The 144179-nt window shown below is 41.6% G+C and overlaps 2 protein-coding genes across 3 annotated transcripts in view; one reads left to right on the top strand and one right to left on the bottom strand.

The window, feature by feature from the left end:
• Window positions 1–21689, top strand: part of AHNAK2 (AHNAK nucleoprotein 2) — a 111059-nt gene extending 89370 nt beyond the window's left edge. Inside the window, exon 7 of the mRNA XM_073570506.1 lies at window positions 1–21689. This exon is cut by the window's left edge and continues 20608 nt beyond it. Within this exon, the coding sequence (XP_073426607.1) occupies window positions 1–17549 (17549 nt within the window). The 3' untranslated portion in view covers window positions 17550–21689.
• A 15386-nt stretch (window positions 21690–37075) lies between these two features.
• On the bottom strand, window positions 37076–125095 carry CEP170B (centrosomal protein 170B). 2 transcript variants are annotated; one of them, XM_073570494.1, is made up of 20 exons: window positions 124876–125095; window positions 102560–102700; window positions 78756–78845; window positions 77335–77413; window positions 76535–76593; window positions 75147–75288; window positions 71085–71198; window positions 66995–67468; window positions 65314–66086; window positions 64456–64635; window positions 64230–64365; window positions 58323–60035; window positions 53369–53609; window positions 51484–51643; window positions 46363–46401; window positions 45189–45329; window positions 42526–42614; window positions 42332–42425; window positions 39904–39955; window positions 37076–37854 (listed from the first exon to the last, which is right to left on the bottom strand). In XM_073570494.1, the coding sequence occupies exons 2-20, from the start codon at window positions 102689–102691 to the stop codon at window positions 37619–37621; spliced, it is 4944 nt and encodes a 1647-aa protein (XP_073426595.1). In that variant the 5' UTR covers window positions 102692–102700; window positions 124876–125095; the 3' UTR covers window positions 37076–37618. The 2 variants fall into 2 exon arrangements, with proteins under 2 accessions (XP_073426595.1, XP_073426601.1); XM_073570500.1 differs by lacking the exon at window positions 46363–46401.
• Window positions 125096–144179: the final 19084 nt, after the last annotated feature.

The raw sequence follows: 144179 nt of genomic DNA, 5'->3' as shown, positions 1-144179 counted from the left end.
AAGAAATAGTTGTCACCACAGCAGATATAGATGGTGGTCAAGTAGACACTTCTTTGAAAACAGAAGAGACCATAGAAACATCACAACCTTTTGAAGATAGCTTGAAGACTGAGGAGAAAGTGAAAATTTCCACCATCAAAGATGATCAAATAAAATTATCAGTCCAACAGGAGGAACTAGTTGCCACCACACAATCTACAGATATTAGCCGGGAGGACATTTCTGTCAAAACAGAAGAGACAGAAGAAACATCACCATCTGTAGCCGAAGAGGAAGTGAAAATTGCCACCACCGAAGATGTTCAAATAAAAGCATCTCTCCAACTGGAGGAAATAGCTGTCACCACCACAGATGTTGGCCAAGTAGACATTTCTGTCAAAACGGAAAAGTCAGTAGAAACATTATTGTCTGAAAAAGACAGCTCTAAGACAGAAGAGGAAGAAAATATTGCCAAAGAACATGATGAAAAGTCCTTACCCACTATCCAAATTCCATTGCTGAGTGGAACAGAAGTTAAAACCGAGATTTCTACACAAGATCACAGTGAAATCACTACACAAACCAATGTTGTTCTTACACATGAGGAAATCACCAAAACTGCACCATTATTCCATGAAATAAGAGACTCTCCAAATCCTGAAGCAGTTCTCGAAGATAGAGATGGAAGAACTCAGGCCAAAGTTGATATATCACTATCAGAGGTTAAAGAACAAAAAGTAGAAGATGAAAATTTACAAGGAACAGATTTAAGTTTCAAGATGCAAGCACAAAGTTTCCAAGTGCCTATCCTCAGATCAGTTGAAGAAAATGTAGATGTAGTTTCTCAAACAATTTCAGCCTCAAAGGAGATTGAAAGGGGTGAGTTGCAATTGGAGTCTCTATCTGAAAAACCATCAGAAAAATTAGAGTCCATGCAAAGAGATGTGTCCCTCATTTTACCAGCAGAAAAAATCAAACTTGAGACCTCAGAAGAACTGGTTGAAGAAGTAAAAAGTCCAGAAGAGAAACTCCTGTTGCCTGAAGAGCAGCCATCAGTTGAAGCAGATGATCATGATGATGATGATGATGATGATGATGATGATGATGATGATGATGATGAAAAAGAACTAAGAGTTGAAATGACAAGTGTCATAACAGAGGTTCCTAAGGTTGATAAACAATTACCTATAACAGAAGGTGTTCAAGTAAAGCGCAAAAGTAGAAGGCAAAGGAAAAAAATCACAAAAGTCGATAAAACAAAAAGGACTCTATCAAGTTCAGAAACCGATACAGTAATTTCATCAATAGAATCTGATTCATTAGTCTTTCAGACCAAGAGTGTACCTGCAGAGAGTCAAATCAAAGAAATATCTCCAGATTCTGAAATAAAGGTATATGTTCAAAAGGATGAAATAATTGTCACCACAGCAGATATAGATGGTGGTCAAGTGGACACTTCTTTGAAAACGGAAGAGACCATAGAAACATCACAACCTTTTGAAGATAGCTCGAAGACTAAGGAGAAGGTGAAAATTTCCACCATCGAAGATGATCAAATAAAATTATCTGTCCAACAGGAGGAAATAATTGTCACCACAGCAGATATAGATGGTGGTCAAGTGGACACTTCTTTGAAAACGGAAGAGACCATAGAAACATCACAACCTTTTGAAGATAGCTCGAAGACTAAGGAGAAGGTGAAAATTTCCACCATCGAAGATGATCAAATAAAATTATCTGTCCAACAGGAGGAAATAGTTGCCACTACACAATCTACAGATATTAGCCGGGAGGACATTTCTATGAAGCCAGAAGAGACAGAAGAAATATCGCCATCTGTAGCCGAAGAGGAAGTGAAAGTTGCCACCACCGAAGATGTTCAAATAAAAGCATCTCTCCAACAGGAGGAAATAGCTGTCACCACCACAGATGTTGGCCAAGTAGACATTTCTGTCAAAACGGAAAAGTCAGTAGAAACATTATTGTCTGAAAAAGACAGCTCTAAGATAGGAGAGGAAAACATTGCAGAACATGATGAACATGATGAAAAGTCCTTACCCACTTTCCAAATTCCATTGTTGAGTGGAACAGATGTTAAAACCGTGATTTCTGCACAAGATCACAGTGAAATCACTACACAAACCAATGTTGTTCTTACACATGTGGAAATCACCAATACTGCACCATTATACCATGAAATAAGAGACTCTCCAACTCCTGAAGCAGTTCTCGAAGATAGAGATGGAAGAACACAGGCCAAAGTTGATATATCACTATCAGAGGTTAAAGAACAAAAAGTAGAAGATGGAAATTTACAAGAAGGAACAGATTTAAGTTTCAAGATGCAAGCACAAAGTTTCCAAGTGCCTATCCTCAGATCAGTTGAAGAAAATGTAGATGTAGTTTCTCAAACAATTTCAGCCTCAAAGGAGATTGAAAGCACTGAGTTGCAATTGGAGTCTCTATCGGAAAAACCATCAGAAAAGTTAGAGTCCATGGAAAGAGAAGTGTCCCTCATTTTACCAGCAGAAAAAATCAAACTTGAGACCTCAGAAAAGCTGCTTGAAGAAGTAAAAAGTCCAGAAGAAAAACTCCTGCTGCCTGAAGAGCAGCCATCAGTTGAAGTAGATGATGATGATGATGATGATGATGATGATGATGATGATGAAAAAGAACTAAGGCTTGAAATGAAAAGTGTCATAAGAGAGGTTACTAAGGTTGATAAACAATTACCTATAAGAGAAGGTGTTCAAGTAAAGTGCAAAAGTAGAAGGCAAAGGAAAAAGATCACAAAAGTGGAGAAAACAAGAAGGACTCTATCAAGTTCAGAAACCGATACAGTCATTTCATCAATAGAATCTGATTCATTAGTCTTTCAGACCAAGAGTGTACCTACAGAGAGTCAAATCAAAGAAATATCTCCAGATGCTGAAATAAAGGTATCTGTTCAAAAGGAAGAAATAGTTGTTACCACAGCAGATATAGATGTTGGTCAAGTGGACACTTCTTTGAAAACAGAAGAGACCATAGAAACATCACAACCTTTTGAAGATAGCTCGAAGACTGAGGAGAAAGTGAAAATTTCCACCATCAAAGATGATCAAATAAAATTATCAGTCCAACAGGAGGAATTAGTTGCCACCACACAATCTACAGATATTAGCCAGGAGGACATTTCTGTCAAAACAGAAGAGACAGAAGAAACATCACCATCTGTAGCCGAAGAGGAAGTGAAAATTGCCACCACCGAAGATGTTCAAATAAAAGCATCTCTCCAACTGGAGGAAATAGCTGTCACCACCACAGATGTTGGCCAAGTAGACATTTCTGTCAAAACGGAAAAGTCAGTAGAAACATTATTGTCTGAAAAAGACAGCTCTAAGACAGGAGAGGAAGAAAACATTGCCAAAGAACATGATGAAAAGTCCTTACCCACTTTCCAAATTCCATTGTTGAGTGGAACAGATGTTAAAACCGTGATTTCTGAACAAGATCACAGTGAAATCACTACACAAACCAATGTTGTTCTTACACATGTGGAAATCACCAAAACTGCACCATTATACCATGAAATAAGAGACTCTCCAACTCCTGAAGCAGTTCTCGAAGATAGAGATGGAAGAACACAGGCCAAAGTTGATATATCACTATCACAGGTTAAAGAACAAAAAGTAGAAGATGAAAATTTACAAGAAGGAACAGATTTAAGTTTCAAGATGCAAGCACAAAGTTTCCAAGTGCCTATCCTCAGATCAGTTGAAGAAAATGTAGATGTAGTTTCTCAAACAATTTCAGCCTCAAAGGAGATTGAAAGCACTGAGTTGCAATTGGAGTCTCTATCGGAAAAACCATCAGAAAAGTTAGAGTCCATGGAAAGAGATGTGTCCCTCATTTTACCAGCAGAAAAAATCAAACTTGAGACCTCAGAAAAGCTGCTTGAAGAAGTAATAAGTCCAGAAGAAAAACTCCTGCTGCCTGAAGAGCAGCCATCAGTTGAAGTAGATGATGATGATGATGATGAAAAAGAACTAAGGCTTGAAATGACAAGTGTCATAAGAGAGGTTACTAAGGTTGATAAACAATTACCTATAACAGAAGGTGTTCAAGTAAAGTGCAAAAGTAGAAGGCAAAGTAAAAAGATCACAAAAGTGGAGAAAACAAGAAGGACTCTATCAAGTTCAGAAACCGATACAGTCATTTCATCAATAGAATCTGATTCATTAGTCTTTCAGACCAAGAGTGTACCTACAGAGAGTCAAATCAAAGAAATATCTCCAGATGCTGAAATAAAGGTGTCTGTTCAAAAGGAAGAAATAGTTGTCACCACAGCAGATATAGATGGTGGTCAAGTAGACACTTCTTTGAAAACAGAAGAGACCATAGAAACATCACAACCTTTTGAAGATAGCTTGAAGACTGAGGAGAAAGTGAAAATTTCCACCATCAAAGATGATCAAATAAAATTATCAGTCCAACAAGAGGAACTAGTTGCCACCACACAATCTACAGATATTAGCCGGGAGGACAATTCTGTCAAAACAGAAGAGACAGAAGAAACATCACCATCTGTAGCCGAAGAGGAAGTTAAAATTGCCACCACCGAAGATGTTCAAATAAAAGCATCTCTCCAACTGGAGGAAATAGCTGTCACCACCACAGATGTTGGCCAAGTAGACATTTCTGTCAAAACGGAAAAGTCAGTAGAAACATTATTGTCTGAAAAAGACAGCTCTAAGACAGAAGAGGAAGAAAATATTGCCAAAGAACATGATGAAAAGTCCTTACCCACTTTCCAAATTCCATTGTTGAGTGGAACAGATGTTAAAACCGTGATTTCTGCACAAGATCACAGTGAAATCACTACACAAACCAATGTTGTTCTTACACATGTGGAAATCACCAAAACTGCACCATTATACCATGAAATAAGAGACTCTCCAACTCCTGAAGCAGTTCTCGAAGATAGAGATGGAAGAACTCAGGCCAAAGTTGATATATCACTATCAGAGGTTAAAGAACAAAAAGTAGAAGATGAAAATTTACAAGAAGGAACAGATTTAAGTTTCAAGATGCAAGCACAAAGTTTCCAAGTGCCTATCCTCAGATCAGTTGAAGAAACTGTAGATGTAGTTTCTCAAACAATTTCAGCCTCAAAGGAGATTGAAAGCACTGAGTTGCAATTGGAGTCTCTATCGGAAAAACCATCAGAAAAGTTAGAGTCCATGGAAAGAGATGTGTCCCTCATTTTACCAGCAGAAAAAATCAAACTTGAGACTTCAGAAAAGCTGCTTGAAGAAGTAAAAAGTCCAGAAGAAAAACTCCTGCTGCCTGAAGAGCAGCCATCAGTTGAAGTAGATGATGATGATGATGATGATGATGATGATGATGATGATGAAAAAGAACTAAGGCTTGAAATGACAAATGTCATAAGAGAGGTTACTAAGGTTGATAAACAATTACCTATAACAGAAGGTGTTCAAGTAAAGTGCAAAAGTAGAAGGCAAAGGAAAAAGATCACAAAAGTGGAGAAAACAATAAGGACTCTATCAAGTTCAGAAACCGATACAGTCATTTCATCAATAGAATCCGATTCATTAGTCTTTCAGACCAAGAGTGTACCTACAGAGAGTCAAATCAAAGAAATATCTCCAGATGCTGAAATAAAGGTGTCTGTTCAAAAGGAAGAAATAGTTGTCACCACAGCAGATATAGATGGTGGTCAAGTGGACACTTCTTTGAAAACAGAAGAGACCATAGAAACATCACAACCTTTTGAAGATACCTCGAAGACTGAGGAGAAAGTGAAAATTTCCACCATCAAAGATGATCAAATAAAATTATCAGTCCAACAGGAGGAACTAGTTGCTACCACACAACCTACAGATATTAGCCGGGAGGACATTTCTGTCAAAACAGAAGAGACAGAAGAAACATCACCATCTGTAGCCGAAGAGGAAGTGAAAATTGCCACCACCGAAGATGTTCAAATAAAAGCATCTCTCCAACTGGAGGAAATAGCTGTCACCACCACAGATGTTGGCCAAGTAGACATTTCTGTCAAAACGGAAAAGTCAGTAGAAACATTATTGCCTGAAAAAGACAGCTCTAAGACAGAAGAGGAAGAAAATATTGCCAAAGAACATGATGAAAAGTCCTTACCCACTATCCCAATTCCATTGCTGAGTGGAACAGAAGTTAAAACCGAGATTTCTACACAAGATCACAGTGAAATCACTACACAAACCAATGTTGTTCTTACACATGAGGAAATCACCAAAACTGCACCATTATTCCATGAAATAAGAGACTCTCCAAATCCTGAAGCAGTTCTCGAAGATAGAGATGGAAGAACTCAGGCCAAAGTTGATATATCACTATCAGAGGTTAAAGAACAAAAAGTAGAAGATGAAAATTTACAAGGAGGAACAGATGTAAGTTTCAAGATGCAAGCACAAAGTTTCCAAGTGCCTATCCTCAGATCAGTTGAAGAAACTGTAGATGTAGTTTCTCAAACAATTTCAGCCTCAAAGGAGATTGAAAGCACTGAGTTGCAATTGGAGTCTCTATCTGAAAAACCATCAGAAAAATTAGAGTCCATGCAAAGAGATGTGTCCCTTATTTTACCAGCAGAAAAAATCAAACTTGAGACCTCAGAAAAGCTGCTTGAAGAAGTAAAAAGTCCAGAAGAAAAACTCCTGCTGCCTGAAGAGCAGCCATCAGTTGAAGCAGATGATCATGATGATGATGATAATGATGATGATGATGATGATGATGATGAAAAAGAACTAAGGCTTGAAATGACAAGTTTCATAAGAGAGGTTACTAAGGTTGATAAACAATTACCTATAAGAGAAGGTGTTCAAGTAAAGTGCAAAAGTAGAAGGCAAAGGAAAAAGATCACAAAAGTGGAGAAAACAAGAAGGACTCTATCAAGTTCAGAAACCGATACAGTCATTTCATCAATAGAATCTGATTCATTAGTCTTTCAGACCAAGAGTGTACCTACAGAGAGTCAAATCAAAGAAATATCTCCAGATGCTGAAATAAAGGTATCTGTTCAAAAGGAAGAAATAGTTGTCACCACAGCAGATATAGATGTTGGTCAAGTGGACACTTCTTTGAAAACAGAAGAGACCATAGAAACATCACAACCTTTTGAAGATAGCTCGAAGACTGAGGAGAAAGTGAAAATTTCCACCATCAAAGATGATCAAATAAAATTATCAGTCCAACAGGAGGAATTAGTTGCCACCACACAATCTACAGATATTAGCCGGGAGGACATTTCTGTCAAAACAGAAGAGACAGAAGAAACATCACCATCTGTAGCCGAAGAGGAAGTGAAAATTGCCACCACCGAAGATGTTCAAATAAAAGCATCTCTCCAACTGGAGGAAATAGCTGTCACCACCACAGATGTTGGCCAAGTAGACATTTCTGTCAAAACGGAAAAGTCAGTAGAAACATTATTGTCTGAAAAAGACAGCTCTAAGACAGAAGAGGAAGAAAATATTGCCAAAGAACATGATGAAAAGTCCTTACCCACTATCCAAATTCCATTGCTGAGTGGAACAGAAGTTAAAACCGAGATTTCTACACAAGATCACAGTGAAATCACTACACAAACCAATGTTGTTCTTACACATGAGGAAATCACCAAAACTGCACCATTATTCCATGAAATAAGAGACTCTCCAAATCCTGAAGCAGTTCTCGAAGATAGAGATGGAAGAACTCAGGCCAAAGTTGATATATCACTATCAGAGGTTAAAGAACAAAAAGTAGAAGATGAAAATTTACAAGAAGGAACAGATTTAAGTTTCAAGATGCAAGCACAAAGTTTCCAAGTGCCTATCCTCAGATCAGTTGAAGAAACTGTAGATGTAGTTTCTCAAACAATTTCAGCCTCAAAGGAGATTGAAAGGGGTGAGTTGCAATTGGAGTCTCTATCTGAAAAACCATCAGAAAAATTAGAGTCCATGCAAAGAGATGTGTCCCTCATTTTACCAGCAGAAAAAATCAAACTTGAGACCTCAGAAGAACTGGTTGAAGAAGTAAAAAGTCCAGAAGAGAAACTCCTGTTGCCTGAAGAGCAGCCATCAGTTGAAGCAGATGATCATGATGATGATGATGATGATGATGATGATGATGATGAAAAAGAACTAAGAGTTGAAATGACAAGTGTCATAACAGAGGTTCCTAAGGTTGATAAACAATTACCTATAACAGAAGGTGTTCAAGTAAAGCGCAAAAGTAGAAGGCAAAGGAAAAAAATCACAAAAGTCGATAAAACAAAAAGGACTCTATCAAGTTCAGAAACCGATACAGTAATTTCATCAATAGAATCTGATTCATTAGTCTTTCAGACCAAGAGTGTACCTGCAGAGAGTCAAATCAAAGAAATATCTCCAGATGCTGAAATAAAGGTATATGTTCAAAAGGATGAAATAATTGTCACCACAGCAGATATAGATGGTGGTCAAGTGGACACTTCTTTGAAACCGGAAGAGACCATAGAAACATCACAACCTTTTGAAGATAGCTCGAAGACTAAGGAGAAGGTGAAAATTTCCACCATCGAAGATGATCAAATAAAATTATCTGTCCAACAGGAGGAAATAGTTGCCACCACACAATCTACAGATATTAGCCGGGAGGACATTTCTATGAAGCCAGAAGAGACAGAAGAAATATCGCCATCTGTAGCCAAAGAGGAAGTGAAAATTGCCACCACCGAAGATGTTCAAATAAAAGCATCTCTCCAACAGGAGGAAATAGCTGTCACCACCACAGATGTTGGCCAAGTAGACATTTCTGTCAAAATGGAAAAGTCAGTAGAAACATTATTGTCTGAAAAAGACAGCTCTAAGACAGGAGAGGAAGAAAACATTGCCAAAGAACATGATGAAAAGTCCTTACCCACTTTCCAAATTCCATTGTTGAGTGGAACAGATGTTAAAACCGTGATTTCTGCACAAGATCACAGTGAAATCACTACACAAACCAATGTTGTTCTTACACATGTGGAAATCACCAAAACTGCACCATTATACCATGAAATAAGAGACTCTCCAACTCCTGAAGCAGTTCTCGAAGATAGAGATGGAAGAACACAGGCCAAAGTTGATATATCACTATCACAGGTTAAAGAACAAAAAGTAGAAGATGAAAATTTACAAGAAGGAACAGATTTAAGTTTCAAGATGCAAGCACAAAGTTTCCAAGTGCCTATCCTCAGATCAGTTGAAGAAAATGTAGATGTAGTTTCTCAAACAATTTCAGCCTCAAAGGAGATTGAAAGCACTGAGTTGCAATTGGAGTCTCTATCGGAAAAACCATCAGAAAAGTTAGAGTCCATGGAAAGAGAAGTGTCCCTCATTTTACCAGCAGAAAAAATCAAACTTGAGACCTCAGAAAAGCTGCTTGAAGAAGTAAAAAGTCCAGAAGAAAAACTCCTGTTGCCTGAAGAGCAGCCATCAGTTGAAGTAGATGATGATGATGATGATGATGATGATGATGAAAAAGAACTAAGGCTTGAAATGACAAGTGTCATAAGAGAGGTTACTAAGGTTGATAAAAAATTACCTATAACAGAAGGTGTTCAAGTAAAGTGCAAAAGTAGAAGGCAAAGGAAAAAGATCACAAAAGTGGAGAAAACAAGAAGGACTCTATCAAGTTCAGAAACCGATACAGTCATTTCATCAATAGAATCTGATTCATTAGTCTTTCAGACCAAGAGTGTACCTACAGAGAGTCAAATCAAAGAAATATCTCCAGATGCTGAAATAAAGGTATCTGTTCAAAAGGAAGAAATAGTTGTCACCACAGCAGATATAGATGGTGGTCAAGTAGACACTTCTTTGAAAACAGAAGAGACCATAGAAACATCACAACCTTTTGAAGATAGCTCGAAGACTGAGGAGAAAGTGAAAATTTCCACCATCAAAGATGATCAAATAAAATTATCAGTCCAACAGGAGGAACTAGTTGCCACCACACAATCTACAGATATTAGCTGGGAGGACATTTCTGTCAAAACAGAAGAGACAGAAGAAACATCACCATCTGTAGCCGAAGAGGAAGTGAAAATTGCCACCACCGAAGATGTTCAAATAAAAGCATCTCACCAACAGGAGGAAATAGCTGTCACTACCACAGATGTTGGCCAAGTAGACTTTTCTGTCAAAACGGAAAAGTCAGTAGAAACATTGTCTGAAAAAGACAGCTCTAAGACAGAAGAGGAAGAAAACATTGCCAAAGAACATGATGAAAAGTCCTTACCCACTTTCCAAATTCCATTGGTGAGTGGAACAGAAGTTAAAACCAAGATTTCTATACAAGATCACAGTGAAATCACTGCACAAACCAATGTTGTTCTTACACATGTGGAAATCACCAAAACTGCACCATTATACCATGAAATAAGAGACTCTCCAACTCCTGAAGCAGTTCTCGAAGATAGAGATGGAAGAACACAGGCCAAAGTTGATATATCACTATCAGAGGTTAAAGAACAAAAAGTTGAAGATGAAAATTTACAAGAAGGAACAGATGTAAGTTTCAAGATGCAAGCACAAAGTTTCCAAGTGCCTATCCTCAGATCAGTTGAAGAAACTGTAGATGTAGTTTCTCAAACAATTTCAGCCTCAAAGGAGATTAAATGGGGTGAGTTGCAATTGGAGGCTCTATCGGAAAAACCATCAGAAAAGTCAGAGTCCATGCAAAGAGATGTGTCCCTCATTTTACCAGCAGAAAAAATCAAACTTGAGACCTCAGAAGAGCTGGTTGAAGAAGTGAAAAGTCCAGAAGAGAAACGCCTGCTGCCTGAAGAGCAGCCATCGGTTGAAGTAGATGATGATGATGATGATGGTGATGATGATGATGATGATGATGAAAAAGAACTAAGGGTTGAAATGACAAGTGTCATAACAGAGGTTCCTAAGGTTGATAAACAATTACCTATAACAGAAGGTGTTCAAGTAAAGCGCAAAAGTAGAAGGCAAAGGAAAAAGATCACAAAAGTCGATAATACAAAAAGGACTCTATCAAGTTCAGAAACCGATACAGTAATTTCATCAATAGAATCTGATTCATTAGTCTTTCAGACCAAGAGTGTACCTGCAGAGAGTCAAATCAGAGAAATATCTCCAGATTCTGAAATAAAGTTATATGTTCAAAAGGAAGAAATAGTTGTCACCACTGCAGATATAGATGGTGGTCAAGTGGTCACTTCTTTGAAAACAGAAGAGACCATAGAAACATCACAACCTTTTGAAGATAGCTCGAATCCTGAGGAGATAGTGAAAATTTCCACCATCGAAGATGATCAAATAAAATTATCTGTCCAACAGGAGGAAATAGTTGCCACCACACAATCTACAGATGTTAGCCAGGAGGACATTTCTGTCAAGACAGAAGAAATACCGCCATCTGTAGCCGAAGAGGAAGTGAAAATTGCCACCACCGAAGATGTTCAAATAAAAGCATCTCTCCAACAGGAGGAAATAGCTGTCACCACCACAGATGTTGGCCAAGTTGACATTTCTGTCAAAATAGAAAATTCAGTAGAAACATTATTGTCTGAAAAAGACAGCTCTAAAGATACTCAAACCACTAAAGCAGTTCTTGAAGATAGTGAAAGAGAAACACAGACCAAAGCTGATATTTCACCATCAGAGGTTGAAGTACCAAAAGCAGATGCAAAGACAGAGTCATCAGGATGGAGACCGTCGTGGTTCAAGCTCCCCAAGTTCTCACTATTTGGCTCATCTGAAGATAAGTCGAGTATTGATTCTGTTATAACATCCCAAGAAGTAGACACTGTCACAAAAATTGATCAAGTACTCACTGACGTTTTAAACTCCAAAACTGACAAAGTTGATTTTACTGAGCATACAGTAAGAGAAAAGAGAGAATTAGATACAGCAGAGGTTCTGCTAAAAAGTTTGACAGTCAAAGATGAAGAAGAATCTTTGCTAGAAGAAGCAGATTTAAGTTTCAAGATTAAACTACAAGATTTTCAAATCCCTATCCTCAGATCAGTTGAAGAGACAGTAGATGTTTCTCAATCAATTTCAGTCTCAAAGGAGATAGAAAGGAGAGAATTGCAATTGGAGTCTCTGTCAGAAAAGCCATCAGAAAACCTAACATCTGAGCAAATAGATGAGACCCTCATTTTACCAAAACATTCGGTGAGCTCTATAACAGTTAAAGCCAAACTGAAAACTGAAGCAGAGCTGGTGGAAGTAAAAGGTCCAGATGAGGAAGTCATTTTGCCTGAAGAGCAGCCATTAGATGAAGTGGATGACTATGAAAATAATCTAAAGGTTGAATTGACAAATGTCATAACAGAGATTGCAAAGGTTGATAAACAATTACCTATGGAAGAAAGTAATCAAGTAAACAGCAAAACTGAAAAGCAAAGGAAAGATATAACAATAGTGGAAAAAACAACTAGAAGGCTAACAAATTCTGAAACTGATACAGTAATTGCATCAATAGAATCTGATTCATCATTCACTAAAAGCAAGAGTGGAAGTATTGAGAATGAAATCAAAGAAACATTTCCAGATGGTGAAATAAATTTATCAGTCCATCAAGAAGAAATAGCTGTCACCACTCAAGATACAGATATTGATGTAGTGGACATTTCTGTGAAAATAGAAGAGGCAGCAGAAATATTGCTGTCTGTAGAAGACACCATTAAGACAGAAGAAAAAGTGAAAATTACTGCCGAAGATGATGGTGAAAAATCCTTACTCACTTTCCAAATTGCACTATTGAGTGGAACAGAAGTTAAAACTGAGACTTCTACACAAGAAAGCAGTGAACCCATTTCACAAACCAATGTTGCTCTTACATATACGGAAGTCATGTCTAAACATGCAGTATTAAATCATGAAATAAAAGAGTCACAATCCACTGAAGCAGTTCTCGAAGACCGTGTAAGAGGTATACAGACCAAAGTTGATATTTCACTGCCAGAGGATGAAGAGCAGAAACAAGTAGACACAGTAACAAAAGTAGGCACTATCACAAAACCTGAGTCGGTGACCACTGAAATTATAACCAGCAAAACTGACCAAGTTGATTTGACTGCGTATACCATAAGATCAAAGCCAGATTTCGATACAACAGAGGTTATGCTACAATGTGTGCCATTCGAAGATGAAGAAAGTTTGCAAGAAGAAGCAGATTTAAATTTCAAAATGCAAGTAGAAAATGTAAAAGTCCCTATCCTCAGATCAGTTGAAGAGACAGCAGATGTTTCTCAAAAAATTTCTGTCACAAAGGACATTGAAAGGAGTGAGTTGCAATTAGAGTCTATATCGGAAAAGCCATCAGAAAATTCAGATTCTGTGGATGTCACTCTTATATTTTCAACACTTTCTGCGAGCTCGCAAACAGAAAAAGCCAAACTTGATGCTGCAGAAGAGTTTGTGGAAGTAAAAAGTCCAGATGAGGAATTATTTATTTCTGAGGTGCAGCCATCAGTTGAGGAAGATGACTTTATTCAAGAACTAGATGTTGATACTTCAAAAGTAATAGCTGAGGTCACGAAGTTTGATAAAATATCCTCTTCCAAAGAAAGTGTTAAAGGAAAAGGCAAAGTCAGAAAGCAAAGGAAAAAGATCACAAAGATAGAAAAAACCATTAGGACTATAACAATTTCTGACTTAAATACAATAATTCCTTTAAAAGATTCTGATTCATCAGTCTCTCAAACAAAAAGTGTAGCTTTAGAGAGTCAAATCAAAGAAATGTCACCAGATGATGAAATAAAGGTATCTGTCCATCAAGATGATATAGAAGTCAACAAATCAGGTACAGATACTTGCCAGTTAGACATTTGTGTCAGAGAAGAAGAGACAGTAGAAAAATCACTGTCTATAGAAGACAGTTCCAAGACTGAAGTAAAAATTGTTGCTGCACAGAACTTAGAAAAGTCTGTATCTACTTTCAAAATTCCACTGTTGAGTGGAACAGAAGCTAAATCAGAGACTTCTGGAAATGAACTCAGTGAAACCACAATGCAAACCAATGTTGACCTTAAACACGAGGAAATTAGTACCCAAGGTGCAACAGTACACCATGGAATAAAAGAATCTGAAACCATTGAAGAAGTTGTTTTACAAACTTCCATCACAAAGGAGTTTGAAAGGAGTGAGTTTCAGTTGGAGTCTCTATCTGAAAAGCCATCAGAAAAGTCAGATTCTGCACTCTTGGATGTGACCCTTACATTACCAACACACTCTGAGAGCTCTATAATAGAAGAAACCAAACTTGATACTGTAGATGAGCTTGTGGAAAAAGGAAAACTAAACACCCAGACTATATTATTAGATGATGAAAGAAAGGAGTTTGAAACTCCTTCTACAGGTGTTAAAGTCAATGATAGCAGATCTCATACTACTTTTGAAATTTCCTTGGAGCTTGAAGAGAAAATAATTGATACAGAAGTAGATTCAGTAGGAATCACAAATAAAAAATTTAAAGTATTTGAAGAGAATGAGGATAAAAAAGCTATTTCCTTTGAAGTGATTCCTAGCAAAAGAATAATTTTCTCTGCAGACAGTAAATCTTCTCAATCAGATGTTGTGTCTTCAGACAGACCACACAGAGTCTTCGTATCTCAGGAATCAATCCATGGAGTTGGTGTAACTGTTCATCAGGAAAGTATTTCTATTGCTGACGAGGAAGTACCGCCAATTGACATGTGGTTAATGGACAAATCTGCAGATGTGTCTAAGGATGTTTTGAATAAAACATTACAAAAAGATTTGCTGCCTGAAAAAGATGAGTCAGAAGAAGACACAAAACTTTCAATCAAAATTTCTGAAAAATATGTCCATGAGACATCTGCAGAAGAATCAGAATCAGCACAAGTTACAATTCAGGATCCCAATATTTCTGTTCAGTCTCCTACATCACCAAGATCTGGAATAGTTTTCCCTAAGTTTTCAACGCGAAAACTCAGTATTTCTGTTATTGAAGAAAGCATTAATATTGGAGCTGATGAGAATATAAGATCTAATGTTGATAACTCACCTGTAGACGAAAATGCTTCAGTAGAAGTTGCAGCAGAGCAAGAGTTGAAGACTAATAAAGAAAGTACTGAATCTCAAGGATGGAAATTTCAAATTCCATTGCTAAAAGGTCTATTAAAAAGTAAATCTGAGAAAAAATCCAGCACTACTGCAGATTTTAAGGAAATCATTCCAGCTAATGATGACAATATGTTGAAAATATCTAAAGAAGACATTTTAGCTAACCCGGAGAGAGAAACAACATTAGTGACTGAAGAAAAACCTAGGAGTCCATTTAAGTTACCATCTTTTAAACTTCCTTCTATCAGTTTGACTGCAAAAAAAGAAAAAAGCATTGATTATAGTGTTAAGGAATCATCAACTACAGGAAGTGAAATGGAAGCTAATAAAATGTCTTCCCAAGGTGAGATGTCTATTGACATAAAAAGAGACGGTGATGTTCGTAAATTGAAACCTGATATTATTAGCAGGGACACTGAAATTGAAGTTGAAAAGGAAAAGTCAGGGTTATTCAGCATAAAAGATCAGTCAAACATTACATTTCCTAAATTGGAACTTTCTAAGCCTTCAATGAAAAGTTTACCAGATAATAGTAACCTCACAGTTGACTCTTCTAACATTCATGCATCTCAATCTAATGAAAAGAAGACTTTAGAAATTATTACGGGACATAGAACTACTGAGATGCTTTCAGATGATACTACAGTTGACATTCAGGAAAAAGATATTTGTGATGGAATAGAAATGTCAACTCAGGAAACTTCTATTGAAGAAGAAATCAAGATTGAATATCCTTATTTTAAAGCACCTGTGATTTCTGCTATTACTCCACAAGAAGTCAGCACCGATGCTGAAGCCACAGAACAGGACATACATCAAACGGTAGAGACAACCGAAGATGATTATGAACAGGTTACTATGAAAAGTTCTAAAATAACGCTCCTTAAAACAAAAAATGTGAACATAAGTGAAAATTTGGAGCGAACAGGACATGGTACAGTTGTTTCTGAAATAAAACTTGATTTCCCTATTTCTCCTACACTAAAGAGCCCTGAGTCAAAAAGCAAACTGTCAAGAAAAGGTTTTAAAATATCCCTCCCAAAAGTTAAGATGCCAGTTTTGACGCTGTCTTCCTCCAAAGATGAAAAACAGAATTTTGATATTACTGCCATTCATGATTGGTCTGGCTTCACTCTTCCTGAGTATGATCTATCTGATGAAACAGACTTGGGAGCTGTGGTTATTAGCTGTGTTGCTAATAAGTCAGTTCAGGACATAGCCGAAGCTGTGGACCAAACAGACTCATTAAGTGACCAAATTATTGATGTCACTAAACAATCTGTTTCAACATTATCATCTGAAAATACTGGAATTATTGGCAATGTACACAACCAGGCCACTGAAATGAAGGAAAGCATCAGTACAATAACCAGTTTAGAATCACATGTAGAAAACATTTTGATAACATCTAATCTTGAAAGTCAGAACAAAATAATCACAGAAATTCAAGAGACTGATACGACTCTTAAGGAACATGGAAATAAAGGCATAGAGGATACACAAACAGTCAAATTGTCCCATGTTAGCTATATCAAATGCAGTTTTCCATCACCAGGTGCAACAATCGAGACACCAATCCAAGGTGATAAGGAATTATATTCAGACAGTAGTTCGGTAGAGATTTCAAGTGAATATGATAATGTGTCACCAGAAATAATCAAGACAGTTGAAAAGGCAACATTTTCTTCTGGAATTGTGAAAGAATATGAGATATCATCATCTGAAATACAAACTCCAGCCTATGGTTTTGCACTTCTCAAGACCAAGTTACCAGAGGTAAGCACTACCATTAGCACTCAAAGTTCAACAAGTCAGAAAGGAGAAGAAAAAGTTGACCAACCATCCATTTCTGAGGAACAGTCCGAGTCCATACAAACCAGGTTAGATGAAACCATTAATGAACCCCATAAGAGTGAACATGTTATGGTTTCTAAAGTCCATGTATCACAGGTTAAAACATTTACATTAAAGTCGCCCAGCCATTCAACAGTTATTAATTTCCCTCTACATCTAAAAGATTCAGAAGTTGCTAAAACTACAAAAGAAGATCCAAATTCGATAAAGGAACCACAAAGTTCACAAGAAAAAGAAGTAAATCAGAAATCACCGAACAGGCTCAATTTCCATATTCCAAACATTGGATTTGCATCTTCAGGACATCAGACTGAAAGTGATAGAGTTAACCAGGGAGAGGAAAAACAGAAGGATGGCAAGTCAGAAAAAGTCTCAACAGCTAAAGAGAAAGGTTCTTGGTTTAAATTTCCCAAAATTGGTTTCTCTACTGAAAGGCAAAAATCTGTTGCGAAAGAAAAGACAGAGAAATCAGAACTTGTAACAGTTACGGTAAAAACAGAAAATAAAGACTCAGAAGAAACCTCAGCAGAAAAGGCACAGGCACCTTTGGCAGAACCTGAGATCTTCTATATAGATGATAAACACCCCAGAGAAAGTTCTGCCAAGTGATCTAAGAAACTGTGAGACAAATGTTGTCATCTTTGCTTAATTCTTCTTTTATTGTTTGAATGAGTGTGATGTAAAACAGACATATGGAGGGTTTACGTAGATCACAATACAATACAAAAAATAATATAAACAATCTTGCTGACAAAATAAAAAAAAATCATACTTAATAAAAAAAGTTAACCTACGTGACTGGCTGTTAAAGCCAATAATAATAATAATAATAATAATCAGCTGTAACTTCTTAAGGAACTTAGCAGCAAGTGTTGAATTCCACTACAAATTCCACATTTCCACAATCTTCTGGCACATAGTTGGGTCTTAAGTATTCTCTAATAGTAAATACGGAAATAGATTACTGAAAAGGACAATCTGGATGTCCGTATTGCGAGCCGTAAATGAATCAGTGCATGATAAGCAAATAAAAAAGGTTGCCTCAGATTTCATTTAGATAATATGTTTATATAAACTTTAAAAAAAAATCCCGTGTTTTGGTTGTACAAATGAACTACAGAAAAATGGGACGGATGCAAATTTTTGAGCTTAACTTGAAATTTTTTGCATATATAACTATGTATACAGAGAGAGAAAGAACAAAAGGAAGAAAACAAGAAAAATTTGCATTCTCAATAACCCCCTCCAGAGTTTTATAACTAACACCTGCAAAAAAAACCTGGTGCATTTACCGTATTACTTGCAGACTCCTAATAATTGGAGACATAATCTTATGATTTTGGCCTTTCCTTGTCACCTCTGTCTGAGATTTTAAGCTTCATTACATGCGTGCTCTTCACATACAGAGTACTTTGCGAAGGAGAGAACCCTCCTGTATTCCTCCATCACTCTTTGCACTATCCTGCTGTGGCACTATGAGGGTTTGGACTGTATGTATGATGGTATGTGTGGCACGATATGGTCTACGCATTTATTTTTACAACTTGTGGTGGATTCGATGATGATGGGTTCATTGTTCCTACTCGGGATGATTGATCCTATCACAATTCCTCCCACAATTGTTAAGTAAAGGTCTTCTGGCCATTTTGGACATTCTCGTGCTGTGTGTGTTGTGTTTGGATGCTTCCCTCTACTTATGCCACCTGCAGACCTGCTTTGGTCAGTAGTGACTTATCTCTATCTCAGGAGGTTTTCAGACACCGGCACACTACTCTGTATTGCAAGATGACGCGTCCAATGTGTTTCTCCATTGGTTTTTACCTCTTTTTTTGTCTTTTTCCATTTCCTGCATATTTTATTTGCGGATTTTTCTCTTCTATTCAGTTGTTTGAATGAATACAGTTGTTTCCTCCCATTTCCATGTGTGGATGGTACTCGGTTGAGGTAAATCTTTACATTTTAGCAATGTAAGGGAGGAAAATGAAGCAGAATTGTCCAAAATCAATGCAAGTCACACAAGGCATTTTTCCACAAAAAAACTTTTAGGATTGTTCATAAGGGCCAGCATCGCCACTAATTCCCTGCTCCTTGTGATGAACCAAATATGACTTTGGAGTCCTATCCTAGCCTTTCCCCTATTGTCTATATACAAATCACATCTTAGAATTCAGATGGAGCGTGCCTTCTTTACTTTTGAGATGTCAAAGGCACGCTAGAACGGTCTTTAGATGTGCACTAGATATTTGCCCATCTTCTCTCTCTCTGTATATATACACATATAAATTACTGTGAGAATTTAAGAAAAAAAGTAAAAAATGAAAAATAAAAAAATTCAAAACCAAGACTTACGGTATATACGTAAAAATATCCAGTGTGTCAACCCAAAGCTTTCTTTTGACAATAATTACAACAATGACATCTACAGACTAAAAGGTTTACTGCAACATGTTGTATAAACAGTAGAAAAAACACTAAATAAACATAATAAAAATTGATAATGCAATGAACAGTTAACATTATTTTGAAGAGAAAGCTGTAAAAACTTTCAATGTGCAATGTTTCAATTTACTTGGGTATGGAAACCTGAATATCTTCAATTATTTCTTTATGCAGGGCAAGTAGAACAGCATAACATGTAGAACACAAAGATGAAGGGAATGTCCACTTTAAAAAAAAAAAAAACCTGGAGTAGACTTTTATATATCTTACTAATATACTTGTATTAGAAAAAGCTTTACTGAAGTGATGATAATCACACTAATGATGTGCAGTTTTGCTCTACAGTGTCACGCAGTAAATATCCCGGGATCAGCAAGAAAAAAAATTGGGCATATCAGTGGCGCTTTTGGTAATACAAGTGCCTTAGTAAGTAATATATAAGTACACCTGACACACACTTAAACGTGTGCAACTAGATGTAAACTTTCCATTCAATGTGAATATAAATCTACCTCTCAAGTTATGGCGGAATGTAAAATTTCACCAAATTATACCAAAAATATTTAGCAAAGAAATGGTGACAATTGACAGTACTTGGGGTGCATTTCTTCCAGACTTCCATTTACGTTAGGAACTGCTGAGACATAGTATGACCATCTTGTTCTGGGGTTCATTTCAGCACGATCAGATGTTAGTCTATGAGTGCCATCACGCATTCCCATTTCAATGACATGGGTGGAATTCAGCACCGCTGGACTTTTTTGGTCACTCGCTATTGTTTTCCCTTTATATTAGCCTTAAAAGTTTTTCCAGCATAAGTATTGATGGTTTATTGAATAGATATGATATCAGTGTCTGGTTGGCGGGATTCTGACAGCTAAAGTGAAGAAGCAGTGTCTCTTGGTAAAGCGAGATTCACACACCGTGGTCCATATCGTGGCCGCGGGTCTCGGGACCCCAACTTGACAGGATCATATATGCCTGTTAGGCTGTTGAGTTTGAGTCGGGAGACCAGCAGCCATATCAGTGTATCACGGAGGGCGACACACAGATGTGTGAATGTAGTAGCTTTAAAGGGGTTGTCAGGTCAAAACTGATACGTCTACAGTCACTCTGTGTGACTGCAGACTTATGAATTCCCCAGCACATGCACTGTAGGAATTCACCGGTTTCAGACCCAGGAACGGAGGGCATGTATTTTTACATACATACATGTAAGTTTTACATACCCCCAGCTAGTGGGCATGGCCTTACTCTCCATACACTTGTATGGAGTGAGGCTGCGCCCTCTAGTCAGACACGCCCCCTGGACAGCCGTGTCACTGGTCGGGCGCGACCTCAGCTCTATACAAGTGTATGGAGTGAGGCCACGCCCACTGACAGGGTGTATGCATACCTCATACATCTCCTCTTTTACTGTGCCTGAAACTGGTGAACCACTGCAGGGCTCAGTGCATGCACTGGGGGGATTCATATTTCTATTGTCACACAGGGTAACTGCAGGCTTATCAGTTTTGACTGGACAACCCCTTTATGCATAGGTGGCTCTTCTGCATTATTCCCAAATAGCAGCATATATATATAGCAGTACCCATTTATGCGATTTCCAACAATTCACTGGGTTAGGAGTGGTGACACAGTCCAGTTTTTCTTTATATGCAGACCAGATTCTCTATATAATCAGACATTGATGCCATATCTAATTAGCATGTGATAAATGCTGCCATATGATCAGGAATATGCCATCACTTTATAATCGGTGGGACCCTATGCAATCTAGAGAATTAGTTGCTCCTTTTCTAAGTTTTTGCAGGCTGTTCTCCTTGCCCTTCAGCTGTGCAGAGAACTAGTAGCTCATCCCTGTTCCTTGCACAGTGGGTGGCAACCACAATGGAAGTCCTGGCCATAAGTAATATGACTTTTGGTTACCTGTCAATGGAATTATGTCTTCCAAAAGAGTGTTGTATATGGCAATAAGGACAGCATACCGATGGCTCATTAAAGACAAGTCTCTACTATAACATGACAAGCTACCATGTGCTGCCGCTTGCCTATAAAATGTGTATGGTGAATGTCTTATGTTTGCCCTGTAAAATTCCAATTCTGTTCCTTCATATAACCAAAGATATTATAATCCTATCAAATGGGTTATGCCTATGCTGTGACCTGTTATCTGAGCTTATCAAACAAAATATTCTGTATATACGAGCTTTAGGGAAGGTGTCAATGTTCTTGTTTCAATATTCTGTATGTCTACAACATGAAATATTCTATCACTATATGAAAATAAAAGCATATGTTTTTATAATATTTGCTGTGTTTTGTCATTTGTCCAGAACGGTGCTTCTATATAAAAAAAATATTATCCCCTAGCAATAAAATAATGGTTAACTTACTGACTGGTGGGGTGTTCAACTGCTGGGAACCCCAACGATTCCGAGATTGGGACTTTGGAGCCACAGGGAAAGGGCTCTGCAACCTTCAATGAATGGTAGGTGCACATGCGGTTTGCACTCCATTCATGGTCTATAGGACTGCTGGAAAAAGCCGAGCACTGTGCTCAATAGTCTCAGAGACAATGGTTGGAGAGGAAGCCGCGTATGAACACCTCCGCTTCATTCTGGATGGGGCAGCATACTTTTGTTCTCAGGGTTCCATACTCCTGATCTCAGGATGCTGGTGGTTCCAGCGGTGTTAAGATCTCCAGCAATGTACAAGTAATCCTTTGTTCTACAGATAGAGGATAACTTGATTTTTTCTCTCTGTAATAACCCTCTATGGGTGGAGTATGACACAAAACTTTATATGACCAGTTTCTTGATGTTTTTTTTCAACACTTAAAAGAGATATCCACTACTTAGATATTGATGGCCTATCCTTAGATAGGCAAGTGGTCCAGCACCAGGCACACCAACCAATCAGATGTCAGCCAGATAAACACAGCTTTCGGAGCCAGAAAAACACATCTCTATACACAGTGGGCGTTCTCGGGTACTGAAGATCAGCTTCCATTCCCTTCAGTAGGAGCTAAACTGCAATATCTGAGGACGGCCACTACACTGAAAACCACTGATCAGCTGGGGTTGCTGACATTTTTTGACCTATCCTATGAATTAGTCATGAATATGTACGTAGTGGGCAATCCCTTTAATTCTTACATTTCCCCTAAAAGTAATTCTAGATGATCCTTTCTTGAGAATTAAAAAAAAAGCGACCTCCTATCCGAAGAATCAAGTGTGATCCTTTCAGTAGAATCCTATGTTGGGCCATACCTCTGTTTTTGCTCCTGGAAATGTATGAATACATTAACAATTAGGAATTACCATCAGCCTTTTCCAATCGGGTCAGTGTCAAACTGTGTAGGAATAGACCCTATAACAACGTATCTTTAGGTAACTTGCAATGCCCAGTTGTCAATTTCTGAATACATTTTCAGGAGTAATTACAGAGTAATAATGAAAGAAAGAAAGGGTGTCTTCTGAAAAAGAAAGTTACCAAGCATTAAAGTGTTTTAATTTACCCCAGATGTTTCATAAAGATCTATATTTACTTTTAGAATTATTCATATTCAATTTTATGGGAACTTGCTCTTCTTTGCTGCTCATTTGAGAGGCATTATTTTTAGAGCATTATTTTTCTTGAAAAGTTTTTGAGAAACTCCTGGGGGAAAAAAATAAAAGTGAATGTCACTTCTTTCAAGCGGCTCTTAGGCTGAGTGCAGACGTACTTTTTGGCCCTGCGGATTTTTCCGCACAGAATTGAAGAAATCCGCAGGTCAAATGACCTGTAATTTTCCTGCGGATTTCTTCCTTTTTTCTTGCGGTTTTCATGCGGTTTTCCCCTGCGGATTTGGAGAATGGAGCAGGTGGAAAACCGCACAAAAGAAGTGACATGCTGCATAATTTGAACCACAAGAAAACCGCGCGGAAAAATCCGCAGCGTCTGCACAGCGTTTTTTTTTTAATTGACTTACATGCTACTGTACATCACAATGCAGATATGCAGCGTTTCTGCGCAGTAAAATCCGCTGTGGATCAGCTGGATATCTGCATCGTGTGCACACAGCCTTAAAGGGGTTGTCTGGTCCAAATCAATAAGTCTGCAGGCAGTCTGTGAGACTGCAGACTTATAAATTCCCCCAGTATATGCACATGCTGTTTCCCTTTAATAGAATATGGGAAAAAGCAGGCACTTCAAATCTTCAAATCCTCCTCACAACTGCTTCAGGACAAGAAAAAAAACTCTTCCAAAACCAACCCCCAATATTAAAGTTGTCTGGCTCATAAACCTGTGTGAACATAGCCTAAGGGTAACTTTACAGGTATATGCTCACCAACACTGACCAAACTGGGACATTTACATACCATTTCTGGACTATTGCCAAACATGCATGTTGCCTCAACTGTGTAGAAGAAACCTCAGGTTTTTTTTCTTAAATGCAATGCTACCCCCTCTCCGGATCTATAAATCCTCTTTGTTGAAATTTTTGATCATGGCAGCGAGGGCTTGAATCCCAGAGAGATGGAGGAGTCCCGCTCCTCCAACCATAACTCAGTTGATCACAAAAGTCAATGAAATTATGTATATGGAGGACCTCACCTCATCTATATATGAATCATACCCAAAGTTTTAGGCTACTTGGCTTGGATGGATGGATTTTCGAAGCTCTCTTGAAAATTCATCCATCTAAGTCAAGCAGCCTAAAACTTTGGGTATGATTCATATATAAATGAGGTGAGGTCCTCCATATACATAATTTCATTGACTTTTGCGATCCACTGAGTTATTGTGATCTAATTAATGCTGGAGGCAAACCCCCCCCTGAGGTTAACTGAAAGCTTCAGGCTGAGTGGTGGATTTGGTCGGGTGGGTACTCCTTCCCTTACCCAGTTTTTCCTCCCCCCCCCCTTTTTTTTTGCCTCTCTTGGCTCCGTTACTTATTTCCCCCCTACTCTCTTTTTTCGCTTTTACTGCTCTCCTCCTTCTTCCTCTGTTTTGTCTTTTCTTTCCTATATGGTTTGTTAAAAGTTAAAAAAATGAAAGACCCTCCGAATTGGGTCATTGACGTCTCCTACTGGGTCCACGGATGTTAAGGACTCATGGACGATTGTCTTGGTCGGGAGTTAAGTTGTATTGCATGTATTCGTCTACTTGTCTGCTTTCAATTATTATGTTAACCTGGATTTCGTTGTGTGTCTTTAAATAAAGAATTATAAAAAACAAATGCAATGGTATCAGCACTGTAAAAACATGCAATAAACTCCAGTACTAAGAATGTGAAAGGGATTTTTACCAAACCATGCAGCTCCATGTTCCAGGATAATGTCTGTCCTCTGTGCACTGCTGCCCAGGATCCCTAGGGCAGGTCCAGACATAACAAATTTGCTGTACAGATTCCACACGACAAATTCTTAGAAATTTCCCTTACCATGCAAGTGGATGGTTTAGCGTGAAAAATCTGCATGAAAATCAAAACCTGCTGCAGATCAAATCACTAGCGTGCTCATTATTGTCACATATTTTCATGGCGGATATTACTCTTTGGCATGTTTTGCATAGCATTTGGGCAAAATCTTCTGCTGAAAATTTGGACAAAATCCATGTGTCACAATTGTGCATCTTTTCACAAACTTGGAGCAAATGCGGGGCCAAATCCGCATCACAAAATATCTACACATTTGGATTAGTATACAGACACAATTTGATGTTATGCTGGGGGCTACACGTGTATCAGGGGTGGTGTACGATATACTACACTATTAACTACCTTTTCTAACTAATATTCTTAAAACCATTTTTTCTCCCCCCTGACACACCAATGTTTATCATTATCATATTTGGTTATGCTGGGGGGGCTACACGGTAGCTTTTTCTGTAGCACAGATTGTGCCCTGAAAGAACGTTGTATGCCGCGGGCACATCGCAGCATAGTGCAAGTTAATAGGGCCATATTGTGACCTACAAGTTACGGCGACAAGCAACTTACAAAAAAATTGGGATCCAATTTGATTTTTTTCAACTAGTGACAGCCATGATATGCAAAACACAACCCCATTACCTAATACTATGCTGCAGCGGCATAAAGTCTTTGGCCCCAGCCATATTGATACATGATTCAGCTGTCTGTGGCTCTTTAGAGATCTTAGGGGTCCGGATAGTTATAATATGGCGCCTGAAACCGGCACAGGTCAAGATGGAGCAAAACTAGTGTTGAGCGAGCGTGCTTGTCACTCAAGTGTGAATCGATCGGGGTGCTCGGGTACACATCCAGCGTCGCTAGTGCTCTAGCGCCATGCTCGTCTCCACCCCACATTTTTTTGGCTTTTAGACATCCAATAAACATGCGGGGATTGTCTGTGTATGGCAAGCATTACAGTCTAACAGCAGCAAAACATGGGGGTCGTGGACTTGAGCATGGGGCTTGAGCATCTTTGATACTAGATGCGTACCCGAGCACCCCGATTCTCACTTTAGTGAGCATGAACACTATTAAAAACATGAAATATTAGGTCCTAATGCATTCACAAGCAGTCTGCTCTCTGATTTCTATAGGAAAACAGACTTTTTTTTAGTGAGGTAAAATAGTAACATGTTTAGTTTCCCTCATCTCAACCACCTATATGAGCAGTGCTCTAAATATTATTTTACACATTCATTTCCATATCACTGCAGTGTGTGTGTGAACGAGGCCTAAGCCACATTTTATATTAGCCTTGTTTTGAGTTGGTTGCCAATCTGAACCAATCAGAATCCAGCTCTCATTTTTCTAACAGGTTTGAATATGGAAGAAAGAATCTGATTGGTTGCTAGGCAGGATTTGTGTGCTCTAGTTAATTGTCATACAGGCGACACATTGGAAAATAGTGAAGTAATTACAGCTGATGCAGGCCTAGTCTGTGCAAGCAACAAGTGACGGGAGAGCTCTGTGCAGCATCTATATGTGATCATAATTAATGCACATCCATATGTGCTCATAATGGCGGCTACAGTATCTATTGCAGGCCCTCTCACAGTAAAGATACACAAAATCATGGTGTGCAGGCATCCGCTAGGAAAAAAGCAATCACCTATCTGTCACTTGGGAGATCTGCATAAGATGATGACAGATGACAGACAGATAATTTTAGGGTTGGGGCGGTCTTAACCTCTGTAGTACTCAATAAGCAGACATGCAATGTGAATTGAGGCCACGGTCACACATTCAGTATTTGGTCAGTTTTTTACCTCAGTATTTGTTAAGGCCCTGTCACACATAGCGATCTCGCTAGCGAGATCGATGCTGAGTCACAAGTTTTGTGACACGACAGCGATCTCACCAGCAAGATCGCTGTGTGTGACACTGACCAGCGACCGGCCCCCCTGCCGGTATCGCTGTAGGAAAGCCCAGGACTTTTCTTTGGTCCCTGGTCTCCTGCTGGCCAGCACGCATCGCTGCATGTGACAGGCGGGAGACCAGCAATCAGCTGGTAACTAACGTACACATCGGGTATCCAAGGGATGTGCGTCCCTTGGATACCCGATGTGTACGTTAGTTACCAGCTCCCTGCATCAGCGCGCTGGTAACTAACGAACACAGCGACGCCGAGTGATCACATAGCGACTTACCAGCGATCCTGACACGTTGATATCGTTGTCGGGATCGCTGGTGAGTCGTTATGTGTGACGGGGCCTTAAGTCAAAACCAGGAGTAGAACAATCAGAGGAAAAGTCTAATAGAAACACGTTACCACTTCGGTATTTATCTCACACTCCTGCTTTTGGCTTACAAATACTGAAGTAAAATACTGACCAAATACTGAACGTGGTCTAAAGGCTGACTCCACATATACATTGGAACAGTGGTGAAATACAACCATCTACGTGTTTTGTACTCAGAGATGATCGAATCTATTAAAATTTGTTTCAGGTCGGAATTTGTACGAATCTACCTTAAAAACTGGATTCGGACTGAAATTGATTTGTCACCAGGTCTGTCCAAGGTCTCTCTAAGCCTCAAAGCAAAATGGACAGTAAGAGATCATACTCTCCATCCTGCTGCAGTGCTCCGGTCTTTGCTTCAGATCTACCGTCACTGACTAGACCTCACGCCGTCACATGTGCAACACACGTCAATTACTTGATCGCATGAGGCATAGTTAGCGCAGGAGATGGAAGATTCAGAGTGAGCATCATAGAACTGGGTGGAAAGCTTTGGTGGCAGGACAAATGATTTATTTTTGGTATTTTTTTTAACACCTTCTTGACTCTCAGTAGGCACCAGCAAAATGATGGCCAACCAGCTGCCATTTTACTTTATTTGTCCATAATAAAATTCAAATTTTAAAAGTAAAATTTATTGTGAATCTGATTTTTTTTCTATAAAATTCATATGAGAAAAAATATGGAAGGTGAATTTTTTGCTCCTTTTACTTGGTGTTGGTGCAGTGTAGAGACCATTGTTGCTGTGGTTTTGTACCTGAGGGGCGATGTGGCCTGAAGTCATGGGTACTCAGCCTTCGAGCAAGGGTGTTGTGAGGCACCTGGCACTGTGGCAGAGGTTGGTGCATGGCAACGCACCGTTAAGGCTATAAGTTAGGGATCCACTGAGCCTAGCGGCATTAGAGCCAACTTATGATTTTTGGATGTGCGGTCCATGTCTTTTCTTTTTTTTTTACAGTTCAAGCACATAATAGAATGTATATACACACACTGTAATATATATATATATATATATACACACACACACACACACACACACACACACACACACACACACACACACTGTATCTCAAATCAGACAGGACAAAAACTGACACATTGACCAAACTACTCTGATTAAGAACACTGATCAAAGACCATTTTTTGGAATACAAGGAGAATTACCGACATCTGAGTGAGCCTTAAAAACTGTGGTAAATTAGTTGCAGAATTTTCCACTGCAGAATATTTGCAATGGACATATCCCATGTGAATATATACCCCTACTATTTGTTTTGGGGCCTTTTTGAGTACCATACCAATTGGCAAAGTAAATAAATACAAAATTTTTGCATGAAAAAGAATGATTTATTACATATTTTATGGAAAATTAGGTAAAATAGTAAATCTATTTTGTCTCAAAAACAAATATTACCACCTATGAACATAATGTACACAAAGTGAAAATAAATTACCAAACAAAGGATTGAATCATGACAATTTTTAGATCTCAAAATATTATAGTTTAGCTACAGTGAGTGGAGAGAAAAGAAATTCAAGTTTTACAGATTTCGTTTTTTTTTTGTTATTTTTATTTTATTTATTGTCAGGTTGCATCTGTGTACCATGCAGCAAATGGAATGAGCAGGTGAATAATTTCTGAAATTAAATACAGCAGCAAGACAATACAACCAGATGATGTTGCAATGCATAGCATCGCAAGCCCTCCTTAACTGAAGTGTGTATAGAGGCACAATATTTTCAGCATGGGCCACATCTAAACTTTTTTATTTTTTATGTCACTTTTTTCTCTAAATTTTACACAATACCATTAGAACAACAGGTTTTAGATTTTCTAAAAGGCAATATACAGAGTACTGGAATGCATAAGCAGATTCGTCTCTCATGCATTATGAACATAAACATTTATTCATTTACATAAAACACTTATAAAGAATTGTCAAATTTCCACTGTTGTGCAATAACAAAAATACCACATTCTCAGTTTTTTTTTTTTAAGTATTTGTCAAATCATTCCATTTTTTTAGCTTTTTTTAGCTTTTCGTACATTACTATTTAACCGATATTCAAGTACCCAGGATGAGAATGAACCCTAACGTGTCTAATACAATCACCCCCCAAAAATTAGAGAATAAAAATATTACAGTGATTTTCAAATTAGTGCAAGAAAACGAAGAATATAACAATTTATGAAAGGAGGAAATTAAAGCAAGGACTTGTCTTAAGGCATCTCAGATGCATAAGTACAGAGAATAGAAAGGACAACGGACTAAGAAAAAATTGTATAATGAAGTCACATGAGATGAGATTTTCTTCTGACTTCAATGAAAGGACGATTAGCACATCATATCTTAGCTTTAAAGTGCATCATTGAACTGCTGCATATGGAGGAAGTAGAGATAAGCAAAAAGATTAACAGGATCTTGGTCCGGCATCGACATCTGTACTCGGTGGCACCTGGACCAGGACACCATGGACTTCCTCACCCAATTCTGACATTCTGGGAACACCTACCATCGTGATGTCACATAAGGTCTAGTTACTTGGCCTTATGTAACATCATGAAGTGTGTTGTGCCACAGCATCATGATTTCACGGGGACTTAGTAAACTCCAGAGACACCCAGAATGCCGGTAGTTCGCACTGCCCTGGTCCGGCTGCCATGGAGTAACAATGTGGTTGATGGACTATGGTCTTGCAAATCTCTTTTTCTCATCTATGGGCAGAAGTCATTTTTCCTAACATTTCAAAGTGTAGCAGGTTGGCAATCACTAGACCTCTCATTCTAAATATTTCCAGGAAAAATTGCATTCATATATTAATACAGTGATAAGTCTCAATAACAAGAGGATATTAAGCATCCACATTGTGCAGATGTGCAAAACAAATCTCCTAGAATTCCATGGGTCCATACAGCACCAGCTCATGGAGGAATGTGACAGTGGTGGCACACTCCATTGCATGCCGTATTACTGTGGAATTTTGTCCTAGAAGCATCAGTTTCAAGAAAGAATATAGTGCCTTATGAGCTACATACGTCGACACCCCAATGGTTATTGGTCTATAGCCATAGGCACAATGTTTGTCTCCATATAGGGTCTATAATAGTGTGCATTAGCCATAAGGGATAATTTTAAGAGTTGGCCTAAATCAAACATCTCCTAGGTTCTACTGGTCAGCCCGAAGCTGGATCTAAGATTCTCAAGTGTTAATGAGAACAAGCAAATAAAACACTTATAGAAAACAAAGGCTCATACCCTGTCTATTTGTCACTTAATAGCCTCAGAAAGAAAGAGAAATCCTACATTGCAGTTCCTTATAAACTGCATTGTGAGTCAAAAAAGCTCTACCGACTAGTGTTGCAAATTACAGTTTGCTACAATTGGGCCGGTTCACACGTCTGGCATTATGAGTTAGAGTACAGACTATAGTGGTCTGTACCTGGGCCACTTACGTCAATTATATGAAATTAGCCCAAAAAGTTCTATGTTGATATCAGGCATATCATTCTCAACCATGTACTATTTTCCAGCTGAGAAAAGTACCAGGAAGTATACAATCCATGGGCATTAGCTGAACAGACCTATGACTTATGTCCAGACTGGACAAGGGACTCCTGACCCAAATTCTATGAAGCATACAGTCCATGCACACTAGATTAACACACCCCTCTGAATCCCTCTCTAAAGAATGGGGTATATGGGTCCTGATATAATGCTGCCACAATTTATGCCATAAGGCCGTTTTCACACTTCCAACATTCACACTGTGAGTATAGACCAAAATGTCCTGATCGTCGCAGGTCTCCTGACCCAAACTCAACAGCCCCAACCTCAGGCGTGTGGGAAAGTACTCTACAGGTTTCGGCTTATACAATATTTGCTTCTGTTGATCTGCTGGTGAAGGCTGCACGGTTAATACAGAGCTTGGCTTCCTAAAAGCTGAAAATTAAAGGACTTTGCAGTTTCATAGCTGGAAACTAGTGAAGCTTAAAATATAATCTTGTGATTTTGTCTTTGGCTCAGTTCCACTGAATAAACACAATGCACAGTAATTACACTTTTGAGTTAGTCGGAGATGCGCAACTCAACCATTATTCTACAGATATTAAAGGAAGGGGAATGAGGAATATTTAATCACACACTTGTCAGTTAGCAGACGCTATAAACAGTATATCTCACACCAAACATTAGAATAAACACCATTGGACCATTAAATGTGCGCTTTATAGTAATTCTATGGTATTGTCTTGAATTTGTAAGTTTCCATCAAGAAAAGTTTGTAAGATAATTATACTTTTACCCGGGTTCACACTGGCTAGTCCACATACAGACAATAATGTGCCCGTACTGGCCACAATATGTGTCTATCAGTCTGAGTCCAGGTTAAGAAACCCTCCCTCAGTTCAGGTATTGCAGTCCCTTTACGGATCATAAAATTTACCCTTCTTTACCCAGCATTAATAAATTATTAATGTTGCTGTTAATAGATGGGGGGGGGGGGAAGCATGGCTTTTTTTTCTGCACCAAAACAGTGCCAAACCTGTCTGCAGCCCAATTTTAAATAGAGCGAAGCTGTCATTACCATATGCATGGTTTTTCTAGTAGAAATCAGCCATGTTTTTCTAATCACGTGTACGACCCTTTAACCTGACGAAAAAAGATAGGACAAGGATGATAAAGATATAAAATACAAGTATGGCACTTGAATAAAAATACTCAAACATCTTGAATACTGTGACTGGTTTTAGATCTAAAGAAAGAAAGTTTTAAAAAATATATCAAAAAAGTTATTGACCACAAATACCGGTCTAAATAAAAAAAAAAAAACTTTAAGATTGAAAATTCAGTCTTTTAGGCATAGCATTGCATGAATGCAGAGGAAAAATATTTAAGGCGTACACAAAAATAAAAATTGAAGAGAAGCCTAACCTGCTATTGGCCGAGATGGTGGGCATGTGGACTCGGGCCAGGGCATTCTGACACTTTTTAGTTGACATCTTGCGGTTTCACATTTGCGTTAAAGGCCGCAGCGTCGGCCTGCGCACGGCCGTCGCTAAGCCCCGCCTCCTGTCGCACCTCCGCCGGTAGCTCCGCCTCCGGGCGCATGACGCCGCATGCGTCCCCTATCTTTATCACTGAGGACGCAGGCCGTGCGCAGTATACGTTTTGGCGGCGCCTGCGTCCTTTAGACGGTGCGCCGACCAGCGCCAAAAGCAACCTGTTGCAATTTGGTTGCGCTTGGCGCACCGTCAAAAGGACGCAGGCGCCGCCAAATGCATACTGCGCACGGCCTGCATCCTCAGTGATAAAGATAGGGGACGCATGACGCATGCAGCGTCATGCACCCGGAGGCGGAGCTACTGGCGGAGGCGCAGCAGGGGGCGGGGCTTAGCGGCAGCCGTGCGCAGGCTGACGCTGCGGCCTTTAACGCAAATGTGAAACCGGCGTTAGATGAAAGCTGGCTGAACGCTTCTATTTCAGCGAGACCAGTCAACCATTTGATGTGTATGGAGGCCTCTTCCACAATTGTCAGGGGGTGAAGAAAAGTCAGAGGGCTGTTGGAATTTCAGTGGTTCACAGTTTGATTTTAAAGGAGATATAAGCCATGGACAGAGGAATCTGACAGCATCTTTCTCCATTGAAAACACATGAACACTCAAATGAGGACGATAACGCTCTACCTAATGAACGTTTGGTCAATAACGGTCTAATGTATCTGGCTAGGTTTCGCTGCATTTTTTTATTTTTGGAAATTATGATAAATTATAAGCTAGACCTGTACCCTGGCTGTTACATGATGTTGGCTCTAATTGACCTACATCATTACATACGTTAACATGCCTCGGAGAAAGTGGTGCCAGGCATGAGATGCTCAGCACAATCACTGGCTTAGTGGACATAATTGGTGAGCCCCTCATGGTCTGTTCTAGTGTTCCCTGCAGTCATGGGTACATTGAAAAGCAGTGGCAAATCATATTCATAATACACATCTGTCCGACTGTTCCAGATCCGTTCCAATCTCCAATCGCAAAATCTCAAGTTTGACACCAATTATCCACATCTGATAAGGATTTTAAGAAGATGGGTATGAAAGAAGTTATCCATGACCCTCAATAAGGTGTTTGGAGTTTTTCAATGTAACTTTAAAGATGAAGATTGATTGAATGTTACGGCCACAAGTGTTTACTTTCTATTTATTTTATTTTTTGTTTCGAGTACCTGGTACTGAATATCACATTTTTATACTTCCATTAATAGGGTTTTTCCCACTGATTTATCTTCCCATTTAAATGGAATCACTCATCAGATTTAACTCATCTATACTATTTGTATGGGCATACAGGTCATCGAATAATGAACAAAGTGATACCTTTAAGGACTTTCATCCGATACGTTGTTGCAGAAAATCCTCTTATCTTGCTATGTGAATGACTTGTCCTGAACTACGGGCAGAAAGATCATTGGCCGGTAGATAAGTCTGCCTCCACACTTCATTTTCACATTTTGCGGCTCCCATGATCCCTTCTCGCTCCTGTGATGTCAGCCACTGCTGTTAAAATCTTGCTTTTGTGCGCAGAAATCGCCTCTTTGCATTGGCACCTGCGCAGAAGGCACTTGAAGCCTGATGCAAAGAGAGGAGATTTCTGCACGAGTGCGAGATTTGCTTGGCAGCAGCTAAGGTCACAGGAACAGAGAAGGGATCATGGGAGGCGCAAAATATGGATGTGAAGGGTGGAGGCAGACTTATCTTCTTGGCAGATGTCCTGCCCATAGTTTGGAACGAGTCATTTACATAGCAAGATAAAAGAGGATTTCCCTGCAACACATCGGGTATGAGACATAAAGGTATCACTTTGTTCATCATTCTATGACCTGCATGCCCATATAAATGGCTTAAATGGATTAAATCTGATGACAGATTCCCTTTAAGTCCAAGTTAAAGTGTATTCACTAATGCCTGGTAAAAGGTTAGAAAAAGATGAAACATAACCAACCTGACACTGCAATTTAGCAAACACATACATTTTCACATTTTTCAGTTCATCAAGTGCCTACCGAGAGGGACAATGTATTTCAACAGGCCGTACCTCATTTAAACCAATCAGCGCATTTATTTTCCAGGTCAATTTAAATGACGAAAGTAGAGGCATAACTTGAATCTCCGAGGCTCCATTGCCCCCTTATGTACCAGAGCATGGGTGTGACTGCTACATCCCCTACAACTCTACATTTGTATGAAAGCAAACTTTGCTGTGGTTTACAGGATTTCTGGTTACATACGATGACAATTCTTGCAACCTGCAACAGAATGCAAGTATTTACAAAGACTATATTGAGAAATATTTGCGGTCTGAACCATTAAACTATATATATTTTGTAAAAAGAAAAAAAAAAAAAAAAGTTAAGCACTAATATTAGACCTATCTTGATTTTAACTTTTTTAAACTAAAGATTCAATTGTACACCTATGTGCAAAATAAATACACAATATACATAAAGAAACCCAAGAAAAATTAAAGATTTGTGCAATCAACAAAAAAAAAATTACATTTGCAAATCCATAAATTTTACAATTCGTTGGCCTAGAAGGAGATTCACCCACCCCCTAAAGCAGCAGCAAATATGATAAATCAGTAAAAAAAAAAGAAAAACAGGTAAATTGTGTATAATGAAAATATTTTTCATGACTGGGCACTTCAACACTAGTATTCCAACATGGAAGAGATAAGACATGACTCTTTATGACCCTGCTTAATATGTTAGAAAAATACTATACCTTTACTAAATGGTTTTAGAAGATAGAAAGAACCTACATTGAGTTCTAAAATCTTACAAAATTAACTATTTAATCTGATAAAATTTAAAGGAATCTTTTACACTCAAAAGGCATTGTATCATGAAAAAAAACCTCTTCTCTAAAGTCAGTCACCTGTGACGCCAACTCATAGAACTTACTAATAGTGATCAACTGTTCTCGAACAAGTTTTGTTCAGCCATATGGTTCCATACTTTCTCCCCTGTTTACATCATCCAAGTAAATAGTGGAGCATGTAATACATAGACTGGTCAGTTCCAACATAGCTGGACACTTATTTAGCAATTATCAAGGAAGGGAGTTTCTCTTAAGATACTGAAATAGTGATGAAAGTTTAAAAAAAAGAAATAAAAATAAAATAAAATAAAAAAAATATAATTTTTAGATGACAATTTTCAATACTCCTTTCAAATATAGTCGTATTTGAAATATCAAATTCTGTTACCTAAAGAGGTATCCCCATCGTTGGGTAGAATACTCGTATAAATGATTTGGAATTTGACCACCTCTCCACTGACAGCAGCGTGCATTGAGGCCTAGTTCCCAAGATAAATGTAGGTTGCATTGTTGGGGCATGGGAATATTCTTTAAAACCTTTAAACTGGTATTCTTGATTGTAGGAATCTTAACAATTCTTATACTACGCGTAACTGTTCTTTTTCAGTTCCTAAGCTGGCCATACACATCAGTTTGCTGTTGGCAGAGTGGTCATTTGGATGAGTGCTATCTCTCCTGACCTCCACGTTCATACATATGCCACCCTCAGTTTGGTTGAGCATATTTGGAGGTTTTTAATTGGGACAGTGAAGTAAAGGCACGCATACATATTATACCAACGCCCGCTGAACCCAATGACATCGACGGGTTTGGTCTACAGTCTAATGTGTATGAGGGCCCCTGCATTTCAAACTGCCAATCCTTTTGTTTTCTAAGGCAAGAAAGTCGGGTGAGATAGCTGCTGGCCGAGCAATGGTTTGGGTGGTTTCACATTAGCGCTTTTTAAGCGCACGCACGGCCGGGGGTAGCTCCGCCCCCGAGCTGGCTCTCTGCCCGGCGTGCCCGCCCCTTGCTTGTAGCGCCGCCTCCTAGCGCACAGCGGCGCCTGCGATCGGCGCACCCTATCTTTAGCATAGGGTGCGCAGATCGTGCGCAGGCCGTGCGCTAGTTGCGCTTTGACCTGCGCTGCGCACTTTTGACGGTGCGCCGTGCGCGCCAAAATCCAAAAAGTTTGATTTTGGTGCGCACGGCGCACCGTCAAAAGTGCGCAGCGCAGGTCAAAGCGCAACTAGCGCACGGCCTGCGCACGATCTGCGCACCCTATGCTAAAGATAGGGTGCGCCGATCACAGGCGCCGCTGTGCGCTAGGAGGCGGCGCTACAAGCAAGGGGCGGGCACGCCGGGCAGAGAGCCGGCTCGGGGGCGGAGCTACCCCCGGCCGTGCGTGCGCTTAAAAAGCGCTAATGTGAAACCACCCTTTGACTGACAGCTATCTAAAGAGTATGAAGGTTTAAGTCCTGGTCAAACACCTCTCCTCGGGAACAAAAAGACTGAGCAGTGAAGTTCAATATGTCCAATTCTTCTTTCCCCTATCATCACCTGTAGGAGGAGCGTTAAGGTACATTTACACTGCATGGCTATCGGAAACTAGTGTTCCTTTCCTATTAATCTGGCCATGTAAACAGGCGGACAATCAGCCGTCAAGTGAGCCAAATGGTCGTTGTTTGGGTGAAATGATCTTTCACCTTGCTAAAAGATAATCATTCTCATCAGCACATTGTTCTGTGTAAGAAGAACACGTACTGCAGGGAACAATGATTTTCTATGCACACAGAACCATCTGCTACCAGTAGCTCATCGGTGGTTCTTTAACCACCATATTGGAGGCTAACCCAATATGTAAGGCCAGCTTATGATCGAATCTTTAAGCAATATGATGTTTCAGTGGTTTTATGAACAAGAAAAGAAGTAGAAAAATGTTTAGTACTGTCTAAATAATTTACAATTATGGCGTTCTAAATTACGGAAAGAAAGCAGGTCCGGAAGACTAATTCCTAAGCTTTCAGCCTAACAGGTCTTGTGAAAGGGTGAATGACAGACCTTATGTAGAAGTACCACTAACAGAAAGGTCTAAAATGTATCTAATAGCCATTGGAACAAAATGATGGGCCTCAAACATTACAAAAAATGTAATCTATATGGTTTATGGGAATGCATTTTGGCAAAAGACAGGTCACTTGAGTTTCTTGGTACTAGTATGACCCATCGATAACATGGTTTTTAAATCACACAGAACAGAACTAGGAAAACAATTCAGTACTTAAGTGCAATCTACATACAAGAATAATATATGTGTCAGACCCATGAACCTGAAAATTTACAATATGCAGGTCTTGATTTTATGGCACATTTTTTTTTCTTTAAGCAAAGTCAATTTCTATGTTGAAAAAAAAAATAATATTCAAGTAAATTCGCTTCTGTGTGGAGCATGAGCTGGTAAACAGTGCAAGTTGTAAGAGTAAACTCAACATTCATTTGCAAAACACAGACTTTTGTGCATTTGTGAGAACAGCGAGTCCTGCAGACAAGCACATGTACTTAAGGATATCGCACCAGAAGCCACATAAACGTAGTTAAAATAATGGCTATTTATATTAAGAAACTCAAGAACAAAAATAAAAAAAGGAAATAAATATTTGAATAATAATAATTTAAAAAAAAAAAAATCAAACAATATAGGCATCTTCCTCATCTCTACCAAAGCTTGATTCGGGTGATCTCGAAGAGCCCGAGCTGGACTTATGAATGTAGTTTCTTATGCGGACTGGTTGATGAGACTCTGTTTTTGAAACAGAGTTAGGAGTCCTAGATTGAGGTGTCAAAGTCTGAATGACAGGAGAAGCTTTCTTGTTAGTAGGGATGACCTCAAGGTGCCCAGCTGGGTCAATAATTGCATTTATTACTGTGGGATGAGAAAAAAAATACATCATTAAGACATTATAATAACCACATGCATGTAATAATGGCCTACCAACAAAAGGAATAAACAATGATAAAAGATAGGTTCTGTTCACCTCTGGGTTCGACCGCTACATCAATACTGATAGTGATAATAGGGCAGCGTGCAACACTCTTTCTCCCATTAAAAAGAAACCTTACAGGGAAGCCCAATTAGCCCAAATACAGGTCATTTGGGGCCATACACATTTATTTTTATACATATATAAAAATGTTCTTTATGAACGACCAAAGGACTGCACCAAATTTGGGACAAAGGTAAATCAGGCACTTTGGAGGGTTTTAGGCCGGGTTCGACTCTCTCGGATCTACAGTTCTCGATAAGTTCAAGAACAAAAAAAACAGAATACAAAGGCAACCAAGTTTCATCTCTCTAGGATCTACCGTTATCCAAACATTCGTAAAAAAATGGAATACAAAAATAAAATAATAATTGAAATATCTTCGGGACAGATGTCAGCTTCATATCAGTAGCAAAGAAAGTTTTTAATCACATACACAAATAGTTAAATAAAAGCTGGGTAGCAAATCTGGATAATTGTACTAGTGGCTTATAAAAAGGGAAACAGCGCAGAGGTTATAAGTTCATACATTTCTGCTCAAGGAGTCCCGTGGGTGGAGTTACTCAACGATTGGCAACCTTTCCCACATGACGGGGTCACCCACTGGACTCTTACACCCAAATTTGTCAAAAATATATAAAAAACACAAGTTATACTAAATATTCTCTCACATAACTAATCAACCAATCTGCTCCCTTCTCCCTGCTCTACAACCTTTTGGCAGTAGCTCACATCACATGTTTACTGTAGACTGACAAGGATTTTTTTTAGTCAATTTATAGGGAAAACACTCAGTGTTCAGACTGCAAAGACAGTAACGGTGATGCTCAGATTTGTAAAGATGGTCGATACTTGTGGCACATTCCAATAAAGAAAAGGAGGCAGAACTCGCCACGGACGTGACCAGTAGGGTTTATTCGGTGTTGGGTATTACAGAGACAGATAAACCCAGCTGGACCTATGTTTAATCTTCTTTTATTTAATAAGCAAGTACAAAAAAGCCTTAGTCAAAGGTGACGAAGGGTGACGAAGGGTGCCATGAGCCCCTGAAACGCGTAGATGTTACTAGCATGCAGATTTTTTTGTTTGTCATCCATTTTTATACTTGCTTATTAAATAAAAGAAGATTGCATGTCCATTGAGCTGGATTTATCCTTCTCTCACCTATGGCGTTGTGGCAGAAACGCTGTTCGTGATCTGGACTGCAGTGAAAATACACAACGGTGAGCTGGACTTTTCTTGCTATTGAATTACCGAGACACAAACTTGGGTGCGATCTGTTTCGCATGCATTCATGCTTCCTCTGGCCATAGTAGGAGCCGGAAGAAGCATTAATGCATGCGAAACAGCTGTTGCTTAAGTTTGTGTCTCTGTAACACCCATGATCGAATAAACCCTTCTGGTTACGTCACTGGTGAGCGCCATCGCCTTTCTTCATTGAAATGTATTTTTTCAGTAGTACTGCAAAGACTTTTAAAGAGATTGTCTCTTCTCAGCAGTTAGCATATCCACAAGGCAATTTTCGGATCTCCCTTAGAAATAAAGCATATTCTCCACTGACAGCGGTGAGCAAGGGAGGCCGTTTATCCACACTAGCGGCTGATATACTGGTTTTACATGCATCTGTTTTTAATTCTTTTTTCCATTTGCACATAGCAAAATACAAGATAAAAATTATAAGAAAGAATAATTCTGCACCAACTAAAACGAATAAAGTAACTTTTTCACATGGATATTTTTATGCGCTTACAAATAATCTAGGGGGACATTATTTTAATGAGACATTACTTCTCATTTGTCACAACACCCGCTCTAGGGGACCTACAAAAATCCTAATTAATTTTGTACAAATAGACAAAGAATGTTAACCCCATCATTGAGTCCAAGAAGAAATTATTAGCTTTCAAACAGTGGTGAGAGACGGCACATACCTTCCAGTTGTTTCTGAACCCTTCGCAGAACTTTCAGAATAGAACTGATTTCCTTAAAGATGAAAGATATAAAATAAGTTGAACAAAAGACAAAACGGGCAAAGAAAAAGTTTCTCAACTCTTAAAATGGACTCATCCTCATCTAAACCCTGTTTCTACTTCATACTTGCCAACTCTACGGGAGGCTCCAAGAAAGAGAAAAAAAAAAAAAAGAGGAGACCTCCCAGACTCTTGGAAAAGTTGGCAAATCTCCTGGGTGCGGAAGAAGTCTTGTATTCCACCATCTCCTGCACGAAGATGTTGGGATGTATGCTTTATTTGCTGCAAAATAATTCCCTTAAAGGGGTTGTATGAGATATCTAAAATGCTGCACCCGGGCAGCAGTAACAATAAAACAAGGAAAGAATACTTACTCCCCCTTCCGTTCCAGAATTGCATCCCCTCTGCTCCCCAATGGTAAGCCATTTACATTGGCTGCAGACGTCATGGCCTGTACCCCTCCCTCCCCAATCACTGGCCTCAGTGGTATAGAGCCGTTACTGCTAAAGCAAGTGATTGGCAGCAGGTGTCTTCCAGGTTAGACAATATACCGGAGTGGAGCAGAGGGGACGCACCGCTGGAGTGGAGAGTAAGCATTTAATTGGTTCACCTTGTCCCTTGTGTGTGCACGGGGTGTACGGAGCAGAGCCGTGTGTGCACGGGGTGTACGGAGCAGAGCCGTGTGTGCACGGGGTGTACGGAGCAGAGCAGTGTGTGCACGGGGTGTACGGAGCAGAGCCGTGTGTGCACGGGGTGTACGGAGCAGAGCCGTGTGTGCACGGGGTGTACGGAGCAGAGCCGTGTGTGCACGGAGTGTACGGAGCAGAGCCGTGTGTGCACGGGGTGTACGGAGCAGAGCCGTGTGTGCACGGGGTGTACGGAGCAGAGCCGTGTGTGCACGGGGTGTACGGAGCAGAGCCGTGTGTGCACGGGGTGTACGGAGCAGAGCCGTGTGTGCACGGGGTGTACGGAGCAGAGCCGTGTGTGCACGGGGTGTACGGAGCAGAGCCGTGTGTGCACGGGGTGTACGGAGCAGAGCCGTGTGTGCACGGGGTGTACGGAGCAGAGCCGTATGTGTACGGGGTGTACAGAGCAGAGCCGTGTGTGTACGGGGTGTACAGAGCAGAAGCGTGTGTGTACGGGGTGTACAGAGCAGAGGCGTGTGTGTACGGGGTGTACAGAGCGGAGCCAGGTGTGTACAAGGTGTACGGAGCGGAGCCGCATGTGTACAGCGTGTACGGAGCAGAGCCGTGTGTGTATAGGGGATGTGGGGCAGAGCAGTGTGTGTATAGGGGGTGTGGAGCCGAGTCGTGTGTGTATAGGGGGTATCAGGTGCAGTAATAGGGACATATACGGCAGCAGCGACTCAGCATTGGGGTGTCAAGTGCAGTAATGGGGACACATACGGCAGCAGCGGCTCAGTATTGGGGTATCAGGTGCAGTAATAGGGACACATATGGCAGCAGAGGCTCAGTATTGGGGTATCAGGTGCAGTAATAGGGAGACATACGGCAGCAGCGGCTCAGCATTGGGGTATCAGATGCAGTAATAAGGACACATACGGCAGCAGCGGCTCAGCATTGGGGTATCAGATGCAGTAATAAGGACACATACGACAGCAGCGGCTCAGCATTGGGGTATCAGGTGCAGTAATAGGGACACATAGGGCAGCAGAGGCTCAGTATTGGGGTATCAGGTGTAGTAATAGGGACACATACAGCTGCAGCGGCTCATTATTGGGGTATCAGGTGCAGTAATAGGGACATATACGGCAGCAGCGGCTCAGCATTGGGGTATCAGATGCAGTAGTAATAAGGACACATACGGCAGCAGCGGCTCAGCATTGGGGTATCAGCAGGATGAGTGGTTTGTGCAGGTTGGGGAAACATGGTGATGGGGCTGGAATATGAGAAGTGAAACGTGTAGTTGTTGTATTCTCTGTAGCAGAGCCGTGGCTGGAGGAGTTGTCATGTCGGTCTGGGCCAGATGGAAAAGACGTGAAAAGTGACCGATTCCATCAGAAAGAACGTCAGCGGTAAGACACCAACTATACCTGTGCAGTAATCACATATGTTTTGTAGGACTGGTATTTACCACTGATCATATTGCGGTAATATCCATGTTGGTCTTTATATAGGGATTATTTTCAGTAACAGCGCAGTCATCTCCTACATCCACTGTTAGGGTGCGTCACCGAGTTGTAATCAAAGTTACCTAGTTAGGGGCCACTCAGAAGTTTCGCCCCCCCCCCGAACCGAAACCCTAGCTACGCCTCTGGGTGGATGTCCCGGCAGTCTGATCCTCACCAGTAAAGTAGTGATATTATACCCTAGAAATATGCCGTCACTTATAATAGTAGGAAACCCCCTTTTAGGAGAAGGAAACTTACCTTGTTAGATGTTTTAAGTATTGGCACTTCATTTTCAGAGTGAATTTTTGCTTCTATTTCTTCCCAACTTTTCTCTTTATTCAAAAATAAAACTCTAAAATAATAATAATAAAAAAAAATAATGCATTTTTTCTCCCTAATATGCCCTGTAAATACTATATGATCATGGTAAAAAAATGAAAAATAAAACCTACTTCATTTTTTCAGTGAGTACTTCAGTATTGGAACATATTGTGTGCGAGAGTTGTGATACAGGATTCAACATGAGGTTGTCAAATATGACCTGCAACAAATAAGAATTTCATAACGTCACGTCAGATGATTACAAAAAATACAGATATCAAATATCTAAAGATGTCGGCTTGAAATATTCAGTGAGTATAATGATAGGAAAAAGGGAGAGGAGGAACTGGTCTATAGAGACAGACACCAATGGACCATAGACATTTTTCCTAAAAAGGGGTTCTTAGCCAATCAGTTTTTTTTTTGTTTTAGGAGGTGAAACACTTTTTTTTTCTCTTGGATCATGTAAACCCCAACTTGAGAACGCCTGGTACAGCCCTAAAAGTGACGAGGACTGTCCTGGCAAAATTGGTACTGTTCACAAATATATTTTTGGATCCTTGTTGCTGGCATTTGTTGGGACATTGGCTAGCACCAACTTATGACACAACTGGCGCAATCGGGGCACTGAATTCTCTTAAAAGGGGCTGTAGGCTTTTATTGAGAAGGGTCATCTCGGTTACGGGAGCTGTATTTCTTTTTCTCCCACAGTGGCACCCAGGATTGAGTAATCTGGAGCAGAACAAGGAGATTTCCGTCCAGCTACATATATGCAGGTTACTCACTGCATGAATGGATCTCTAGTGCCACCTATTGGAGAAAGAATGCAAGAATCTCCTGCGCTGCCTATTGGAGAAATGGGACAGGATCTCGAGTGCTGCTTAATGGAGAAAGATGACGGGCCTCTAGCATCACCTATTGGAGAAAGAGAACAGAGTCTCCAGTACAGCCCATTGGAGAAACAGGCGGTCTCTAGCACCACATGTTGAAGAAAGACATGGGGTTTCTAACACTAATTATTGGGGAAAAATGGGGTCTCTAGCACCACCTACTGGACAAAGACAGGGCGTCTCTAGCACAACCTACTGGAGAAAGACAGGGCGATTCTAGCACAACCTACTGGAGAAAGACAGGGCGTCTCTAGCACTACCTATTGAAGAAAGGCAGGGTGTCTCTAGCACAACCTACTGGAGAAAGACAGGGCGACTCTAGCACAATCTACTGGAGAAAGACAGGGCGTCTCTAGCACTACCTACTGGAGAAAGACAGGGCGATTCTAGCACAACCTACTGGAGAAAGACAGGGCATCTCTAGCACCACCTACTGGAGAAAGACAGGGAGTCTCTAGCACAACCTACTGGAGAAAGACAGGGAGTCTCTAGCACAACCTACTGGTGAAAGACAGGGAGTCTCTAGCACAACCTACTGGAGAAAGACAGGGAGTCTCTAGCACCACCTACTGGACAAAGACAGGGCGTCTCTAGCACAACCTACTGGAGAAAGACAGGGCGATTCTAGCACAACCTACTGGAGAAAGACAGGGCGTCTCTAGCACTACCTATTGAAGAAAGGCAGGGTGTCTCTAGCACAACCTACTGGAGAAAGACAGGGCGACTCTAGCACAATCTACTGGAGAAAGACAGGACGTCTCTAGCACTACCTACTGGAGAAAGACAGGGCGATTCTAGCACAACCTACTGGAGAAAGACAGGGCGTCTCTAGCACCACCTACTGGAGAAAGACAGGGAGTCTCTAGCACAACCTACTGGAGAAAGACAGGGAGTCTCTAGCACAACCTACTGGAGAAAGACAGGGCGTCTCTAGCACAACCTACTGGAGAAAGACAGGGCGATTCTAGCACAACCTACTGGAGAAAGACAGGGCGTCTCTAGCACAACCTACTGGAGAAAGACAGGGCGTCTCTAGCACAACCTACTGGAGAAAGACAGGGCGTCTCTAGCACAACCTACTGGAGAAAGACAGGGCGACTCTAGCACCACCTACTGAAGAAAGACAGGGCGTCTCTAGCACCACCTACTGGAGAAAGACAGGGCGTCTCTAGCACCACCTACTGGAGAAAGACAGGGCGTCTCTACCACCACCTACTGGAGAAAGACAGGGCGTCTCTAGCACAACCTACTGGAGAAAGACAGGGCGACTCTAGCACCACCTACTGGAGAAAGACAGGGCGATTCTAGCACAACCTACTGGAGAAAGACAGGGCTTCTCTAGCACCACCTACTGGAGAAAGACAGGGCGTCTCTAGCACAACCTACTGGAGAAAGACAGGGCGACTCTAGCACAACCTACTGGAGAAAGACAGGGCGACTCTAGCACAACCTATTGAAAAAAGGCAGAGCGTCTCTAGATCAGTCGTTGGATTGGTAAGAGTTAAAAAGCCTTGCCAATGCATGAAAACATTCTACATATTGACTTCTCTGTAACGTATGTCGGTCCATATATTACGTAAAAACATTTTTTGGACTTTGCTTAAGCCATTAGATTAAGTAGGGTTCAAGTTGCTGTGACATGGTGTTTATTGCCTCTCCCTTGATTTGGATTTCCCTCTTTGTCTGTGTCCAATGATCCGTTCCACAACATGCTGGCATCTCAGCCAAATGACCAGCCCTGTAAAATGGATCATTGCACACAGATAATAGGGGTTCCAAGTCTGTGAAAAAACAAAAAACAAAATAATAATTATATATAATATGCATACATACACATATATACACATATATTAATAAAATATTATATTTCTACTATAAAAAGGACACATATGTAGAATACTTACTTCCTCTCGGTTTCTAGCCCTTCTCTTTAACGGATCATCATCGCGATTATCATTCATGTTTTGGTTAAAGTCTTTCAATCCAATTGAGCCTGGTGGAACTTTCTGATAATTTAGGCTTGCCTCTGGTATATGATGAACCAACTGGAAAATAGGTAAAAATATGAAGCACCGTACAACGTAGACATAAAAAGGTAATGGAGCATTGTCCGCTAATCTAAATCCTTAGAATGTGAGTTTATATACTTAGAAGTCCTGAATCGTGGTAAATAAGTACCCCCTCCCCATCTTGAATGTGCAAAATGAATCAGTGGAATAAAATAGAAATATTGGCCCAATTCATCATTTGCATTTTGGGGTTTTTTAAAGTCACCTTACTTTTTAGGTCTTGTGTTATTTGTTTGTTTTTTTTTTTAAAATACTTAAAAACGGCACACACTGTACATAAAAATTTTGTGCAAATTTAAAAATGCTCTTTATTTTTGCTTAACTTTTTTTATGCGCCTGTGTATAGCAAAAAGTTACACATTTTGTAAAAAGTTGGCAAAATCTGCCGCATAGTAACTGCCGTACGTAAAATCACTTCAGGGGGGACTGGAGTACATTTGCAACAAATTTTGTGACTTTTCGAAAGGTCACAAATGATGAATCAGTAGAAAACATCTGGAAAACAAAAACCAGTTCACAATGACAGAGAAAAAACAGAGGCGAGCACATATAATAGACTTTAAAAAGGCGCAAATTAAAGGGGGTGTCCATGACCATTTTATTATTTTACTAAGGGCCTAAAAACAAACAGGCAGGTAGGTGCTAACAGAGGCAACTACCTGCCGGCTAAGAGCGATAACCGGTGATTCAGCTGCTCCACGTCAACAGAGCAGCTCTTCTACTTTTGGGCTGCTCAGTCGACAGGACGCGACTGCCGACATCACGCTGATTGAGAGTCATTTCCCAGCAATTAGGTGGTTGAGAGTTTTACACTGCCAGGATTATGCCACGCGCCTGGCAGTAACATTTTTGTACATTAGCTTAGATGCCCTTTCCAACTAGAAACACAAACCTTCATTGTATATCTATATTTTTTTTTATTTGTTTTTTTTTAGTCTTATCCATAACAATGGGAAAAACAATTCTAAAAACAAAAGAAAAAAAAAAACAAAAAAACACAGTCATGCACCTGTGATGGGTATGGCCTTTGTGAGGTTCTTTTAGGAATCTGTGATAAGAAAAAAAAAGAAAATATAGATGTAAAAATAAATAAAAGTCAATGAAAATGGTCAGTTGCTCATTCAAATCAAAATATGTTGTTTTTTTTCCCCAAGAATATACCATTGTTGATTATTGATTCGGGACATGACTTTTAAATGGGGGTTAAAATTTCCCTCTGTTCTATATATGGACACTCTCTCATGGTCGACTATCGATACTGCATTGTGACCTGCGAAATCAAAGTTACTGTCCAAGACTTGTGTAAGCATATAGGAGAGTCACAAGTATAAAGGAGAGTTACAAGAGTATATAGGAGAGTCACTGCCACATCACTGGAGGCTTGATGAGCTAAATCTCCAAACAATGCTACTTGGCATATACGTACATTGTATGTGCAGTATGGCCGATTATACTCTAGTGTACACTAACATCCACAATATAGTCGCAATACCTCAATCTTACCCTGTTCTACTGAACCAGACCTACACCAGCCATACACAGTACTTTAGATAGCTATCGGGTAAACATTTGTTCAGCCGACAGCTATTCCTCCAGGTCCTCTGACAAACAGGAATGGTGGGCCAAGTTCTTAACAGAGAAGTAGCGTAAAACCCTGCCAAACAGGACTGGTGGTGGCTTATCTCCCTTAGGAGTAAATGATCAGACACGTTGAAATCCAAAACTTGGGACACCACAGTATACTTTAGATTGTCCGTTTCTATCAAAATTGACCGATTCAACAAACATTCCTCCTGATGGCCCATCTATCGTTCACCAGCCATACGTACCTCTTCCAACTCCCACATTGACAGGAACACTTGGTACAGTTAAGCATTCTGTATTCTCTAAAAGAGAGGTACTCAGTGCCATAAAGACCAGAGAAACATTCCCCACTGAACAAGAGGATCGGGCAACTGAACACAAAATGTCCGATCCTTATGTTCCCCAACATAACCTGCCGAGGAACACGAGAGGCCACCAAAAGGTATTAGATGCTCCATCAATCCCATCAAAAACAGCGGGTTCGACTTCTATTTAATCATTATCGAAAGGGTATGAGAGCCTCAAAGCGGTTTTCCTGATTTAAGAAAACCCTTGTCCCCTAGCTGCCGTTTTTGTTTGTTTAGTTGAGTCTCCTCCACGGTTGATAGTGTCTGTTATTGTCTTCAGTGCTAATGTCACATCAACAGCGCTGCAGCCAAACAATGAGCTTAGTGGCATGGAGTGGCTTGTGCCATCAACTTGGGCAGAGCCGCTGAGCTCTCTAATTGGCTGCAGCGCTGTTGATGTGACATCAGCGCTGCAGACAATAACAGACACCAAGAGCAGCGGTGGAGACTCAGCCTTTTTAAAAACAAACTGCGGCAGGGAAAGAGTGGTTTTATGAAACTGGAAAACCCATTTTAATGTGTATGGACACTTGTAGATCATCATAGGGCTCTATGATAATCTATGTCCTGTTCAGTGGAAGCAATAGGGAAGTTTTGATATTATGGATGTGTGAAAACAGACCAAGTCCAACGCACCCTACCACAATATGGATAAGTGTTGTACACGGCTAAATATCGGAATCCAAATCCTGGGTCAATAATGTACCTACATGTGCATATCTTATATAGAAGTACATAAGGCTTAATTCCCATCGATCTATAAGAAATCCATGAAGAACAATGCTGCTCTCCAATAGGAGAATTGTTTCTAGAGAATATGGATCACCATGGAGGGATAATTTGGTGGCACACTGGGTCCATACAAGGTCAGTGGAGATGGCTTTGCAGCTTTATGAGCCTTTATGTGACATTAAAAACTAAAGAGCCCCATATACAAGCAAAAAGAGGAGGTAATTGCAAGATAATGAAAGCCACTGCTTGTAAGTGAATATATTTTTACACAAATGTTTAATCCACTTTACAGGTCCTTTAAATGAGATCTATGATTTGCATCTCATTCTGCACGTCACTTGGCATTTTGTGGTTTTACTAGACAAAACATAGAATTAAAATAGCCATTACATGCAGGGTGTTGTTGGGAACACGGGAATGGGTAAGCTATAATTCCAGCGTGCATGAACACACCACTGTGCCTATGACTTGTCTCTGGGCCAGTTACATTTTACTATGGGAAAGTATTCAACATTTTTTTCCCATTCATTTTCTTTTATGAAATGGTGGATCTTAATTCTTATTAACCTCATTAGTGAGCACAGCTTGGAAATGTGCAACAATTAGAGATTTCTGAGCCTGAGCCCCCGCTCTGATTATACAAGAATTTCAAGTATGTCAGATAGTAATAAGCAGCTCTCTCTAACGTCTCATTGGTGTGTGTATATATTTATATCAATCTATCACTTTAGGCAGGCATATATAGGGTACCAAAAAACTCGGAGGGACAGCAATTGGACCTGCAAAGGAAGAGCGTATGGGCATTCTGGTATGGCGACAGTGGGGTGGCCACCGTCAAGACTCAAGAAACTCTTACCACTGTACAAGTGCACCAGTAATTACAAGTCATGGCAAAAGTAGCACTCTCTATGAGCAATATTATATTACAGTGGAAGGGGACCATGGAGGATATGAGAGTCATCAGCATAGATGGTGCATTCATATATTCAAAATGCAATTTCTACATCTATGTATAGAATGTCGTTTACTCAGCATTTTCCAAATTTTGCTCCCAAATTATTTACCCAACAGTTTGATCATTTTTTTGTCTACATTAACCTCCCCATGATCTTTGAATAGTATGTTATTTAACTCATTAACATAGTTGTAGCAGCCCAGGTACGCTGTTATTCCATTTGCTGCTCTGACTCCGGTCTGTCCACCTAGCATCTAGTCTTGGGTATTTGACTCATGGTGTCTCTATTGTCGGCATGTGTCTAGAGCAGCGTGTGGTGGCTTACTGGCTGGCTCACTTTAATCGCTCAATCAGCCCCCTTCTTTATACATCTAAAAACGGGGCTGGCTAAAATTCTGAGGGTCTCATAGCAAAAGTCCCTTTATGGGACTTTTCGTCTAAAACCGTCTAACCACTTAGGTGCTATGATCACTGTTCACCACAACATCTAAAAGGGCCTGGCAATTGCTGGTTGTGGTGTGGACCCAGCATGTGAGCCTGATCCGCACAAATTCTACCAACTTCTTCCGTACAAACAGTGAATATCAGAAAAAGTGGGTAGATGCTTTGCACCGGTCGTTTGACAACAAGCCACATAGCAGTCTTACCGCCATTGCCACTTCATCATTAGGGCTGGCTTTGCTATTCAAATAAGTAGTCAAGCTACCTTCACACGGCCTCAATAGCATGCTGGTAAAAGAAACGCTCTGCTGTATCAAGCACCAGACTGGAGGAGAGGTGGCCGGGACCCGGAATGGAGCAGTTATTAGGGAACAAGGAACCTGCAACTATACTAATAACTTATGTAACCTAGAGTTTAAAAGATAATTTATCTTTATTTTTTTAAGCCACCTTTAAAAGGTTGTTAAAGAAGCACTCCCAGTTAAGTTTTTACTCTCTTTCTATATTTCAATCATATTATGTTGCACTGTGTATTTACAATTTCTCATTTTGCCTTTCTACCCAGCTAATTCTTCTTTTTCCTCTGCTCTAAGTAGAAACAGGAAGTCTCCTTTCCCTGTATGAGTCATCCCCCTCTTCAACTCCTGACCCAGCTGCTCCTCCCCCTGCCATAGACTTTTGCAGTGATGACTCATGCAGGGAACATAGACCTCCTGTTTCTACATAGAGCTTAGAAGGATTCAGCTCGTCAGTTATTAATCACATAATGTCGTAGATCTAATGGAAAAGAAAAATTAGCTGGGTAGAAAGGCAGAATGAGCAATTGTAAGTGCACAGTGGCATATAATATGATGATTGCATTATATTAACATAAATTGATGGGAGGAGTGTTTCTTTAATTTACTTTTATTAGAACAATGCCTCACACCACAGGAGTGTGAAAATTAATAGTCATTTCTAATGTGCAGTAAATCCCAAGAGAGTGTACGATTCCCCCACAGGGGAAATTATGGGGAGAGTTTCTAAGGCTGTGTGCCCACGTTGCGTTTAAGCATTTTTGCCGCATTTTTCCCGCAGCGGAAACACTTAAAAAGCACAAAACGCATTCCATGCAATCCTATGGGATTCTGCAGTTGCTGTGCCCATGCTGCGGATTTGCTGCGAAATTGCATAGTGGTAAAATTTGCAGCATATTCATTATTTCTGCGGAATCGCGGCGATTCCGCTGCCATAGGATTGCATTGAAATGCTCACTTTACGCATGTGGCTATGCCCACCATGCATAAAGTGAGCGCTTCATGTGTGGATGGTACCCACGGTCTGGAGGAGAGGAGACATGCCCTGGGTATCATATACCTGTAACAAATAGAGTTAAAATTAAAAATCGGGATATACTTACCCTCTGATGGCCCCTGGAGCTCTCCCGCCTGTCCGCCACGCTACCAGCATCTTCCGGTCCCAGGGATGCATGCGCGAATCACCCCAGATGACGTCACGGTCGTGTGACCACTACGTCTTCTGAGGTGATTCTCGCAATGCATCCCTGGGACCGGAAGATGCTGGCAGCGTTGCTGAGGGCCGGGGGGCCACCAGAAGGTGAGTATATCCCTATGTTTTTTTTTTTACATTCTTTTACTATTGATGCTGTATAGGCAGCATCAATAGTAAAAAGTTGGTCACACTTGTCAAGCACTACGCTTGACAAGTGTGGCCAACCTGTCAATCACTTTTCCAAGTGATGCTTCAATTTTCTTGGAAAGCGCAAGCATTCTGCAGGGACTTGCGGAAATACTGTGGACATTTCCGCAGCATTTCTGCAACGTGTGCACATAGCCTAAACGAGCAGCTCCCTCTTTGAGGCATTTTCATACCCTCAGATTCTGATCCTGCCATTCAGTTAGTTGCCACTGCAAAGCACAACTTTTAAGATCTATTAAAAAAGCATCTGTCATGGCAGAATCCAATGCAGATCCCTAGTGCATTCCCCAGATTCCATACCTTAAACATCAGATGTGCAATGAATTGACCCAATGAGGGACAGCAGCCAAAAATACTGAGAAGGAAAACTCACCTCTTCTCTCGCAGATATGATTGAGGCTGGTGTGTTTGGTATAGAACTTATAGAGGTACTGTGTCCTGTCCCTGAAGAGCTCTGAGAATCCCCATCTCCGGCCACATCATGTATCTCCTTAGCTAAGCTGGCCACATCATTTACCAGGGTTTGACTCAATCTGTGACATGAAATAAAACATATTAGAAAAGTCTTCCCGTTCATTTATATTAAATACAAAGAGATAAAAAATAAGAATATGTGCACTGCTAAGCACAATATTCAGATGTCTGCGTCACACAGTCCGAGTCCGGGCCATGAGGTCCACACTGGTGCAAGGTTTCTAGACATGAACTCAACAGCCTTATGTATGTCTATTATGCTGTTGAGGTCAGGTCAAGAGACGTGTAGTGGCAATTTCGGACATTATGGTTCCATTTTCATACGGCGTTTCACTAATGCCTGAATTACGCCTAATTTAGGGTTGATTTTTGATGTTAGTAAAACGTCTATCGTGCATTATCATGATTTCAATGAAATCAGAACTGGTTCTGCTAAGTATTTGTGTAGGATGTCGATGCTAGGATCTAAAAGGTAGCCCGCTTTTTATGCAAATAGCAGTACCCCCTCTAGTGATTGACAGAAAAGGATCATGTGGTCTCATCTAGGACTCAGATTTTAAGTGGTCTGTCTTTATGGCATATTATTACTTTTCAGTTGATAAATGTTGCTATGTAATCCTTGCCAAATTTAAAAGCTTCTCAAATGCCGTAAGTTCTATGACACACTTTAGATGTAGAAAAACCATAAATGGCACTCCAAGGGGGATAGATGAGGTGCTCGAGTCAGCTCTTCTGACTGTGGCTTTCAGCCTCTATACCCCAGCACAGAAATACTTCTCACCACCTTCAGTCCATTTAAAGTGTCATCCCCTATGAGTACTGGCTACTTATCTTCCACTTCAACAACACAGCATTTATCTGATGAAGGTCCATGCGAACCAAAATGTTATCCACTAGCTGTTGATTCACGGACTGTAAATACCGTAAATTCACCTTGTTTTGCAACATACAGTATCCTTTTGAGTGCTGAGTTTCATTACTATTAAAATTTTGATGTAGAGAGTCTGGCCAAACATTAAGCCACAGTTCTACAGTTATCTTTCCCAATTCTCCCATACACTGGGGCACTCACTCTGCCGAGCACTCCTGTGTTCTCTCCAAGAGTTGCTGCCAGACATCACTGATGGTCGAATTCTCTCTTCGAGAACATGCCAGATCTTATCTCACCCTACATCATCTGTCAGGGGCCCCTGTAGACTGTCAGCTAAATCTGTCGATATTGGCAAGTCTCGCCAATGTTAGTCTAATGTGCATGGGACCTTTGGGCTGTGTTCACGTTGGTGTCTCCCAAGTCTGCTGTTTTGTCATAGATGTAGAAGAATGGATATAAGAGAACTGGCTGATACTTCACATTATGGATATCAGTGGCACCCAATTATCTCTACTGACTATTGATTTCCGTCACAGCGCCGCACTCTTTTGTCTAGTGTTTGTCCTAGAGCTCTGCGATAAAACAGACCCTTTGATGCAGATATGAACAGAGCTATTGATAGTGGTTTTCCGAATACTCAAGAGAGAAATGAGCCACTGCCAAACACTTTCAGCTGCCCATCCATACAGGTAAAAGTCCAACATGTCAGATTTTTCTTCTATCCAAAATCTGCTGTTGGGAAAGAATGAAGATACCTTTGCTAATTTTTTGCCTTCTTATATCTATAGTGAGTATGGTCATCTTACCTGTGGCTGAAGATCACTTGACCAGACAATTCTATAGATCCTGTGGTATGTCTTGTCATAGAAGAACATTGGGCATCCCGAGTTTATATTGTAAATTTAGCACTCACCTGGCAATTTCAGCTATTTCTTCTGACTGGGTCATGAAGTTATTGTAGACCTCTTGATCATCGTCATCATCATCATCAGGAAGAGTGCTCTGTCGCTGGCGGACCGATACATTATGTGTCCGAGGAGTCTGTGTGGCTGTTGAAGTATGGGATCGTTTGTGTTTAGGAGTACTGTGGTTAGAGCCATATTCCTCCTCAGATGTAGAAATATAATCTGAACCCTGCTGTCTCCGTCTTGAAGCTTATATTATGAATTGGTTTTGGAGAAAGAGAAAGTCAAAAAGATCAATACTTTCCTAACACCAGTGAGATAGATAGGTAGGATTTATGGTGGCCAGTATACAAGTTGCTTGATTTGAATGCAATGGCCCTAACTTTTTACATTTGACTTCCAATGTTTTGGTCATGAATTGGTTTAGATGGTACATCATGGATATTATATCATCAAATTAAGAATACCAAAATCACTGCTGCTCTTGGTCTTATGAATCATTGCTTATCTTACAGAGATCTCCTACTTTGGGAAGCAAAAGATTTACCCAGACCATGGACATTTTTTGGCTCGTAGAGCCACGTGTCGATTAGCGCAATGATCTAAAAAAAACACTTTTGCAACATTGTTTTATTGTCTTGATGCAACTAAAATTTAAAAAAAAATAAAAATATAAATGCTGCAATACTCTTGATCTAAAATGTCCTATCCAGGCCTATGTGTCTCCATGGTAACAGACTACAAATAAACCCAATGTAGTCTGATCCTGCAGTTCCAGTTTCTCAATCTGCTATTTGCTAACCTAATAAATGTAACGAAGAAATAAAGGACACATGCAAGACACTGAGTATGATAACACTTTGCGATTTGAACTGTTTTATTTTTCTGCAAAAATAAAGTGATGGCAGGAAAATGGAGTGTATTTACGTGCATAATTTTTACAGAGCTTTTCACCTAAATGCTAAAAAACCGCCAAACCAAATGACACTTTGTATCTTCAAAAAAAAACGCAGCAGGGCTTAAAATATGTGCTGAAAAAAAGAACCGCAGCCTGTGCATGAGATTTCAGAAATCTCATTATTACGCTAGTGCTGTAAAACACCAAAAATGCTGCAAAAATGTCACGTGTGACCATACCCCAACACTTCTGGCAGGGCTAGCTCCAGGTCTACGGGAGCCTTTGGCCGTTAAAACAATATAATTATATATTTTCCTGTCATTTGTCTTCTTGTACATTTTATTTAACAAAAAGAAAAAGACATTAATTTATATTTATTTTTACACTAATAGTTTTTTAGTAGGGATAACTAGACTAAAACTGAGACTTCCTGGTCTAACTTTTTTTTTTTTTTTTAATATAATGTACTGGCACATCGAGATACGATGCAGTGTACTCAGCCTGTGAAGGCAGTACAGCCTGTGGCTCACTGCTAGTGTTTCTGCCACCATTACATTGGGTTTAAAAAATTTAGTCCAGTACAGTTTCCTACTGCCGTGTGAAAAATAAACAAAAGACTTAAATAAAGGGCAGAAAGCAGCATTGGGCCCTACCTCCCATTTCACCTTTCCAAAATGCTGCCGCCAGCCCTGACCACAGGATCAGACTAAATACACAGCGCTCGCGTATGGTCTGTAACCATGATGATGCATAAATCTGTATACGAGTAGTAACAAAATACGGTAAATGAGTTTACTTAAAAAAAAATTCAAAAGGGTACTCTAAAAAGGCCTTAACGTTTTACTAAAAACTTAATATTTGAAGTTAAGGCCATTGATGTTCCTGGAGATCGGGTTTGACGCATGCCTTTCTAAACTTGTATTGCAACTTGTATATTGGCTTAAAATCAGTAGACAATTGATAAACAGATTAATTATTTGCAGACCGTATATGTGTTTCTACTGTTATTTTCATTGTTTGCAGAGGCATAGATGTAGGGTCAATTTTGGGTCCCATTGCTTGATGTGACCCAAAGCCCCACTGCTATTTCAAAAATGCCAGTATTATAAATGGCACGTGGTCCTGTTTTCCACTGGAACCTTAGATCATCTTATTGCATTTTGAGTATATGGGATACCAATGCCAATTGGGCCTAGCAACTTCAATTTAGCAACTATATAGGCACTAGTTATAAATTGGCAAGGATTTAGGGGGGGTGCAAGCAGTTATACTTCAGCAGGGAGATGGGCATGGTTTCTCAGATAACAATAGAAACAGTTACAGGTACGCAAAAGTCAATAGAGAACCTATGTAAAAGAGTGGAGAAACCGCAATAATGCAATTGTAAATTGCAAAAAAAAAAAAATCCAAAAACTTATTGTTAAAGGGATGTTCAGCCACAAACACAATCTACCCAATGGATAAGACAATTGGGACATTTTCCTTCCAGTATTTGGCTGTATTTGTAACTCCCATGGTGTCCCACTCAAATTCCACCTCATTATGGTTGTGAAGTTTGTGGAGGAGCATTGACGGTGGTCCAGACCAAACATTATCCATCCAGTGGAATGATGATCACTTTTTGTGGTAGAAGTCCCTTTAGATGAAACTATTGGCAGATTCTCACTCATCAATACATAGCTACTCTGTGAAATCATTATATCTATATTGATTATTGAAGATGTACCAAGAGATGCATTTTAAATCCCTCAATGCACAATGAAATGATCTTATCTCACGTCTTGTGTTATCAGAATTTGCTATTACAGTCCATCTATGAGAAGAGCTTATGCCCCTTTGACGACACTTCTAGTTTCTGCCCTTTGTCTTTCCGCTCAGTGTTACACATAGAAATCAATCAGATCATGTTTTTAAGATTTTACCACTATTAGAAATGTGGAACCAGATTTAGTAGCCCTGTGAGGGATATCAGGTTCCAAGATAGAGGAAAAACAAAAGACATGGAGATCCAACAGAGACGGTCTTCCCATTACAGGTCTGTGCCTTCAGCCTCTGATAAGACAAGACTAAACACTAATAAGGGTTATTAGTACATCTCCTGGTAGTTCTCCTTTAAAAAAAGTTAAAACGTTAACAAGGTTCTGATAGGAAAGTTATTCAATTAAAAATCAGTGCTACAGGTACAGACTTTGGAATAAAATGGTTAGTGTGCTACCCACAGAGGGAAGGAAAAACCAATTCATCTGAATACAATTATTCTCTGTATTCAAAATACTTCTTGTTTTCAGCCATTTTTCATCCAGACAGAGCCAACATTTTCCACAACTAATAATAGCGGATCTCCTTAAAAGTATTCTCAAAAAGGAACACAAAGAAATTTATACAACATTCTAAAAAATGCATCAAAAATGTCCTTGTACCGTTTGAGACTTCTCTGGACAAGATAATTCTAGTAAATGCTTGCGTTCTCCATTAACATACCATTTTTGGAGCATCTTCTCATAGAATAGGTCTGTTCCTTTGCTTTTACTCCTAAAAATAGATGACTACATCGACAATGGAGTAGAATTGAGCAAAAATAATAGCAAGACTCCAGTCCAGGGGCCATGGCTATTAACCGCAGACGTCAGACCACAGTACTGCCAACCTCCCACTATCTGAAACGTCTGATTAGTAGACCGCCATGTAAGCGTCTCACCCTAATATAATGACATCGCAGTGGTCTACTGATCAGAAGAGGAGCAGGGTTTATTGCAGGTAGTAGGTGGTTCACAGTGTATTGGAGACAGGCTACCAACCAGTGTCCTGCTCAGAATTTTGCTCAACTCTACAACTGAGTGTTACCATTTCCCTGGACAAGGGCAACCTTGCCTACATACTGATAGTACTAATTGGGCAGCGTTAGAGCACAGTCAGACAGCTGTATACATCGAACTGAGATCATACCGCAATGCATGGACTGGCGGGTGGCTCTCCTGACCCAAGCTTCATATATTTCTATGCAGCTGTGATGCTCAGGTAGGGAGAGCCGCCAGCTAGTCTGTGCATTGTGGTCCGAGCTTGGTACGATTTATATGGCCGTCGGATGTCGCCCTTTGGGTCAGTGTCACACCGTATTGACAAACAGAATGGTAACGCAAGTTGTCAATTTAGTCATAGATTTCCATGAGGAAGACAATAGGAATAACTAAGAGCTATATGAAAGTGTGCACTTCAGCAGTGCTTTTTCATATGAAATACAAGTATTTACCAAAAACAGGCATATCAGGAGAGCTGGCATGCCCACTTAAATTAAAGGTCTTGTTCCAAGGGGCCTATTGGAACATAAACAAGCCAGAAATGGCTGTCACTAGCTTGAGCTTTTTCCATATGAGCTAAACTAGAAAGTCATGGCAATATGCAGCTCCCACTCTTGTATGCAATACATTTCCCCTACAAAGGCTGCATAGAGCTTCCCCTGTTGATAAAAGCTGAAGTCCAGATTGGACAAATCCTGTCAATATTGTATTTTAGATTAGCATTACAGCATATTGGGCTACAATAATTATTAAAGGGTATTCCAGTTATCACCTATCCACAGTGGAATACAACTGCCAAGATTCATACTGATCGCAGTACGGAGGACTGTAATCAATGTTCTACCTCAGTTCCATACACTGTGAATCAAGCAATAGGTGGGAATCTCAGAGTAGATCATTAGAGATTTAACAGCTTTCAACTAGCCTGTATAAATGGAGTACTCCTTAAAAAAAAAAAAAAAAACACAACAAAAACATTTGCGTGGTCATAGAAGTGAGTCAAGTTCCTGGAGTTCTTTTTCTTCAGAAAGTCAAAGCTTATTCTAGTATTCTAGTAATGCGCCATCACTTTCTGAAATTGTAAACCCATTTGAAAGGACAGGGATTTCATTCAATGCTGTGAGTCAAGTCCTCAGCTTTGCCTAAACTAGTTTTCATAAATTCAGTCAATAAGTAAAATATCACGAAATGAAGTAATAAACACAAGTCTGATCCATGTGACAAGTATATGTAGGCAAAAAAAAAAAAAATACAAAAAAAACTTACAGGAAGAAGAGGAGTACTTTACACTACCAGATCGCACTCTAGTAAGTGGTTGTTTGGTTGTAGGCGCCACTTGCTTTTTGATAGGCTGTTTAACTTCGGCCATGGCTGGTTTTCGACTTGAATAGCTGTGATCAACGCTACGTCCAGAAAACCCAGTACGTGTAGAAGAAGCCTCAGAGTCGCTTGGCACATTGAATGACCCAGTCCTCTTTCTTGGCATTGCCAAAATATCAAGCCGGGAGAGCTTTTTTGAGTCACTGCTACTTTTAGCTGATGAAGAAGCTTCTGAACTAATATTCACCCTTTCAGCTTCAGCGCTTTCATTATCAGATGCTTCTCCGAGACGAGCCCGACGTAACTTAGATGCTCTTGTAGGCCTAGGTGTTGATAGGCTATTTGAGCGGGTAAGAGCTTGCTGGACTTTCTGTGCATTTAATGATATCCTGCTGGTATCTTCCTTGGTTGACTGAGCAAAGGGTCTTCTTCTTGAAAGATTTCTTGAGGAAGAATTTTCATAATCTGAGGACACAGTATCAGGAACTGATATGTAGGGAAGACTAGTACTTCTTTCTTCATCTGTGAAATCCAAGGAACCACGTGTTCCAGAGCTGCGCTTCATTTCAAACTTTTTGGCAACGTCTCTCCTGCTACCTCCATCGGCAGGACCAGCTCTCCGCTTTTCAGAGAGTCTCTCCCGTGCACTGGGTTGGTTGTAATGATCCTGAATTGAAGATGTAGAAGAGGACTTTTCTTTATGAAGACCCACAACTCTGCTTTTTTGAGGATGACTTGGTACATTCTTGTCGCTAACAAGACTAACTGTGCTGGCGGTGTCCACGTCAGAATCTCCGGATAAGGAATCATCGGGCGGACACGGAGTATTTTCTATATCATCTATATGATTCTGAGAAAAGAGCTTAGCTTCGAGAGCAGCTAAGGCATTTTCAGTCTCTTTAAGAATTTGCTGGGTCTCTCGACTGTAGTCCGTGTTTGATTTTGTAACATTCATATCTTTAAGCAAAGGATGAGTTGAGATGTTTGGAAGTTTGTTGGGAGAGATGTTGCAGCTGGATTTTTCTTTGGTAAAACTTTCCTGCCTAACGAATGAATCTCTGGATTGTCCATTTTCTTTTTTTAATAGCTGGTTATCTATTTTTGCAATAATTAGGGTTTCTTGCACTGTTTGCTGGTTTCCTTTTGGTTTTACCTGGATATCGTGACTTTTATATGGTTTCGGAATTTCTACATTGGGTAAAATGGAATTTACGTGGGATAAACTTTCAATCTCACTGTTGTTTCCAACATAAAAGCTAGTAGACTTTGGTTCATTAGAAAGCTTATTTGGTCTTTGGACACTTTGTTCTTTGCTACCAGTGTCATCTCTCCTCCATTTAGTTGTAGAAACTGTTGGAAGTTGGTCAGATTTTTTGCTGGACAAGACACCGTCATCAGATTTACTTGCATCACTAAGACTATCTGGATCCAAATCCTCTTGTATAAAGAGCATACTGTTTGGGTCAGAGGGCATGGTTTTCACATCGTTTTCTACGCTTAGAGATTTTTGAGGAACTTCTGAGTAAGACTCAGTACAGATCAAAATAGCTGGTGTTGGAGTTTCAGATTTGTCATTTGGTGGTAGTTGAGGAAGAAGTCGTCTTGTTCTTGAAGGAAATGCAAGATCTGCCTCACCAGTGTTTTCCACATGGTCATAGTCTAAAACCAGAAAGAAGTCAATAAGTTGGTCAATATGATTTTCAAAGTTAATGATGATGAAAAAAAGTTTGTAAGATTTGTTACATAAACTTAAAAAAGACTGATATTTAACCCCTTTCTGCCATGTGACAACTATCCCGTCCATGTGCCCTGGGACCTAATTCCCAGGGACGGGATAGTACGTTATAGCGATCAGCGACGTTCACGGGGTGAGCGCCGCTGATCGCGGCCGGGTGTCAGCTGATTATCACAGCTGACACCCGACACTATGTGTCAGGGGCGGTCACGGACCGCCCCCGGCACGTTAAGCCCTGGCACACTGCAATCAAACACGATCGCAGTGTACCAGGGGTTTAGGGAAGCATCGGCAGGGCAGAGCGCAGGGCATGAGGAAGCCTGTGTAGCGCCTGTGTCAGATCGCTGATCTGTCACAGCGATCTGTGATGTGACAGATCAGCGATCTGTCACATGACAGTGATGTCCCCCCTGGGACAAGGTAATAAAGATAAAAAAAATAAAAATAAAAAGTGTAAAAATAATTTATCAAAAATAAAAAGAATAATAAAAAAAAAAAAAATCGCTAAATAAATTAAAAAAATATATATTCCCTAATAAATTCATTTTTTGGAAATTAAAAAAAAAAAAAACAATAAAAAGTACACATTTGGTATCTCCGCGTCCGTAACGACCCGCCCTATAAAACTGTCCCATTAGTTAACCCCTTTAGCGAACCCCATAAAAAATAAAAAACAAAGCAAAAAATAATGATTATCATACCGCCGAACGAAAAGTGCAATAACGCGCGATCAAAAAGACGCATATAAATAACCATGGTACCGCTGAAAACGTCATCTTGTCACTCAAAAAACGAGCTGCCACACAGCATCATCAGCAAAAAAATAAAAAAGCTATAGCTCGCAGAATAAAGCGATCCAAAAATAATTATTTTTTATATAAAATTGTTTTCATTCCATAAAAGCGCTAAAACATAAAAGAAAAAAAAAAAAAAAAGATATAAATGAGGTATCGCTGTAATTGTACTGACCCGAAGAATAAAACTGCCTTATCAATTTTACCGCACGCAGAACGGTGTAAACGCACCCCCCCAAAAGAAATTCTTGAAATGCTGTTTTTTGTTCATTCTGCGTCCCAAAAATCAGAATAAAAAGCGATCAAAAAATGTCACGTGCCTGAAAATGGTAAAAAATAATGAAACATGACTCGGTGGATCAAAATATGGAAAAATTATAGCTCTCAAAATGTGGTGATGCAAAAACTATTTTTACAATAAAAAGCGTCTTTTAGCGTATGACAGCTGCCAAAAATAAAAACCCGCTATAAATAGTAAATCAAACCCCCCTTTATCACCCCCTTAGTTAGGGAAAAATAATAAAATTAAAAAAATGTATTTATCTCCATTTTCCCATTTGGGTTAGGGCTAGGGTTAGGGCTAGGGCTGAGATTAGGGTTAGGGGTGTGTTGGGGTTACCGTTGGAGTTAGAATTTGGGGGTTTCCACTGTTTGGGCACATCAGGTGCTCTCCAAATGCAACATGGCGTCTGATCTCAATTCCAGCCAATTCTGCGTTGAAAAAGTCAAATGGTGCTCCTTCCCTTCCAAGCTCTGCCATGCGCCCAAACAGTGTTTTACCCCCACATATGTGGTATCAGCCTACTCAGGACAAATTGCAAAACAACTTTTGGGGTCCAATTTCTCCTGTTACCCTTGGGAAAATAAAAAAATTGGGGACTAAAAGATCATGTTTGTGGAAAAAATATGATTTTTTTATTTTCACGCCCGAGCGTTATAAACTTCTGTGAAGCACTGGGGGGTTCAAAGTGCTCACCACACATCTAGATAAGTTTCTGAGGGGATCTAGTTTCAAAAATGGGGTCACTTGTGGGGGGTTTCCACTGTTTAGGTACATCAGGGGCTCTCCAAAGGCAACATGACACCGCAGACCATTCCATCAAAGTCTGCATTCCAAAACGTCACTACTTCCCTTCCGAGCCCTGACGTGTGCCCATACAGTAGTTTACTCCCACATATGGGGTATCAGCGTACTCAGGAGAAATTGGACCCCAAAAGTTGTTGTCCAATTTGTCCTGTTACCCTTGGGAAAATAAAAAATTTGGGGACTAAAAGATCATGTTTGTGGAAAAAATATGATTTTTTTATTTTCACGCCCGGGCATTATAAACTTCTGTGAAGCCCTTGGGGGTTCAAAGTGCTCACCACACACCTAAATAAGCTCCTTCGGGGGGGTCTAGTTTCCAAAATGGTGTCATTTGTGGGGGAGTTTCCACTGTTTAGGCACATCAGGGGTTTTCCAAACGCGGCATGGTGTCCAATCCCAATTCCAGCCAAAAAAGTCAAATGGCACTGCTTCCCTTCCGAGCTCTGCTATGCGCCCAAATAGCGGTTTACCCCCACATATGGGGTATCAGCGTACTCAGGATAAATTGCACAATAACTTTTGGGGTCCTGTTACCCTTGGAAAAATAAAAATTGAGGGTGAAAAATCATTTTTGTGGAAAAAATATGATTTTTTAATTGTACGGCTGTACGTTATAAACTTCTGTGAAGCCCTTGTGGGTTCAAAGTTCTCACCACATATCTAGATAAGTTCCTTGGGGGTCTAGTTTCCAAAATGGGGTCACTTGTGGGGGGTTTCCACTGTTTAGGTACATCAGGGTATCTCCAAACATGACATGGCGTCCGATCTGAATTCCAGCCAATTTTGCATTGAAAAAGTCAAACAGCGCTCCTTCCCTTCTGAGCTCTGCCATGCGCCGAAACAGTGGTTCCCCCCACATATCAGGTATCAGCGTACTCAGGACAAACTGCACAATAACTTTTGCAGTCCAATTTCTCCTGTTACCCTTGGTAAAATAAAAAAAATGGACCTGAAGTAATTTTTTTGTGAATAAAAAAAAAAAAATGAACATTTAACTTTTTAACATTCAAAAAATTCCTGTGAAGCACCTGAAGGGTTAATAAACTTCTTGAATATGGTTTTGAGCACCTTGAGGGGTGCAGTTTTTAGAGTGGTGTCACTTTTGGGTATTTTCTATATATAGACCCCTCAAAGTGACTTCAAATGTGATGTGGTCTGTAAAAATAAAATGGTGTTGCAAAAATGAGAAATCGCTGGTCAACCTTTAACCTTTATAACTTCCAAAATTGTGCTGATGTAAAGTAAACATATGTGAAATGTTACTTATTAAGTTTTGTGTGTGCCATATCTCTGTGATTTAAGGGCATAAAAATTCAAAGTTGGAAAAAATTTTCTCCAAATTTCGTTTTTTTTCACAAATAAACGCAAGTTATTTGAATGAAATTTTACCACTAACATGAAGTACAATGTGTTTCAAGAAAACAGTGTCAGAATCACTGGGATCCATGGAAGCGTTTCAGAATTATTACCTCATAAAGGGACAGTGGTCAGAATTGTAAAAATTGGCCCGGTCATGAACGTGCAAACCACCCTTGGGGGTTAAGGGGTTAAACTTTCAGGACCATTGAGGGAACTATCACAATCACCATTGTCCACAATAGTTTCTTAAGGCTAGACTGACAAAAATTCTTCTAAAAAACAACAAGACAAAACACTGTAGACCTTCCTAAAGAAGAGGTGAAACTTAAAGTGTTTTTTCCTCATCATTGACCTTCAGGAGTGTACCGGTCCCCTACCTCTGGGCATCAAACTTGTCAGGGGGGCACTGTGGTACTGAGTAATTTGCAGTTTGGACCAGCTGCATGGTCTGAACTGTGTGCTCTCTGATGTTGCAAGCCGAGGGAGTTTTGGATCTGCAGCACTAGAAGAGCACAGAGGCTCTGAAGCTGGCAACTCAATCAAACAGGCCAGCTCCAGCAAGCCCTTGTAAGCGCTACTCTACTTACCTAGGAGACCGGCCACCACTGATAGGCAAAGAGCAGTATGCAGTTAAATTAAAAATCCCTCCATACAAGCTAACTGTAAAGCATCTTGTTTGTACAAGCATTTAGCTTTTTATAAGCATTTATGAGGTTGAAAAAACCTTAACCAAAACTCTAATAGTGATCTCAATGTATTTTGTGAAACGTATAAAAATGGTATTTTCTAATGTGGCAGACAGGTCTTTGGCTACATGGATCCAGTACATGTTCCCAACCTAAACTACATTCTTGTACTAAAGGTCTGAGCAAACTTACCATCATTTACCAGCAGTCCAGATTTTTGTCCATCTAGCGGAGAAGTTGGTGAGGCATCAGGATAACTGTCAGCAAGACTTGCCCATCTGGAAACCCATTTTTGCCCACCTCTACTGGAGCCAGATGATTTTCCAGCCTGCAAACATTTATAACTGGAGTTAGAAGAAGAACTATCTTCACATAGAAGAACAAGAACGTCTCATGGAAGGGCGATTCTTGTGCTTACCTGGACATCAGCCAGAGGTTCAATATTCGTTTTGACAGGGTGGCTTGTCGACAGAATTACAGCCTTGTGATTCATTATGTTCTCATTTAATGAGTTTTCTTCCGTTTCTAATTTGATGACTGGTCTGTAAATTGATGAAGAAATTTTGGAATACTCCTCGGGTTCAAAGACGCCAAATACCTACATGTGACAATAGGATAATTATTCACCATGATCTTAATTATGTTTTTATGCTTCTTTTATCCTCATCCTCGTGGTTATACAGAGTTTAGTAACTATAATTATCATTATAAAAATCTAATTTATACAATTTACCACTTTTCAGTTACACATTTTTACATTGTAGTAGAAACTCCAAGATCTGAAATTATAAATGGATAAACACTTTGTATGATCAGTAACTTGAAAAATGTTGTATCTCTTCCTTTATAGGTTATACTTGGAATTGCAGGTAAAGTGAAAGGGATTGACCCACGATCTAATGTGCATGGGGGCAACTCAACTCTTCCCAATAGAAAAAGTCAGGGAAAAGATGGATTAGGAATGTTGGATTCCAACATGCCTGATCCTTTGCTCTGATAGAAGTTGCCACCCTTTCCCCACAGAGAGTTGAGCATGCATGTGAATGGGCAGATTTAGACCAAGACCATTGCTTCCCCAATACTTGAGAGAAGCAATTGATTTGTTTGAATGGGGATGTTATATCTCAGTATGCCTCCCCAATTTGGAATATTGCAGGGACTGTATTTTAGTATGTAAGAAATATTTATTTGAAACAATAGGATGTAAAACATCTGTACCAATCTAATTTTCTCTTATCTAAGAAAGAGAGAAAAAAAGATGAATCTTCACTTTTACCTGATCTATCATTTTACGAGCCTCTTCAACCTCCTTATCTTGATTCTCTGTTTCAATAGTATACGTCCCAGCATCGCTCAGGCTGTCTTCCTCTTCAGCTTTCTTTACCCTCATTGGTCTACATTCAGGAGGTGGTGTTACACATCGAGGAGCCGAAGGCTCCATTATGGAGGATTGTACTTGTTGCTTTGCTGGTGGTATAACTACTGAGGATAACGCCAACATCATAGGTTTTTCTACCGAGTCTCTTGAAACCTCCGCTTGCTCCCGCAGATACTCGGCCACAAACTCTTGAGCAAGCTTGGATTTCTTTCCAATGCTACCAAAGCTTTTCACCGGAGGTTTAGCCGTAACAGGGCCTGCAGTGTTTATTCGATCCTCAGTCTTTTCTCTTCGGAATGAATTGGATCTCTGTGGGAAAGAAGAATTTACTAGTGGTTTTGGAACCACAGGGACTGTGGTTGTTCCATTAGTGGTTAGCTTTTCAGCAGCTAGAACACCTTTCCTTTTGTCATTTTTGCCTTTGCTGGCAGGGTCAGCTTCATTTTGTGAAGAGTTTGCACTGTGTGTGAACGACTGAGACCTCTTTTTCCGAGGTGCATCGTCGTCAAAGAATTCTATAACGAATGCTTGCTGATTGTGCAGCAGCTCTTCAGGTTCCCTCTTTATCTGCCGTTGAAGCTTGATATGGTCAGACTGTACATTCTCCTTCTCAGGAACAGGTCCTGGTGGATCTTCTGAATCACTCTGCGTACCATCTTCATGTCGGTTACCTGAAACAATGGATAGAAGACATCATACAATCACCAGATTATTGTATTGTTTCATCAGAGATGGTTTTTCTCTTGCATTGACTGTTTTAGTATTGTGCAGTGGCTATTCAAAAGAGAGACTGTCCATGTAATGCAAAGATGGCTCAAGCCCACCATAATGGAAGCTACATTAAGGCAATGTTCAGACAGAATTTTTTGCACCGCTCACAAATTGTTGTTTTCTTCTAAACACCAGTAATCAGGAAAAGAAAAACACTTAAGAGAAAAGACTTTTGCTATGAACAGTAAAGTGTATTTCACATAAAATAGAAAGTTTTCCATGTGTTTTTAAGTGGTCTTTGAGGAGGATTTTTAAGTTGATCAGCTCACACAAAAAAAACTTCCTAAAAAAAGCCTGTGTGAATATAACCTTACATAGTGTCTTTCTTCTTAGGTGGGTTCCAAGTACTGGATCTGTGACTTCCAACACATAGACAGAGTTGTCTTATATGATCTCTACAAGACTGAGCATTTTAGTTTTGCTCCCATCTACTAGCTGGTATGTCATCTACCAGATGGACCGGTGGAGCCAAGATATCAGGCCGCATTAGCTTACAAAATCTGTTTTCATGTTAAATGGCACAATTATCCAACAGTGAAGTCACAGAGGTGACTCAATAAGATTAGGAGTCGCTAGGGAGTGACCGCCAGGTCATATGCCCCATGTCTGAAGTCAAATGAACTGAACCAACAGGACACTCTGCCGTGGACAGCATATTTCGAGACAGGACTAGGAAGGTGATCTGAATCTTCATTATTGGGTGAAGACTAGCTTTAACCTGAAGACAAAAACTAAATAAAAATCCATACAGAAAAAAAAAACCTGCCCAAAAGACCTACAATCACATCATTCCAGTCATCCAACTTACCTTTGAGAATCCTATTGTGAATGGGAAGGTCACTTTTCGTACTGTAGACGTCTTCCCCAGGAGACGGCCTTCTTACTAAACTTGGATCATTTTGAACCAACCAGTCAGCTACTTTATTTTCAACAGATATCATTTCACTGGGGCCCATTTCCTTCCCTACTGCCTTCCTCTGTCTCATAGAGAACTTAGTTACGTGGTCCTTAATCTTTATCCTCCCAGGTCGACAGTCATCAAACTCAATGGTGAAAGAGGCATGGCTCTGCATCACAGGGGGTGTAATGGTATCTGTGTCTTTAGTAGGGATTTCATGGACTTGGGTCTCTGGAGATTTGGCTGGTTGCTGAAAGTCTTTTGTAGGAATTTCAAAGTAGCTGGGTTCTCTCCGGAATGAGTAGAGCGATTGGTCAGTAGGATCTCTGTAGCCTAAGCTTTCATTAATTTCTTCTTCGTTTTGAGATAATTCTTTTGGCCGATCTAAAACATCATAGAAAAATAACGGTATGTAAATAAAAAAGCATTTCCAACAACATTTCATCATATAACAAGGAACATTTTTCTGTTAAACGATAGAAGTCAAAATGCATCATAGGACCATGGTTAGCTCAAAAGATTATACTCAATATTGATCTTCAGGATCGCACCATCCCCGAGCTTTCTAGCTTCCTGAAAGTGGCAGTGCACTCCCGATTGATTAACAGTTTGGACCAGCGGCATGATTGAACCGCTGGTCTGAAATGTGTGCTCGCAGATGCTGCAAACGCAGCAAGCTTTGCCTCTGCAGTATTGGAAAAGTACAAGGTGACGTTAGCTGACCAGATTCAGCGATCTCACCATGTTAGAAGCAGCGCTTACAAGCTCTTTCAGCCTTCTGTAAAGAGCTGCCCTTCATGCCTAGGAAATCAGCCACCGCTGATACACACTGAAGAGGTTACTGGGACAAGGAGCAATAACCAATAACCTTAAAAATCTCTTTTGTTATTGAGAACAAAGAGGATTTTTTAGAGAAAAGCAAAATCACAACTTTTTAGGTTTCTACAAGCAATTTGCAATTTTAACCATAAATAATTCTGATAAAACGGCTTTCAAGGAACAGGGAATAGGAACTGGTGCAATGCATTAAGAAAAAAATACCTCCAGTCTCCTGGACTTCCAAATGGTTCCATGTGAAATAAGAGGCATATGGTGGTATGGTGTAAGGTATCTTACATCTGACATATACGGTATTCACAAATTGTCAGAAAAATACATAGAATGCTATTTTTGCATAATTGGAGGCCTGAATCGATAAACATCACCCAGAGTTGCAGATTCTTGAGCCCAATACAAAATCAGTAACAGCACCCCACGCCTGTAACATGCCATGTGTAATGCAAGTGCTTTCTTATCTAGCAGAGAGGTCTTTTGGCGCCAGGTATGAGCACGAGTCTGGTACCTTTCCAACCTCTACTCCCTCGTTGACAGCCTCTGGTGGCAGCTTATCTCCTTTCAGACTAGGGCATGTCGAGATATTGAAATTCAACTTGTACAATCATTGTTTCCCCCCAACATGTGCTGTCAGGAAACCACATTCGACAGTGTGCTGACCACCTAAAGGGGCATCACAACCTCAAATTATGCCATGTATGAAGTAGGACCAAACAGCAGTAATCCTCCCAACAAATAAAATAAAGGAAGCCTTGCGTTACTGGCAGACAACAAAGCTTTTGTTTATTGGATTACTTTCCTAGTCACCTGCAGTAAATGGGAGAAAGATAAACTTTGGTTTTACAAAGCAAATTTCACAGATCAAAAGAACATATTGCTGTGAAACAAAAAGTAGGAATAAGTATAGTGTACATAACAACATACACCAAGGTGAACCAGTGTAGTAAATGGGAACCTGGGCATAAAAAATAACTATTGACAGGAGCCAACAATGATCCCAACAACAGGCACAATCAGCTAACTACAAGATATTAGCTAGTAGATACTCTGAGTGTCCCTGCTGCAGAACCTCTGTAAAATGGAGACCGGGCTTCAAGAAACTAATCTGTAACTATCATGCAGACAGATCTTTGTTTTATAGAAAGAGGTTCTGCAGCAGATGAACTACATATAAATACAGTACAATGCCCTTGCAGTTGCAGACCCTCTTGTTGAGAGGATCATTAGGTCAATTAAATTCTTTCTGCAAAACTCCTGACTTGAACTCCACAGTTTTATTTATGCCCATGGGGTGTCGATTTGGGCACCTGATCTGTGCATTAATGAAACAGGACTAGCTCAGGGGTTATCATCGTGTGTATATTTTGGGGGCCAGACGAAATGGATCTCCACTGTAGATCCCTCTGCTTTTTGGCAACTGATTCTAACACTGCAATTAACACACATTGTATTGATTGACTGACTGATGTAATCAATATGCAGGAGGAATTTCCTATTGGAAATTCCCTTCAATATAATCAGTCTGATGAATTGGTTTTCTGCTACAGAAGGACTGAGGGTGTGGAAAGCACCCAGCTACCGTTTCTTTTGGAAAAGACCCAATACGTAAAACATAAAACCTATAATGACTCAAGATAACAAGCTATGCAGTAATTTACAAAGCAGGGATTAAGAAAACTTGTCGAGTTAAAAAGCAAAAATTAGAAGAGTTAAGAGCCCAACGCAAATTATTAAACCACCATGAATCAATGCTTCAATATGTAAGAGGTTCCGTTTTTGATGCGCGGCCCGTAATATTTGACTCAATACCCAAATGTCGCCTTGACATTCAGACCGTAAATGTGAGGAGGAGCAGAGCTTTATGAAGAGTTACCTAGTGTAGCCGTTACAGTATCTCAATGGGTGTACAGACTTGATGGTTTCACGCAGCATTGAGGTACAGAGCTTGGCAGCTATGCATCAGCAACAATCCCATAGTGCAATTCAGAATAACTCACAGTAGGTGGTGGCATGACTTAGTAGGCTAACTCATTACTGCCTCTCTTTATCCAGGGCACCTTGGCTATGATATGGGCAAAAAGCCGAAATTTGATTGCAACCACTTGCATGCACTATACATGAGCTACCTTCAGCAGAACAACAGTGCAGAGCAGGTCCACTGCTTAAGCTGTAATACCTTGATGGGGTTCAGAGAAACCAGTTCTTTCAGCAGGCCCAACTTCAACCATGGTTTCACCCTCACTGGTGTAACCCAGGACAGATGTGCCAATGAGTGACTATGAGATGAGCTAAACCACTTCTATCTATACATTTTGCACCTAGCTAGAAAGGGGCATGTGAGGAGCAATGCTCAGTGTCTGAACCTGTGACCTCTGCCCTGGTAGCGCTTGCTTAATGGCTTCTTAGTGGCACAGTATATAAAATCGTTTCTGACATTTGCAAGAGCAAACATATGAGCATAAGTAACGAAATAGGACATAAAGTAGAATAAGATAGCAAAAGCCACCAGTGACCTCATTGGTGGTCTACAGTACAATACGAGGATACATTTTGTAGGAAAGGAGTCCTCATTAATGCATCCCCTATACAAGCACTGTTACAGAGACAGTGTCCTTTAAGGAATTCTAAGGGGGCAAAATTTTAAAAAATGCAGTGGGACTGCTAACACTGAAGCCTTCAGGCTGGGCGCCCTGAATCTCCAGTTGGATGGCATCACGTTAAACTGCGTCAACATGACCCTCATACAGTTGGACCCAGTGGTTGGCTCTATTTCCCACCACTCTCCTTCCTGTAGGCATACAAAAAGTCAGTATCCTAGCGCAGGCGGCACAATGACTTACTGCATTGCGCCGCCTAGGTCAGCTCATTCTATATGTGGAGGTCTCGGGTCACTCAGATTAGATTTATTGTTTTGTGGGGGGTTTCAAAAAGGTGGTATTTTTACTCTTAGAAAGTGCACTCAGGAGCATCATTACTTCTTATTTGGACACAAAGAAAGCAATAGTACTTTCTAAAGGGATTACTCAGGAGACATTTTTTTTTGTTTCCATATTTTACTCATGGGGCATTATTATTCGGTCTATTATTGGGTTAGGGGACACAATACTTGCCTTGCCCCAGGCACTGACAACTCATGCTATGCCACTATTATAAAAGACTTCCTTACCAGAATAGTGATCTTCTGGCCTCCGACCTTCATGTTGCTCATGCATGTTATTATCATCATCATCTCCCCACCAAGATGGCTGACCATAAAGAGGTGTGCGATAGATAGAAGATTCTAAGGAAATAAAGTCATCAGGTTATGTAATATGGTCAGATTGTTCTGAATGTCTGTCACCAGCATACATAAACATTATAAATACTTGTATTGACACAATCTGATAATATAGGCCACCATATAGAATGTGGGGGTTGACTTTGGTCCACCTAATAAACATTTTAGTGTGATCTCACATGCTGTACAGTCCATATCTTCTGATAATGGCTGCTTACCATTCAATGATGGAAAAATTAAAGACTGTGCCAAAAGATGTTTTTTTGTATATGTTACCCCAACTATGAAAACACCTCAAAAATCTAAAGACAATCCATTACATAGTTGCCAACAGTCCAAAATTTGCAGGACTGTCCAGAATTTGCAGAAACAATCCTGGGAAGTTTAGGCATATCCCTATTCAAAAAAGGGATGTATTTTTGTAATACCCACCAAAAGAATGGGTGTTCTAGCTCAGGATGGGATGTTATTAAACGCCCTTCTTGCATCAGCCAAGATAATGGCAAGCTATTCCCAGTGTCCCAAATTGCAGTGCACATGCCAGACTATGTCGAAAAGTGACACAGTGGTATTACCTTGCAGATATTCCACATAGATGTTGTCCAAGTTTTCAAACACATGTTAAAGGATTACAAAAACATGGCTGCCTTCTTCCAAAAACAGCGTAACACGCCTATCCATAGGTTGTGTGCGGTATTGCAGCTCAGCTCCATTTACTTCAAGCTGAACTGCAATGGTAGTCAAAACTTAACCCCCTTTACCTTCCAGTCTGGTCAAACTCAGTGCCCAAACAACGAGCTTAAAAAGGACCTGTCACAAGTGCATAAGTGGGCTTTTTTTTCTCGTATTGTATTACTGCTGCTCCCCTTTGTTTTTAAAATTCGCCATATGGTTCGTGGGATACAGGACTTTTTATTTAGTGCTAAGTATTATGGGCTTTACAAGGTGGTATGGCTCACAGGTTCCTCTGAGGCGTGTCCTTAGGCTGTTTTGCATTATTATCCTGTGAGCCATGCCTACTTGATAAAGACCATAAAAAATTAGCTCTAAATAATAATGCCCATATCTATGGAACCATATGGGTTTAAACTGAAACAAAAAGCAGAATACTCGGGTGAGCGGCAGGAATAAAATTAGAGCCAAACCTGGCCTCTTTTGACCTAGACACAGGTTTTCTTTAAAGGTAAGTGGGTTGGACGTAGGAATAATTAAGGTTTCTATAGTAAAATGGCTACATAGATGTGACCTGTTCTAATAATGGTCTTCATAGATGTAGGACATATCCATAGGGATCTATATCTATGATTCCATTCAGTTGTCAGAGGCACAACCACTACAACCCCTTACCCCTCCCTCCCATGCATCTACTATCTTGGAGGATGTTAATTTTAGAGTACCGTATATTAGGAAATTAAAGCATATTTAGTTTTTTGTGGATGTTCCCCATAATATTTTTAGCTAACATATTTGCAATTACCAAAAAGAGGCAATACGAGGACTTAATATTTCCGGTCCCCTGAACTGAGAATTAGTGCAGGGTCTTTCGGGATCAGTAAACCTTGTATGATTTTGAATTGGGCCAGGTTTCTTCTCTGCTGTTTTTTATGGTCCTTAGGTGCACCCTGGAACCCTTGATTCAGAGAAATATATTTATATATAATATATACCCTTTATGTCTGCATTTACCCCTTTAATTATCGAGGACCCTTTAGGTCTGCATTTTTGGTATGCTTGACCCAATTGGGAGCATTTAGGTTGGTGGTCAGCAGCCATTAAATGATTATACAGCTCTGGCAAAAATTAAGAGACCACCACATCAAAACCCTGTCATGGGCAGCCCATTCTCCAGATCTGAGCCCCATTGAAAACCTCTGGAATGTAATCAAGAGTAAGATGGATAGTCACAAGCCATCAAAGAAGAACTGCTTACATTTTTGCGCCAGAAGCAGTGTGAAAGACTGGTGGCAAGAATGCGAAGACGCATGAAAGCTGTTTTTAAAAATCATGGTTATTCCACAAAATATTGATTTCTGAACACTTCCTGAGTTAAAACATTAGTATTGTTATTTCTAAATTATTATGATCTCGTTTTCTTAGCATTATTAGAAGTCTGAAAGCACTGTTGTTTTTTTTAATTTTAACCACTTTTCTTTGTCAGAAAAAAAATACAAAATTTAGTGCTTGGAAATTCGGAGACAAGTTGTCAGAAGTTTATAGAATAAAAGAACAATTTACATTTTACTCAAAAATATACCTATAAAGAAAAAAAAAAAATCAGACAAACTGAACATTTGGAAGTGGTCTCTTAATTTTTGCCAGAGCTGTAGATCAGCTACATAGAAGACAAGTAGTTTAATAGCCTGTTTACAACACAGGTCAACTGCACTTTCAAGCACACAGAGCGATTGTTAATAAGATTGTTCTGTGCACATAGGTTGTCATTGTTCTCGACAGCACATGTGTTGTTTATACAAGACGATTATTTTTAAGCAAGTCAAAAGATTATTTCACCCAATGAACGAGCCTGTTTACACTGCATGATTATCAGAAAGAGAGCGTTTCTTGGAGCACTTGTTCCCGATTATCAGCCAGTGTAAATGCAGATTGTGGTGATATTGTCTATGTAGATTAATGTACCATATATACCCGTGCATAAGCCGACCCCCCTAATTTTGCCACAAAAAACTGGGAAAACTTATTGACTCGCGTATAAGTCTAGGGTGGAAAATGCAGCAGCTACTGGTAAATTTCAAAAATAAAAATAGATACCAATAAAAGTAAAATTAATTGAGACATCAGTAGGTTAAATGTTTTTGAATATCCATATTGAATCAGGAGCCCCATATAATGCTCCATACAATTCATAATGGGCCTCATAAGATGCTCCATACAAAATGCAGCCCATATAATGCTGCACAAAGGTTAATAATGCCCTGATAAGATGCTCCATAGAATAATATTCCTCATATAATGCTCTATAAAGGTTACGGCCCCATAAGATGCTCCATAGAATAATATGCCCCATATAATGCTCCATAAAGGTTATGGCCCCAGAAGATGCTCCATAGATTATGCCCCAATAAGAGGATTCCTAGATTATGCCACCAATAAGATGCTCTATAGATTATGCCCCAATAAGATGCTCCATAGATTATGCCCCATTAAGATGATTCATAGATTATGCCCTCATATGCTGCTCCACAGAATATGCCCCCATATGCTGCTCCATAGACTATGCCCCCATATAATATGCCCCCATAAGATGCTCCATATATTATGCCCCTATATGCTGCTCCTGCAAAAAAAATGCCATACTCACATCTCCTGCTCAGGACTCGGCACCTGAGATATTCATCTATCCGGGGTCCATCGCTGCTCAAGGCTGTCTGCCGCTTCCTGTGTCAGGGACTGTTCAGCCAGCAGAGGGCACGGTGCGCACTAACCACATCACCGCGCCCTCTGCTGCCTAAACTTCACTGACACAGGATGCAGCAGACAGCGGTGAGCAGCGATGGACCCGAGACAGGTGAATATCGCTATACTTACCCCCTCCTGGCGCGGTCTCTGCAGCCCCGCTTCTCCACGGTCTCCCTTCCTGCCTTCAGCGGTCACGTGGCACCGCTCATTACACTCATGAATATACGCATATTCATGAGTTTAATGAGCAGTGCCACGTGACCGCTGAAGACAGGAAGGGAGACCGTGGAGAAGTGGGGGGGGCTGCAGAGACCACGCCAGGGGGGTCAGTATGATCGCTGACATCCCCGCTCCCCCGCCGACCCCCAGGTATATGACTCGTGTATAAGCCGAGATGGGGACTTTCAGCCCCAAAAAATGGGCTGAAAATCTCGGCTTATACACGAGTATATATGGTATATAATATTTGATAGACAGATCTTAGGGGCTCAAACCACCCAAAAAGGCAAACATAAGTAAAGACATAAGACGTACCAATCTGTGGCGCTTTCTTGTCAGTCTTTTCCTGTTTTCCTGGCGTTGAATCCACTTGGGGTAGTTGTTCCTTGACATGCTCTGGTCTTGACGATACTGCCGTCTTTAAACTCATCTGAAGTTGGCTGGTATATTTTTCGTGCTGTAGATAAAAGATTATATAGTGGAATGCCTTTTTAATAATTTATAAAAACTATTTGCCATAAGTGTAGTTTGCCTTTTGGATATCCGAATTACAGAACATAGTTAAAAGTGGTTTTCCGGGGGCTTAAAGGGGATCTGCCAGCATATTACAATACAGGCTGCATATAGTTTAAAAGAAAAAAAAAAAAAAAAAAGGTTGGGGTTGCTTTCACATTTGGAGAGGCTGTTGTGCTTACGGTGAACATCTGTGCTTGGATGGCTGCAAAATGATTTATGAATGTTTTCCCAACTGACAATACACCCTGACTCATAAAATGCTCAATATAATGTTAGCTTTATACACAAATTCTGACATGGATATTCAAAGTAAGTACACCAATCTCCACAGATCTAGGATCCATTTAATAATGTGTGGTAGTTTGGATTGTGAAACCTAAAGACAGATTTGCTTTAAATATTGATGATCAATGATCAATATTGCAGCTCAGCCCTATTGCTGATCAGTTGGGGTCCCGTGTACTTCCACCTTTCAAAAAATGGTGGTTTATTCTGAGGAAACTATTAGCACTTAAGTTCAGGAACATATAGAAATTGGTGGGATTTGGGTGCAGTGACCACCATTCGTCATGACCACCAATGACCAATAGAGGGGCTTTAGATTTGTCGTTGGGCCTAAAACTGAAGTTAAGAAACAACTATGGAGAATGGACCCTGAAAAATGTTTCTTCTCGCATAAAGTCTGTGAGATGTCAGGTGAAGATGGCCAAGAATACATCTTTCCTAATGATCATCAGTTCTTCATCTTTTTAAAGGACCCCCATACACATTAAACTAAAGTCAAGTTAAGCTGCGGTTATTGGTGGAATCAGACAACGGTCTAATGTATATGGGGGCCTACAGACTCTTCTCCAACAGATGACGTCGGAAGGATCCACCATGTAGGATTTCCACTGGCTTTTCCTTTACTTCTCCAGGAGATCAGCCGCCCCAGATTCCTCGCTCATAAAAAACACAGTAGCACTCGGCTGTGCAGAATGTTCCCGTGTACAGAGGAGATGGGAGGGATGGTGGCTCAACCAACAACTAACTAATTGTTATGGAGGACTCTATGCCTTGGTTTCATAACTCCCCAGATTTACATATTTCAGAACTAGTTTTCTTTTCCCAATCTAATCAATCGATATAATTAGTTTTCAGACTTGGTTAAGTTCTTTTGTACTAAGATTAGTTATGTAATTACCGACCTTTAATGCCTCCTCTGGGACCTTATGCTGAATCTGTTCCAACACGTACATATTAAAATGTATGGAGGTAGATAAGGAAACGCAGTCAACACCAGGACTCGTCCATTAATGACGAATGGCCAACACCCCAGAAACCAAAATATAGACACAAACTCTGAAAAGAGACACTGAAGCATGGATCAATCTCGCTTCCCCTAATCTGAGCATTGTCATCTCTGTTTCCAGCATACTCAATTGGTCACATTGTGAGAGGCATTGAATTAATGACAGTCCCTATTCCTACAATTTAGGCATTTTCTTTCACCCTTGTAGAGTCTGTACATTGATCACACTGAACAGGGTCACCCTGCCAATGTTGGGATGGTTTTATGGTTTTTTAATCAAAAACAGTGTTTACTAAGAACTCTGTTATTTAAATGCTCTTTTGCTTTTCTGACTTATAGGGTATATGATTATTTTGTGTCTTACATAGTTTGTAGTTGGTTATCATGGAGACACATAGGTCTTCGTGGGAGCTGTGGACAATACACTATTCACTGCTTTATCAATAGTACTAGATGCATTAGATCGATAGTCTTCCAGCCCCATTTTGTGTTAATGTAGGCTCATTCTGTATCTAGGACTCGATCCTGATCTTAATGCTTTCCTGCAGAAATCAGAAAAGCTCTCAGAAATTCTCCTGACTCACGTGGCTGTGGAGTCTCTAATCTGCTTTCCAGTGACCTTGCACAAACCGCCTGCCAACAGAAAGAACTGAGCCAGAAACCCAGCTGTTAGTGCAAGAATTTACAAAAGGATATCATAGCCAAAGCGAATGACATCATTGAGTTTAAGAGTTATGTATTTCTGGTCCGGAATCCTCACGTCATTCACAAATGTCTGTAAAAGAGAAAGGAGAAATGTCTTTATTAATGAAAAATTTGTAGCAATCCAAACAATAAACCATCTTGGGGTTATTGGTCTTATCCGTACTTAAAGAGATTTTCTGATTTCGGAAAACCTCAGTCCTCGGGCAGTTTGTTTTAAAAGAAAAACATAGCTTTACTCCCCCTCCCCAGGTCCAGAGCAAAGTCTCTGCTGCTGCTCCGAGTGTAGGTTTTTGTCTGTAGCTCTGATGTCACATCCTCAAAATTCATGCGCTCTGGCTATTCCACCTCCCCACCATTGAGTGTCAGCTTTCTACTTCTGCACTGATGTGCTGATCTTAGCAGTCACTAACGTCTTGCTAAAGTTTTGATAAAATCACACTTTTATCTGCTGCAGCTCTTCTAATCTTCTTGATTTACAGAAAAAGATGTCAATCAATGTTGCAGGTGAAGTTAAAAAAGCTCAACGCTGAGAAGACTAGAAGAGCTGCAGCAGATAAAATAGTAACTTTATCAAAACTTTAGCAAGAAGCCAAGGTAGTGACTGCTAAAATCAGTGTATCAGGCACAATTTTAAAGGGGTTTTCCCTTGAACAAGGTTAATTTTAGTCAACATTTTAATCAATAGATCTTGGAATAATAATAAGTTCCACAATTTTATGTGTTTAAATAAAATGTTCCTGTGCTGAGATAACCTTATAAATGTGTCCCTACTGTGTAATGGCGGCATCTGAAGGTCCAGGGACATGGTCTGATCATACCACAGCTCCTGGGGAGGGAAGGAAGCAAAGTGTGCGGAGGCTGTGATTTTACTATATACTGCAATACATTGTGCAATAAAAAAGGTTATCGCTCTTGGAAGGAAGGGAGGGGGAAAAAAAAGCAACAAAAATTATAAAATAAAAAATCGACTGCTTATGGGAAGGAGTTAAAAACATGGGTACCAGGCGCTGCAGCACTGATGAATATGACTGCCCGCACCTCGTGCAGCTGTTGAAGTTTTAATATGTCCGGCCAGACATTAAATACCACGGCAGAGACTTTTTTTGTTATTTCTAATCTAACCTTGTACACCTATTTTGACCCAATCTATCATTGAAGAAAAGTTTTAATCCATAGGTTTTTTGGTCTATTAAACCTTAAAGGAATAACAATAAGATAAGAAAATAAGGGGTAGCAGGATTTATAGGGGATGGGATGTGGGGACTTTAATAATTAAAAAAAAAAATGAATAAATGCAAAATGTGAAATATAATATTAAAAAAACGGTTTTGCATGATCTGTATAATCTGGTGAAAAGTATACTTAGAGTATTGAAAACAAGTTTGTAATATAGCACGCAATCACAAATTTACCCCATTGAGGCTCCCGAGGTCCTTCACGCGATGCTCGTCTTTCTCGCCGTCATAGTTGATGACGGCGTGCTGTTTATCCACACTGCGGGACTAAGAAGACACAGATCTATAATTTTCTGCAGACTACGAACATTCATCAAATCTAAGACTTGTAGGAAAACGGTAAATCGAATGAATCTCAGAAATTAATCTCTAATCCGATTATTCCCAGTGAACGAGTGCAAATCAAATAAAGGTTCTTAACCTACAGACTGAGTGTAAAGATAAGTCTACTTCTGCTTACTGTGCGCTGGTGAACTAACAATGGGGGACATGAATCATGAATTTGGGCAATGTTTGGGGGTGGAATTTGCTCATTTTTTTCTGACACTTTTTTTTTTCTATGCGTTTGCTTCATAGCCGTCAGTTGTCTTTCCTGTTGGGAAAAGTGTTGGTTGTTTGGTGGCAGCATCCCAGACTTATAATTAATAACTTTTGAAAATTTTTGGCACAAACTACTGGCTGAAAAATGCCATAAAAGAACAATAAATGATAAATTTCCCCAATGGCATTTTTGACACTCAGTCTGTACCAGTACCAAGGAGTCGGACAAAGTGAAATGGAATGATTGATCCACCATTATAAGAAAAGTTTGCCAAAAGAAACAGCACCACCCTTGTTCATAGGCTGTCACTGGTATTGCAGTAGCAAGCATAGCACAGCATAATAAGCGCAATGTGCTGTACTGCATTATTAGTGCAATCAGATCCCAGACAAAACTGTTCATAGTACAATCTACTATACTGACAACTGCACAAATTTTCATTAACCGGGTAACCCTAATCCTTGGCATCAGGCAATTCTAACAGGTAAATAAATGGTACCTTTATTTTCCTTTGGTTTTTGGATCAAGGCAGTTCCACTATGGGAATGGAGTACTAGGTCATTCACAAAGCTCTGATTCTTAGGCTATGTTCACACTCTGTGATTTTGCAGCGAGGTTTATTTTGACGCAAATTTTAAGCTACATTTTACAGTACCAGCAAAGTCTATGAGATTTCAGAAATCTCATGCACGCACACACTGGTTTTATTTTCCTGACCAAGCAGCATGTCACTTCTGTTAGCGTTTTTTTCTGTGTAGCTGCAGCATTTTTTCACCCATAGGAAACCGTGGGTACGAGCAAAAATACAGCAAAAAAAACCCCCAAAAAACAGGTATTGCTGCGTTTTTGGTGCAAAAACGTAAAGGACGTTAAATCCTGCTTTTTTTTGAGCCACTAAACTTTATCAAAATGCACAGGAGACAACAAAAAAATGCAGCGGCAAAACCTGCTTTTTTGTAAGCAGCTTCTTTTATTGCCAAGAGAGCAGGCTTCGCTTGCGTAAAAAAAAAAAAAAAAACGCAGCAAAAAAAGCAACTTGTGAACATAGTCTTTGACCTCATTCAGACATCCGTTATTTTTTTCGCATGAGAAAAAATAGGATTTTTTTTCGGTCCGAGTTTAGTCCGTATTTCTTGTACGTGAAAAAGTTAAAAAAAAAAAAAAAAAAAAAAAAAAAAAAAAACCCTATTCTTTTTCTATCTAGCAGTTAATGAAAATCAGACCACACTCAGAGGTCACCCAAGTGCTGCCCAATTTCTTCATGGACCGATAGGCTTTGAACACACGTTGCTTTTTTGCTCAGTTTTCCTTCCATAGTCAAAACCTGCTCTCTTGGCAGTATTGAAGCTGCTTACAAAAAGCAGGTTTTGCTGAGTTTTTTGCTGCATTTTTATTGTCTCTTGTGCATGTTGACAAAAGTTTAGTGGCCCCTAAAAAAAGCAAGATTTAGCTTCTTTAGGTCTTTGCACCAAAAATGCCGCAAAACCTGCCAGCTGCATTTTTTGCACTTACCCATTTTTTCCTATGGGTGAAAAAAACACTGCCAAATAAGCTGAAAAAAAAAAAAAAACGCTTGATGAAGTGACATGCTGCAGTTTTCAAAAAACGCAGCAGTTTTCCGAATCAGTCGGGAAAATAAAACCAATGAGTGCATGAGATTTCTGGAAGCTCATAGAGTTTGCTGGTATTGTAAAGCGCAGCTTAAAATTTGCATTAAAAAAAAACAATTGCTGCAAAACGCGACGTGTGAACACAGCTATAGACTTGCATTGTTCATTTTGATGCCACTCGCGGAACAATATCAAACATGTCATCATGATTTTGGACGGGTCAGTGAAAAGTCAAGGCCATATAAACAACCCCATTCACTGTTATAGTTACGAGGGCTATATAAAAAAAGCAGAGGTCTGAACCAGCCCCTAAAGAGGAAGTCTTAGTCCCCTGATGCTCAGAAACACATCTAAAGCTAATCTCTAAGTAATTTAAAATCGTGTACTTGCGGATGATCTGGATTAAAGAGGACCCGTGACCAGGTTACAAAAATATGGCCATTTTGCTCTTATTTTATTTCCGCTTCTCCTCAAAGTATTCTGTTTTTTGTTCCTTCAAAATCCGCTATCTGCAGACCGGATATAACTTCAAGAGAAATGTGCTGTCTTCCAGGTGCAAAAATTAAAGATGTGTCTGACAGGATATCAGGACTCTTCAGACCTACAGATGACTACCCATTCCTGCTACTACATGTGGGGACAAATGACACCGCAAGAAACGACCTGGAAACCATCTACAGAGACTTTGAAGACTTAGGCAAGAAAGTGAAAGAACTGGGAGCGCAGGTGGTCTTCTCTTCCATCCTCCCAGTGGATGGCCATGGAACAAGGAGGTGGAATAAGATTCTGCAGGTGAACAACTGGCTACGTCGATGGTGCCGTCAGCAACGATTTGGATTTCTGGATCACGGAGTGAACTACTTATACGATGGACTACTTGCTAGAGATGGGGTGCACCTTACGAAGACTGGAAAGCAGGTATTTGGAAGTCGCCTTGCTACACTTGTAAGGAGAGCTTTAAACTAGAACAACATGGGAAGGGAAGCAAAAGACCAGAAAAAGCCATACACCTGACAAATGCTACTGAGAACTCTGCTATTAGAAGTGGAAAGGAAGAACAAAGACGAAAGAATCTAATTAAAAAAAATATTGGAGAAAGAGAAACCAATCACAAACTAAAATGTTTCTATACTAATGCACAAAGCATGGGCAACAAACAAGGAGAATTGGAACTACTAACACAGGAAAAGAAATATGATGTCATTGGAATCACTGAAACTTGGTGGGACAATACACATGATTGGAATACAAGACTAGAAGGATACAACTTATTTGCAAGAAACAGACTTGATAAACGAGGAGGGGGTGTCGCATTGTATGTTAGAAATGCGTATATCTGCACAGAGATTGAAGCTTCAGAGACTGGGAGTTCTGTGGAAACTGTTTGGGTAAGAATACAAGGACAGAACAATGGAAAGGACACCATTGTAGGCATTTACTACAGGCCGCCTGTGCAAGCTGAAGATATGGATGAACTCTTTATGCATCAAATGGCCAAGTTCTCCAAAAAATATGACATAGTTGTCATGGGAGATTTCAACTATCCAGACATTTGTTGGGAATCTCTCTCAGGCAAAACTAACAGGTCAAGGAAATTCTTATCCTCTAATGCTGACAACTTTATCTTCCAAAAGGTAAGGGAGAAAACAAGGGGAACTGCTACCTTGGATCTAATCCTTATAAACAGGGAGGAAATGGTTGAGGAGGTAAAAGTGGCTGGGACCCTAGGAGGTAGCGACCATGCTATTTTAGAATTTTGGATAACTAGAGGCGGAAGACCTGTGAAGACTCAGACGTCAAGGTTAGATTTCAGAAAGGCAGATTTTAAGGGATTCAGAAAGAGAATTGGAGGGATCCAATGGCTGGATATCCTTAAAGACAAAAATGTCCAGGAAGGATGGGAAATCTTGAAAAATGAAATTCTCAAAGCACAGTTGTTAACAATTCCGAAAAGAGGGAAGAATAGGAAGCATTTAAGGAAACCAGGATGGATGAACACAGAACTTAAGCACATGCTAAAAAGGAAGCAAAAAATGTTTATAAAATGGAAAGAAGGAGGCATATCTAAAGAAGAATATAATGCTGTCTGCAGAACCTGCAAGGCACAAATCAGATTAGCTAAAGCTGAAAATGAATTGAGGCTTGCAAGAGATGTCAAAAGCAATAATAAAGGATTTTGGGGATATGTCAAAAGTAAAAGAAAAGTCAAAGATGCTATAGGATTTTTACAGGATGAAAATGATGAAATGGTAAGACAGGATGTTGAGAAGGCTGAACTTTTAAATTCCTATTTTGCATCTGTTTTCTCTCAGAAAGGAAATGTAACATCAACTGTTATTCACTGTCCTATTAAGGGAATAGAAGAATCCAGGATATCTATAAACAGAAAGATAGTGAGGAAACACTTAGCTAACCTAAATGTATTCAAGTCTCCAGGTCCAGATGAATTACACCCCAGAGTACTGAAGGAGATAGCAGAAGAAATTTTTGAACCCCTCTCCATAATCTTTGAAAATTCTTGGAGAACAGGAGAAGTGCCAGAAGACTGGAGAAGAGCAAATGTTGTTCCTATCTTCAAAAAGGGGAAGAAGGTGGACCCAGGCAACTATAGGCCGGTGAGTCTGACTTCTATACCAGGAAAGATCTTTGAACAAATTATTAAACAACATGTATGTCAATACCTGGATAAGAATGAAGTGATTAAACAGAGTCAGCATGGGTTTGTAACTAATAAGTCATGTCAGACTAATTTAATTTCCTTCTATGATGGTATTACTGATTGGGTGGATCAAGGAAATGCTGTAGATATAGTATATCTTGACTTCAGCAAAGCATTTGACAAAGTCTCTCATACAATCCTTATTGAAAAAATGACTAAGTATGGAATGGACAAGGCAACTGTTAGGTGGATTCATAACTGGCTTAGTGATCGGACCCAAAGAGTGGTCGTAAATGGCTGCACATCCAGTTGGAAGAATGTCTCAAGTGGGGTACCACAGGGCTCTGTCCTGGGCCCTGTATTGTTCAACATCTTTATCAACGATTTAGATGAAGGAATTGAGGGTAAACTGATTAAATTTGCTGATGACACAAAGCTAGGAGGGATAGCTAATACTAGAGAAGAGAGAGAGAGGATTCAAAAAGATTTAAATAAACTGGAGAAGTGGGCAGCAACTAACAGAATGGTTTTTAACAGGGAGAAATGCAAAGTACTACATCTGGGCAATAAAAATGAAAAAAGCATATATAGAATGGGAGGAATAGGGCTAAGTGACAGCACATGTGAAAAAGACTTGGGTATACTAATAGATCACAGACTGAATATGAGTCAACAGTGTGATGCAGCAGCAAAAAAGGCAAATGCAATTCTAGGATGTATTAACAGAAGCATACAGTCTAGATCACGTGAAGTAATCATTTCCCTCTACTCCTCTTTGGTCAGACCTCATCTGGAATATTGTGTCCAATTTTGGGCACCACATTTTAAAAAAGACATCAACAAACTGGAGCAAGTTCAGAAAAGAGCGACCAGAATGGTGACCGGTCTGCAAACCCTGTCTTATGAGGAAAGGTTGCAGGATTTGGGAATGTTTAGTTTGCAAAAGAGAAGACTGAGAGGAGACTTAATAGCTGTCTACAAATATATAAAGGGCTGTCACATTGTAGAAGGATCAACTTTATTCTCATTTGCACAAGGAAAGACTAGAAGCAATGGGATGAAGCTGAATGGGAGGAGACACAGATTAGATATTAGAAAAAACTTTTTGACAGTTAGAGTGATCAATGAGTGGAACAGGCTGCCACGAGAAGTGGTGAGTTCTCCTTCAATGGAAGTCTTCAAACAGAGGCTGGACAGACATCTAACTGGGATGATTTAGCGAATCCTGCTTTGAGCAGGGGGTTGGACCAGATGGCCCAGGAGGTCCCTTCCAACTCTACGATTCTATGATTCTATGATTCATTATACGGTTCCAGAGATGTGGGCTAATTTTTATGGCCTTTACAAGGAGGCATGGCTCACAGGGTGAATATGCAGAGCAGCCTAAAGACACGCCCCAGAGGATCTCGTGAGCCACGCCCCTTTGGCAAAGACAACAATTAGCACTAAACGGAAAGGTCCATATCTCTGGAACTGTACTGCGGATTTTTAAAAAACAAAAACCAGATTAAATCAGGGGAGATGGGATAAAAACTGGACACATTAGACCTGATGACAGGTCCTCTTTAAGTTGCAGACCCCGTGTTCCTTGTTTGGGCGGTGAATTTCAATAGACTTGGAATATAATACAATTACCGTCAGTTCCCTTGACGTAATCGTCTTAGTACATACTTTAAATTCCTGTAAACCAACATTTCTGAGAAACAGTATTTTAGTCATACATCTCTAGGCAGAAGAACAACTGAGTGTTTCTATCGCCATTGTCAACAGCGTGCGACCCTATATAAGGTCCAATCGGTGCCAACAGGTTTAGATTACGTAGGGGACAGAAGAGGGGATCTGTCCCCAAAATGTACAATGTGAACTACATACATTATGAAATGCATCCTTGACTTTGTGTGCCTGATGTATTTACTTTGAAAAAAACTTATGTTGACACGGCTATATAATTCTGGAATTAAAATGAGTATTATGTGGACGCATTTTAATTTTAGGTGTGGAAACTTTCAAAAAGGAATATACAACCTGGTGTTGGACATATGAATTCACCAATTTGTGCCATAGTCCCTTAATTACGGTAATATAATTTATATGGTAGTAACGCAGTTTACATTTTAAATAATTAAGGTTTGAATCCAAATCTTCGCACATAGTGTACTGCTACCCTCTCTGGAACACATACGGCCAATCTAATATGAAATTCCAAAATAAGTACACCAGCCTCATCAGATCCATCGCACTTTTTATTGTCAAATCTGGTGAAATAAATTTTTTTTTTTTTTGGGGGGGGGGGGGGTTCATGAAGGAATGAGAGGGGAATGGTACAACGCTGAATTTCTAACATATAAAACTACTAAGTTATACCTCATAAGATTTAGTATTTTTTAAGCCAAAGACCAATGAGGAGAGCTGACAGGTCCTGCTTAAAGGGTTTTTTCAGGAATACATGGTAATGGAAGGTAATTGTGTCTTGTCCTAAGGTGCTGGCTATATCTGCTTACTGCTACAGGTCGGGCCCTGACTGATCAGACACGGCACTCAGTGGTTAATCTTTATGAACTCTTGGCTGCACATTCTTGTTTATCCAGACTCTTACTGATGACATCACCAGCCTTGTCAGGGCAATGATGCAAATAAGAACCTGGCGGCTGTAATGTCCTGGAACGCATACAAAGGGCAGGGTACAATGGCAGCGGTGAGGTCATTTATCCTGTGGATTACTACAATAATTGCTATGCCTGCAAGGGGAATGGCAAGCTGGTACAATAGCTGAAAACCTTCCATATTATCGGTCCTGATTTGTATATGATTATAAACATGAGCTCATTTATAAAGAGCAGTGAAAGATAAGGTACCTTACTATTTGCACAGTCACAATAAGGTCCCTAGCGCTCTGTGGAGCCAGTCCCACACTGTAAACTGTGCTACACAAATGGGAATAGGGCATTAAGGGGTTAAGGGGATCCAATTGCTTGTGTTAAGCCTAATCCTAATAAAAAGTCCAAATCTGTCGCTAAACTAGATTTTTACACTTTGGATGATATGTTTAGGCAAGTTGTGTCAAAATCATTAACCTAGAGGAGAACCTGAGCTCCTTAATACAGAACAATAGACTGTACAGTTCATACCTGCCAACAGTCCTGATCTTTCATGGCTCAGGCCCCTGAAGACGATCCAAAAAGGAGAGAATTTATGCGAATCATACCTAAAGGTGAATATTCATTCCCAGGCGAGGATTAATGTCTCATATTTTAGCGTTAAAGATTACGCATCACTTCTCATAATTTGTCCTTTTTTTACCTGGTGTAAATGCCGCTGTTCTCCTGAATCTGCGGAGGTTTTTATTTTCCTTCTGCGCCTCTCCTTTCCTGAGATATGGCCTCCTCTTCCCTGCGTATAAAACGCAACTTTTATACAACAGGGTGTGGTCTTAAAGAACACGCCCACAGAAAAAAGGTTAGTACGCCACTTGGCTAACAAGACTAGATTTATAAACAAAAATAGGGGGTGTTCTCTCAGGAAAGGAGAAATGTAGGAACAAAAGAAAAACAAATGTCGGAGTCGTGTGAACAGTGGCATTTCAACCAGGTTAAAAAAAAACAAAAGACACAACAACATTAAATGCAAATAGGACAGTTTTGATAAATGATGCCCAAAGTTAAGATTCTGACAACATAGTATTCTATTGTGTTGTTACTTTGGTTTAAAGGAACCACAGAAGACTATTACTATAGGTGGTCATCGTTTTTTAGCAGAGTAGTATATGTTTTCACAATGGTTAATAAATAACCTGGCCTTTGTCACAAAGGAGATTAACCGAATACATGGAAATCTGAGGCAGGCACTTCCCACTATTGGAGCCGTCTGTGGGCAATCCAACTCACAGTATATGCCATCAGAATATCACCATGTAATCTGACGGTTTCTACGTGACTTATAACTAGAGATAAGAAAATATGTTCGGAAAACAATTGGCAAACATAAATTACGCACTATTATGGCACATTCGGAAACACAAGCAAATTTTCATAAAATCGGGAAAAATTGGTAACATTCGGTAAAAGTGCGGGAAAATATTTGCATTGCCACTAAAGTATTTTGAGCACTTTGGATAGTGGTGGTGTATGATGAGCGGGGGGAACGTATTTGATGAGAGGAGTGGATGGGGAGAGCTCAGTGGAGTGGCATGCTTGTAAAAAAAAAATTTCTAAGCTTCATGCATGCACATTCCAGCTACCAAATCGGGCCACAGGAAACATCCACAATGTCCAGACACAATGGCTTGTGCCATTGGCTGCCGAAATCACATATCCCTCTCTCTATAAAGAGCGAACATCTTGTTTTAGCGCCATTTTATCAGTATAACAGCGCAGAGTGGTTGCTCCTGACGCTGGTCCTGGGTGCTGATAGACACAACCTCCTAGCTAACTAGCTAAAATCAAAGTCAAATAGTTTAGATGGCTAGTGTCCTGTGTGGCTGTGAAACCGACCTTCCAGCAGATTTTTTTGTACCATTACAGATCCACAGGCAAAGACAGCAAGGCACATTTCATAGAAGTGTGTTGTGCACTGCACTGCTTTTATTCTGTTTCATGCACAAGTAGATCTTTCAAAATCAATGGTTTTTTTCAGTTGCTAAACGTGATTTAGCAAGGCATATGTCACCTTGTCATTTAGTGGTGGTGAAATTGTTCTGTGTGCAGAGCTTGTTGCAGAGTAAAAATAAAACCTATAATTTTCTGTTACTAACATGATACAGTAAGGGAGATCCGTTTGAAACGGATTGGAGCATATCTTCTATGTTATACAGGCCTCATTCACACTAAAAAGAAAAAAAAAAAAAAACTACTTTCTTCCGTTACTAATGTGATTCAGCATGCCATATTTCACGTTGTCATTCAATACCGCTGAAATTCAGCTGTGTGCAGAGAAAAAAAAAAATCTAAATTTTTGTTGCTAATATTGTGCTCCTACCACACTATCTGAGCATTATTATGACTGAGGAAAAGAGAGGTCATGGTGGAAGGATGAAAAGGCTTGGTGTTAAAATTCAAAGTGTACGTGGGGTAGGTGGTAATGTCCGTGAAAGCGCTAGTGAACCAACACCGTCACGTCCTATCCAAACACAGCTGACAACTTCTATTACTGGACGGGCTACTCCACTCCCTTTCTTTGGCAGCCGCACAGTGGTACGCCTTGTTGATGAGGGCTAGAAAGAACATGTACTTGAGTGGATGGCAAGCGCAGCTTCAAGTGGCCTCTCTTCCTCTACCTCAACATCACACACAGTACAGTCCATAGAGATGGCAACCCAATTACTCTTGCTTCCCCCCATGTCACAACTCTCCAACCACCAAACTGCGTGTAGGGAACCACAGAGTGGCGAGTCTGCAAAACTGTTCATACATTCCATACCATGGGCATCAGAAGTGTACTCCAAAGATTCACAGAGTCAAGAGGAGGAAATCATCTGCACCGATGCCCAAAATTTTTTAAGCTTTGATCCCTTGCAGGACGAAGTAGGGTCTGGGCAGCATCCTGACGCTCGTCACCAGATGTTAAACCTCGTAGGATGTGATCCTGATGAGACTCAGATATCTGAGGCTCACGCGAAGTGTACTGTGCTGTGCTGTCAGGGCAGGAAGAGGAGGAGGGTGACTCTCAGGGTTAGGAATGGGATAACACAGAGTATGATGATGAAGTTGTGGATCCCACTTGGCATGAACACAGAGGCACACAGTTGAGTAGGTTATCTGAGGGGGTGGAGGAGAAGGAAGACGAGGCGGATATGTTGTGCCGTAAGGCGCAAACATGGAGTTATGCAACCTCGACGAGCACAGCATCCTGAAGCTCAACTGTGGCTGTGACCAGCAGCATTCTTGGGTCTGCAGCTTGCAGAGGCAGCAAGGGTTGCCTAGCCTGGGCCTTTTCTGACACCGCAAAGGATGAGTCCACACACATAATTTGCCAACTTTGCAAAAAAAAAAAACGGAATAAAGGGAAAAAGTGCAATAATTTGATTACTACATGTATGAACCTTCACATGCGCAAACAAAATGCATTACTCTGGGCATCACACTAGGCAAAAATGTGGACCAGCGAACCTCAACAACCATGAGCTGCCTCATCAACCATATGTGCTTCTTCCTCCTCCTCTGTTACCGTGCCAAGTATTGTCACGCAGGTCTCGGACTGCAGAACCTCCGGTTCTTTACCTGCTCCATTCAGGCTGAGTGAGAGCTCGTCAACTGTAACAGAAGCGGACATGTCTGCTGTTTTTGACCGATCTGAGGGAACGAGCAAACCACAACTTTAATTTATCCATTGTAACATCTCTGCATGCACTTCCCTCACGGCCCAACTGTTTTTCCACTTTACCGTACTCCACCCTCTCTCAGCATTGCAGCCAGTCCACGGTTCTGCAGTTTTGGTCACGTAAAAGATTGTTTCCTCCTACGCAAGACAAAGCCAAGAGGTTGAACTCCACCATCTCCAATCTGTTGGCCACGGAAATGCTGCCTTTCCCGTCTGGTAGATAGACGATTTCTGAACGCTGATGGCAGTTGCATGCCCCCAGTACCAGATGCCCAGTCGCCATTACTTCTCTAAGAAAGCTGTGCCTGCGCTACACCACCACATTGCAGACCATATCACCTGTTCCTTGACTAAATCTATGTCTGCCAGGGTGCATTTCATCACAGACACTTGGACGACTAAGCATGGCCAAAGGTCTTACATCTCACTGATTGGGCACTGGGTGAACTCTTGTGACTGTGGGGGCAGGCGGTGAAGGGGCTGCTCCACAAGTCTTGGAATCCCCAAGGCTTGCAGGACAAACCTCTAGATTTCACACTTCCTCCACTGCTTCTGCCTCTTCCTCTAGGGCCTCCACCTGCACCCTCAACCTCTGCCTTAATGAGACACGCGATCTAAAAGTGCAGAGCGAATCTCCACCACCTCCATACTGCGCAGCCAGGGCTCACCGCAATCAGGCAGCGTTAAAATTTATATGCATTGGAGATCGTAGTCATGCAGCTAAAGAGTTGTGGACAGCTGTCCCGGTCAAGTTTGCGCAATGGCTATCTCCGCTGAACCTGGATCCAGAGAAGGCCATGGTCCAGTGCGAACCTGGTGGCAGCCCTATGCCAAGGCAAGCTCACACATGTGCCTTGCATGGCTCATGTACTCAACTTGGTGGTACAGCGATTTCTTCGCCACTATCCTGACCTGGGTGAGCTACTGCAGAAAGCATGGAAGCTGTGTGCTCATTCCCGCCATTCGCACCCCTCTCGTCATCGACTTGCATCGATACAGAGGTCTTTGTCCATGCCAGTTAACAGGTTGATATGTGATGTACCGACACGGTGGAATTCCACTCTGCACATTTTGCAGCTACTGTGGCAGCAGCAATGAGCCCTGATGCAGTATGTCATGTCGTATAGCCTGGGCCAATGCAGTACGGATGTGGCGCATATCACATTTACGGAGTGGGTACAGATTAAGGACCCTTGCACCCTTCTGCACAGTTTTGAAATGGCTACTAAGATAGTTAGCGCTGACGATGACATCATCAACATCACTCTTCCAGACATCTACATGCTGGAGCAGATTTTGAATATCCTGCAGGAGAATGTGGTGGTCCCAAAGGAAGACGAGGAAACAGAGGAGGATGCAGAAGGGATAACATTGTCTCAAAGTTCCAGACTGTCGTCACACAGGTGGGTGCCAAGGGAAGGTGAATTACTGCGATCAAGGGGGACTGGTGATACCAGGCAAACTGTTAGTGAAGTTGCAAAAGCCGAGGAGAAAATGGAGAAGGAAGAGGTGATGGGCAATCTACTGTCATGAGATAAAGAGGATAATCATCCCTTCTCTGTTGTTCGTGGTTGGCGAGTGGGCACAGATGAAACAAGCATCAGTGTTACCAAGACACCAACACATTATGGTCTTGGACCTCATGGAAGGGCCCGACATATAAGTGCCTTCTTGCTGCACTATCTGCAACATGATCGACGTATACTTATGATTCCAATTAGTGCTGACTAATGGGTTGCCACTCTGTTAGATCCACGTTATAAGACTAAATTTTGCCAGATTCTTCTCGCCCTGGAAAGGGACCCGCAAATGCAGGAGTATCGAAACACACTTTTACACAACCTTAAGAGAGGTTTTCCCCAAGACAATAGTGAAGCACTCAGTTTACATTGCAGCTGTAGACTTCCAACCTCTGGCAAGTCAATTCGTCAACATCAAAACATCAGCGCAGCAGCAGAAGTGTAAGTGGCAGAAGCAATTTCTGTGAGTCCTTTAACACATTTTTTATCCATAGAAGAAAGCAGATTGGCACAATCCGTCCCGTGCAAAAAATATCCTTTATTGTGGCATCATATTACCAAGAGCAAGCAGCATCGACCTGTTGAAGCGCAATGTAAGCGCGAAACGATCGTCGTTTCAGCCAAAGAAAAAATCCACGTGGTATTTTTATTTTTACTTTTTATTTGGTATATTTTTATTTTTTATGAGCTCATTTTCTGAATTTTAATGGTACTGTGCCTAGCATTCTTGGTTTTTAAAGGAATTGTTTTTTTCTCTTTTCAGTCCACTACATGTTGGATTGGGGGGTGTAATTAACCTTTTGTTTGCAGGAGTAAAAGAAGAAACCTTGGCCATTTAACCCCTTAGCGACAGAGCCAGTTTGCAGCTTAATGACCAGGCCAATTTTTACAATTCTGACCACTGTCCCTTTATGAGGTTATAACTCTGGAACGCTTTAATGGATCCCGCTGATTCTAAGACTGTTTTTTCGTGACATATTGTACTTCATATTAGTGGTAAAATTTCTTCGATAAGTCTTGTGTTTATTTATGAAAAAAATGGAAATATGGCGAAAATTTTTGAAAATTTTGCAATTTTAAAACTTTAAATTTTTATGCCCTCAAATCAGAGAGATGTGTCACACAAATTTCTTAATAAATAACATTTCCCACATGTCTACTTTACATCAGCACAATTTTGGAAGCAAAATTTTTTTTTGTTAGGAAGTTATAAGGGTTAAAAGTTGACCAGCGATTTCTCATTTTTACAACAAAATTTGCAAAACCATTTTTTTTAGGGACCACATCATATTTAAAGTCATTTTGAGGGGTGTACATGACAGAAAATACCCAAAAGTGGCACCATTCTAAACACTAGACCCCTCAAGGTGCTCAAAACCACATTCAATAAGTTTATTAACCCTTTAAGTGCTTCACAGGAACTAAAGCAATGTGGAAGGAAAAAATTAATATTTAACTTTTTTTTGCAAAAAATTTACTTCAGAACCAATTTTTTTTATTTTCACAAGTGTTAAAAGAGAAAATCAACCACAAAATTTGTTGTACAATTTCTCCTGAATACGCCGATACCCTATATGTGGGGGTAAACCACTATTTCAGCACACGGCAGAGCTCGCAAGGGATGGAGCGCCGTTTGACTTTTTCAACGCAGAATTGGCTGGAATTGAGATCGGATGCCATGTTGCGTTCGGAGAGCCCTTAATGTGCCTAAACAGTGGAAACCTCCAACAAGTGACCCCATTTTGGAAACTAGACCCATTAAGGAACTTATCTAGATGTGTGGTGAGCACTTTGAACCCCCAAGGGCTTCACAGAAGTTTATAACGTAGAGTCGTGAAAATAAGAAATCTATTTTTTTCCACAAAGATGATCTTTTTGCCCCCAAATTTTTATTTTTTACAAGGGTAACAGGAGAAATCATACCCGCACAGTTGTTATGCGATTTGTCCTGAGTACGCCGATACCCCATATGTGGGGGGGAACCACTGTTTGGGCGCATGGGAGAGCTCGGAAGGGAAGGAGTGGCATTTTGGAATGCAGACTTTGATGGAATGGTCTGCGGGCATCATGTTGCGCTTGCAGAGCCCCTGATGGGCCTAAACAGTGGAAACCCCCCACAAGTGACCCCATTTTGGAAATTAGACCCCCTAATGAACTTATCTAGATGTGTGGTGAGCACTTTGAACCCCCAAGCGCTTCACAAAAGTTTATAAACGCAGAGCCGTGAAAATAAAAAGTCTTTTTATTTCCACAAAAGTGATTTTTTAGACCCCAATTTTTAGACCCCCAAAGTTGGCAAATAGTGGAAACCCCTCAATTCTTGCTCCAACCCTAACCCCAACACACCCCTAACCCTAATCCCAACCCTAACCCTAATCCCAACCCTAATCCCTTATCCTAATTCTAACCCTAATTCTAGTTCGCCCTAACCCTAATTCTAACCCTAGTCGTGACCCGAGCCCTAACCCTAGCCCTAGCACAACCCTAACCCTAGCCTAACCCTAACCCTAGCCCAACCCTAACCCTAACCCTAGCCCAACCCTAGCCCAACCCTAACCCTAACCCTAACCCTAACCCTAGCCCAACCCTACCCTAACCCTAGCCCTACCCTAACCCTAACCCTAGCCCAACCCTAACCCTAGCCCAACCCTAACCCTAGCCCAACCCTAACCCTAATGGAAAACTGAAAAAAAAAAAATATTTTCTTTATTTCATTATATTGGCCTATATAAGGGAGTGATAAACGGGGGGGTTATGTACTATTTTTTTTATTTTGATCACTATGATCGTTTATCATAGTGATCAAAATAATGAATGGAATCTGCCAGCCGGAGCCGGCAGATTCCCGGCGGGCGCACTGCGCATGCGCCCGCCATTTTCAAGATGGCGACGCCCATCGGAGGATGCCGGCGGGACGTGGGACCACCGGGAGGGGACGGAGGGCCACGGAGAGGTACCGGGGGGGGATCGGGGACCCTATTTCTCTCTCCTCTGATGTGCGATCACATCAGAGGAGAGAGAAATTAAATGTAAAATCGCGGCTTTTTTTTTTTGCGGTCGCCGTTATAGGGTTAATAACGGCGATCGTAAAAGCGGGGGTCGGTAAAAACCGACCGATTCATGTTCTCTGGGGTCTCGGCTACCCCTGGCAGCCGAGACCCCGGAGAAAATCCGACACTGGGGGGCGCTATTCACTTAAATCACACATTAGTACCCTTAATTACCGCCGTTAAAAGGCGTATCGGCGGTCGTTAAGGGGTTAATTAACATGTAAATACAGTGCACAGTAAAATAGTTCATTTCTGCAGTAGTAAAAAAGGAGTCCATCTACCTAATATAAGATATTTTATGACTTATTTGAGTTTTAACATTTTTTATTTTTTGGGAGCTCCCGTGCAAATTGGGTTTTGAAGAACATATATGTTAATGCTAGTTTGTATGTCAGTCTTTTGTTCTTGATATAGTTTTGTTCTCCTACACCTGAGTCATGCAATGCAAATGTGTGGGTACCCAAAGTGTGTGTTTGTCTATATGTAAATGAGAATCTATCCTGCTTACTGAATGAATGCATTAGGTGAAGCCAGTGTGTGTGTTGATGTAATGTGTATATTATTATGTAAAAATAATAATTTGCTAGAATTGGGTTAATAGCAAATTGGTTTGGGTTCGGTTTTCCTTAAAATGTAATTGTACTGATTCTGATTATAGATCCATAACATTAGAGGTATAAATAATCTTTATTAGACAATGGACAAGGAAGGACACAAATGGGGGATCTGTGCAAATAGCAAACAAAGTGCAAATAGTGCAAAAATGCAAAAAACGAGACGGACCAGCCACAATCAACTTCAGCTGTAATAATGAGCTGTTACAAATATTCAAATTTATATAAAGAGGTATTCAAATTTATATAAAGAGGTATGTACTGCGCCCAAATGGGCTCACTATAAATCAAACATTAGGGGGTATGGAAAATAAGCTGCGTTGCGTATTAGAACATCCGCGCATGTCAAATTACTATGCCAGAAAAACTAGTGCCCATGAGTATTGTCCACATGTGCTCTGTATGAAAAATAACTGAATCGCAGTGAAAATAACACTGCTACCCCAAAGCACAAACAACTATATAATCACAGCACATGTGAAGTGGAATGGTAAAAGGTTACCAGCACTAAGAAACATGCACACAGCCCACCCAAATAGGGTTAATACCCCGAGATCTCATTACCTCACTACAGGCTTCAGGATGACCGGGCGGTCCGTTCGTCTCCGTTCGGAGCACTGGGCTCCTTCCTCCGTTATTTTTCATACAGAGCACATGTGGACAATAGTCATGGGCACTAGTTCTTCTGGCATAGTAATTTGACATGCGCAGCTGTTCTAATACGCAAGGCAGCTTATTTTCCATACCCCCTAATGATTGATTTATAGTGAGCCCATTTGGGCGCAGTACATACCTCTTTATATAAATTTCAATATTTGTAACAGCTCATTATTACAGCTGAAGTTGACTGTGGCTGGTCCGTCTCGTTTTTTGCATTTTTGCACTATTTGCACTTTGTTTGCTATTTGCACAGATCCCCCATTTGTGTCCTTCCTTGTCCATTGTCTAATAAAGATGATTTATACCTCTAATGTTATGGATCTATGGTCGCATTTTCTGTTGTGGTTTCCACATTCTCGCATCATATATTACAGCGATTGATCCTTGACGGTCCGATACCTACTGCACCTGTGTGTCAATTTATGACATACAGGATGCAGCTTTATACCGTTGCTATTGTGTTTTGATTCTGATTAATAGTAACATTATTTTGTGATCTTGATGAACATGAGTGTACTGGTAATTATGATCATCGTTATTATGAAAATGTGATTGACATGAATTTGATATTTTGATATTATGATTTATTTTAGTGTATAAGTCCATACACATATGATATATTTTATGTAGTAGTTATTATCTAGAGTAGAAATATTTGCTACAGTAGAAAATTTCAAAGGTCATTCTGGGCACAATTAATTTGGACCAACAAACCTACAGTAATTTTGTTTGATTCATTTGATCAAGGAGTGGAAAACAAGCCACCAGGACTGAGTTATATTGAACAAGTTATTCTATCTTGGACTGTGAATATATCATGGACTGAGTTATTTTGGACTGTTGCTTTGGACTGAGTTAGCTCTGCCAAGACTTTGGAACTTTCAAGTATGATTGTGAATTTCACTTTCCCTCAGTGCAGGCTGTGTCTTGTGTGCAGACTGAAGATGTCCAATTGAGCGCTGAGACTGAGCCCAGATGATGCTGAACAGTCACCAGGGTGAAACCTCATGACTGCCAGCTGATGCAAATGGCATATAAAGTAAGGCCCTGAACAGCTGCAGCAATAGAAGATGAAAGGACTCTTATGCTCAGTCACTGGACACCTGCACCAAGGGGTTAATGTCATGAAGGGCAGGGACAGATTGCTCTTTAGAGTCTGTTCTTTTGCTAACCAGGAAAAGTAGTGAAGTCACCCCAAAGTGATGAGGGCATAATACTCCCCGTGCTTTCCTGCAACAGAGACCCATTTAAAAATTGCGGTCAAGAAGATCCGAAGAAAGAAGATTTCTACAGACATTTGATATTTCAGCACCTGCTGGTCCAATGTTGTTTTTGTTTTGATTTTTTTCTATTTTAAGCCCAGGATGTTGTTTTTTACCAAAACAGTTTTCTATTGGTAGCAAATAAATAAATATATATAGTAACAATGCAATAAATGATATAGTTTAGTGGCAGGTTAATTAATTAAAGTGATTGAAACCAAGGTGTGAAATGTATACTATGAGTTATTTTTATATGGTTTCAATCCGTTTAATATAATCTATACTGTATCCTTACTTCCAGGGAGGTAAGCAAAAGGTCACTGAAACTTACTTAAGATAAAGGAATGTAAATTACTGGTCATTTGTTTATCCATCAACAAAGGACCATTGATATTCAAGGCAACTACCCTAATTAGATTGGGTGTGTTAACTTTCTCCATGGATTGTCACCTGGTGAAATCTCATCTATTTGGTTTCAGGGGATTTTCTCATTAGCATTCAAGGATAGATCAAAGCTTTTTAACTAAGACACATTTGGATGCTTTTGAGGGGATAAAAGGAGGGATGTGTACAGAGAGAGGGAAGATGATCTGACCAGACAAGAGAGGACACTGAGATGAGACTATCTGAATAATGTAACCTATGAATAATGCCTGTTTCTGATTAATGCATATGTATTTATAGTTTTATAGTTTAATCTTATCACTTATTAAGTGAATCAATTTAGTAAATTCAATTCTTGTGTGAGCATTTTCTTATTCATCACAATCCATTGGAACCCTTATAATACACCAGCACCACCCACTGCCCACTCATTGGCTGGCAGTAAACTGCACCAGCACTCATCTTTATCATCATTCCAGCATTGGAAAGAACACAGCAGTGATCTTGTATTTGTGAAGGCAGCACAATACATACATACATACACCCCCCAACACTTCACACTGTTACAGCTGCTGATTGGACAGGCTGCTCCCATCAGTATTTGTGGCATTAGAGAGACAGTGCTCACACATACACTGCACCAAATCTGCTGCTGTGTTAAGACATCAGTGACACAGAGCTGTCTCATTCACACAGCAGAGGCTTTGTCACACAACAGATGACATCAGTGACTGCCGTCCCCTGTGCAGATTAAAAGCTGCAGACCCCCATCACTCGCCATCACACAGTCTGTTCCTACTGCTGCCAGCAGCCTGGGACAGTGAGGGAAGGAATTAGTGATAATGAGTTATGTATTGTAATCATGGAGTGGCCCAGAATACCGGACGATTTTCACTCCTCACTAGTTTCACTTTCCATAGATCACTGTTGAGCGTGTGTCTGGGGGAGGAGCAGCTGCTCTCTGCACTGAGGCTGCTAGAGGGGAAGGATTTGTTACTGTGTGATGAGGGCTTCTTCATGTGGTCGGGGAGGGCCTGTAGCTATGGAGGGTGGGGTTGTTGCTATAGAGGGCATGTTTGGAGTAGAGTAGGAGGTTACGACTAGTTCTCATTTCAATGCCATAACACCCCCCCCCTTGAACGTTCTGTTCAGAATATCTAGAAAACCGTGCAAACTAGTGACAGAAAGTAAATTACTTATTGTCATAATTCTGCAGCCCAGATATGTACTGAGATTATGTGAAAAGCCCGGACAACCCCTTTAACGCGTTTTGGCTGTGTAGGCCTTCATCAGGTGTATAAAAAATGATTTTGTTGTAAGCTATTTATACCCCATTTTCCTTGTTAATGGGTGTGGTTTTAATAACTGAGGAACCAATCACTAATTATCAAACTCTTTACCAGTTAAAGTACATATATTGTAACTTCATCCCCAATAAAAGAATGTTGTGCACGCATATTAAATAACATCATCCCTCCTTCAGGGTTAAAACAGTGTATCTGTAAATTTTAGGCAATCAGACATGTCATTGTACATGTTCCACACAAAAAAAATAAAAAAAAAAACACCTCTTCATATGCCTGATTAAACACCTCACTTCTCTTGGTGCAAGCGGTCAGGCGGTAAACTAGAAGCACTGCAGGTACTAAAGATCATAAATAACAAAAAAATATATTTAAAAAAATAAATAAAAAAATAAAAAAAGGTTTAAAAAAAAATTTCAAAAATGTTTTTTTCTCTCTTCCCCCTCCTTCCAAAGAAATTAAAAAAAAGGAAAAACAAGACAAAAGGGGGAATTTATTGATTGATCTATACGAGATCAGAGGTCTCTTTCAGTCCATCAGGGTACAGACTGCCAAGTCTGTATATCCAATAGGACTCTTTGGCATTAAGAGCTGCTTTTCTGTTTCTCATTGCTGCAGGTATTTGTTCTATTGGTGTGACCTTTATACATTCAAAGTTTTTGTTATGTATAAGAGTGATGTGCTTAGATAAACGCTGTTTTAAAAACCCTATTTTCACATTATGTCTATGACCATTCATACGATTTCGTAGTGACTGTGTAGTGCGGCCGACATATAAAAGTTCACACACACAGGTCACCACATACACAACAAAATCAGAACCACAGGTTAATTCTTGGGTAAAATTGTATGTGGTATTGCTGTTTTTTATATTTAAATTTTTCTTACCATGATCTATAATTTTACAACAGTCACAACGTTTTTTTTTCCACATTTAAAAATTCCTTTTTTCTCATTTTTTGGACAGATGGCACATTTATTGGTATTGTTTTTTTTTGGTGGGGTGTAAATAACCAGGTGCTATATAATTTTTAATCGTTCTACCTCTTCTAATGACAATATTAGGTATTAGTGTTTCTTTATAACAAAAAATATGTTTTAATGTTTTTATTGTTTTTTAAAAAATTTTGCATTTTACTTAGCCAATAAAATATCTGATATAACATAAGAGATACTCAGTTATTTGGCTTTATAACCTTCTTGCTCCAAATTGGGTTAAAGATCCTCTGAAGGAAGCGCCCTGAAACTCCTTTATTCGCAATATCACGTGGAGGAAAATTTCTTTCTGGGAAAGGAAAATTATCTCCATGCTATTACAGACGGGCAGCACACCGGTGGAAGGATCACCCTTTTTGCAAACTTTTCCCAGTATTGTGCCTCTTTGCACAACCACGCAAGGTGAGCAAGTTTGAAGTTGTATTTTTCTCACCAAACAGAATTGACTCATCCACTACGGTTAGATAGCGCTCTCCCTCTTTTTCCCCTCTTCCTCTCTTTCCCAGGACCTTATTCAAGAAAGTAAGGCTGTTATACAGTCACGAGCGGCATCAAATCAGAGCCTGGATGTACGACTGCAACCAGGTGTATTTGTTTCAGAGAAAATATAGTTAGAAGATCTGGCCAGGGAGCATAGCCAGAGTGGAGACTAGTTTGGCTCCGCCTCAGGCCGGCTTTTCCCAGCATTGCTAGCGGTGATTGATAAGTCTATCCTTTAGCCAGATATCTCTCAATCACCTCTATCACCTGGGAGAAGCTAAATGTATGCAGTTTTAGAGAAAAATCAGATCCTGAAGTTTGGGCAGCATGAATTTGGCGACAGGTTCCCTTTACCTAAAATTTTTTTAGCCCCATTGAACTGGTTAGGTGATTTGTGATGATAAATTAAACTAATTTATCTAATTTAATTCATTTGCACACATTGTATGGACATTTGCTTGACTAGGAAGAGAATAATGAGTAAATTATTGTTTGCACTGAGTTAATGATTGACTCAATCTACGTATAATAACTAGTCAGTATACTTAGTCACTAACTCAGCTAATAAATCTATTGCCTATAATACTGCACATGGGATAGACTAAACAAAAAAAAAAAAATCTATAGACCCTCCCAAGATCTGAGTGCTCCCTACTAATCTGACATATCATTGTGGTGCCATGTTCTCCCTCCAAGCATTCCAACTGAAGGCGTGGCTTAGCTGGCCTTCTTCCTTGCTACCCATAGCTTTTTCCTTTACATCTACCCATGATATAGTCTCCGCAAACATCTACGCTTGGGGTTAAATCCCTGCATTTGGACTTACCTTGTGTGTCACGACAGACATGGTTAAGTCTAGCGGACGACACAACTTATACCTACAACGGGATAGAATGGGGTGAGGAAGGCCCTAAACGTAGGGAACGAAGGATGGGGCACCTCCTGAACTCCAACCTGTGCCTGTCTATATGCTCCCCTAACGCCCTATGTGGGTCCTTCCCCCTCGCCACCGTAACATGCCTAGTCACCGATTGTCACCTCACTATTCTATGACTAGTGCACTGGACGGCAAGGACGCTAGCTCACCACTGCAGATGGTGAACACCACAGGGAGAGGGACAACAAAACAGATAAAAGGGGAAAAGTACTTAACACTGTCCCAGCTGTAAAGCACCACACAGCTGAGGATAAGGCACCAGGACCACGAACTCCACAAAAACAGCAGATTCAACACTGAAACCAAAGAGCTCTTTACTCCAGGCTGGTCAACATAGATAACTATTACTGACAGTCAGCTGATGGGTCATGTGACTTTTTAAAAGATGGTGGAAGTGGTCACTACCCACATCAGCTGACTACCAGCAAAGCAGCTGCCAGCAAGGAAACGGACTTTAACCCTTGCTGACCCGAAAAGAAAAATGCTACATTTAAATTATAGTGGAAACAGAGCTGCCACAAATCCAAAAATGAATCGTGTCATTGTGATTTTGAAACACTGAAATCCTCAGGATCAAGTTTGGCTTCCTTGGTGGTCTCCATTAAACCTCTACCTGACGTCCCATCTTCCTCATTTCATCAATATCCAGCCCAAGAGCTAGTGATTTCCCTGCTCTCATAATATTTACCCTCACCCCACTAAGAATACGGAGTTACACAGTGGAAAAAAATTTTTGTCAGCTCACCAAACCATAGCAAATGCGAAGTCTGGAGGAATGCAATCAATCCTGGGCGGTGCAGGGAACTTGGATTCCGGAAAATCTTGTAGGCACAATACTTAGGAGACGTTCCAGCAACTTCGACCAAAGGATGGTTAAAATCAAAAGACTTATTCCAAAAAAAGATTAAAAACAGAATAGATGAATAAAAACATATGGTTCACCAATGTGGCAGACGCTATGTTTTTTATGCATCTATTCTGTTTTTAATCATTTTTTTGGAATAAAGTCTTTTGATTTTAACCATCCTTTGGTCAAAGTTGCTGGAACATCTCCTAAGTATTGGAGTTACACAGTGTATGCTGGGAAATAGAGGTTGCACTTGAGGATGATTTTATAATAATTTTGACAATTTCAAGATATGTGTTCAAATAAAAACAATGCCGGAGGTGGTGCACATGCCATGACATTTCACTCAATCGCTCGCAACGTAGGTGTTATAAAAAGGTACGAAAATAATCAACATGACTCAATCCCAGCTCCACCCTATCAAATAAATAAATATCTTCATCTATAGAAACATAATGGGGGAGGCACACAAAATACAATGGCTCCTTTTGTTCTAGCACCAACTTGCTTAGTCTGGAGTAAAGTTGGCTGGGCACATCAGAGAGCTGCTGGCAGAATCCTCACTAGGCTAACAGTCATCATGTTAGACGTCTCCATTCCCTTGCACTCTTGGATTGGCCAAGGAAGAATGTGTTTTGAATAAATGAGTTAAAAAGTTGAAAAAAAAGTTTCCTGAGTGTGAAATTAGATCTTTTCAAAACAGGAGCCATGATACCAATATGAACAGAGTTCAATTCTGCCCAATTTCCTTTATATAAATCCATTTTATACTAATTAAAATTCTAGATAAATTAGCACTTACCTGAAGCATGAGCTCGCAATCCTCTCTACCAACAAAGATCATCTCTCGCGGCAGCCGGTGGCGAGTGCCGGTGCTGCTCACCAGGAACCATGATGTGACGCTCATCTTGTTTCTTGAATAAGCAGCTACCATATAAACATCCTACACAAATATAAAAAGAAACACAAGCTAAGTACAGGATACTAAGAAAAGTAAGGCGTTGGGTGCAAGATGGGGGCACAAATGGCAATCACGGTTTTAAAAAATACCCAAATATATGGGGTTGGTGGGAAAGGTAGACTGACTCTTAAGGAGAAATGCTCTATATACAGTTGTGGCCAAAAGTATTGACACCCCTGCAATTCTGTCAGATAATACTCAGAATCTTCCTGAAAATGATTGCAAACATAAATTCTTTGGTATTATCATCTTCATTTGTCTTAAATGAAAAAACACAAAAAGAATTGTCCTAAAGTCAAATTGGATATAATTCCACACCAAACATAAAAAAGAGGGTGGACAAAAGTATTGGCACTGTTCGAAAAATCAAGTGATGCTTCTCTAATTTGTGTAATTAACAGCACCTGTAACTTACCTGTGGCACCTAACAGGTGTTGGCAATAACTAAATCACACTTGCAGCCAGTTGACATGGATTAAAGTTGACTCAACCTCTGTCCTGTGTCCTTGTGTGTACCACATTGAGCATGGAGAAAAGAAAGACCAAAGAACTGTCTGAGGACTTGAGAAACCAAATTGTGAGGAAGCATGAGCAATCTCAAGGCTACAAGTCCATCTCCAAAGACCAGAATGTTCCTGTGTCTACAGTGCGCTGTGTCATCAAGAAGTTTAAAGCCCATGGCACTGTGGCTAACCTCCCTAGATGTGGATGGAAAAGAAAAATTGACAAGAGATTTCAATGCAAGATTGTGCGAATGTTGGATAAAGAACCTCGACTAACATCCAAACAAGTTCAAGTTGCCCTGCAGTCCGAGGGTACAACAGTGTCAACCCATAGCATCCGTCGACGTCTGAATGAAAAGGGACTGTATGGTAGGAGACCCAGGAAGACCCCACTTCTTACCCCGAGACATAAAAAAGCCAGGCTGGAGTTTGCCAAAACTTACCTGAAAAAGCCTAAAACGTTTTGGAAGAATGTTCTCTGGTCAGATGAGACAAAAGTAGAGCTTTTTGGGCAAAGGCATCAACATAGAGTTTACAGGAGAAAAAAAGAGGCATTCAAAGAAAAGAACACGGTCCCTACAGTCAAACATGGTGGAGGTTCTCTGATGTTTTGGGGTTGCTTTGCTGCCTCTGGCACTGGACTGCTTGACCGTGTGCATGGCATTATGAAGTCGGAAGACTACCAACAAATTTTGCAGCATAATGTAGTGCCCAGTGTGAGAAAGCTGGGTCTCCCTCAGAGGTCATGGGTCTTCCAGCAGGACAATGACCCAAAACACACTTCAAAAAGCACTAGAAAATGGTTTGAGAGAAAGCACTGGAGACTTCTAAGGTGGCCAGCAATGAGTCCAGACCTGAATCCCATAGAACACCTGTGGAGAGATCTCAAAATGGCAGTTTGGAGAAGGCGCCCTTCAAATATCAGGGACCTGGAGCAATTTGCCAAAGAAGAATGGTCTAAAATTCCAGCAGAGCATTGTAAGAAACTCATTGATGGTTATCGGAAGCGGTTGGTCGCAGTTATTTTGGCTAAAGGTTGTGCAACCAAGTATTAGGCTGAGGGTGCCAATACTTTTGTTTGGCCCATTTTTGGAGTTTTGTGTGAAATGATCAATGTTTTGCTTTTTGCTTCATTCTCTTTTGTGTTTTTTTCATTTAAGACAAATTAAATGAAGATAATGATACCAAAGAATTTGTGTTTGCAATTATTTTCAGGAAGAAACTGAGTATTATCTGACAGAATTGCAGGGGTGTCAATACTTTTGGCCACAACAAAAAAAAAAAAAAAAAAGCCATTCACCTTTTTTCATATAATATCTGAAAAGGCATTTAAATACAAAAATTAAACATAAAAACTCATAAATTTCCTCTGCATGTCCAGTTTTGGAAGAAGCAAAATTATAAGGCAGTACACCAAGCAGAATTAAGAAAGTAGGCCAGAGCAGACATGTTGCAGACACGTTTTAATCAGGGTTTCTTCATTACTTTGTAGGGTATTTTTCAGGATTAGTTGAGACATTATATCCGCCTTTAGTTGAATTCCAGCCTCATCGGTATTGCACTTTCACCAGAGTCATATATAGCAATTCTCTATATAGCAGAGGCGAAGCTACATGGGGTGTGGTGGCACCTAGACACTACTGCTTTACAAGACGACACCGATATTATAACTGAAACACGGCAATTGGGATTTGGACGGAATAAGTGGCACAGATTTTGCTTTGCAGCCCAGAATTTTGAGTTACGCCCAACAGCGATGGGAGGTCCATATTTGTGTGGCACTGTAGCGATACAGGTTCCCTGCAAACTCCTTGGAGATATTACAAACCACGAGAACAAAGCCTCTTCTCTTCATATGCTAATCCACACATCACACCTGTTCTACCATCACTCCCATGGTTAACATCACGTGAAATTAGACCGATTCACTGCAATATAGATGTTTAGGTGTGGAGTCGGCTTTGCACACAATTCATTGTGAAAGTATTTGTGCATGCAGGGTGATGTCTCACTAAAGTATTTGGACTCAAGAGCTTGACATTAATTTGGTTGGTCCAACCCTAATTTAGTCGGTGGAGATTCACCCTAAAACACTAAGATACCGTAGACAAATACTAGTGACTGGAGAAGACGATTTACCTTTTGACAATAGTTTTTGTCACTAGGGTTGATAACTTTGTAATAATGGGATCTGGGGAAAGACACTTGGAAGGCATCCAGGCTTACCCTATGGCCCAGAAAGTATCCATGAGCTTTTGAAAGGTTTCGTCAGAAGCAAACATCTTCGACTCGGCCATGGAGGACTAGAATGGATGCCAGACAAGGGTAGAGCAAATCTTTTTTGTCAACTCTAGTACGTGTCTTTGGCCTTTTTCACTAAGTCTTAGCAATGCTGGGGACTCTTATGCTTTTGGAGATGGATTACAACAGATTAATTTGTAGTCCACTTTTACTATGACCCATTAGACTTTTTTGCCCACTGGGAGGAAGGCACAATTGGTGCGTTTCAATTATTTAAATAAAATTATATACAAATTTGAAGCCATCAGCTTTTCATAGAGTGGAACGACTAGAATGCTGGAACTAATTGCCTGCATTAATTTGCAATTCAAAAATAGCAGATCTTGTAATTACTGGTAGTCATGACAGCTAGGGCTAGGATTTTAGTAATTGTCTGCTATTGATGAAGCATGGCATAACCGTTGCTCACAATGTTTCAGTTATGCCAAACATTAGTATTATTCTGTTGTGTGGCATTGCTCCATCAATCTAATGATTCATCATGATAACATAACTAATGTGGTCAACAACATTATCTCCATGATCGTAGTTATTTTTAGTTGACTACAAAGTTCAGATGAATTGCAATAATAAAGAGAATACAATTGTGGTACAACTGGACATGACAACTCAGTTGGTCATAATGTTATGTCCGACATTACAATATTAAAAACTGGACAAAGAAAAAGTTTTTTGGTTGGGACCAAGTTGTCACATTTAATAATGTGGTCCTCCAACAACCAGTTACAGGAAAAGCTAAAATGGGGTTGTGCTTGGGGTGTAAAGCTCAAAATGGAGCAGTCCTTGGGGGAAGTGCAAGAAACAAAATTGGGTTGGGCCATTGTTTGTAGAAAAACAAAATAGGCCCAAAATGGGTCTGGTTTTTGGAAATGGGAGCCCAAAGTGGATCTGGTCTTGGCAGAGAAGTTACAATGGTGCAGCCCTTGGGAGATAAAATCTCAAATGAAAACTGTACTTAGGGTGACTAAAGCCAAAAGTGATGTTGTCCAGGGAAAATGCGGGGAGCACAAAATGGGGCTATCCTTTGTCTAAGTTGCAAATACTGTAGCTAGCGAACAAAGGTTGCAGCTGTCTGAAAACCCTTCTACCATGTAAGACACCATTATTATAAGTGACCCATAGTAGTTTGTGCCCCTCCACCTTACTGATCTTACATTGGAGCCCACACCATAAGTCGAAGATGGTACTTTGCACTAGTTCTTAAGAGATTCCAAGGGCAGATGTGTGATATAAAATCCCCTACTATATTCTGCAGTTATCTTTTTATCTCTACAATTGATTATACAGATTTACTAGTCGAGGCCATTGTATAGATTATACATGGGGTACAAGAGCTTAGGCGGAATCTCCATCTTTAATAATTTCACAATGATGTTTAACAAAATTTTAAGAGCTTCTAATGGTGAAAAAAATAGTTTTCCAGACATATGGGAAGAGCTTCATGGTGCGATAAATGTCAAGCGTTCTGCCTGCTTAAGCGCTCTGAAGTGCTCTGATGTGAGAAGGAACCCTTATTTTCCAATGAGTGTGAAGAGATCATGTAAGAGCTTTTAATATTTTCATGATGCTTAGTGGTTAGTGGCTGTGTTAAGGTACCATAAGCTGAAATACTGTTGGATACAAGCAGCAACCACAAAATCCTTTCAGAGGAACAAGAATATTTCTGAACCATCCCATTGAGAAGGTCTTCCTTGGTCTCTCAGGTTGAGTTTTTTGAGGCGTTCAAAACCCATGAATTGTTTTTAACTCCTGATATGAACAGCAAAGTGGATGTCCCAAGGAAAACAAAAAGAAAAATTATGAGTTTTCCAAGTTTTTGAAACCATTTTTGACAAGGATTCTGGAAAGGATCTGCTCTAAATAAAACTATATGAACATATCCTTAAGTGGGAACCATACCAGTTAGCTACACTCAAGAAAGTTGGGCATTTATTGGCGCTCTACATACTGTGAAGGTGGCAATTATTATATGGACGTGATAAAGCCAATGGGTTCTAAGGGAACTCATGAGGTTCTATAGTCTCAGGCAAGAAGAGCTTGATAGCAGACAGCCAAAAAATAAATTTCACTGGAGTGATGGCTATGAATTTGCATTCAGATCTCCATCAAAATCAATGCCCGGGTCCCATTCAACCTCCTTATTAAAGTCTTTGACTGGTTAACAAAAATGCATGCCAAGTGTTCTGAAATTATATTACAACATTATAAGACGGAGAACTTGGCAACAACAAACACGCATTGTGTTCATGATCAATACGGTAACCGGTGGAGTGAGAGAGACATATGTGTCTTGAGTAATGTATACAGTAGGCTATCGGACAGCTCTTGGCAGGGAGCACATCCATATGAGTCATCGAAGAAATGGACACCATAAGGGCTTTTTACTTTTTTAATAGGGGATGTACAGGCTAATAAAATATGGCTTTTCTCAGTTCAGTGCCACACCTGTCCAGAGGTTACTTAGGGCATTGCTGCTCACCCTCTTATGTTAAATGGAGCAGAGCTGCAATAACAGACAACCCATGGATGGCTATGGGGCTGTTTATAAGAAGAAAGCAACCAGATTTTCTAATCGTTGGCATCTCCATTGAAACAGTCTATGTAAACGATTGTAGTCAAAGGAAAGAAGTAGTCAGATGTGAGGAGCAACCAGAAAGGCGACCTGGAGAGCGGAGTTTTATGCAAATTTCCAGTGTGGGAAGAAACTCTTCTAAATGAGGTCACTGTCACCTTTATGATACGAAGACTACAGATGACAGGGTGAGTAATAATTACCTGTCATTATGCTGATAGCAGGTGACATTCTAGTAAAGTCTACATCTATAGAATACCATATGGCACGAGACACACAAATGCCTAGTAGTTCCCGACTATATATGGTCTCTTTCTGCACATTTAACACCAGCTTCAGTTCAGTGCTCCAACAAAATAAACTAATTTTGGTTTTTATCAAGTTATCGCGCTAATATACCTGGACCACTAAACAAGTGAGCCAAAACAACTTATTGATTATAGAAATTCACATGTGATAATAATCCACAGCACAACAGAATATACCGTCATGAGGTTTAGAATCCTAATCTGATACAGTCCGTTTCCCCAATTGTCAGGTTGCGGTCTGATGAGGTCCGTCTTCTCCCAACGGTCGGGTTTTAAATTAAGAACGCCAACTTCTCAACAGACAACGACTATCCGATAGATACCTCAAATGGCAATGTTCCAAGGGGCACTGGTGAAGCGCACAGAGCCAGGATCACCCAGGCCGTTGGCGCTCCTGGATGAGTGGCAGAAAAAAATGGCTGACACATGCTACTGACCGGCATGTGACGTCACTCTGCTACGGTTCATGCGAGAGGTCAAAAGAGCCATTTTTTTCTGCCGCTCATCCAGGAGCGCCACCGGACAGTGTGCTCCTGGCTCTGTGCGCTTCACCAGTGCCCCTCGGAACATTGCCGCTTGAGGTATCCATCGCGCAGCCGTTGTCTGTTGAGGAGTTGCCTCCCTTAATCTAAAACCCAACCATTGGGAGAAGACGGACCTCAGCAGACCGCAACCTGACAATTGGGGAAACGGACTGTATCAGGTTAGGATACTAAACCTCACAACAGTATATTCTATTGTGCTGTGGATTATTATCACATGTGAATTTCTATAATCAATAATTTCTTTTGGATCACTTGTTTAGTGGTCCAGGTATATTAGCGCGATAAACTAATTTTGTTTCTTATGTTATATTAAATTGGTGGATTGCACACACAGAATCCGAAGTTTCTCTGCAGCTTTTCACTATATAGTGTACTACATAGTTTATTGCATTTTCTGTAGATATGGCGCTGGTTATAATTTGTTTATTTTGTTTGTGTGAACATATCTTGATAGACAGAAGATCGCATGGACCTGATCATGTGCAAGGACACATCAGAATGGAAAAATCCAACAATGCGATCTTCATAAAACCAGAACTTATTGAAAAATGCATGGAAAAGCTGTTTACAAGTCTCTAACCTAATCAAGGTCCTAAGTAATAGAGAAGCTAGTTAGATTAGGCATAAAAATGCAAGCGACTTTTCCATGCGTCTAAAACAGTTCACATCACACGGATACAGCAATCACTGGAGAAGGACAACATGGTCAGAAGAATAGTAGGCACAAGATGAAGAGGAAGACCAGACACCCGATGGCTTAATAGTATAAAAGGTAACGACGGAGAAGACCCTAATGGATCCATTTAGGCTTGCACAAGATCGATCTTCCTACAGATTGTTCATCCATCAAGTCACCCTGCCTCGAGTTCGAGTCGAAGGTCATAAAAAAAACCAACACTTACAAAAAGTTCTAATTTAATGAAGATCGCTGGATTTTTTTTTACTCTGACATAACACGTGGTGGTTTCCCTTCATGAATGAGGTTAGCTAAGACTGATAACCCCTTTTCATTTGCCCTATTAAGGAATAGGGACATCAGAGTGGGGCCCCAAGCTTGTGAACCCACTCTAGAAATTCATTCTATAAGAGTGGCTCCTGGAACACATTATATGGACAGACATTGTTTTAAATTGCTGCTTTATAGTGTTACACTTCCCTTTACAACTGCACCGTGTGATGATTATGACACCACCATAGAATTGTTATGCTGGGGTGGAAAAAAAAACCAAGGGAAATTGAAGTACAGGGTGGGCCATTTATATGGATACACCTAAATAAAGATGGGTGGTGACCATGGTGGCCATTTTGAAGTCGGCCATTTTGGATCCAACTTTATTTTTTTCAATGGGTAGAGGGTCATTGACACATCAAACTTATTGAGAATTTCAGAAGAAAAACAATGGTATGCTTGGTTTTAATGTAACTTTATTCTTTCATGAGTTATTTACAAGTTTCTCTTTGTTTACAGCCAATGACAAGTCGCAAAGGTTAACACGTGAGGAGCTGACAGAAATTGTGTTGCTGTTTGGTGAATGCAGTACCCGGGTCATTGCAGCAGATTTCAATGTAAGACACCCTATGCAAGAAAACTATCATTCCCATTTTATTTAGGGGTATCCATATAAATGACCCACCCAAAAAAGTTTGCCTCATCACTGAACATAATGTTCTGTGTAAAATGAGGGTCCTGTTCTAATTTTTGTTTTGCCCATTCTGCTAATTCAGCGCTCTGATCTGGGTCACCAATCATTCCCATTTTATTTAGGTGGATCCATACAAATGGCCCACCCTATATAATTTTACAGGATAGATCATCCCTGATTCAAAAACTTCATTTTCAGTTTGCATTCGCTTAGACCAAGCACTGAACTCACCTCTCTTACACCCAACCAGGTTAATGCACTCCCTCGAAAAATTATCGAAAAATTCCCATAAACTGCAAAGAACTACAAGAAATCCTTGAATCTTTCAAAACAAGAACACAAAGCAAACATAGTAAAGTAATAATATATTTAAGGCTGTGTTCACACAATTAAGATTTGCTCTAGGCATATCTACTGTGCTTTTTGAAGATAATCCACAAATAAAATCCACAGCTGAAACTGAGATTGGCCCACAGAATATTTCGATTGAAGTTCAGAGGAGCTAATCTGCAGCTTTTCAGCAATTATTTTTCCAGAGGCATGTAAAAGGGCCATAAAAACCCCAATCATGTGTATTGTTAGAGCAAACCTACATATCAAGAAGGCCTATGGTGTGGCTGGTATAGATACTTTAGAGAGATGGGTTGATAGCTGCTTAGTCACATCCATTTTGTTACTGGATAGTGTGAACTGGTATAGAAGTTACCTCTTAGGCCTGATTCGGACATCTGATTTTGATCAAAGGTTGATCATTCAATGGAGAGATTTAAAAAAAAAACAAAAAAAAAAAAACCTCCTCTTCTTCATTCTGACAGTTCATGAAAACTGATTTTTTCACAGACCCATAGAATTACATTACAGATTTTGATCTGACCCTCAGATAAAAAACAGTCATGTATCTGATATTTTCTACGGACAACTCAGTCCAAAGGAAAAAAAAAAAAAAAAAAAAAAAAAAAAAAAAAATCGGACATGTGAAAGTTTTCGGGAACAATCACAAGTAGAAGTTTAATCAGTGAAAAACATGGATAGCGCTGCTACGAGAAAATTGGACATCTGAATAAGGCCTTACAGAGGAACCACTTTATGAGCCAGAAAGAGTATAGACAACTGTCCTTATTGGCCATGGAAAAGCAATGGAGAGAGAAAACAACACTGGATTTTCTGTCCTCGTTGAAAAAAGCTAGTACTGTAATGGGGAGCCTGTCAAGAACCGGAGGCAACCAAACACCCCCATTTCATGACCCCACACCACATTGCTGCCAGTAACCAAAATATGTAAGTCTTCACTTTAATCCCTTTTGTTTTATAATTGTCGGTACAGATTGTAATCGTCTCATTTTGTAGCATCTTTTTATATTTTTGTAAACACTGCCTATTCTTTTTGGAGCAAAATATAAAACTTAACTAGCTTTGTTCTCCTTGCTCTAATCGTATCCCCATGTCCTTCGACTAAGTCAACGCTACTGATTGGGTTGGCTCCCGACCCGATATTAATTCAAATCAGAGGCTGGTGGCAGCGAAGTGTGTTCTGGGGTATTGGGGAGACCCTGGCAGTGACGGACAGAGTTTGATAAGTGTATAACCCGCCTGGGACTGGGAATAGTCACATTGCCCTCACTGCAGCGTGTCCAATAGCCAGTACACAGCAAGGCAGCCTTTCTGGCGACTACCTATTCTAGGTGCAGTTCCTTGATTGACCTGAGGGTAAGGGGGCACCAGAGAGCTGCACGTTCCAAACCAGAATTGAAAAGTGGGATATACAAATAAAATTCCTCCCAATTCCTGAAGAACTGGGGGCAACCAAACACCCCCAGTTCATGACAGAGTCCATCTAGTCACTGCCATGTGGCCCCACCTCTTATGTATACTGATTGCTTTTCTACCTCAAACCTGGGAGTTACAAATAACCACTGTACCACAAAGTGAAAATAAAGGACTGGAATGACCCTTCCAAATCTCCTCAAGAGACCTATGACTGTCAACCAACATGAATGAAATACTACACACTGTACACAGATCATCTCAATCTCATGGTGGATATCAGAGCTCCATGGATGAAATCAAAAGCCATTATCTACCCACATAGAGGAAATTTGATAGGCGATGCATCAGACCACTCATGACCCAAGTGTGCCTCCTTCATACCTTCTACACTGTCTTCAAAAGAGAATTAATGGGATTCCAGCAGAAAACCTTAACAGCTATTGTGCCAATAATGTAATCTTTTTTTTGACCTACCGCACTAACTCCATATAGCAGCAACTGATGTAAATAGTAAAAATATTCTTCTGTACTTAATTGACAATGCTACAATTATACTACATGTTTTCATAGTCCATCCCTCCTTTTTATTTTAGATGACTTGGGTGCAAACGACCCTTCATGAGCAAACTAGAGTCAAGAAGATCTTACAACTGGATTAATTCACTACTTGACAATATTAGAGACAAACAAACAAAGCTTCGGCCTTTCAATGAGAAAAAAAAGGCTATGATTGTCCAACAGGCAGCTTACTTCCCCTTCAGGGCCGGCGTTAGGGGCAGGCAGACCAGGCAGCTGCCTAGGGACCCCCACTCCTCCAGGGGCCCCCAGCCAGTGGCACATCACACAGCCGCTATGGGGCCCCTGTGAGGCAGGGGGCCCGCCTGCCCCCAGCGCCGACTCTCGCCGCCGCATTTAAGAAGGCAGTGATGGAGGAGAGAGCGTCAGCTGACGCTCCCTCTCCCATCATTCCCCGCTCTGCCTCTGACACAGCGGGGGAGCGATGACATCATCGCGATCTCACTGTGTGCCAGACAGAGCAGGAGGAAACAGGAGCAGCCAGCAGCACGGGCATAAGGAGAAGGTGAGAAGTGTTTCTTTTTTTTTTTTTTTTTTTTTAAAAATCAGTGTGAGTACTGGACTGCGGGGCCACTCTGAGGGGACTATATACCATTCTGGGGGGGGGCTATATACCATGCTGGGCTGTATTATACCATGCTGGGGGGGGGGTCATATACCATGCTGGGCTGTATTAAACCATGCTGGGCTGTATTATACCATGCTGGGGGGCTATATACAATGCTGGGCTGCATTATACCGTGCTGGGCTGTATTATACCATTCTGGGGGGGCTATATACCATGCTGGGCTGTAATATACCTTGCTGGGCTGTATCATACCATTCTGGGGGGGGGCTATATACCATGCTGGACTGTATTATACCATGCTGGGGGGCTATATCTTAATTGTAAAGTGCTGCGGAATATGTTGGCGCTACATAAATAAAAATTATTATGAATTATTATTATTATTTACCATGCTGGACTGTATTATACCATGCTGGGGGGCTATATACTATGCTCGGCTGTAATATACCATTCTGGGGGGCTATATACCATGCTGGGCTCTATTATACCATGCTGGGGGGGGCTATATACCATGTTGGGCTCTATTATACCATGCTGGGGGGGCTATATACCATGCTGGGCTCTATTATACCATGCTGGGGGGCTATATACTATGCTCGGCTGTAATATACCATTCTGGGGGGGCTATACACCATGCTGGGCTGTATTATACCATTCTGGGCTGTATTATACCATTCTTGGGGGGTATATGCCATGCTGGGCTGTCTTATACCATGTTGGGCTGTATTATACCATGCTGGGGGGGGCTATATACCATGCTGGGCTGTATTATACCATTCTGGGGGGCTATATTCCATGCTGGGCTGTATTATACCATTCTGGAGGGCTATATACCATGCTGGGCAGTATTATAGCATGCTGGGGGGGCTATATACCATGCTGGGCTGTATTATACCTTGCTGGGCTGTATTATACCATGCTGGGGGGGGGCAAATACCATGCTGGGCTCTATTATACCATGCTGGGGGGGCTATATACCATGCTGGGGGGCTATATACCATGCTGGGCTGTATCATACCATTCTGGGGGGGCTATATACCATGCTGGGATGTATTATATCATGCTGGTGGGCTATATACTATGCTGGGCTGTAATATACCATTCTGGGGGGTTATATACCATGCTGGGCTGTATTATACCATGCTGGGCTGTATTATACCATGCTGGGGGGCTATATACCATGCTGGGGGGCTATATACCATGCTGGGGGGCTATATACCATGCTGGGCTGTATTATATCATGCTGGGGGGGCTATATACCATGCTGGGGTGTATTATACCATGCTGGGCTGTAGTATACCATTCTGGGGGGGCTATATACCATGCTGGGCTGTATTATACCATTCTGGGGGGTATATACCATGCTAGGCTGTATTATACCATGCTGGGGGGCTATATACCATGCTGGGCTGTATTATACCATGCTGGGGGGCAATATACCATGCTGGGGGGCAATATACCATGCTGGGGGGCAATATACCATGCTGGGGGGCAATATACCATGCTGGGGGGCAATATACCATGCTGGGGGGCAATATACCATGCTGGGCTGTATTATTCCATTCTGGGGGGTTATATACCATGCTGGGCTGTATTATACCATGCTGGGCTGTATTATACCATGCTGGGCTGTATTATACCATGCTGGGCTGTATTATACCATGCTGGGCTGTATTATACCATGCTGGGCTGTATTATACCATGCTGGGCGGCTATATACCATGCTGGGCTGTATTATATCATGCTGGGGGGGCTATATACCATGCTGGGCTGTATTATACCATTCTGGGGGGGCTATATACCATGCTGGGCTGTATTATACCATTCTGGGGGGGTATATACCATGCTGGGCTGTATTATACCATTCTGGGGGGGTATATACCATGCTGGGCTGTATTATACCATGCTGGGGGAGCTATATACCATGCTGGGCTGTATTATACCATGCTGGGCTGTATTATACCATGCTGGGCTGTATTATACCATGCTGGGCTGTATTATACCATGCTGGGCTGTATACCATGCTGGGCTGTATACCATGCTGGGCTGTATTATTCCATTCTGGGGGGTTATATACCATGCTGGGCTGTATTATACCATGCTGGGCTGTATTATACCATGCTGGGCTGTATTATACCATGCTGGGCTGTATTATACCATGCTGGGCTGTATTATACCATGCTGGGGGGCTATATACCATGCTGGGGGGCTATATACCATGCTGGGGGGCTATATACCATGCTGGGCTGTATTATATCATGCTGGGGGGGCTATATACCATGCTGGGCTGTATTATACCATTCTGGGGGGGGCTATATACCATGCTGGGCTGTATTATACCATTCTGGGGGGGGGTATATACCATGCTGGGCTGTATTATACCATTCTGGGGGGGTATATACCATGCTGGGCTGTATTATACCATGCTGGGGGAGCTATATACCATGCTGGGCTGTATTATACCATGCTGGGCTGTATTATACCATGCTGGGGGGCAATACACCATGCTGGGGGGCAATATACCATGCTGGGCTGTATTAGACCATGTTGGGCTGTATTATTCCATTCTGGGCTGTATTATTCCATTCTGGGCTGTATTATTCCATTCTGGGCTGTATTATTCCATTCTGGGCTGTATTATTCCATTCTGGGCTGTATTATTCCATTCTGGGGGGGCTATATACCATGCTGGGCTGTATTATACCATTCTGGGGGGCGATATACCATGCTGGGCTGTATTAGACCATGGTGGGCTGTATACCATGCTGGCCTGTATTATACCATGCTGGGCTTTATTATACCATGCTGGGCTATATACAATGGGGGGTACATTTTACATTGTATTCTATAGGGGGAGGCTGTGTTATATAATATGGGGGGCTACATTATATTCTATGGGGAGGTGGGCTGTATTATATTCTATTTGGGGCTACATTATATTCTATGGGGGGCCGTATTAGATTTATTACATTTGATGGGGGCTGCATTATACTATATGAGGAGGGCTACTTTGTATTCTATGGAGGGGCTACATTATACCCTATGAGGGGTTTGCCATATATTCTATGGAGGGGCTGCATTATATTATATGGGGGTTTACATTATATTCTGTGGAGTGGCTGCATTATACTCTGGGGTAGCTGCATTATTCTCTAAGGGGTGGCTGCATTATACTGTAAGAGGGGGGCTGCATTATATTCTATGGGGGTTACATTATATTGTATGGCGGGCTGCATTATACTCTGTGAGGTTGCTGCATTATGCTCTATGGAGTGGTTGCATTATACTATATGTGGGCTGCATTATACTGTATCGAGGACTATGGGGAATAAATTATATGAAGAACTATGGGGTGCATTATGCTATGGGAAGTGAATTGTACTACATGGGTGACTATGGTGGTGCATTATACTATATGGAGGACTAAGCAGTGAATTATACTATATGGAGGACTATGGGGCAGATTATATTATATGGAGGACTATGGGGTGTAAACTGTAGATGTGCTGCTGATAACATGATACTACTGTATGGTGATCTGTTAGAGTGTGTGCACACATTGCGGATTAGTCTGCGGCTTTTTCTGCAGAGAATCCATATCTCTTGGCAGAAACCGCAGGGTAAAAAACATGCATTTTTCCTGCGGATTCCTAGCATGTGTGCAGCGGATTTGATGCAGGTTCTAGTGCGGTTTGGCAGTGCGGATGAGAGAGATTGATTTGTATGTCCCGGAACGTACACTGCAGCTGCGGTTCCGCAAAAGAGAAGTAACATGCTGCGGAAAATAAACCGCAGCAAATCTGCGCGGAATTTTCCGCAGCATGTGCATGGCGGATTTGGTATGGAAACTGCTGCGGATCCGCAGGACCAAATCCGCTGCAGATTTGCAGCAAAAACCACAACTTGTGCACACCACCCTTAGTGATCCATTAGTGATCATTCGGTCCCCATCATTCTCTCTCAGATGGTGGAACGAGGTTGGGAAACAAGTGTTGAACAACTTCAATATTGTTGATCACACTCATTTAGCGGCCTGAACTCAGCGCATGTAAATACAATCTAAATGCTTCTGTGATGTGCAATATGTCAGCATTTGGGGCCCTATTTTAAACTTTGCCTAGGGCCCCACTTTGCCTAAAACCAGCCCTGTTCCCCTTAGCCCTCCATGAACCTATAAAGTCTACCATCACTCCAGCTTTTGCATCTATGCCTAAGGTTCACCTGGTGAGATGGATCCACTAAGCTGGGGGACGGACTGAACACATGGACTGGTGGCATAGGAAGGAGGACCAGGACACCGGGTTATGCTAGATAGTAAGGAAGCAGAGCAGGACACACTGGAAACCACAGGAGATTGCACAGATGATTAGATGTGAATAGTGTCTAAATAACTGTTTGAAATGCCTACAGTAAACAATGGGTTGACCAGTAGGTCTGAGGAACAGTATTTTCAGGGTGTAGGAGAATGCCCAGATGTTTGTAGCTGAAGAACATTGATAATGGTAAACACTAAGCAAACAAGAACTAAAAACACTAACTGAATACTCAGATACCCAAGTGTGTCTAAAGGCCCCATCACACTAAGCGATATCGCTAGCAATATCACTAAAGCGTCACAGATTTTGTGACGCAGCAGCGATATTGCTAGCGATATCGCTATGTGTGATACTTACCTACGACCGGCTCCCCCGCTGGTTATCGCTGATCGCGCGAGAACGTCCTGGACCGTTTCTCGGCGGCGGCTTCCTGCTGGCGCCGACGAGCGACGCGTGGAAGCGGGCGGGAGGATGTCTTTATCGCCACGTCTGACAGGTAAGTAGCGACCGCTGCTACATCGCTAGTGAGATCTGCCTGTTTATCAGCTCACTAGCGACCACTTAGCGATGCACCAGCGATCCTGACCGGGTCATATCGTTGTCGGGATCGCTGGTGCATCGCTAAGTGTGACGGGGCCTTAAAAGGACCTCAAAAGCTTTTAAATGATGATGATGCTGCTGCTGATGATGGATAGGCATGGGCAAGTAGTGAACCCAATATGGAGCACAGCAAAGGCAAACGGTAGCAGCCATAAGGGAAGGGAGCAGAGCCTGACCCTGGAACCTAGCTAGGTACCGTACTTAGCAACATGCTTGCTACTTTACTTATATATCCAAACTAGAATAACTTCCTTTTCCCTTATGAACACAAAAAGCTATAGTGATGAACAGCTATAATTTACCATATTGAAATCCTATATACGGCAGACCTTCTCATGATCACTTAGGGCCATAAAGCAAAACGTCCTGGACTTCTTCCACTAAAGGAGAACTAGGGAAATCACTAACCACTTGGTTTTTAATGTACATGAGTGTAGTATAACTACTTATATCCCCCTCTCCGTCCTTAATACTTTAAAGGGTTATTCCCAATTTGGCAAGTTATCACCTATCTCTGGGATGGGTAATAAATGGACAAGGGTCAGACCAATGGGACTCCGATGATCTTGATAATGAGGTTCTTAAATGCCCCTTTTAAAATGGAGATTAGCACATGAACCAATCTAATGGGGAATTGTGAAGTAATGCGTGATGACTTGCCAAGTCAGGGATAACCCTTTATAGTAATATGGACTGGGAGGGGGGCTAGGAACAGGCTTTTACAGTATGTAACATATACAGCATGTATCTATACCTGCATATATCTAGAAGTGGAAACAATTGTGATACAAGTAATGCTACGTGTGCAAACCATGGAGCTTACATCTCCATTATTATGTATTGATATAGTCTACATAAAGCTTCATTGTGTTCCAACAAACAAGGGTGGAGAAGAAAAACAGGACATGAAACATACAGGTAAGTCACCCACATCAAGAAAAAAAAAAAAGACTAGTACTCTCCCTCAGAGTATTAATTCTAGCCCATACTTATGGCAGAGATATTCACCATTCATTTGTGGCAATGTGCGATATAGGTTCCATGGTGATGTGCACTACTGGGGTTAATGTTACCCCAAACACAGGACTTCATTTGAAGTGTGAACGTTACCAGAAGAGAGAAATGGACTAATTTTTCTCAGGTGCCATCCTAATTTCTTGTGGGGTTTTTTTCCTGAAGCAGGTAAATTGTCAGAACTTTGTTTTTTTTATCCATTGACGGATAAAACTCGGATGGACCTCTGAAGTGCAAAATCTGTCCTCTACGAGCCATCTGTTAACAATATGCGGTCCCCCATAGACGACAGGGGCAGAGTCAGACGGATAAGAATAGGACGTGCTCTGAACCTTATGGACTGGATACAAGGATCTGTTTTTAAAACTGATGTATAGAGGAATGAAACTCAATGAGGCCGTGTGCTGTCCATGTAACTGTATGATCAGCAGAAGCATAACCATTAGGACTCATGCTACCAGCCGTATTTTCAGTCCGAGAGCGATCCAGCCAAACATCAGATTGCACGTGGACCAATGGTAGTCTAGGGGCAGTACACATGTCCGATATTTTCCCTTGGACAGAAAATCACAGCATGCATGATATAAATCACACACTCTGATCACACTCTAAGTCAGAATCCCCGAAAAACTGTTTTCCGAGGGAATCCTCTATAGAGCCATTAACTTGGACAGAGCCGATAGAGTCACTGTATGGCATCTGTCCTGGCATAGACGCCTTTTTCTGACACATACAAAAACGTCATTAACCACATTACTGCGTGTCAGTGGGGAAATAAATGAATTTTGACATCACTTTTAGCCCCTTTGAGAAGAAAGGAGAGGGGGGTTTGAATGTTTGCTTTGACCTCCTATGCTAGGATGAGGGTCCTAAAGGAATGAGACTGCCCCACAATACCTTCCATACATCCATGTGTTGCATACTGCAGGTCTGGAACTATTTTATATAGGAGAAATGCACAACTACCGCCATCTTTAGGCTTTATATACACAGCATAGCCTGTGCGGAGCAATGCTTCTATGGGCCCCGTTACATTTAGCGATGCACCAGCGATCCCGACCACGATATGACCTGGTCAGGATTGCTGGTGCATCGCTAAATGGTCGCTAGTGAGCTGCCAAACAGGCAGATCTCACCAGCGACGCAGCAGTGGTCGTTACTTACCTGTCAGACGCGGCAATGATGAAGTTCTCCCGCCCGCGTCCACGCGTCGCTCGTCGGCACCAGCAGGAAGCCGCCGACGAGAAACAGCCCAGGACATTCTCATGCGATCAGCGATAGCCAGCGGGGGAGCCGGTCGGAGGCAAGTGTCACATGTAGCGATATCGCTGCTGACACATGTAGCGATATCGCTATGTGTCAAGCCCCCTTTAGGGACAGAGAAGAACATCTTCGTAACAAGGGGGTACACATATGAAATTGGAGGCATAGAGATGAACAGTATGGCCTTACAGATGTCAGTGAGCATCATATTATGGCTCTGTACAATTTGGGGAGTGCATGAGCAGAAGTAAGTTGGCCTGAGCCTTACATTGGCATAACGTGATAGAACATCCAGTTTCAAAATACAGGAAAAAACAAAAGTAGTCCACATATATACAAGTGCGACACACAGCAAAATGCAGATGTTTCATTTTACCAGTCCCTGCCAGTATAAAGCTATGATTATCCCATACTACATGTCTCATTCCATTATTAACAGGCCGGAGTCTACGATCATTTTGGAAACCGCTGCTAGGACTCTCGGCATAAACAATCCATAATCTTCCTAACAACCACAACACACAAGACATGCTGGAATTCCTGAGGCATTGACTGGGCAAAGACAGCCGGTGGGAAGTCGGACATCAGAGGTCCATGGAGACTAGATATCAGTGGCAGCATTTAACTTTTTTTCCTGCCAGATAAGTCCATCATTTTGTATCCAGAACTGCACTACAAAGTTTAGGCTATGTGCACACGGTGCGGATCCTCCCACGCGGATTTTACTAAATCCGCAGGTCAAATGACCTGCATTTTTCCTGCGGATTTATTCCTTTTTTTTTGCGGTTTTACTGCCGTTTTTGTGTGGTTTTCCACTGCAGTTTTCCACCTGCGGATTTGTAGAATGGAGCAGGTGGAAAACTGAAGCAAAACCGTACAAAAGAAGTCACATGCTGCTTTTTTTTCTGCCCAAAAACCGCGCGTTTTTTTTTTTTTTTTTTTTTTTACATAGGCTATAATGGTACTGTACATCACCTGCAGTTCTGCTGCAGATCCGCAGCGGAGAATCCGCTGCGGATTCGCAGTAGAAACCGCACTGTGTGCACAGACCCCAAGGATCTACCATCATTAAAAGGAACCTGTATGACCATCTCCTGTAGCATCTCATAAGCCCAAGTTACTGGGGCACATATACCTGTCGGCAGGCAGCTCTCTCTCCCAAATTGCCATCCACAGATAAATAAGGCTTGGCTAAGCATGCATGTGTGTTCAGTGGGTGGAGTGGAGTAAGCCAACGCACCATAGACAGAAAAAAAAGAATAGGGCATCCATCACTCATCCAGTATCATCTGTTGGGGAAAGTTGAGAAGTCCTATGTATGTTAGATGGTCAGCTACTCCTTCTGAAATCAGTTGATTCAGATGACTTTTTTCTAAAGCCTCAATCAGAAGTTCACTTTTCACATGTATAACTTTTTTCTTCTTTTTTTAATTGTAGTTTATATTAAAATAAATTTTTCATTTTTTTACAGGAATATAATAAAAAAAAATTAGCCATTTTACATTTTTCACTACCAATTAGGGTATGTTCTCACGGTCAGTAGACGGCATCACTTTGGACGCAGCACATGTCCTCTCCATCCAAAGCGCTGCCGGCTTTAGAACGTCGGTGATTCCGCATGTGTTCATTGAACCGTGCGGAATCACCGCGTCCTATACATTGTACGGGGACATTTATCTTGTGGAGACTGAGCGTCTCCGCAAGATAAATAGACATGCTGCGGTCTGGAAAGACACGCGGCATGTGCGTCTCCGCAGGGAAGCCGCGGGCGTCGTAACATCTGGCCACTGCAGGTTGGACACTGAGCGTGGGAACATATCCTTATAAGTTGTCAACCAATCTTATTCTATAATAAAACTTTAACATTCAACTACACATTTTCAAGTAAATAAAGAGTAAAAGAACAAAAACACAGATTCAAACGTACACACTAAAAACGGACATTAAATACGGTAGATCTCTTACCCCTGATGTGCCTTCGGCGTGTTCGAATAATATACTGCTCAAAAAAATAAAGGGAACACATCCTAATACATTGTGTTGGTTAAGTGTTCCTCTTATTTTTTTGAGCAGTGTATCTTAGAGTTCCCGCGACTGCATGTCTCTTGGCTAGACAGCCGCAATGTAAGCAGGGATTTCCCATTTAGTGGCCGTTCCCGTCCCCGTATGCCCTTTAGTGGCCGTTCCTGTCCCCGTATGCCCTTTAGTGGCCGTTCCCGTCCCCGTATGCCCTTTAGTGGCCGTTCCCGGCCCCTACTGAAGTGAGTAGGAGCTGAGCTGCAGCACCCAAGGATAAACTTTCAACATCAAAGTCCTGGACCACCCCTTCAAAGCCTTATTCAGACAGTCTCATACCATAGTGTTAGATTCTAGTTTCATCAGTGTTCGGTCATTTTTTACCTTCAGCGTTTCTCTGGTGATTTTCAAGTATGAAAAAGAAAATAAACTTGCAAAGGCTCTCCTACAGAGTTGAGCAAGTTTTTTGGGTTCCCTCTTATTCGGCAAGCTATAGCGCTTACCGAATATGCTGCAGAGGGAACCAGGATACATGAAGTGTGCCGGCTGATCAGTGCCACAGCTGCATGTGTCGCAGCTGTATCACAGTCACAGCACATGCATGGGGAGAGCCTGTGTGTTGGGCTATCCTTGTATGTGCTGTGACTGTGACACAGCCACGACCCAGGCAGCTGCGGCGCCGATCAGCCGGTGCGATCCAGGAAGCCGGGTTCCCTCTGCAGCTTATTCGGCAAGCACTATAGCTTGCCGAATAAGAGGGTACCCAAACAAATTTGCTCAGATCTAGTCTCCTACACATTGCAACGTCAAATCAGAGACAGCACAATGACGCCATCCATGTGTTGTCCAGGATTTTCACAAACTAAGACTTGTATTTTGATCCATAACTCCAATCAAAAACCAACATGGGGTTTGATTTTTTTTTCTTGCGGATACATGTTTGGCATAAAAACCATGAACACTTGAACAGCTCCACACATTATAATGGGTACGTGTAAGGCCTCATTCAGAAGCTACATTTTTGTCCCGTATGAGAAAATGGTACCGATTATTCTGATCAGAGTGTGGTACGGGTGTCATCCGATTTTCTGTACATGGAGAAATTTTTTGAAAAAAGGAAATTCTCCACCTTCTCCATTCTGACAGTTCGTGAAAATCTGATGTCATTCGGATGTCATCTGAGTGCGGTCTGATTTTTTCACTGACCCATTGACTATCACAGGTACAAGTGCATCTGTGAAAAACGCAGATAGTAGTTGTATGTGAAAGAAGGGTGTGAGAATGAGGCCTAAGAGAAGGTGCAACCCTTTAAAAAAGCAGAAACTTTCCTCGATATGACATAGGGACACAAGACAAATAATAAGGTTTATCATAGGGAACTATCGTATGAGCAATTCTCTAATACGCAGGCATGGATCCATTTTTGACTCACCAAGAGTGAACCTACTCTACTAGAAAAAAAAAAAGTGACAACAGAGCAAGCGTGATGGAAACACAAATGCCGGATCTGGCACCAGAATAAACCAGCGCTTTTTCCCCCTTGTGTGGGTGGGAAAAGCAAGACTGAGCTTGGTGAGAGGCAGCTGCCAACCAGAGAAATCAAAGCGGCTCATCTCCCCCCCCCAGTGAGAATTAAAAAAAAAAAAAGCACAGGACCCTGCAGTGACCAAACCCAGCTTTATCATCTATTATTCAGAGCCACAGACACAATGTAGCAAAAGACAGCAGCGTGCACACAAACCGGAGAGCATGGAGAACCCTACAGCTGGAATTTTATTATCCCTTTAATAAAAAAAAGGGAAACCACTCCCCGCCAGGATCTCTCCTTGTCAGAATGTAATCATTAATCCTTTTTTTTCTTCTCTGCTGCTGAAGAACAGTGGAAAAGGGATGAAGGGGGGGGGGGGGTTGGGGAGGTTGATCACCACCACCACAGCAGCATTCCCAGTCTTGTAGGGGTTAACACATACACAGTTGACAGAATGGATGGGAAGATCACTGCAAGAATAGGAAAAATACAACATATAATGTATCCAGCCACAGTGTAAATAAGGCTGCAACATTGTAGCAAAGGGATGAGCTCAGCCCCAGGCTGCAGGCCATAATCTGGATGATCAGCTGCTTCCTCCTCCCAGGGTAAGGCCACATATCAGCTGGGCACCTACCTGTCTCAGGCTCTAGGGCTGGCACAGCCTGGAATCCTTATGGAGGCTCTGGGGAGCCAAGGAGCAGATGCTTCTCCCCTTCCTTGTCCTCCTCTCTGAAGGTGTATGGAGGCAGGTAATGGCACACACCCTCTCCCCTCCTGCACAGACACCCTTCTCCGCCTGCACTTGCACGACAGGTTCATGACATCACCAGCCAAACCTCCCTCCCCCTCTGGCTTGGAAATCCAGGATAGGTGACATTTTTTTCCCCCTCTGTAATGGAGACTGCAAACGCCATCTGCTGGGTGTTGCATAAAGCTGTCACCCTCTACCTGAAGCCTGGGAGAAAGAGACATTTTCTCTTTTTTTTTTTTGGAAAGACAAGGCTCCTTTAAATATAAGCTGGAAATAAAATGAGAATACAGAATAAAATGATGCATTGCATTCTGCAAGTTCATGTTACACTACAAGAAGAATGCTTCTTAGACATGGCAATAAACTGATGTATATCTAAATTCAATTATTTCGGTACCTTTTTGATATATATATAGCAATAAAATAAATTATACATATATATATGTGTAATTTATTTTATTGCCATCAGTATCGCATTACACATCATTATATTAAAGGGGTAGTCAAAGATCATTTAAAAAAGACGCTGCACACCTGCAGCAATAGCGCTAAAAGAATCGAATATTATACACTATATACTGACCCTTTTTCTCCGTTCTGCAATTGTCGTTGCTCATTTTCTATTTATGTGACCGCTGCAGACAGTCATTGGCATACAATGTTATATACAATAGGTGCAGGGATTGCAATCACACCCGGGCCCTGGAGGCTAAGGCTAGTTTCACACTTGCTTTTTTTTGCAGCGCGTTTTTCCCGCAAAAAAACGCATTGAAAAAACGCATACATAAGCATACAACTGCTGCGTTTTTTTCAAGCATTTTTATGAGCATGCATGAAAAAAACGCAGCGTTTTTATGCGTTTGTATGCGTTTTTAGCGCGTTTTTACCGCGTTTGCGTTTTTTTCCAACATTTTTAGGTGGCCCCTCACACTACCCAAACCATGACTTTACTAACCCTAACCCTGACCCTAACCCTAACCCTAACCCTGACCCTAACCCTAACCCTAACCCTGACCCTAACCCTTAACCAAATCATACTTAACCCTAACCCAAACCCTAAACCCTAACTAACCCTAACCCTAACCCTAACCCTGACCCTAACCCTAACCCTGACCCTAACCCTGACCCTAACCCTAACCCTAACCCTGACCCTAACCCTAACCCTAACCCTGACCCTAACCCTTAACAAAACCATACTTAACCCTAACCCTGACCCTGACCCTAACCCTAACCCTAACCCTAACCCTAACCCTAACCCTGACCCTAACCCTAACCCTAACCCTAACCCTAACCCTGACCCTAACCCTTAACAAAACCATACTTAACCCTAATCCTGACCCTAACCCTGACCCTAACCCTTAACCAAACCATACTAAACCCTAACCCTGACCCAAAACCCAACCCTAACCCTGACCCTGACCCTAACCCTAACCCTAAACCCCCTTAACTAACCCTAACTCTAACTCAAACCCCTAAATTCCATGGTTAAAAAAAAAAAACGCATATGCAAAAAAACGCTTACATGAGCATGCCAGTGCGCACATATGCGCATCCATAGGCTATAATGGCCCTTTTTAGCGCAAAACGTGCGCATATGTGCGCATGCGCTTTTTTGCAGGGCCAAAAAATGCAACATGATGCGTCTGGAAAATCCAATCGCACACCCCAAAAAAACGCAGCGCATGAAAATCGCATACATGCGCTTACAAGCGCGCAAGTATGCGCACCCATGTTAAAGATAGGGGAAAAAACGCATGCGCAGGTTAGCGTTTTTTTCCAGCGCTAAAAAACGCAAATGTGAAACCAGCCTAAGGGGTCCAAAAAGTCCCTTTGACCTAAATAAAAAGATTAATGCTGTTAAAGGGAATCTGTCACTCCATTTTTCGAGTATCAGCTGCCGGCACCGCCATCAGGGGCTTATCTACTGCATTCTGTAATGCTGTAGATAAGCCCCCGATGTAACCTGAAAGATAAGAAAAATGATTATGCTCACCGGGGGGCGGTCCGGTCTTGGTCCGATGGGTGTTGCGGTCCGGCGCCTCCCATCTTTTAACAGTGATGTCCTCTTTTTCCCTTCCTGTAGTGGCTCCAGCGCAGGCACACTACTCTGCCCTGTTGAGGGCAGAGCGGAGTACTGCAGTGCGCAGGCGGCGGACCTCTCCCGGCACCTGCGCACTGCAGTACTCCGCTCTGCCCTCAGCAGGGCAGAGCAGTGCACCTGCGCAGGAGCCGCGACGGGAAGCAAAGAAGAGGATGTCACCATTAAAAGATGGGAGGCGCCGGACCGCAACACCCATCGGACCAAGACCGGACCGCCCCCCGGTGAGCATAATCATTTTTCTTATCTTTCAGGTTACATCGGGGGGGCTTATCTACAGCATTACAGAATGCTGTAGATAAGCCCCTGATGGCGGTGCCGGCAGCTGATACTCGAAAAATGGAGTGACAGATTCCCTTTAAAGACTTGCAATAATTGGAGACCCCATTAGACCTTTAGCATTGGGGCCTATGAGCTTCAAGTTACGCCACTGGGTACACTACGCATTGGATATATGGGACATGACATTTGCAACATAGTAAACAGGAGACAAGCAGAACTAAAAAGTCAAGTATATAAGCACTCCCGCTCCTCCTCCTCCCATCAAAGTTTTTATCCTCTTTATATATTGCAGTTGCCATGTTATATAGCAGTCTACTTACAATTGCTCATTTTGCCTTTCTACCCAGCTAATTCTTCTCTTTTCCATTAGATCTATGACATCACGTGATTAAAAACTGACTAGCTGAATCCTTCTAAGCTCTATATAGAAACAGGAGGTCACTTCCCTGCGTGAGTCATGAGTCACTGCAAAAGTCCCTGTTGGGGGAGGATGGAGCAGCTGGGACAGGATAGGAAGAGGGGGATGATAAATACAAGATATTTCCTGTTTCTACATAGAACAGAGAAAAGAGAAGAATTAGTTGGGTAGAAAGGCAAAATGAGCAATTGTAGGTAACCAGTGCTATATAATATGATGACTGCGATATATCAAGAGGATAAAAACGTAGATTGGAGAAGGAGGAGTACCTCTTTAATAATTTTAGATATAATTCTGTCTGAATTAAGCTTTTTCATAATTTTGGACAAATCACTTTCTGAAAATCCCTGTTCTCCAGGTGCAGTTTGTTTTTAAAACAAAGAAACTAATTTTTACTGACCCTCCCCAGGTCCCGAGCTTATTCTCCAGCACTACTCCCGATGTATCTTATTGTCTGCAGTGCTAACGTCACATCGAGCTAACTGCAACCAATCAATGGGCTCAGTGGCTTTGTACAAGTTGACGGCACAAGGCATTGAGCTCATTGATTGGCTGCAGCGTTATCAATGTGATATCACCGCACCCAATCATAGACACCAAGAGCTGCAGCAGAGGCTCAGCATTGGACCTGGGGAGGATGCCTAAAGGATAGTTTGTTTTTTTGTTTTCTGAAAGTATAATATCATTTTAATTGTATAGACGTATTGTTTAGACGTAGTATTACACTATTATTAATTGTAAATGTGAATTATTTAAGCTTGGTATAGCAGTATTATTTTTGCAGTGTATAGTGATGTCGGAACGTATAGCCTCATTTTTTTGTATCGGCACCAAATTTTATGATCAGAAATTGTTTGGTATCATTATCTGTACAATCATGTACCATAAAAGGACACCAAGACAATGTGTCGCACAGGGAACCATGCGTAAGACCTGTCCTGCCTACAAATAGGGGCATATACAGGAGATACGGCCCAATCATCATGTTCTTCACTGATTGTCTTTTGGATGCCCCTAGGCTCCCAGGCCCGGATGTGACTGCAATGCGATCCTTCTTTGTGGAAGTTGGACTGCGCTCAGATGTCATCGGACTGCAGTCCGATGGTTTCCACAGACTCAGTGACTTGCAATCTGAATATTGGATCAAACTCAGACATGCAGTGATTTTTTTTCCTTGGATTGTGCCGAAAATCTGACATGTGCCCGGCCCCATAGACTAACATTGGTCCAAGTGCAATCCGATGTTTTGTCAGATCGCACCTGGACAGAAAATACAGACATGGGTATGAGCCCTTACGGTTAACATCTCCAACATGAACATTGGGACAGGAATCCCCGATTTTAGGATCCGTGTAGTCCCAGAAGCCAGATCCCTACTAATTAGGTAGCATTGTAGGGGTATAATACAATTGCTGGCCTTCCCCACTGTTCACAGTGGATAGCCTGGCGTCAGCTGTGGAACCTTCGACAATCTGGTCATAGGTGGGCCCTTCTCACAAAAGAGGGCATTGTCTATGATACACAAGTCTTTTCAGTAGGCTATGGACACTAGGTCTTCGGCTTATCTTTATAAAATCTGTCTGGATCATCTGGATGAATGTAAAGTATATACCAGTATGTGGTTCCAATCTGACCAGGAATCCATTAATGGGGCTGTCCGATAAACACCACATTTATCACCTTTCCACAGGATAGATAATAAATGCTGGATCGGACGGGATCCACCAGCTGATACTCCACTGATCCTGAGAACGGGTACCCAAAGTCCTTTGTGAATGGAGCTGTAGCGAGCATGTGCGGCCACCACTCTTATATGCAGTGAATTGAGTGGTGCCCACTTCTGCCCAATCCACACAGAGGAGTTTCAGATCCTGTTTATTTAAGATCGGTGGGTGTCCTGTGGATACAGGGATTAATCTCTTTGACGTTTATATTCATAATATATGACAAATATGTCCAAATATTTTTTTATCTATACTGATTGGAAATCTATGGAGTGACTGCAGTGGTTTTCAGCCAATCAGTCGGGGTGCCGTGTCCTGGAACCCCATCAATCTCAGATTACCTATCCTAAGGGGAGGTCATCAAAATGTCAGTCCTGACAACCCCAAATATTATTGTATATGCTTGGTTACTAATTTAAAGAAGTTTTCCTGAATTTAAAAAATATACCTTAATATCATGTTAACTAAAAATAATTAAAAAAATAATAATATTAACTTTAAAAATCCACAGCTGCTCTAATGGTGCTTAACAGTCTTTGTTGTTTGTCCTGCAATGATGATGTCACGTTTATCCACATGACTGATGCAACCAATCACTGGTTTCAGTACATGCAGGCAACACCATCGAAGCCAGTGATTGGTTGTGGTGGTCATGTGCATGTTTAGCACAGCACTGCTACCCCAAAGTATGTAAAGACCACCAAGGACCAATGGAGTGCTGGCATTTAAAAGGTGAGTTATGGATATATTTTTTTATTTTGTGCTACTTGGTTCCAATAAATAAAAGGCATCATGTGGCCATACATCCTGTAGAATACGTGTCATGGCCGTGAACTCAAGGTGCATCTCAATCATGTCATTCATCAGGTGCAATAGGAAATGGGGAACTTGAAAAAATCCAGGTAGAACATAAAAAACGCCTTAATGGAACACTATTATAAAAAATTACCTATTGTTAAATTAGGTGTCTTCTGCTTTTTTCATATCACAATTTTTATTAAAAAAAAAACAAAACAGAATGAGTATTCTTGCAATTTTTACCCTTGCCACTGGGCCTATAGACTCATACTTTCTGTGCTTTCATGATGAGTTTTCTCCCGTCTCACTATCAGCAGAGGCAGGATTAGAATGACAGGTAAAGCCTCCATACACAGCTGATAACACAGGATCCACCAATCACAATAGGTGATGGCACAGCTCTCCTCCTCCTGTACAATGACTGATAACACCTCCCATATAGAGTAGATAACACGGGATCCACCATTCACAATAGGTGATGTCACAGCTCACCTCCTCCTCTTGTACAATGACTATTAACACCTCTATATACAGTAGATAACACAGGATCCAGCAGTCACAATAGGTAATATCACAGCTGATTTTGCTCCTTCTATCTTTGCAATGACCTTTTTGCACATTCATTAGATGCTTCAATACATAAGATTGGGTCGTGTTCTGACCATTGTAGCTATATGCATGTGTTGTTTCCTGAAACAACAGGAAGTAAGAAACTAAAAAAGCCCCAGTGGCCACTGTGAATATTGCTAGATTTCTATTTTTTATTTTTAATACAGACTGACAAAAAAATGCAAAAATAAAACAAAAATAGGAAACAACAAAAATAACAAAAAATACTTTAATTTAAACAATAGGTGATTTTCTGATAATAGCATCCTTTTAAATGTGGAGGCTACACAACTAAAGGAAGGGCAGAGGCAAATCATACCTGACGAATACCATTCTCATACAGTCTCTGAAACAATTCTGGCTAATTGTTCTGCCTAATAATGAGCTGCTTAATTTATCTCAGAATGTCCCGTCATACACGGATGTCATGTCTCCAGCTCATTAACAAATGAGAGCTTTTATAGGTAGGATGAGCAATACAATTGCTTCCCTATCAGTCCCGCTTTCGCCATGTTATAAATAGCTACAAACAGACTGACACCTGTATGACTGATGGGATATTTCCCCAAATGACTGCAGGAAACCACCACACCCAATCTCCGTAAGTAAGAAAATACACTACAATGAAGCATAAATCACACATTCAGGTTTTAAAGAGGTTGTTGTTAATAGGAAAACATGGCTGCTTTTGGGCTCAGTCTAGCACTAGACCCAACCCCTAAGCAAGGATGGCGCTGATTCTGAAAAGAAAAAAAAGCCATGTTTTTCTCATCTCATGTCCCAATACAGTAGATACTATTTGCCAACTCTTTGAGAAGCTTTTTGGGAGGACATCCGTGTATGTGAATATGCTCTTCCAAAAATGCTTCCGATTAGCCATGATCCTTTTCAGGCTAGCCTCTTCTACCCTCTATGTGCATCACGGACAACAAATTTTACAGAGCTGCTGCTCTCTGGAAGACTTTGGGAGAGTATGTTTAAAAATCCAGGGGGCTTCATAGCAAAAGTCTAAATTGTCTACATTGGGCCCTCCACCCATGTGTCCTCCGCAGCCATTGATTGAACATCCCATCAGGTTCCCACAATAAGGTCGCAATGGGGTTGACAGAGGCCTTCCTGTTAGCGTGGGTGGTCAGGAGCGGGAACTCCGAGAGTGGACCCTCTGGACCGTGGCACCGAGGGACCCCGGGCGAGCTGCCAGGTGGAACCGACCCCTATACAGGGACCGTTAGGAGCAGGCCCAGGGGTTTGAGTACCACGGTAGCCGGTACCGAGAGGGGCGGCTCAGGATGGACCGGAGTAAGACTGAGACTGGAGTAGGACGGCAGGAGCACTGAAGACAGGACTGGAGTAGGACGACAGGAACACTGAAGGCAGGACTGGAGTAGGACGGCAGGAACAATGAAGGCAGGACTGGAGTAGGACGGCAGGAACACACGGCAGGACTGGAGTAGGACGGCAGGAACACACGGCAGGACTGGAGTAGGACGGCAGGAACACTGAAGGCAGGACTGGAGTAGGACGGCAGGAACACTGAAGGCAGGACTGGAGTAGGACGGCAGGAACACTGAAGGCAGGACTGGAGTAGGACGGCAGGAACACTGAAGGCAGGACTGGAGTAGGACGGCAGGAACACTGAAGGCAGGACTGGAGTAGGTAACCAGGAACACGGGTAGCAGGACTGAGAAGCTGCTGTGAGGAGCAGCCGAGACAGGAACTGCAGGAGCAGCGTGTGCACAATGGAGCGAGGCCAGAGTGTCAGGAAACACAACGATCAGGCGCCTCCCTCAGGGGGAAGCGGCCTGATATGGCCCCGTCTGGTCAGCCATTGGTCCAAAGGTGCTTCCGGGTCAGGGCACAGCCGGAGCATAAGAAGCAGGAAGGAGGCGCGGCCTATGGCGCATGCGCATAGCATGCAGGGAAGGCATCGGTCGCGGGCCTGTCTCAGGTGACCGCCGCGGCCGTCGGGTGGAGAGAGGCTGCGGCGTGGGAGCGGAGGCCGGGTGAGTATGGCGGAGCGGTGTAACACTTCCCCACTGTCTTACCACCTAGATGCCATGGTCACTATTCACCACAGCATCTAATGATGGGTTAAACTGCTGCAATCAATACTAGCTGCTATGTTGTCTGCTGTGTAAAACAGCTGGCACCCGTAAGTTTACAGTGGACTCAGCACATGAGCTCACTCCATGCAAATCCTCCCAAACTATTGTACTGTACATAAAAGTAGGATGTTGGGAGAAGTTGGCGATACCAAGCAGAGGGTGGTCCTGTTCAGTACCAGGTTCCCTTAGCTCAGGGGCGCCATATCATGGACTCCATTGGCAGTACGTCACTTCTCCTAGATATTCCCTGACAGCTGGCTCCATTAAATTAGGAGCTATATTGATACATTTTTATCAATTTCTCAAAACCAGACAAATGCATGTGTTATGGGTGTACCGGGACCGTGTGATACTCCACTCCCTTCCTTGATGTAGATATGGCCTTGTATGTAAAATTGTATATACATACAGTATATATATATATATACTGTGTATGTATATATATATATATATATATATATATATATCTCATAATATTAGTGTGCGCTTGGAACACTCATAAAGAAGAGGGAAATCTAAATTAGGTGGTTATAGAAAAAAAAAAAAACCTTCTTATAAGTGCTCTTTATGTAGCTGGATAATAGCGAGAAAATAGCAATTAGAAACAGACAATTGTAAGACCTCAGAAGAAGTGCTTAATGGGAAAAAAATATATATATAAATATATATATAGATGCTGGTGGCAATCTATGTTCCAACCTGAACGATCATTAAAAACTAAAAAGGCATGAGTGAGGGTAAAAACCTGAAATCACTGAACAGGTTATATACTGCAGGGTACTTCTCCCTGATAGCAGCTTATAAAAAAAAAAAAAAAGTCAAATTGCAGCCTGTGAACGGCTGTGCAGAGTAGCCGCAATAGTAAATGCACAAGTCAGAGAGCGGTACCTGTAAAGATAATGCGATGGGAAGTCCTCACTCCAGTAAGCGGTGCAGGTTAAAATAGCGCTTTTTGCTCCAGCGCTTGGAAAAAGAGGGGGGGGGGTTTGTACACAGGGGTATAGGCAAGTTACAGGGCCTGCCCTGGCCGGTGGCAGCCTCCTGTCAGTGTACCTCCAGCTGTGGAGCAGACGTGAGCGGCCTCTCGTGTTCCCGGCGAAAGGGATCCCTGAGGAAGAAGACAGTTAGTCTTTGAAACATGTTGGAAAGACCATTGGTCCCCGCCGCAACCACCAGCAAGTGAAACCGACGTGGTCATCTGCTGACTCACATCACGAAGGTCCTGTATACCTGGAGCAGCTCACAGACGCCGGGAGCACGAGAGGCCGCTCACGTCTGCTCCACAGCTGGAGGTACACTGACAGGAGGCTGCCACCGGCCGGGGCAGCCCCTGTAACTCATCTACAAATACCCCCCTCAGTATGTAACCTGTTCAGTGATTTCAGGTTTTACCCTCACTTATGCCTTTTTAGTTTTTAATGATCGTTCAGGTTGGAACATAGATTGCCACCAGCATCTATATATATATATTTATATATATTTTTTTTCCCTTAAGCACTTCTTCTGAGGTCTTACAATTGTCTATTTCTAATTGCTATTTTCTTGCTATTATCCAGCTACATAAAGAGCACTTATAAGAGAGGTTTTTTTTTGGTTTTTTTTTCACTATAACCACCTAATTTAGATTTCCCTCTTCTTTATGAGTGTTCCAAGTGCACACTAATATTATGAGTTATTTTACCTGATTTCTTTGACACCCTTGTGACAGGTGTCTTAGTGTTGGCTGCTGGAATTACACTCATACACAAGCGCCACTGAATCTCCATTTATATATATATATCTGTTGCTGCTATGTGTATAGGAATATATATTGTATAGTGTAATGCACATAAATGTAGATTTTGTAGGGAAAGTGTAATACCTCAGTTATGATACTAGATGGGGGTACATTAGTGAATGTAGTTATTAGTGGGGTACATTAGTGAATGTAGTTAGGAGCGGACTGTGGATAAGATAGAGGGTTTTTCCTGTTGAGAGCAGTAGGGCTTTGGCGCCCGTATATGGCGCACAGCTCCGTAACATTAAAAGCAAGGAACCCAGCCGTCCAGGGCCCAGTGGGCCAGAAGTGCAGCTGAGGCAGCAGTGGTGACAGCAGTGGTGACAGCGGTGGTGTAACAGAAGCAAAAGCAGAGGTTGCTCTAAAATGTGGCAGTTCACTGCATGGCGAATGCGGTGAGAGCGTCATGACAATAAGGAAAGGATGGGACCAATCATACCAGGATAAGGATGGGACCATGCATACCAGGATAGGGATGGGGCCCTGCATACCAGGATAGGAATGGGGCCATGCATACTTGGACGAGATGGGGACCCTGCATACCAGTATAGGGATGAGGGCGATCATTCCTGCCAGGATAAGGATGCGGTGGACCATTCCTACCAGGATAGGGATGAGGAGCCATGCATACCAGGATAGGGATGGGGCCCTGAATACCAGGATAGGGATGGGATCATGCATACTAGGACGAGTTGGGGACCCTGCATACCTGTATAGGGATGAGGGCAATCATTCCTGCCAGGATAGGGATGAGGAGGCCATGCATACCCTGCCAGGGATGAGGAGGTATGCATACCATTATGGGGATGAGGGCTATGCATACCAGGATAGAGATGAAGGGCCATGTGTATCAGGATGGGGATGAGGGGAACATATTTACCAGGACAGGGGATATTAAGTACAGAATTGAACACATTTTTTGGTTTAGTTTTTTCCCCTAATTTCCTCCTCTAAAACTTAAGTGAGTCTTACAGCCAGGGGGCCGGGACTCAGCGCCTGACGTCACCACTTCCGCTGCTGTGGCCCGTCCGGGGATCCCGTCGGATGCACACGCGCACCTCTCGCACTTGATTCCATGGCTGCACGGTTTTGTTAAATGCTCATGCGCTCTCCTCTCTATCCTGACTACAGCCGCGCCGTCTCTATGGTCCTGGAGGACCTGACCCGGAAGTCCCAGCGCTTATGCCCTATATCAGGCTGCCTCTTCCTGTAGAAGGCACCTGATTATTGTTGTGCTTCCTTGCTAGGCCTGCTAGGAACCTGCTTGGCCGCCCTCTGTACTCCGGTCCTCTGCCTTGTGCTCTGTTGTGCTTCTTAGCACACGCTCTGCTTCTGCCTTGTGCTCTGTCGTGCTTCTTAGCACACGCTCGGCTTCTGCCCTGTGCTCTGCCGTGCTTCTTAGCACACACTCTCCTTCTGCCTTGTGCTCTGCCGTGCTGCTTAGCACACGCTCTGCTTTACCTTGCACTCAGGCATGCTTCGCAGCACGCGGTCTGCTTTGCCTCATACCCGGGCATGCTTCTCAGTGCACGCTATACCCAGCATGCCCCGTGTACTCGCCCTGCACTATCCAGTACCCAGCTTGCCCGCGTATTTACGCCCTGTACTGTCCTGAACCCTGAGTACCTCCGTGTACTCACCCTTCACTATCCTATACCCAGTGTGCCCCTGTGTCTATGCTTTGCACACTCCTGCGTGTTCACTCCTGCACCTTGCTGACACACTCACTCGTGTCTTCTGTGAGACGGCCACCTGGTTCCAACAGTCATGGTACTTTACCCCCTGGGTCTGCCCCTGACACTCCCTGTATAGGGGGTGGTCTTCACTAGGTCAGCTCGCCCTGGGTGGGTTGGTATCACAACCCTGAGGATCCACTTCCAGAGTCGTCACAGTATAGTCAGGCCATGGACCCCACTGGTACCATGGCCTCCACTCAAAAGGAACTGGTGTTTCTACGGGAGAATCAGACTAGGATTATGTCCTTTCTGAAATATATGGAGTCCCGCCTGTCAGCCTTACAGTCCTCTGATCCTGGGAATGCCTCCCTGCTGGCCAGTCGCCAACAAGAGCTCACTCAGCAACGCGACACCCAGTCCCACATTCTCAACTATGTGGCGTCAGTAGATAGCAGACTCGTTTCCCTACAAGCCGTTTCTGCCCAAGCCTCGGTCCCGCACCCGCCGCCCCGTTTATGCAAACCACGCCGATATAGTGGTGACCAAGTTGTGTAGGGTGTTTTCGAACCAATGTCAGTTGCATTTTGAGCTCCTGCCGCAGCAATATCACACCGATTGCGCTAAAGTGGCCTTTATAGTTTCCCACTTAGAGGGGGAAGCCCCTCTGGGAGCGTGATGATCCACTCGTCTCCCAGCTCTCCACCTTTTTGGACATCTTCCGCAAGGTGTTCGACGAGCTGGGTCGTCTGGCTTCCACCACCGACTCCCTCTTCAACCTCCATCAGGGTACTCTATCTGTAGGACAATATGCCATCCGTTTTCGCACTTTGTCCTCCGATCTCGGTTGGAAAAATGAGGCCCTCGTAGGGGCCTTTTGGCATGGCCTGTCCGGTCGGATTAAAGACGAACTGGTGGGCCGGGATACCCCTACCTCTTTAGAGGATCTAATCTCTCTTGTGACACACATAGATCTGCGCTTCCAAGAGCGTGCCCGTGAGGCAGCCAGGAAGAGAAGACCTCCTCGTCTCTTGTCTTCTACCTGCAGTGCTCTCCACTTGCGACTTGTGCCTTTTTCTGGGGGCCCCACATCTGACCCTATGCAGGTGGACCGTCTCAAGATGGCTGAACGGCTTCTTAGGGAGAGGCTTCCCCAAGGACTCTGTTTTTATTGTGGGAGTCCTTCTCATCTCCTTCGCTCCTGTCCCAAGATGCCGGGAAACTTCTCTGCCTAGGATTGGTAGGCGAGGCCTCCCTAGGTATACGTGATTCCTCTCCTCCCCTGACCGTGTCTGTCTTGCTGAATTTTGGTTCCAAGCGTTATTCTGAGGAAGCTTATATAAATTCAGGCACAGCAGGGAACTTTATCAGGCTCGAGGCGGTCAAAAAATATCAGATTCCTGTCAGATCCCTGGAGACTCCTTGGCTGATATCTTCGGTCGACGGTAAACCCTTGCAGGAGACCGTTACCCAGGTAACCGAAGAAATTGAACTGCAGATTGTAGCCCTGCATCGAGAGAAGACCTCCTTCCACGTCCTGTCGACTTTGTCTCACATGCTTCTTCTTGGTCTCCCTTGGATACGGACTCATGAGCCAACTCTGGACTGGCGATCCGGCGATGTACTCCACTGGGGACCATCCTGTCAGAAGAAGTGCTTGCTGCCCATCCATCCGATGAATTCTGCCTGTCCGTCCTCGGCACCTACAGGTCTGCCGTCAGCTTACTGGTCTTTTGCAGACAAAAAGGAGGCTGAGACTCTGCCTCCACATCGACCATATGACTGTCCGATTGACCTCGTTCCTGGCTCTACCCCTCCCATGGGTAGAATATACCTGCTATCTCCTGCCGAAACCCAAGCTATGTCGGAGTATATCCAGGAGAATCTAGTCAGAGGTTTCATCCGTAAGTCCTCCTCACCCGCAGGAGCGGGATTTTTCTTTGTCAAAAAGAGGGATGGCTCTCTCCACCCCTGCATAGACTACAGAGGGCTGAACGACATCATGGTCAAGAACAAGTATTCACTGCCACTGATCCCGGAGCTCTTTGACCAGCTATGAGGAGCATGAATTTTCACCAAGCTAGATCTTCGTGGGGCCTACAACTTGATCCGTATTCATTCCGGTGATGAGTGGAAGACCGCCTTTAACACCCGAGATAGTCACTACGAGTACTTGGTCATGCTCTTCGGCCTCTACAATGCTCCAGCGGTATTCCAGGAGTTCGTGAACGATGTCTTCCGGGAGATGCTGTACTCCTGCGTGGTAGTCTACCTGGATGATATCCTCGTTTTTTTCTCCATATCTGTTTGCCCACAGAAAGAACACGCGCCAAGTACTTCTGCGTTTGAGGGAAAACCGCCTTTATGACAAGATCGAGAAATGCGTCTTCAAACAAACGTCCTTACTGTTCTTGGGGTACATTATCTTGGACTCTGGTCTCCGCATGGATCCGGTGAAAGTGTCCGCCGTTCTTGATTGGCCACGGCCTCATGGGGTGAAGGCAATCCAACGCTTTCTTGGCTTTGCGAACTACTATCGGCAGTTTGTTCCCAATTTCTCCTCATTGGTTCGCCCTATCTCATCCCTTATCTGCAAAGGAGGTAACCCAAATGCTTGGCCCTCTGAGGCAGAGGACGCCTTCCAGTCCTTGAAACAAGCCTTCGTCACTGCTCCAGCGCTTCATCGTCCTGAGGTTAGTAAACCTTTCACTCTCGAGGTAGACGCATCCTCTACTGGGGCCGGCGCAATCCTTTTGCAGAAGTCTTCTTCAGGACACCTAGTCACCTGTGGCTTCTTTTCTAATGTATTCTCCCCGACTAAGCGGAATTACTCCATTGGTGACAAAGAGTTATTGGCCATTAAGTTGGCCTTGGAGGAATGGAGATACTTACTAGAAGGTGCCATACATCCGTTCAAGATCTTCACGGACCATAAAAATCTGGCGTACATCCAGTCTGCACAAAGGCTCAATCCCCGGCAAGCCAGGTGGTCTTTGTTCTTCGCCTGTTTCGACTTTGAACTCCTTTTTCGGCCAGGCGATAAAAACGTTAAAGCTGATGCATTATCGAGATCTTTCTAGTCAACTGATACTGAAGAGGAACCTTCTCATATCATCGACCCGTCCAAGGTAATTACCCTGGCTCCAGTCAACTTGACTACTTTACCTCCGGGAAGATCCTTTGTGGCTGAGAGCAACCGAAAGCGAGTGTTAAGCTGGGGACATTCGTCCAAGATTGCCGGCCACGTTGGTGTCAAGAAGAAAATGAATGTGTGTGTGTGTATCACCATCCAATCACGAAGCATCTTTCATTTCACCAGAGCTGTTGAAAAGAAGCTGAGCTGTGATTGGTTGCTATGAGCAACAATTTTCCTTGCAAACAATCACTAAGCATCTCTCATTTCACCAGAGCTGGTTAAAAGAAGCTGAGCTGTGATTGGTTGCTATAACCAGCAGTTTTCCCACTTGACAACACCTCAGCAGACACTGACATGGTGGGAGAAATATAGCATCCCTGGGATCACAAGCTCCCAGCCATTGTCTTCCCCCCTGAAAGGAGCAGAGAGCACATGACAGAAATGAATCCCCCCTCCCGTGCCCATATACCCATCACACATCCTCTATCCCGTAGGCACATCTTCCCTCTTAAAGGGATCATTGATATGGAAGTCAGAGCAAATCCATCCAGCGCTTTGGTTTTGACCCCAGGCCTCTCTATAAGGGATCCCCGGTATGGAAGTTAGGACAGTTCCACTCAGCTCTGTGGTTCTGACCCCAGGGTCTCTTAAAAGGATCATTGGTATGGAATTTAGGGCAAATCCACTCTGCGCTTTGGTACTGACCCCAGGCCCTTCTTAAAGGGATCTCCAGTATGGAAGTCAGGGCAAATCCATCCAGCTCTTTATTTCTGACCCCAGGCCTCTCTTAAAGGGATCCCCGGTATGGAAGTCAGAGCAAATCCCTCGGCGCTCTGATTCTGACCCCAGGGTTCTATTAAAGGGATCATTGGTATGCAAGTCAGGGCAAATCCACTCAGCGCTCTGGTTCTGATCCCAGGCTCTCTTAAAGGGATCCCCGGTATGGAAGTTAGGGCAAATCCACTCAGCGCTTTGGTTCTGACCCAAGTCCCCTCTTAAAAGGATCCTCGGTACGGAAGTCAGGGCAAATCCACTCAGCGCTCTGGTTCTGACGCCAGGCCTCTCTTAAAGGGATCCCCAGTAGGGAAGTTAGGACCGTTCCATTCAGCACTCTGGTTCTGACTCCAGGCTGATGGGATGATGTGGGATATTATGGGTAGTAGTCCAGTAGCTCTGGCTGACGGGATGATGTGGGATATTAGTGGTAGTAGTCCGGTGGCTCTGGCTGATGGGACGATGTGGGATATTACGGGTAGTAGTCCGGTAGCTCTGGCTGACGGGATGATTTGGGATATTAGTGGTAGTTGTCCGGTGGCTCTGCCTGATGGGATGATGTGGGATATTAGGGGTAGTAGTCCAGTGGCTCTGGCTGACAGGAAGATGTTGGATATTATAGTGAATGTGGCTATGCAGAGTGGGCGGGGCTCTACACTCAGCTTTATATATATACTGTATATATAGATATAATCATTATAATTTGTTATAACTAACCGTAGTTAGTTACTATGCCCGGGCAGCGCCGGTGTTGTGAATTCCCTGGCTCAGACTTCTGAGCCAAAGCTCCCCCTGCTCCCTCCGGTGGTTACTGGAGGAAGTGGAGCTGGCCAGATTGACAGAGATTTGCCACCTGATGATGATTATGACGATTGGAGATCTGGGGTTACGGATTGGAGTATTTAAGTCTGCAGACTTCCTGCAATCCCTGCTGGTGATTGCTTTCCTGTGCATTCAGAGGTCTGATGTCTCCTGCCCTGTTCCTGTATTGTTCAACTAAGTGATTCATTTGCTAATCCTTTGCATCTGATCTGGTTTTGTCTATCTCTGCTTGTTGTGCGGGTTCAGCTTGCATATGCTGGGGGCTGTGCTGGACCACCGCTCCATATGTTACTGCTTGTGTCAGTTTGTTCAGTCCTCTGTTATATTGGTCTCTGCAGATTGCAGACAGTATCTTTTCTTTCCTGTCCTGTCTAGTCAGTTTGGGCCCCATCATTTGCTCAGTCTATTTTTCTGCCTGCGTTTGTGTTTCATCTTGTCTCACCGACAATATATGTTTGGGGGCTGCTCCGGGGCAGTTTAGATTTCACCTTTCTTGCTTTAGGCTTAGTTAGCTCTCCGGCTGTGCCGAGGCGTCTAGGCCATCATAGGTACGTTCCACGGCTACTGCCAGTTGTGTGGATAGGATCAGGGGTCTGCAATCTGCTTAGTTACCAACCTCTCTGGTTTTCTGGTGGCTTAGCCTGTTCCTGCCATCCTCCCCAGTGACCCATTCATAACACGCCGGGCTCTTCAGCTAATCTCTATATATAAAAATGAATGTGTGTGTGTGTATCACCAACCAATCACGAAGCATCTTTCATTTCACCAGAGCTGTTCAAAAGAAGCTGAGCAGTGATTGGTTGCTATGAGCAACAGTTTTCCTTGAACCAATCACTAAGCATCTCTCATTTCACCTGAGCTGGTTAAAAGAAGCTGAGCTGTGATTGGTTGCTATGACCAACAGTTTTCCCACTTAACAACACCTCAGCAGACACTGACATGGAGGGAGAAATATAGCATCCCTGGGAACATAAGCTCCCAGCCTTTGTCTGCCCCCTGAAAGGAGCAGAGAGCACATGACAGAAATGAATCCACCCTCCCATGCCCATATACCCATCACATATCCTCCATCCCGTAGGCACATCTTCCCTCTTAAAGAGATCCCCGGTATGGAAGTCAGGGCAATTGCCTTCAAATGCTCTGGTACTGACCCCAGGCTCTCTTAAAGGGATCTCCTGTATGGAAGTTAGGGCAAATCCCTCGGCGCTCTGATTCTGACCCCAGGGTTCTATTAAAGGGATCATTGGTATGCAAGTCAGGGCAAATCCACTCAGTGCTCTGGTTCTGATCCCAGGCTCTCTTAAAGGGATCCCCGATATGGAAGTTAGGGCAAATCCACTCAGCGCTCTGGTTCTGACCCAAGTCCCCTCTTAAAGGGATTCTCGGTACGGAAGTGAGGGAAAATCCACTCTGCGCTTTGGTACTGACCCCAGGCCTCTCTTAAAGGGATCTCCGGGATGGAAGTTAGGGTAAATCGCTCAGCGCTCTGATTCTCACCCCAGGCTTCTAGTAAAGGGATCATTGGTATGGAAGTCAGGGCAAATCCACTCAGCACTCTGGTTCTGACCCCAGGCCTCTCGTAAAGGGATCCCCAGTATGGAAGTTGGGATATTAGTGGTAGTTGTCCGGTGGCTCTGGCTGATAGGATGATGTGGGATTTTAGGGGTAGTAGTCCGGTAGCTCTGGCTGACCGGATGATGTGGGATATTATAGTGAATGTTGCTATGTGGAATGAGCGGGGCTCTACACTCAGCTTTATATATAGATATAATCATTATAATTTGTTATAACTAACCGTAGTTAGTTACTATGCCCGGGTTCTTCAGCTAGTGTGTGTATATATATATATATATATATATATACTAGCTGAAGAGCCCGGCGCTGCCCGGGCATAGTACCTAACTGTGGTTACTTATAGCAAACTATAATTATCCTCCATCCCATAGTCCCGTGCCCATATACCCATCATACATATCCACAATCCCATAGGCCTGTGCCCATATACCCATCATACATATCCTCCATCCCATAGTCGAATGCCCATATACCCATCACACATCCTCCATCCCATAGTCCCATGCCCATATACCCATCATACATAGCCTCCATCCCATAGTCCCATGCCCATATACCCATCATACATATTCGCCATCCCATAGTCGAGTGCCCATATACCCATCACACATCCTTCATCTCATAGTCCCATGCCCATATACCCATCATACATAGCCTCTATCCCATAGTCCCGTGCCCATATACCCATCATACATATCCGCCATCCCATAATTCCGTGCCCATATACCCGTCATACATATCCTCCATCCCATAGTCCAGTGCCCATATACCCGTCATACATATCCTCCATCCCATAGTCAACCATTATGACATCATAGTGAGCGGTGGGGCTTGCAACCTATGATGACATCAGCGTCGCCAAGGCAACCATTATGACATCATAATGACGGGCGGGGCTTGATACACACAATTTTTCCCCATTATGTAGATAGGGGCAAAATTGTTTGGTGAATTGCAACACGCGGGGTTAAAATTTCACCTCACAACATAGCCTAGGACACTCTCAGGGTCCAGACGTGTGACTGTGCCAAATTTTGTGGCTGTAGCTGCGACGGTGCGGATGCCAATCCCGGACATGCACACATACATACACACATACATACATACATACACTTGAGCTTTATATATTAGATATATATTTGCCATTGAGCTGTCTTTATTATATGGTATTGGGAATTCTGTGTAGACACTGCATTGATGTTGATGTGATATGGTTTATATCCAGTGAAATACCTTACCTTGGGCATTTTGGATGCTGGTATCATCATGTTATCATCTTTTAGCCCTTTCTGTCCCTTTGTCTGTGTAATTAATTTTAAACTATGTGTTTAATAAAGATGATAATTTTTATGGACTATATGACTGCATTTTTTCTGTTTTCGCATATCAGTTTTCT

Source organism: Dendrobates tinctorius, unplaced genomic scaffold (genome assembly GCF_039654945.1).
Source record: "Dendrobates tinctorius isolate UK_male_01 unplaced genomic scaffold, ASM3965494v1 ptg000006l, whole genome shotgun sequence".
Taxonomy (NCBI): Eukaryota; Metazoa; Chordata; class Amphibia; order Anura; family Dendrobatidae; genus Dendrobates; species Dendrobates tinctorius.
Note: the sequence above shows the minus strand (reverse complement) of the source record. Positions and strands in the feature narration are given on the sequence as shown.

What these genes read in the sequence shown, in the direction of transcription:
- CEP170B (XM_073570494.1), bottom strand. Translation starts at nt 102,691, where the DNA reads ATGGTAGCTGCTTATTCAAGAAACAAGATGAGCGTCACATCATGGTTC. An exon ending in TGGACTGCTGGTAAATGATG is followed by an intron (nt 60,036 to 64,229) that starts GTAAGTTTGCTC and finishes TTCTGGTTTTAG; the next exon opens with ACTATGACCATGTGGAAAAC. An exon ending in TACTTAAAACATCTAACAAG is followed by an intron (nt 39,956 to 42,331) that starts GTAAGTTTCCTT and finishes TTCATCTTTAAG; the next exon opens with GAAATCAGTTCTATTCTGAA.